The sequence below is a fragment of the Canis aureus genome, chromosome 36 (assembly GCF_053574225.1).
Source record: "Canis aureus isolate CA01 chromosome 36, VMU_Caureus_v.1.0, whole genome shotgun sequence".
Taxonomy (NCBI): Eukaryota; Metazoa; Chordata; class Mammalia; order Carnivora; family Canidae; genus Canis; species Canis aureus.
Genome location: NC_135646.1, coordinates 3,864,443 through 4,008,621, shown reverse-complemented (window position 1 = coordinate 4,008,621; position 144,179 = coordinate 3,864,443). Strand labels below are relative to the sequence as shown.

The following is a 144,179-nucleotide window of genomic DNA, read 5'->3' as shown; positions in this document are numbered from 1 at the left end:
CCTCCTTATTATGTCCTCTTCCTCCCCTTCTTCCTCTTTTTCTTTCTCTTCTTCGCTTTTCTTTTTCCTCTTCATTCTAATCTTCCTCCTCCCCCTCTTTATAATCACATTATCAAAAAGAAACAACTGTTTTTGCTCCAGCATACCTTTTTCCTTTTTTTCTGGATCCTTCCGTCCTCCGTTTTGTGTAGTTCAGGGGACCATGATTCTTACTCTCCGCTCTCTCCCCAGCTCCTGGTGAAGACACGTGTAGGGACATGGCAAAGCAGAATAACCCAGCTTCCTGGACATGGTGATCGTTGTAGAGCTGGCATCTTCCCCAAGCTGATTTGTCAGATATTTGGCATATAAAAGCTGTGAAAGAGGCACATTCCCTTCCTTTATAATTAAAAAAAAAAATGTATGCAGAGGTTGCTTGTGTTTCTTTTTCCTTCTAGTCACTTGGAAGAACTTGTTTACAGAGGAGAAACGAATCCAGGACAAAAATGGAAAAATTGAAAGCAAGAGGGAGAGAGACAGAGACAGAGAGAGACAGAGATAGGAAGAAAACCTGGGGGGGGGGGTGTGTGTGAACAATTAGGGAGTGATTTAATATCAATTTTTGATAACTGGATTCAAAATTTCTCAAGCCATATCCCTGCATAAAGTTTTTAGTTATACGAAAAAACACATAATTAAAATTGAACCAGTGTAAGTTGGGTTTCTCTCATTTATACCCCAATGTTTACTGAATAAAAAGTTGAGAGAATGACTCGGCTTATTAAGATTCAAGGTATAAGTACTAGCACTTAAATCTTTAGCTAAAAATAAATAAATAAATAAATCTTTAGCTAAAAAAAAGACAAGCAACATAAAAAATACATATCTTTTTTGAAGCACTCTTCTTAGACACAGATCAACTAAGTTTTTTGGGTTGGGTTAGGCATGGTCAGTAGACGATTCAATTTCAGATAAAATTTCTGGTATAAAAGTTTGAGAACATCAAGGCTTCTTGCTTCTTCTATGGTTTGTTTTGTGAACAGTAGCATGTTTATATCCGTTTACAAAATGTGTATGGTTTACAAACAGTAGCATGAGAAAAAAACTGCTACCATTTATGATGAGTGGCATGAGCAGCTTGGAATAGACAGTGCAGTTCAAGAAAATTTTAAAATCAACAAAGTCTGTTATTTTTCACTTGCTTTTGGCTTCATATTTAAATAGAACAAAGTGAATATGCTAAATATTTCACATATGTAAATACTGGTATCCCATTTCTATTAATCATGTAGTACAACATTTGATATTCTCAATTAAAACCCTTAATTTGCCTGCTATCGTGCCCGCAGTCCCCGGAGTAATTGCTCTCTTATTTTCCTGGATAACTTATTTAGGGAAAAATAAAATAATGAAATGATCTTAAAATGAAAAGGCCTGAAAATAGCGCTCTTATTTAAATTACAATACTTCACACTCATCTGAGATTTCTTCATCTCTGCAATAACGCAGCTGTTTTCCTCAGGGTGTTCTCACAAGTTCATAAAGAAAAAAATTGTTCTGAGCCTCCCCAAACCCCAAGGAAGGCAGCTGTGTTTTTGATAAACTGGGCTTGGGTTTCAACACTTCGAGCTAGAGGAAATTTACACGGGAATTTTGTGCGTTCTGTATCCACGAGCAATATATTTGCAGCCGTAACGACGTAGCCAGGATTTAGTCCGGGTCTACACAGAGAAGGGGTTGGGCTGAGCACCGCAAAATTACAAACCTGACCTTCTGCAGAAGCCTCTGCCCTCAACATACGAGTGTCACTCACTGTGACCCATAGGAGAACCCAAGAGAAATCAAGGAAGGCTGAAGAGATGCCTTGGCTGGGTTCCCCCATCAGATGTCCAAGTGTCACCGGCCTCTCCACGTTCAGTAGAGGGGACAGGTCATAAATCAGTGGCATTATCCGCACAGTTTAGTAAAGGAAAAGGCTACCAGGGCTTGTGATTGAAGAGTTGGGACTCTGCCAATCCAAGAGTCTCTTGGCTCCTGAGGCTGTGCTGAAGCTTCCCTGATCTCTCACCCTTGCTGTCAAAGCACTTATCCTCTTGATTCTGGACAAGGAAGGAACATTCCCAGACTGAATAGATTTGAAAGTTTTCCCTGGACCTTTGTGAGCGGTGACCCAGCTTGTGTCCACCCAGTCGCTAGAAAATGTGCAGGGGAAATACTAATCAGGGTGTTAGGTTCTGGAGAGTGCTTGCCCCCCCCCCACTGCCCCCCCCCCCCGGCCCCCATGCCTTTTGGAGCCTTGGCCTCACGTGGAGCAGCTCCTGGATCATTCCTTCAGGCAGAGCCATTGCTCTCTGTCAGCTCTGCTCTCCGTCAAGCCAACTTTCATTTATTCAGTGCCGGTTTCTTCCTTTGTGCATCATTTATCCTGCTGACTTTTCTTTTACTTCCTGTTGCCCTCCTGGGCTTCTACACCATGGCCGTGACAACAGACTGAAAAGAAAAAAAAGAAAAAAAGTTCGACTTCGACTTCTGTGAGTTGTGTCTCTTTTGAGATCTCTGTTGTTGCCATTTGTTTGCTTGCTTTAAGGGGGAGTGACATTGGTATTGCAAATATCCTCCCCGGCTCATTTGTTTAGTGCCTATAATTTCTGAGCTCCTGTTATGGATTAGGTATTGGGTTATATGTTTGTGTTTTCTAGCAAAAGGGATAGGGACAAAGACTAGGACAATCAGAGAAGTTTGTAATACCTACTGTGTGGAATGCAGGGGCCTTTTGTGGGGTGAAATGAACAATTGAACCACCCATGGGTACTGATCAAGCAGCCGGCCTGCTAAGAGCTTTACGTGAATTGTCCTGCATTAATCTCCTTCATGGATGGGCTCCAAGAGGTAGATTCCTTTTCCCAACAGTCACAGAACTGGCAAAGAGCAAAGACAAGACTTGCGGGGATGCGTGTGCTTCCAAAGCCCATCTTATCACCCAACACCAAAAGACAACTTTTCTTTCTTCTTCATAAACCTGGTTTTATATCTCTCTGGTAAAATCCAGGAACCAAGGATATAATCTTATATTTTTCTGTATCAAGAATAACAGTCACCTCCAATTATAGATGAACATAAAGCATATTGATTCGATTAAGTTACCATGTGAATACCCTCACTAATCCCTTTCCTTAGAGTTGGGATAATCAGTGGTGTCACCAACCTCGAATCAATTCTGTCTTGGCAGTGGACATCACTCACCAAGCACCATCTTCTGGTCTGAGTATCCCAGGCATCATCAGGAAGCCTTCCCCCCCACGGCACTTTGGGCAGCAGCTCCTACAAATCAGTCAACCTTGACAAGTGTTATGAGTTGAGTCATGTCCTCCCCCAATCATATGTAGAAACCCTAACCCCTAGTACTTTAGAAGGTAACCTTAGTTGAAGACAGAAGTAATCATGAAAAATGGGGTCACTAGGGTGGGCTTTGATCCAATGTGACTTGTTTCTTTATAAAAAAGAGGAAATTTGGAGATAGTCATAAACACTGAGAGAATGCCATGTAGAGATGAAGGCAGGGAAGTTGAGAGATATAAAAGATGGAATATAATGGAATATAAAAGGAATATAAAAGATTTAAACCACCATAATCTAGAAGAGCAGGATGGAAGATTCTTCCTCACAATCCTCTGGAGGAACCAATTCCACCAACACCTTGATCTTGGACTTAGGCCTCCATAACTCCGAGACAATAAATTGCTATTGTTTAAGCCACTCAGTTCCTGGTAATTTGTCATAGCAGCCATAGCAAACCAATAGAACGAGTAAGATGAAACCCATTTTCCATTACTGTACTTGTAAAGGCAAGGGGGAAAAGTAATAAGAAAAAGACTTCCCCTCTGCCTTTGCCACTATGGTGGCTCCATAAAATATTATACTTATCCAAATTCATTTTTCTGAGTCAATATATGATCCCATGTGGGACAATAAATTAGCAACTGACAATGCTGGGTGCCACCTACCTCAACTGCCCTTTAAGTTGGGCAAGGTTAGCAGCTCACAGAGCGATGGCCCTTCTCTTCTTTGGGAGTGTGCAGCCAGAAGCATGGAAGCCCTCTTTTGGCCAATATTCCTCAGCTCCTATGCTAAAGGAGTCACTAAGAAAGAGTACCTCATGTCAGAGGGAAGTACAGCCATGCTAGTAACACCAATGTCAGTTATCATTGTGATACTATATGAGGATAAAGTCAAAGGATGTGTGGATAAATGTGTGCATGTGTGTATGCTGGGGTTTCTAAAAGATTTTATTTATTTATTTATTTATTTATTTATTTATTTGGGACGGGGAGAAGCAGAGGGAGAGGGACAAGCAGACTCCACCCTGAGCTCAAACCCTGAGCTCTATCTCAGGACCCTGAGATCATAACCAGAGCTGAAATCAAGTTAGACACTCAATCATCTGAGCCTCCCAGGCTACCCTGTGCTTGTGTGTTTAGTGTTGTGTGAAAATTAGGCTATCTTGTACACCTTAAATGAAACATAAAAGAAGGAATGATGCATGGCAGGGCACTAAAGAGAGTTTGGGCTTTGGAATGAGGAAGCATTGAGATATAAGGGTTAAAGGAGATTAACATTGGGAAAGCACAGACAGAAATGGCACTTCTTTCCCATGTCCTGTTTCACTACCACCCTTAGGCCAGGGCTGCAGGCTCCTTTTTGTTGAATATCTTCACTTACCTTTCATGGTCCTGCTATATAACTTTGGTAAGGCTTTCTCTAAGGAGAATTATGTGAACTCGGTTGAACAAGTTCCACTTGAGGTACAAGGAAAATTTCTTCCTCTTTTTAAAAAAAGATGACTCTATTCAAAAACCAATATTTTATAAATTAAGGTTTCGATAATCAATTATCATCTTGGGATCAATGAGTGTGTCAGCAGATACCCAGACTCATCTACTGCTTTGGTGATCAGAGTATGTGGGAATGACAAGTGCATGTTTATGGCTCTCAGGGTGCAAGTTACTGCCATAGTTCCACATTTTCAACTCATCTGTGTTGATTGTTACCTACTTTTTTCTCACTCCTCTGCATTGCCCCATTAGCCATCTGGCCTAAGGCCCATTCAGCACTCAGGAACTTTGGATAAGGTAGCTAAGTGTTGTTCACACCTTGTGGATTTCCTCTCTGTGACAAGGATTCTCATGGTGTCATAACCTGGGTCTTCCTGGCTTCTGAAGGATATAAATGGGCTAAATAATTAAATAAATGTGTCTTGTCTTCCCCTATATCATAGCTTATGTTCTCTTAGGTCAATAAGTTGCTCAAAACCAACCTGAAAACCATGAGGTAACTCAGTGTTTTACCAGACAGAGGCACAGATCCGGTATTACCTTAACACCAAAGATGTGACCCTCTCCAAACTGTATTGGTTGACTTAGCTGTCATTTCGTTACCAGCACTATAGATAGCAATGTTCTATAAAAATTTCCCTATGGTCAAAAAATTCTCTCCAATTCTTGCTCCTAGATCCTGCTTCCAAATCCCCTGCTCCTAAAACTAGAGCTCTATTTTAATTCCAGTGAGAATTAGTATAAGTATGTCCAGGAAATATTTGGGACATATACTAAAAAAAAGTTGTTCCTGTTTATCTGAAATTCAAATTTAACTGGTGATTCTGTATTTTTATTTGCCAAATCTTTAAAGGCTTACTTACATGTAACTTTCAAAGTAATATACCTCTGTCTCCAAAAGAAATTAGCATGAATTTCTTGTGATTACATTTATATGTATGTGTGTGTATATATATATAACTGAATAAAAAAAGAAAGGTTTAAAAATACTATACCATGGCATTAGCTTATTATTATTTTTTTAATTCCTAGGTTTGTCTCTTAAGTAGTTGAGGAGCTTTTGATAGAAGCTTGTTCTTCCAAACCACAGTCCCTTCTCTGCATTGGGAGTAATGATACAAGAGGATGCCCTTATTTGTACCTTGAGAAAACAATTATAAAGATGAAAATATAAATAACTAAGCCAATATCATGCTATTTTTTTGATGCTTTGATCATCAGATACTGTAAGAAGATAACACTGCTTTTCTGAACTGAAGATGCTACTGTGATACACCGATCCACCAATCTTCACTCTCTTGGCACAGTCTGAAATGGCAAGCAAAGTCCTTGGTTCACACTGAAGTGAGTGGTGGACTGAACTCCCTTGGAAGTAGAGCTGATATATGGAAGAAATATCTTAGCTGAACATAGCAGTTGTCCTTGTTCTGTAACAAATGTGCCAACTGGAAGCCCCCCTGGAAGTCTGCTGCGGAGCACAGTGCTGAAATCATAGGTGAACCATTGTAGTTGGCAAACAACTTTTTGTCTATACAATTCCCTTCTCTCAATGAGATCACCATGTAGTGAGAGAGTGATGAGGGCAAAGATTATTAAAATTGTCATATTAGAGGGCAACTCAGGACACAGCAAGTGAAAGCAGATAGGATGGTCAAGAACAAAGACTTGAATCCGAGGATAAGGGAGTTTAGAATTTCTTCTACCTTCCATCATTTCTAATGCAGTTCTACAAGACAGCAGACTTAGTATTTGCTGCAAAACACAGTATAACATATGGTGAGGGAAATTGAAATGAGCTAAATGGCAAACCAAATACAAGATTTTTTTTCCCCTTTTCTTTCCAATATAAGTGATAAATTGCTAACAGAAATAGGATGCAGAGTATTTCCAACCTAAATATAAGGAAGATATCCTCTCTGAAACATAGTGACTGACATTGGATATAAGGAGAAATTTTAATGGTGTATGCATTTAGTTAAGGGTAAAAACATCATTTCCTAGTGGTTTGGAACATATGCAGAATACAAATTGTCAAGCCAAGAAATTTATAAATACAGCAAACTCTTCTGTTCTCAGATAAACTGTAAAAATAAATGAAGTCATCAATAATATCAAGTATAATTTAATAATAATTTTTCATTCAACATTTAATAGTTTCCAGATGGCTTTTTATTTCTCCAAAAATGAAGATGGCATATACATACATCAAATAACAGCAAATAGTTAATTATTTTCTCAGAAAAAAAACAAGTTTGATAAAATATGTAATTTAAATTTATCAATTGCATTTAACTAGAATCATAAATATTATATAGATGAATATTTTATCTGGATATTTATTCATTTGCTTCTGAAATTTGTCCTTATTCAAGGAGTGTTCATTTTCCCCTTCTGCTTAATTTCCTCCTTTCCATCCATGTTTTTATATGTGTGCAATATTTTTGTTTTCCATTATTAATTCTTATATGGTAAAAAAATGATTTTTATTTTTCTTCTTTAACACAAATTTGAAAATGACTCTAAGTAACTCTATATACATAGGAACTTAGCAAATACTTGTCATTCTACTAAATCCTGTGATTCCCAAATGCCCAAGCATAAAAGATAATGAGAGTATTTTGGTGTGTTTTCTCCCACTGCTTCATTGTTCATAGATAAGTGTAATAGGGACCTCAACATTGCTTTTGCAGCCTCAATTTTTTTCTTGTATACTAGACCTATGATTTTTGTAAGCCTCAAGATGTTTATAGTGTAGTTTAAGGCACTGTACTATTCAACTCAATAAAGTACATGAGAATAAAAACAAAGAAAGAAAAAATTCCATTAGGTAGCAAGCACTGTGAATTAAGGATGGAAGAACCTCATATCTACTAGTGGTTCTCAGTGTTGTATGTAAGAATAGTCTGAAGAACTTTTAAAAGTAATATTATCAAAGCTTCACTTCAGAACAATTCTATCAGAAAATGAGAGAAGTGGGTGGTGGGACATATTCAACAGCATAGACCAAACCTTAACAAATTAAAAAAAAAGAGTATATGTTCTCAGACCATATTACAATTAAAATTGAAATCAATAACACAAAGATTTTTGGAAAGTCCCCCAAATACTGAAATATTAAGCCAGAAACTTCAAAACAATGTAAGGTCAAAGAGGAAAATGTATTAAAATTTGTGGGATACAACTAAACTAATGCTTACAGGGACATAATATGTTAAATGCTTGTATTAGAAAGGAAAGAAATTCTCAAATCAGTAACCTAAGCTTCCACATTAAGAATATAGGAAAAAATAAAAAAAGAAAGCAGATTATACCCAAAGGAAAGAAAGAAAAGGTATAACAAAGGTAAGATAGAAATCAATAAAGTTGAAAACAAAAACAGTACGGAAAGTCATTGAAACCAAAAGCTGGTTCTTTGAAAAGATCCATAAAATTGATAAACCTCTAGCCAGATTGACAAAGAAAAAAATAAAAGAGAGGACAAAAATTACCAACATCAGGAATGAAATGACAGCACTACTGATTCCACAGACACTCAAAAGATAAGAGCATACTATGGACCATACTATGCCCCTATAAAAACATACTATTCTTTGAAATGCACACTATCAAAACTTACAAAGATATGTGTGCATGTGTGTGAGTGTGTGTGTGTGTGTGTGTGTGTAACTTCAGTAGTTCTCAATCTATTAAAGAAATTGAATATATAGATAAAAAATATTTCCAAAAATGAAAAATCCAGGCTTATATGGTTTCATTGCTGGACTCCATTCAACATTTAAGAAAAATAATATTTCTATAAAATCTCTTCCAAAAATTAGGAGAAAGAATACACTGAACTAATATAAAAACCAGACAACTAAACGAAACACCAATATTCCATCATGAACATAGACAAAAACTTCCAATCCAATTCAAATGTGGCAATACATAAAAAGACAATATAGGGGTGCCTGGGTGGCTCAGTCAGTTAAGTGTTTTCCTTTGGCTCAGGTCATGATCTCAGGGTCCTGGGATTGAGCCCCAGGTCAGGCTCCTTGCTTAGTGGGGCTTCTGCTTCTTCCTCTTCCCCTGCCTCTCTCCCTGCTTGTGCTCTCTCTGCCTCTCTCTCTCCATCTCAAATAAATTTTAAAAATCTTTTTTAAAAAAAGATATAAAAAATAAATAAAAAGATAATGTAACAGCGGGGTTCATCTTAAAATGTAAAGTGTTCGACATTTAGTATAACTCACCATATTAGTAGGCTAATGAAGAAAAATCACATGATTGTCCCAATTGATGCAGAGCGCAGTATTAGACACAACACAATGTCCATTCATAATAAAAACCCTCCACAAACTAAAGATAAAAGGAAACTCACTAAACCTAATAATAAGATATCTGAAAAATCTATGCTAACATCATACTTCATAGTGAAAGACTGAATGTTTTTCCTTAAACTTAGGAATAAATACAATTAAATTAGGGCAAAATGAAGGATATCTTTTCTCACTACCCATATTCAACATTATCCTGGAAGTACTACCTGTACAGTAAGACAAGGCAAAAATAACAAAATGAGCACATACATTAGAAGGGAAGAAATACAACAGCCTCAATCTACAGACTAAATAATCGCTTAAATTAGAAAATTCTCCCAAATCTTCTAGATTTAATAAGTGAGTCTAGCATGTTTGCAAGACACAAGGTCAATAGGCAGAAGTTGAGTATATTCCTGTATAACAGCAACGAGTAATAGAATTTGAAGAAAAAAAACCACAACTTTATAAAGTATTTTAAAAAGAAGTGCTTAAGTATGAATTTAACAAAATGCATCCAAGATCTGTAGGTTGAAAACTACAGAACATTGATGAAATAATTCAAAGAATATCTAAATAATCACAGAAAAATACCATATTCATGGATTAGAAACTTAATATTGTTGAGAAATTAATCTTCCACAATTTGATCTGTAGGTTCAGACATTTCCATTGAACATCCAACTAGCTTATTTTATAAATACTGATATTATGATTTTAAAATTTATATAGAAAAGAATTCCTGAAAAAAAAAAGGAGAGAAAAAAGAAAAGAATGCCTGGGTGGCTCAGCAGTTGAGCGTCTGCCTTTGACTCAGGTCATGATCCTGGGGCCTGGGGATCGAGTCTCACATTGGGCTCCCTGCATGGAGCCTGCTTCTCTCTCTGCCTATGTCTCTGCCTCTCTCTCTGTGTCTCTCATGAATAAATAAAGTCTTTAAAAAACAAAAATAAAAATAAAATTTATATAGAAAGTAAAAAGAACTAGGATAGCCAAAACAAGTCTGAAAAAACGAATAAGGGTTGGAGGGCTCACACTACTTAATTTCAAGATATACCATAAACTGCAGTAATCAAGACAACGTGGTGTTGGCAAGTGGATAGATATATAGATCAATGTAACAAAATAGCTAACCCAGAAATTGACCTGTGAAAATATATCAGCTGATTTTTGACAAGGGTGCAAAGGCAATTCAACAAAGAAAGGATGTTTTCAATAAGTGGTGTTGGAACAATTAAATACCCACATGTAAGAATGAATCTCCACACTTACTTCTTGGTTGATATAAAAATTAACTCAAAATGGATCATGGATCTACATGTAATCATTAAAAAATAAACCTTCTGGAAGAAAACATAGGAGAAAATCTGCATGACCTTTGATTTGTCAAAAAGTTTTTTTTTTTTAGATATGGCATCAAAAGCACGATTCATAAAAGAAAAACTATAAATTATACTTTACCAAAATTAAAAACTTATGGTCAGCTAATTACACTAGTAGGAGAATGAGAAGATAAAGCATAGGCAGAGAGAAAATATTTGCAAGTCACATAACTGATAAAGAATTGGTATCCAGATTATATGAAGAACTCTTAAAACTCAACGTGGGAACAAATAAGCAAAAGACCTGAATAGACTTTACCAAAGAAGATATATATATATGACAAAGAAATGCAAGATGCTTAGCATTATTTGTCATTAGGGAAATGTAAATTAACACCATAATGATATATCACTGAACACTTATTAGAATAACTAAAATAAAGCATACTGACACTATCCGGCTCTGGCAAGCCTGTGTGGTACAACTGGAATTCACAGAAACTAAACTTGAATATTATATTATGATACTCTAATAGCATTGTTGTAAAATTCCAAAGAACAAGATCGAGGTGCAAATTGATATGAAAGCTTTTGGATAAGGTTTCTATGAACAATGTTTATTCGCAGGTAGATACTGTGAGCAATTTCCACAAGATTGATAGCAATTAACATTTTAAAATATGGTAATGTGAATTCATCATAAATATATTTTTCATGTGCTTTTAAGTCGAGTAATCATTGTAATTCTCCTTTATTGATCGAAAGGAGACTTTGGGTTATTTTTTTCTATATGCTAATATTCTATTTTTTATTGTGGCATTTGCTAAATTTTTCAAAAGTTATAGTTTTCTGTTTGACATCACATCATTTTTCAATTACTGAATCCAATTTCACATGTACTTATGAACTATTCTATTTAAGAGAGTTCAGATATTTTGATATTTGATATACAGTTCCAATGGCCATTTGATGAAGTCACTTTGTTCACTAACCACATAATTACTATGGAAATGGATAGAAATGTATAAAAATAAATGATGATTTTAAATGACAATGAAGACAAGAAGTTAAACCATGTGACTGAAAAAAAGTTTCTTAGAAATTATTTTGCATGGGTCACAGATGAAATATATTATCATTGAATGTGTGCTGCTCCTTTCTCCTGCATATGGTTCTTCAATTATAACAGGCAAATGGGTTTCCTGGGTTTCCCCATCTGTCTTTTTCCCCCAAGTAGCATTATAAGAATAAGTGTGGTCAGTGGAATTAATTTATCTACACCTTTCTGTGAAATTTCTTCTTTTAATGAATTTCTTCTTTTAATTTAGTTAGAACTGGTTTTGTTACCTAACAGCTTTGTAACCTTGAGCATCTACTACCTATCTAAAACACAGTTTTCTTTTACATCCAAATTAGACTACTTACAGGCTTATGTGAAAATCAAATAAAATGATGAGAAAAAACATAATGTCTAGCACATTTCTTAACTAACATTAGTCAATAGTTTCTTCTCTCCCTCCTTTCCTTTCCCTGGTTCTGCTGAAACTATTGTTTTTATTTTTTATTTATTTTATTATTTTTTTATTTTTTATTTTTTGACACCCAGGAATGGTGGAAGCCTAGTAGAATGCATTTGGGAAAGAGTAGAAGTTTATGATCTATTTGATCAGCCGACATGAGTTGATACCATATAAACTGATGGCTAAAGCCTCTGTTATGCAGCAAAGTTACTGATGTTATATAAAATGATTCTGGAAAAAAATCAAGTCAATTTATCATACACTGAATGACACTTGAATCTTGTATAAACCCATATGTTACGTGTGTGCTTGGAGACACAAATATGAACAGGGCATAGTCCTTGCCCTGAAGGTGCCACTGATTTCATGGAGATATAAAACAAAGTATAAAGCATCTATAAAACAGTGGAAAATAAAAAAAAAAAAGATCCCTGGTTGAGGTATAAACAGTGTTTTCTGAGGCAAGAACAAGGAAAACTTCTTTTTGATAGGAATTTTAGTGAGAACTACTCCAAACAATTTGATAAACAAAATGACAAAAACAAGTTCCTGAATTTTTCCCATTGTTCCACATTCTCATTTCACACAATTTTGATGTTCTACTATACTATACATATTAAATAAGGTGCCAGGTTCAGGCTAAAAGATGGCATTGTGAAAAACAAAAGAAAAAAGTACTTCTATCCAAAAACATGTTAATACTTTGCTAAGAAAGTCATGTAGATCACTTGGCATATTGGTCAATGAACTCGTTCACTTATTTGAGAAAATCTGTGCTGGGGTGACTTAGAGGTGATATATACCATGTCCAGTATAGTAGAGTAATAGTGGTAGTACTAAGAGTAGTAGCAGCAGCTGTGTGTGTGGGGGTGGGTGGGTGGGGGGTGTATAGAGTGCCACTTCATAAATAAATCACTGCATTTGTTTATTCAGCGGGCGATACTATTTTTCTCTTTAAGTTATGTTTTGTTAAGAGTTCCAATTTTTTTGCATTATATTTTTGTTTAGATACAATTTACATACAACAAAGTACACAGATATTAAATGTATTGTTACATGCATTTTTCTGAAAAAAACTTTTATTATTTTAGAGCAGTTTTCATTTCACAGCATAATCAAGAGGGAGGTAATCATTGAATTTTGACAAATGCATATATCTGTGTAACTTACATCAACATCAAGGACAGGGGATCCCTGGGTGGCTCAGTGGTTTAGCGCCTGCCTTTGCCCTAGGGCGCGATCCTGGAGTCCCAGGGTCGAGTCCCACGTCAGGCTCCTGGCATGGAGCCTGCTTCTCCCTCTGCCTGTGTCTCTGCCTCTCTCTCTCTCTCTTTCTCTCTCTGTGTATGTCTATCATAAATAAATAAATAAATAAATAAATAAATAAATAAATAAATAAATAAATAAATCTTTAAAAAAAAAAAACAAAACATCAAGGACAGCATGTATCCATCATCCCGGAAAGTTCCTGAACCACTTCTGCAGACAATGAATGTTCTGCAGTTTATGACCAGAGATTCTTTTTTTCTTATTCTAGAGTTTCTTATATGAATAGAATATTGTATTCTTTTGTGTCTGGCTTCATCTACTCGGCATGATACTTTTGATATTCAACTATGTTGTTTGGATACTAGTTGTTTTGTTTTGTTTTAGAGAGATAAAGAGAGCATGTGCGCTCCCACGTGTGATTGGGAGAGGGGGCAGAGAGAGAAAGAGAGAGAGAACCTTCAACAGGCACCATGCCCAGGTTGGAGTCAGATGCGGGGCTGGATCTCAGGATCCTGAGATCATGACCTGAGCCAAAATCAAGAGTCAGACACTATCAACTGAGCTACCCAGGCGCCCCAGCATACTAGTAGTTTGTTCTTTTTATTTTTGAGTTGTATTCAGTGATATGATGATAAATGTTTAACAACTGACTCTTAAAAAAACAAAAAAACTGAATGCTAGGATTTGTCAATTTTCAGTTCTTAAACACTCTGAAAGTAGCAAATTTCATGCTATTCACATATCCTCATTTTGAAAAATTCCCGAAAATGAACTGTCAGTTCTTATGACCCAGCATGATCTGCAGCCAGCACAGCAGTGGTCATCTTCCTTGTATGAATATAGCATAACCTGCTTATCAGCTGAACTCTTGATGTAAATACGTGAGTTGTTTCTACTTTTGCATTGTTATGACTCTAGCTCCTATGAACATTCCTATGTAAGTCTTTGGACGAACATGTGTTTCCATCACTCCTGGGTAAATACCGTCCAGTTGAATCACTTATTTGTAGACTAAGTTTAACTTTAACTTTGTGAAATAGAATTGACGGTTGTCCAAAGGTATTATAACATTTTATACTTCCAACAACAAAATATATGGGGTCCAGTTGCTCCAAATCCTTGCCAGTATTTGTATTGGCGATCTTTCATTTTAACTGTTTTGATGGAAGTCATGTTTCACTGTTTTCTCTTACAACTAACGGTTATGAGCAGTACTTCATGTACTTACTGGCTCTCTCCATATCTTCCTTTGTAAAATGTCTGTTTAAGTCTTAAGGAACATTTTCTTTTCTTTTCTCTCTTCTTTTTTTTTGTCTGTTTATCATTGAGCTGCAGGAGTTCTTTACATACTGTTGACATCAGTCCTTTGCCATATACCCATCTATCAAGACACAACGTAGGAGAGAGTTTTAGTATGTATGGGTTGTATCTTGGTTATTTTTCTTTATTTTAAATTAATAAACTTAATTTTTAGAGCACTTTTAGGTTCACAGCAAAGTTGAATGAAAAGTGTAGTTACTGTATTATTTGTGTTTCTTCACACACTCAACTCTTCTTTTTTTTGGATATCTCTCATATGATTTTTTTAAGATTTATTTATTTTGGAGAGAAAGAAAGAGGGGGGAGGGGCAGAGGGAGAGAGAAAAAGACAAGCAGACTCCACGCTGGGTGTAGTCCAACCTGTGGCTCGAATAGGACCCTGGGATCATGACCTGAGCCAAAACCAAGAGTTGGACATTAACCAACTGCACCACCCAGGCACCCTGGTACTTTTTGATAACCAAAAGTTTTTGAAAAAGTCCTATTTATAATGTTTTTAAGAAGTACTTTCTGTGTCCCAAGAAATCTTTATTTCAAATTAACATAAATCTTTTATTATGTTTTCTCTTGAAATTTTATTCTTTTAGATTTTATATTTAGGTCTATTAATTATTTCAATTTAATGTTTGTGTAGGGTGAAGATTAGGGATTGAGATACACATGACTACTGACTACTTTTGATATCCAATTGTTCCAGAATTATTTGTAAAACAAGTTTCTTTACCTCCATTGAACTGCTTTGGAACTTCTGTTGAAAAACAATTGACCACATAAGTGTGGGTCTAATTCTGGACTCTTTATTCCATTCAATTAATTAGTTTGCTTTGTATCAATATCTAATTCCCTTAGTTACTATGGATTTATATGCAGAGTTGAAGTCAGATATTATGGATCCTCCAACTTTGTTTTTATTTTTTTTTTAATTTTAGGTTATTCGATGTTTTTCTTATACTTTAAGTCTTTATATTCTATATATTTTAAAATCAACTAGTTGATTTCTACAAAGTGATCTACTTGACTTTGATTGGGAAATGTGATCATCTTCAGATCAATTTAGGGAGAATGACCCATTAACAATACTGAGTATCCCAATCCATAAATCTGACATATTTCCTAAATTTTCATTTGGGTCTTTAATTTCTCTTAGCTATGTTTTGTACTTTTCAGTATATTTATCTATATTTGTTAAATTTATCCCCAAATATTTTTCATTTTATGATGTTATTGCAAATCAGATTGTTTTAAATTCTGTTTTCCAGTTGTTGATTATTGTTATGTAGATTTGCAATTGGGGATTAATTGATATTAATCGACCTTATATTCTTTGATCTATCTAAATTCACTTATTAGTTTAGTAATTTTTTTGAAGGCAGTTATTTTACTGTTGGATCAGCATGATCATATCAAGGCTTGGATTTTAGGCTTTGATGGGTTGGGTTTCATGGAGTCCTTACTGTTGGGCATGGACTTTGCTAATAAGAAATGGTCTTTCTAGTGTTTTAGCTACAGGATGATTATCTTAGTAAGTCTAGTTCACTCTGACTGGTGGAACTCTAATATTTCCCTATATCGTGCAAGCTCTAAAATCTTCCTTCTCCTCATAGCCCTCAGCAGTCTTGAAGATTCTTGTGCACTGTATGTACAACTTAGTATTTGGCCAAGGGTAGAGAGCACAGCTTTATACTTGGGTAGTTGGAGCATCTTCTCTGTACAACTTTTTCCTCTTTATTGTCCTGCTCCATAAATTTCAACTGCCACAGTTGAAACTCTAGTCTCAGTTTTCTCTGAGCGGTGAGTCTACCACTATCTGTTTGGCTCCACTTCCTTGTACCAAGGTTTGAAATGTGGTCCCAGGCAGAAAACTCAGATAAATGTGACATTCACCTTTTATATATACTTTCTCTTAAGGGTTAAAGACCTGCATCTCTGTTTTTCAATCCATAAAAACGATTGCTTCATATATTTTCATCCAATTTTATAAGTATTTCCTGTGAGAGATCTCTTGTGATAACCTCTTGTCTGTCAAATCCAGAACGAGAAATATGCTAATAGATGCTTTAAAAAAAACCCCATAAATTTTATGGTTGTTTTCTGCAAGAAAATTGTAAATTTTTAAAAACCTTTCTCTGTTACTCCTTCTGCTATGGTTTTAGAATTGTCTTTCAAATTGTGCCAACTTCAAGTAACATCTGTGAATTTTTTTCTTTTTCTTGCTTCAAATCTTCCATATACACTGTAATTCTTCCACAAATTACTCCCTCACACAATGAGTTTCTATATGAACTTGCCTTGTTTCATGCATTCAGGTTTTTGAGACCTCAATTTTTTGCTATATTATGATGAGCACATTAGGAACTATGTGGAGAACTCATTATGATTTTAGTGCTTTCCCAGAAGAACTGTGATGGTAGAAACTTGCAGGGAAAAGCTTAATAAAGTATATTTTACAATTTATAATTTTATGAAGCTGTAATAGGATTTATTGTAAAGTTCCATAGAATATGATTAATGCTAGTCTGCACAGACTCAGTAATTATTTTGAGATAGATTTAGTTGATTTCTTAACAATTAATTGGTTCAGCATAGGATCTGTTTGATTTAATTGCTAATAGAGTCTAAAACAATTTGACCATATTTCAGAATAAGGAGATAAGGTTGATTATATGTAGATATGATCACAATTCGTAGATCACTAAATTGAGAAATAGCTGCTCTAGTGTTTCGGGCCGTCCTAATAGTTAATTGGGTCACTTTGTAGTCAATTCCATTGAATGATGGTTGCTCAATAATCATTGATTGAACCCAATACCCTACAAAAAAGACTGAACTCAGAAAACAGGAGAAAACAAGAAAATCAAGGTTACACTTAGTATATTTGAATGAACTTTCTAGGGCTACTATATAAAATACCATAGACTGAATGGCTTACACAACAAAATTTTGCTTCTCACAGTTCTGGAGGCTGGGAGACCAGTCAAGGTATCAGTAGGTTTGGTTTTGCTGAAGGCCTCTTTCATTGGCTTGCAGACTTATCACTGAGTCCTCACCTGACCTCTTCTCTGGGAACACACACATCCTTGGTGTCTCTCTCTTTCTTATAAGGACGTTAGACATGTTGGATTAGAGCTCCCCACTCTAGGACTCATTTAGCCTTCATTACCTCCTTATAGGCACCATCTCCAAATATAGTCACATGGGAGTTAGAGCTTCCACATATGCATATAGAGGGGGACATAATTCAGTCCACAATAATACCCATGTTACAGTATAAACATATACAGGAATACACATGTTGGGGGGAATCATGGAGATGACATAACTTCTGGTTGACCCAGGAACTGGCCCCAGCAATTAGAGGCTCTTCACCTCCTCCCTTACTTGGAATGTGAGTTCTGCTTACCTTCCCCACCCCCAGAGGCTCCTTTAAGGACATGGTCTTGTGATAGTGATGTGGTGTTGAGAACATCTGTGTGGTATATATGACTGAACACAGTTAGGACCTCTATGTAGGAACACCTGGGTTGCACAGTGGTTTGGCGCCTGCCTTCAGCCCAGGGCGTGATCCTGGAGACCTGGGATCGAGTCCCGCGTCAGGCTCCCTGAATGGAGTCTGCTTCTCCCTCTCTCTGCCTCTCTCGCTGCCTGTGTCTCTGCCTCTCTATATATATCTCTCATTAATAAAATCTTAAAAAAAAGACCTATATATAAACTTTTAAGATGTGGTGGGCAGTGCTGAGATCTATTTACTTGCCTTGTGGTCACCTGAGATATGCCTAGTATGTGAGTTAGCTTGCTTGTTAAATCTCCCACCTTACAGCCTGGAGTGGCCTGCCTCTTTTTCCAGTCTCTGCTCTCTTGATTATGTAGACATAATTTAGATCACACCTGGGGAACTCTCTAGGATCTTAGAACCAACAACACATTAAATAAACACACACAAAAAAAATACTAAGCTATTCTGCTCTTAAGTTTTGTAAACAAAATTGAAAATATGTTTATAAAAAGGACATTGAAATCTCACAACCAGGTGACAATGATTTTAGGATCAAATGAGATAAAGTAGAAAATATGTGAACAACTTTGAAATTTATAACACATGATAGAAACATAAGGTGTTAATTCATAAGGCATTCACACTCAGGCCTCCTATGTTCACTTCTAACTTCCTCTCCAGAGATACACTCTAAAGGAAAGACCTTTCCACCTTAGTGTGGATCTAAGTTCATTTTTTTCCCTTTAAGATTATTTCTTAATCCATATTACTAGCTATAAGCTTTTGCCATCTGGTGACAAGTTTTGGGAGCAGGAGTACTTCCAAATTCACATAAATATATTTTGTGTATGGTTAAGTTTAGTCCATGTAGCAGAAGTCTCAAAGGCAGCACATGACCTAGAATCCCAAGAAGGATGGCTAGCAAAGAGAATCTAAGGGTTTTTTGTTTGTTTGTTTGTTTTTTAAGATTTTATTTATTTTTGAGCTAGAGAGGGGCATGGAGAAAGGCAGAGGGAGAGAGAAACTCAAGTAAATTCCATGCTGAGCATGGAGCCTGACAGAAGGCTCAACCTCATGATCCCTGAGATCATGACCTGAGCCTAAATCAAGAGTTGGATGCTGAAATGACTGAGCCACTCAGGAACCCTGAGAACCCAGGTTTCCAGAGTCTCTGGCTATTAGAAAAGTGTAGTAAGGAAATGTAATGGAAAATAGGCAAACAAAGAGCAATACGGGATTTTCATTCTAGATTATTTTGAATCCCACTCTTGAACACTACGGTCTATTTATTTCAGCACTAATTCATGCTTGAATATTTGCTCATGTAGATTTTGATCTTCTGCAAAGGTTACAAACCAGTTGCAATCTGGTCCATGGTCATGTATGTCTGTCTAGGGTTTAAAATTCCTTTTATTTTCTCCTTACATTTTTTGAATTTGGGGAATTACCATATAAACTTAGATATCTGGATTCTCTTAAAAACTTGAAAATATCTGACCACCACACCACAGGCTCAAGCATGTGGAATTGAATGGCAGTTATATTTTAAAAGGACATACACTCCCCTGTTCATCACCATCCTGATATTTCTCTTTCACTCATGTCTGTTCTCTGCTCAGACCCAATAGCTGTTTGAATCCCTTTATGTCTTAATGATAGAGAATTCCCATGTCTGAACTCAGATCTGAACCATTCTCCTCATAAGCACATCCTTTCATGATTTTAGACCTTCTATTCCTTCATACCAAAGAGAAGAGATTATTGGCTGTTTTCCCCAGGTTGGCCTATCTATTGAAATATATTCCTTATTTGGGGAAATTTCTATAGTTGAAACATGTTGATTAGGGAGAAAAGATTGCCAGTGTCTTCTCAGAGTCAACCACATTGTTATTTGCTATTCACCCATAACAAGCTCTTAGAAACTTTTACCATGGTCTAGAGCACCTGAACTGGACCTTGCCAGTATCACAATTGGATCTGACACAAAGGATCCACACTAGCCTTTCTCTAGCTTTCACCATTGGGTAAGAGGTTTTCAGGGTCAAGGATACATGGCTACTAGGCCCAATCATCCTACCCATTTCTGCTATTCTAGATCATGCTCCTAAAATCCCTTACCCCAGTGACCCAGAGCCTATTTGTTGGGCCTATATAAGTTTTATTCTCTGGTTTGTCATCTCAAGGGGAGACTGACACATCACTGTGAATATTCCTAGGATCAAGGAGTGCCAAGAGTAAAATATTTGGGAGGCAACTCTGCCACCTATATGTGCTCTGGGGTGTTCACATACATATGCATAAGGTCGCTTCCAGAAAAAAATGGAGGGCTGGTTCCAGCCAAAGATCTCCAGTTATAGTCTTCCCCACCAGGTTCACAAATGTTAAGGATAACCTCTATCCCCAAGCCTTCCTACCTTTCTAACCTCCACTCCTGTGTCCCTGGCCCACTAAACTCCGTGTTCTTTCTGTCCCTCAAGCAGATCCAACTTAACTGAATTTGTACATGCTGTTTCCTTTCCTTGGACTGTACTTGCCCTGATTATTTCTGTGGCAGGCTCCTTCTAGCTATTCAAACCTGAGCCTAGAAAGCATCTCCTTTCCTAGACCCTAACCCCAGTCCTAATCATTTTCCTTCATTTTAGCCTGTTTTCCTTATAGGGCATTTTATAATCTGCAATGATCTTTTAAAGGCATTTACCTATGTAATGTTTACCTCTTCTTACTAGAATACAAACTCCCTGAGAACAGAGAGTTCGTCTTGCCTACTGTGGTCTCCTCAGGATTTAGCGGAGTACTGCTCAATAATATTTGGTTAGTGAATGATTGACTGAGTGACTGAGTGCATGAATATTTGCTGTCTCTGTGCCATATTAAGTGAACTACATGTAAAGTTAAAAATAAAGTTTCCTTGCTAGTGTTAATCAGGTTAAGTACAATAACTCTCTGGTTTAAGACAAGGTTTAGGGATCCCTGGGTGGCGCAGCGGTTTAGCGCCTGCCTTTGGACCAGGGCGCGATCCTGGAGACCAGGGATCGAATCCCACGTCAGGCTCCCGGCATGGAGCCTGCTTCTCCCTCTGCCTATGTCTCTGCCTCTCTCTCTCTGTGTGTGTGACTATCATAAATAAAAAAAAAAAAAAAAAGGACAAGGTTTACTTATCAATGATGCTATATCACCACTGTGGGTTGTTGGGAGCTTGATCCTACATTGTCCTCATTCTGGGATCCAGATTGACAAATTCTTCCCTATCTGAGCAATAATGATCACCATGGCATAGGGAAAGAGAAAAAATATCAAAGCATTAGCTGGCTCTTAAAACATCTACTGGAAGTACCATCTGTCAGTTTTGCTCAGATTTTATTGGTCAGAGCAAGTCACAAGATGGTGCCTGACTTTAAAGGGGCTGCTTTGACGAGGATAAGAAACATGTGGTGAACAGCCCCAACCATGACCACATGTCTACTTGACAGATCCTTTCCTCCCACTTTGTATAGGATATTTAGGATGTTATATTTATAGTATATTTTTCTTAGCATAGACACAGCTTATGTTTGTGATACATGCCAACATCTCATTCATGAGTGGTCATTAGTATTATAAAAATATATATATTTTAAAAAGTTGAATCTTATTAAAAGTAAAGGCTACTTTCATACATATTTATTTTTCCATATTGTAGTTTAAAAAGATGTTTATAACTCTTTAAAATTGGTCTTAACTTTGCATCTGATTCTTTTACCCTTTTAAATGTGATTGCCTCTGACATATCCACCAATACGTTTAAAATAAAATGACAGAAAATCAAGTGGGTTATTTCCCTGCATACATATGCTTCCATAATAAAATTATTCCTGCCGAGAAAAACAAGTTTGCATTTTTCAGTTGGTCACAATTGGTGAGAACAGAGGGTCTATACATTTTTAATGGAATGTTATTTCTCAAATTTTCTGACAAGTGCACTCTCTCCCACAATTAAGTCAGCAATCTTTGATTCCAAGCTTTCATTAAGAAGCCATGTGATACATGACACACAGAAACAGCATCCTGCAGGTTGCTTTAATCTCTTATCTCTGGCTTCTCCTTTTTCTCTCTCTGCTTGCCTCTTCCTAACTTCCAATTATCTGCTCATCAGATTCTGTGTAAACAATTTGAGTGTATGCAAGAGATTTAGATAAATTTCATTCAAATTCCCGCATGGTTTGCAAACAAAAAGAATTAAATCAACATTTGAAAGTTTGCTCATTTGAGATCTTTATTTTCCTATCTTTATTATTCTTTTTTAAATTTAGGAGATAGTTTACCTATTTTTAAAGTTAATATAAGCCTTTGGGTCCAAGTAAATAAGAATTTTTTGTTTTTTTTTTTGAAAGAAGAGTCCTTTAATAAGAGTCTGTGTCATAGAAGATTGGCTCCACACGACAAACTGCCAAATGGTTCCAAGAAACATCCTAATTTTTGTCTTTAATCAAATAATTGGATGTGGTCTATTTTTACAAGAATAGTCAGTAGAGCCTAAAACTATTTTTAATCTAAATAAGAAGTTGGAAAGATAGACCATAATTTCATAGTTGTCATAAAATGTTCAAAGGGAGGTAATTCCTCATAATATTCTAAGGAATACTTGCTGTCCATGGCAAATTGAATATTTGTAAGTATGCCTCAGGGATTTCTATGGAACATTTTCTCATCTCTATAAAAAAGCAAGGAGGAAAGGATGATTAATATGTATTTGAGCCTCCATATATGCTAATCACCATACTATATACTTTACTTAATTCATCTCATTTAGTCCCTCACCCAGTAAGCCATGAGATCTAGATTATTCTCATTTATCTTTTTTTTTTTTATTAAAGGGGTAAGTGTGTCACAGGTTTGCAGGTTTAGGAAGCTAATGGAAGCTCATCTCATAGTCTTAGACTTAAGAAGGTTGGTGCCCCTCGTGGTGTCAAAGCTGTTAGGACATGCTCTCTTGTGCCTTCGTCTTCAAATATTAGACTGACCAAGGATTTCAGATATAATTTAAATTACTTTATCATGTACAAGTTCCACGGTGGTTGTATAAAATTGTAGCCTGGTAGAGACAAATATTTATTGTTCTGTTACCATATTCATTTATTTTTATTGATGACACTTTAAAATATTTAATTTAGAATAGTTAAAAATATTGAAAATACAATAAACAAACAATATCAGTAATGATGGGCAGCCCAGATGGCTCAGGGTTTAGCGCCGCCTTCGGCCCAGGGCGTGATCCTGGAGACCCGGGATCGAGTCCCATGTCGGGCTTCCTGCAGGGAGCCTGCTTCTCCCTCTACCTGTGTCTCTGCCTCTCCCTCTCTCTCTGTGTGTGTCTCTCATGAATAAATAAATAAAATCTTAGAAACAAATATCAGTAATGATGCTACCACAAGAAAGAACTGAGTTTTACATATTGATGTATTTGCTTCCAGTCTAATTTTATGTCTGATATATAACGTTGATACTATGCTTATTTTAGTTTTTACAAAAGCTAGATTTTGCCATACATAGTTTTATGCTTTCCTTTGTTTATTTAAAATTTCATAGTTAAGATTTTTTTGGCATTATTCATCATACTCAAAAATGCAATTTTAATAGCTATATCTTTTTTGTTGTTTATGGGTATGCAATGTGATACTAAATACAGCTTATTCCCCATTGTTTCAAAGATGCTATAGTGTATGGGTATGTGCGTTTGTGTGTGCTAGAGGGACAAAGAGAGAGGAGAGAGAGAATGTACCTGTTCTCTACTTAGTCCTCCAGATTTTCTCAACTTCATTCCTATAACAAGTCAGATTATCAAACCACGTATTTTAATTCCCCATGAAGGTGTCATTCCTGAATCATGGTTTAGTATTATCTCTGCAACAATGATTAGAATTCTACATTAAAAAACAGCAACATGAATAACATTGCTGTGTCCTCAATAAAACTCGCATCAAGGCATTATTCACCGCATGGATGAAGCCCATGAAATATATTCATGTTGGATACTGGGACTGCAGGAGAGACTGCTTCTCCTGAATCACAAGGATGCTTTTTTTGACCAGTTAGTTGTGCTCAGTGCATCTTCCTTTTCCTCTTGGCTATTAGGAAATGAACCTAAATTTAATGCTCAACTATAGAAAATATTTATAGTCTAGATCTGCACTGTCTAATATGGTACCCACATGTGGCTATTTAAATTTAACTTAATAGAGATTAAATAAAATTTAAAATTCCATCCCTTAATCAAACTAACCACACGTCGCTATTGTTTACCATATGGAAAAGCACAGATACAGAATATTTCCATCATTATAGAAAGTTCTATTGGACTGTACCGGTCTAGGTTAAGGATCAAAGCATACATTTCTAGCATGCCACACAGCTTTATATTTAATTTTAACTTATACAATGTAGATGATTAGCTGCTTTTTATTGCATGCTACCTTCTATTACTTTTAGAATTATGTAAGGACAAATAATGGGATTAAATCTGTCCTTTCAGAATATATTACCATCCTAACCTATATTCTTACAATGTTGACACCCAACCATTAGGATGACTGGATAGATTATCAGGCTTACAAAGGAACTTAAATCCTTTAATTATATATAGGTGTTTTAGATTTATCTGACCACATTTGCACAGGCCTTGTTCACATATATTATTATGACCCTCCTATCCTTACCCCTCACCACCCAGGCTCATTTTCTACATTGTAATAAATATACTAGTACGGGCCTACCAAGGACCATTAGGATAATGCTGGTAATGATGAAGGTGAGTAATTCTGCGCTTCTCCTTCTGCCGTGCTCCCTGTGTCATGGTCACCAATAGTGGACATACCTGTAGGAAGAAAGAATTCAGGGAAAAGCAGTGTCAGTTCTGGCTGGATGACATAGAATGTTTTGTATACAATTTGGGGCACTAATGAAAATCAGAAAACCACATTCATATTTAGGAATTTAAAATTACTCATAATTTCTACTGATTTGAGATGGCTCTAAAATAAATCAATAGCACATCTTCTTTAGGGCTGATGGTGGCACTTTGAAAATGCTTGGATATAAATAAAGCAAACGTACATTTCCTTGGTCTGACTATGTAGTCACAGAATGCTTAGCCATAAATCAGCATAGGCCACTTTAATTTCATTCCTTGCCTACATAATCAAAACATGAAGCTCTCTTTTCTTTAACACATAATTCTCCTCAATCATTACATAAATTGCCATATATCTTTATAACAAAGTAAATGCCTAGGCTCAGCTATGATTTACAGATTGTGTAAATTATTAGCCATATGCTTGTTATATGCCATTCTGCTTATAAAATATGCATTTTAAGTAAATACACCTATGACTACAAGAGAGAGGGTTATTCATTACCATTTAGATGTTTTAAATATCTTCTCCATCATAAGAGCAAGCAACTTCCAGCTGGGTTGTATTATTTGTCTCCAATACATTTTTTTTCTTATGGTTTCATTATTATAATCTACAAAAGTGGATAAGGGTGGGCCTTTGTAAGGATAGCTTCCTACCATAGCTATCATTCACTATGAAAAAATCTACTGTTTTTTGGTTGCCACTTTTCACTTTCAGCAAAGTGTCATTTGACTGAATTATTCATTTGTTATACTTTCTGGGTGCCAAGATGCTTTTTATTATTTGATGCACCACTAATAATAATAATATTATTATTATTACTATTATTATTATTAATCATATTCATGAGGCTTGAGAAGGGATCAGTTTCAAAAGAGTAATGTTGATTGGTAATGAAGTGGCATTATTCAGTTATGAGCTGGTACCAGAATTTTTCTGAAGGGCAGTGATGTTTTGGGTGGTAAACTACTTTGTTGAAGACTTCAAACCATTGCTCAACAATTCAATTTATATGGATTTCTCAGAAGGCACCAAACCTTCTGAAGTAGACTCTGGGGCAGGTAGAAGTTAGGGTTGGGCATGGATGGCTAAGGAAGCTCTGCATAGAGACAAAAAAAAAAAAAAAAAAAGGGAAAGAAAGAATTTGGACCTTGGGGTGGGACAATCTGGGGGACAGCAAAAAAAGCAGGAAAAAGACGCTGAGAAGGGAATATTGAATGGGAATAGCCAAGGGCTTCTAGTCGGACTCCTTCATATTGCCCTAGAATCTTCAGCAACTTCTTCATGCTCTCAAAAATCCTAGCGGGAGGAAATTTTTTTGCATGTGGAAATTGGTGGAGAGGCCAAAGAGTTTTTTATGGACATCAGTAGACATAGGGGTACAACTGAATAAGGCGTAGAGATGCAAAAACCAGAGTCAGGAGAGCTACGGAGAATCAGCCCAAGAATCAGTCCATGTTGATACCCATAGATCTAATCCTCTCATTGCATGGATGCACCAGTTTACTTAGCCAGGCCTCTACGGGGAGAACTCAGTTCTTGCCAGTATTTCTCCAGTATAATCAGTGTTGCAAAGGACACCTACACATGTCTCCTTGACCATGCAGAGCTTCCCTAAAGAATGTAACTAGAAGTGCCAAAAACGGCAAAAATGGTTCTTGAGAAATTCATGAGATACACTCAAATTGCCTTCCAAAGTAGCAGGGCATGGTGTGTTCCAACACACAGTATAAATGAACATTTTGATTTTCAGTGTATGGAAGTTCTCCTTTACCCTCACTTTTGTGAACAAATGATATTATTACTCTGGGTAGGGAATGCTACCTTATTGTTTTATTTATTTGTTTACTTATTTTTTATTTTTATTTATTTTGCTGATTACTAGTGAGATTGGGCAACTTTTAAAAAATGTATTGGTCATTAAGTTTTCTCTTCTGTGTTTTGCCTCAGTTGTTCTTTGGAAGGCACTTTAATTATCTCCTTCCTATCCATTTTCACATCTTTACCAAAAGACTCCGATTGAGATCTCAATATATCCAGTTAAGCTTATTTTTTATTTTCCCGTGAGGCTGGAGGTAGTCATGTTACCTAACTTTGGCTAATGGGGAGTGAAAGTCACTGAGCCTTCCAGACACATTTTCAAAAGATGTATCGTTTACTTTTTGTCCCTGGAACTTCCCTTCTGTGTTTGTCTGGAATACAGGCTATGCCTGGAGAAGGAAAAATAGCCTGTGATATGTGAGAAGTAAGGCTACTGAACAATAAAGGAGCGGAGTCCTTAATGATTTCTTCAGGTGGCTATGCCCACCCAGACGACCTCCTTCTAGACTTCTGATTTTGTGAGGAAAACCAACCTATTTGGCTTAAACCTCTCTAACTAAATTTCTGTAATAAGTAGCAGAATTTCATCTCATTAAAAGCACTTTTTCCCATTTATAATTTGTTTTTTTTTTCTCATTGATTTCCAAGAGTTTTGTTTGTTGTTTGCTTGTTTCTTTCATGTGTTCTCGATACAAGTCCATCATCAGTTATATCTGCCAAAATACCTTTTCTCAAATACTGTTATTTCATTCTCGCTCTTTCTCTATCTTTATTATGGGTTCTAGAAAAATCACTTTCCCTTTCTAGGCTATGGGGCCATCTTCTATAAAATGAAGGGTAGAGAGTATCTAAAGATTTGTCTAGTCCTGGTGTTCTGAGTCCACGAACACATGCCTAATAGACCTGTTGCCGTCCAGCAGGACAGAGCAGTGTGGTCTGCCACAGTCCTTCATCTTGATAAAGCCCTTTGTATCCTGCCAGATAGATCACACAATCCAGACTGATTACTTCAGAGAGCTTTCTAGTTAGCTTTAGAATGATCCATTTTTTGAGCATGTGCAGAAAATACTCTTATAGGCTTAGAATTGAAAATTTCCTTATGCTATCCAAGGGGGGAAAATGGGAAAACTTAAAAAAAAAAAACAATATTATAATATTGTAGAATATCTCCTTTTTAAACTAAATAAACATATGTTGTCAATAGAACTTGAAAACAGCATATTCCATTGATAAGTAATAGAAGAAAATGGTGAGTGATTTTTTTTATGTATTTCAGCAATACTCATTAAGTTATTATAAAGGGAGATTTATTGAAGTAAAATAGTTTGCTAGCTGTCAAGTTTGGATTTTATTTAAGAACATATTGTCTGGAGAAATCTTGAGAGACAAAACAACAACAAAATAGCAAAACACAGCAAGCAGGTAGATCATATTGAATGTTCTTTCAAGGTGATCTGTTTTCCATGATTACTATGAAGAGAAAATGTTGATTTTTAAACCTCCTCCTAAATTTCATTTTTTTCCCCTTCATGCTTGCATAAAAGCTAAGGCAGAAAGGATCATGACAAATAGTTGAGATGAAACTAAGAGAACACCTTTGGATGGAGTCAAGGCCGTCTTGGACATTAGCCTGAGGATGTCCGCACTGACATATTTGGTCTGTCAAAGGGCTTTATACTGGGGGGAGGAGCAAGACGGCGGAAGAGTAGGGTCTCCAAATCACCTGTCTCCACCAAACTACCTAGAAAACCTTCAAATTATCCTGAAAATCTACGAATTCGGCCTGAGATTTAAAGAGAGACCAGCTGGAATGCTACAGTGAGAAGAGTTCGCGCATCTATCAAGGTAGGAAGACGGGGAAAAAGGAATAAAGGAACAAAGGCCTCCAAGGGGGAGGGGCCCGCGAGGAGCCGGGCTGAGGCCGGGGCGAGTGTCCCCAGGACAGGAGAGCCCCGTCCCGGAGACGCAGGAGCTGCACCGACCTTCCGGGGGGAAAGGGGCTCGCGGGGAGGTGGAGCAGGACCCAGGAGGGCGGGGATGCCCTCGGGCTCCCCGGGACAGTAACAGCAACTGCGCGCCCAGGAGAGTGCGCCGAGCTCCCTAAGGGCTGCAGCGCGCACGGCGGGACCGGCGGGACCCGGAGCAGCTGAAGGGGCTCGGGCGGCGGCTCCGCGGAGGGGGCTGCGGGGCCCCGGGAGCAGCTCGGAGGGGCTCGGGCAGAGGAAGAGGCTCCGTGCGGAGGGGGCTGCGCGGTTCCAGGAGCAGCTCGGAGGGGCTTGGGCGGCAGCTCCGCGGAGGGGGCTGCGCGGCCCGGGAGCGCGAATCCACCAGCGCAGGCTCCGGAGCACAGGGCGCCGGGACACAGCCCAGGATCCCGCCTCCCCCGGGACAGGCAGAGGCCGGGAGGGCCCAGGACAGCGAGGACGCTCCTGCCCCAGCTGAGCAGAGCAGCGGCCCCGCCCCGGAGCCTCCAGGCCCTGCAGACGGAGTTCCTGCCGGAGCTGAATCCAGGTTTCCAGAGCTGCCCCGCCACTGGGGCTGTTCCTCCTGCGGCCTCACGGGGTAAACAACCCCCACCGAGCCCTGCACCAGGCAGGGGCACAGCAGCTCCCCCAACTGCCAACACCTGAAAATCAGCACAACAGGCCCCTCCCCCAGAAGACCAGCTAGACGGACAACTTCCAGGAGAAGCCAAGGGACTTAAAGAACACAGAATCAGAAGATACTCCCCGCTGGTTCTTTTTATTTTTTTTTTTTTTTGTTTTGTTTTGTTTTGTTTTGCTTTTTGATTTGTTTCCTTCCCCCACCCCCTTTTTTTTCTCCTTTCTTTTTCTTTCTCTTTTTCTTCTTTTTTTTTTTTCTTTTCGTTTTTTTTCTTCCCTTTTTTTTCTCTTTCTCTTTTCTTTCCTTCTTTCTCTCCTCTCTTTTTCTCTTTTTCCCAATACAACTTGCTTTTGGCCACTCTGCACTGAGCAAAATGACTAGAAGGAAAACCTCACCTCAAAAGAAAGAATCAGAAACAGTCCTCTCTCCCACAGAGTTACAAAATCTGGATTACAATTCAATGTCAGAAAGCCAATTCAGAAGCACTATTATACAGCTACTGGTGGCTCTAGAAAAAAGTATAAAGGACTCAAGAGACTTCATGACTGCAGAATTTAGAGCTAATCAGGCAGAAATTAAAAAGCAATTAAATGAGATGCAATCCAAACTAGAAGTCCTAACGACGAGGGTTAACGAGGTGGAAGAACGAGTGAGTGACCTAGAAGACAAGTTGATAGCAAAGAGGGAAACTGAGGAAAAAAGAGACAAACAATTAAAAGACCATGAGGATAGATTAAGGGAAATAAACGACAGCCTGAGGAAGAAAAACCTACGTTTAATTGGGGTTCCCGAGGGCGCCGAAAGGGACAGAGGGCCAGAATATGTATTTGAACAAATTCTAGCTGAAAACTTTCCTAATCTGGGAAGGGAAACAGGCATTCAGATCCAGGAAATAGAGAGATCCCCCCCTAAAATCAATAAAAACCGTTCAACACCTCGACATTTAATTGTGAAGCTTGCAAATTCCAAAGATAAAGAGAAGATCCTTAAAGCAGCAAGAGACAAGAAATCCCTGACTTTTATGGGGAGGAGTATTAGGGTAACAGCAGACCTCTCCACAGAGACCTGGCAGGCCAGAAAGGGCTGGCAGGATATATTCAGGGTCCTAAATGAAAAGAACATGCAACCAAGAATACTTTATCCAGCAAGGCTCTCATTCAAAATGGAAGGAGAGATAAAGAGCTTCCAAGACAGGCAGCAACTAAAAGAATATGTGACCTCAAAACCAGCTCTGCAAGAAATTTTAAGGGGGCCTCTTAAAGTTCCCCTTTAAGAAGAAGTTCAGTGGAACAGTCCACAAAAACAAAGACTGAATAGATATCATGATGACACTAAACTCATATCTCTCAATAGTAACTCTGAATGTAAACGGGCTTAATGACCCCATCAAAAGGCGCAGGGTTTCAGACTGGATAAAAAAGCAGGACCCATCTATTTGCTGTCTACAAGAGACTCATTTTAGACAGAAGGACACCTACAGCCTGAAAATAAAAGGTTGGAGAACCATTTACCATTCGAATGGTCCTCAAAAGAAAGCAGGGGTAGCCATCCTTATATCAGATAAACTAAAATTTACCCCAAAGACTGTAGTGAGAGATGAAGAGGGACACTATATCATACTTAAAGGATCTATTCAACAAGAGGACTTAACAATCCTCAATATATATGCTCCGAATGTGGGAGCTGCCAAATATATAAATCAATTATTAACCAAAGTGAAGAAATACTTAGATAATAATACACTTATACTTGGTGACTTCAATCTAGCTCTTTCTATACTCGATAGGTCTTCTAAGCAAAACATCTCCAAAGAAACGAGAGCTTTAAATGATACACTGGACCAGATGGATTTCACAGATATCTACAGAACTTTACATCCAAACTCAACTGAATACACATTCTTCTCAAGTGCACATGGAACTTTCTCCAGAATAGACCACATATTGGGTCACAAATCGGGTCTGAACCGATACCAAAAGATTGGGATTGTCCCCTGCATATTCTCGGACCATAATGCCTTGAAATTAGAACTAAATCACAACAAGAAGTTTGGAAGGACCTCAAACACATGGAGGTTAAGGACCATCCTGCTAAAAGATAAAAGGGTCAACCAGGAAATTAAGGAAGAATTAAAAAGATTCATGGAAACTAATGAGAATGAAGATACAACCGTTCAAAATCTTTGGGATGCAGCAAAAGCAGTCCTAAGGGGGAAATACATCGCAATACAAGCATCCATTCAAAAACTGGAAAGAACTCAAATACAAAAGCTAACCTTACACATAAAGGAGCTAGAGAAAAAACAGCAAATAGATCCTACACCCAAGAGAAGAAGGGAGTTAATAAAGATTCGAGCAGAACTCAACGAAATCGAGACCAGAAGAACTGTGGAACAGATCAACAGAACCAGGAGTTGGTTCTTTGAAAGAATTAATAAGATAGATAAACCATTAGCCAGCCTTATTAAAAAGAAGAGAGAGAAGACTCAAATTAATAAAATCATGAATGAGAAAGGAGAGATCACTACCAACACCAAGGAAATACAAACGATTTTAAAAACATATTATGAACAGCTCTACGCCAATAAATTAGGCAATCTAGAAGAAATGGACGCATTCCTGGAAAGCCACAAACTACCAAAACTGGAACAGGAAGAAATAGAAAACCTGAACAGGCCAATAACCAGGGAGGAAATTGAAGCAGTCATCAAAAACCTCCCAAGACACAAGAGTCCAGGGCCAGATGGCTTCCCAGGAGAATTTTATCAAACGTTTAAAGAAGAAATCATACCTATTCTCCTAAAGCTGTTTGGAAAGATAGAAAGAGATGGAGTACTTCCAAATTCATTCTATGAAGCCAGCATCACCTTAATTCCAAAGCCAGACAAAGACCCCGCCAAAAAGGAGAATTACAGACCAATATCCCTGATGAACATGGATGCAAAAATTCTCAACAAGATACTGGCCAATAGGATCCAACAGTACATTAAGAAAATTATTCACCATGACCAAGTAGGATTTATCCCTGGGACACAAGGCTGGTTCAACACCCGTAAAACAATCAATGTGATTCATCATATCAGCAAGAGAAAAACCAAGAACCATATGATCCTCTCATTGGATGCAGAGAAAGCATTTGACAAAATACAGCATCCATTCCTGATCAAAACTCTTCAGAGTGTAGGGATAGAGGGAACATTCCTCGACATCTTAAAAGCCATCTATGAAAAGCCCACAGCAAATATCATTCTCAATGGGGAAGCACTGGGAGCCTTTCCCCTAAGATCAGGAACAAGACAGGGATGTCCACTCTCACCACTGCTGTTCAACATAGTACTGGAAGTCCTAGCCTCAGCAATCAGACAACAAAAAGACATTAAAGGCATTCAAATTGGCAAAGAAGAAGTCAAACTCTCCCTCTTCGCCGATGACATGATACTCTACATAGAAAACCCAAAAGTCTCCACCCCAAGATTGCTAGAACTCATACAGCAATTCGGTAGCGTGGCAGGATACAAAATCAATGCCCAGAAGTCAGTGGCATTTCTATACACTAACAATGAGACTGAAGAAAGAGAAATTAAGGAGTCAATCCCATTTACAATTGCACCCAAAAGCATAAGATACCTAGGAATAAACCTCACCAAAGATGTAAAGGATCTATACCCTCAAAACTATAGAACACTTCTGAAAGAAATTGAGGAAGACACAAAGAGATGGAAAAATATTCCATGCTCATGGATTGGCAGAATTAATATTGTGAAAATGTCAATGTTACCCAGGGCAATATACACGTTTAATGCAATCCCTATCAAAATACCATGGACTTTCTTCAGAGAGTTAGAACAAATTATTTTAAGATTTGTGTGGAATCAGAAAAGACCCCGAATAGCCAGGGGAATTTTAAAAAAGAAAACCATATCTGGGGGCATCACAATGCCAGATTTCAGGTTGTACTACAAAGCTGTGGTCATCAAGACAGTGTGGTACTGGCACAAAAACAGACACATAGATCAGTGGAACAGAATAGAGAATCCAGAAGTGGACCCTGAACTTTATGGGCAACTAATATTCGATAAAGGAGGAAAGACTATCCATTGGAAGAAAGACAGTCTCTTCAATAAATGGTGCTGGGAAAATTGGACATCCACATGCAGAAGAATGAAACTAGACCACTCTCTTTCACCATACACCAAGATAAACTCAAAATGGATGAAAGATCTAAATGTGAGACAAGATTCCATCAAAATCCTAGAGAAGAACACAGGCAACACCCTTTTTGAACTCGGCCATAGTAACTTCTTGCAAGATACATCCACGAAGGCAAAAGAAACAAAAGCAAAAATGAACTATTGGGACTTCATCAAGATAAGAAGCTTTTGCACAGCAAAGGATACAGTCAACAAAACTCAAAGACAACCTACAGAATGGGAGAAGATATTTGCAAATGACATATCAGATAAAGGGCTAGTTTCCAAGATCTATAAAGAACTTATTAAACTCAACACCAAAGAAACAAACAATCCAATCATGAAATGGGCAAAAGACATGAAGAGAAATCTCACAGAGGAAGACATAGACATGGCCAACATGCATATGAGAAAATGCTCTGCATCACTTGCCATCAGGGAAATACAAATCAAAACTACAATGAGATACCACCTCACACCAGTGAGAATGGGGAAAATTAACAAGGCAGGAAACAACAAATGTTGGAGAGGATGCGGAGAAAAGGGAACCCTCTTACACTGTTGGTGGGGATGTGAATTGGTGCAGCCACTCTGGAAAACTGTGTGGAGGTTCCTCAAACAGTTAAAAATATACCTGCCCTACGACCCAGCAATTGCACTGTTGGGGATTTACCCCAAAGATACAAATGCAATGAAACGCCGGGACACCTGCACCCCGATGTTTCTAGCAGCAATGGCCACGATAGCCAAACTGTGGAAGGAGCCTCGGTGTCCAACGAAAGATGAATGGATAAAGAAGATGTGGTTTATGTATACAATGGAATATTACTCAGCTATTAGAAATGACAAATACCCACCATTTGCTTCAACGTGGATGGAACTGGAGGGTATTATGCTGAGTGAAGTAAGTCAGTCGGAGAAGGACAAACATTATATGTTCTCATTCATTTGGGGAATATAAATAATAGTGGAAGGGAGAAGAAATGTGTGGGAAATATCAGAAAGGGAGACAGAACGTAAAGACTGCTAACTCTGGGAAACGAACTAGGGGTGGTAGAAGGGGAGGAGGGCGGGGGGTGGGAGTGAATGGGTGACGGGCACTGGGTGTTATTCTGTATGTTAGTAAATTGAACACCAATAAAAAATAAAAAAAAAAAAAAAAAAAAAAAAAAAAGGGCTTTATACTACTCATTTCTCAGGATGTGCTGTGGAAGGGGGAGGAGCCTGCCAAGCTGTCTGGAGCTACAACTCTGAGGTTGGTAATATTTATGTGAGAACCTCCTGCATAAATCTACTAACCCGATTCAAGCAAATGATATGTGTGACTAATGAAGTCTTGAATTTACTAAATGAGAAAAAATTACAACAAACAAGAAAACTCAAAACTCAGCTTGTTAATTATTCCTGCTCTTCCCTTACAACTCTGCCTATAAAAATTCTTCTAAGAAGTGCCTGCTTTATATCATCCTTTATCCCTGGAGTCATTATTTTTCTTTTTTTTTGTAACACAGAGTTCCCCTGGACCCTAAAGTTTTCTGGAACCTAATTAAGGAATCACTAACATTGTTCCTAACTGAGCTGGGTAAGCAGTTCCTGATTTTCAAATGATAAGACTTGGGCCTTCCTCTTTCCCTTGCCTCCCAATGAAACATAAAGGCTTCTTCCTTGGCAGACTGCAGCCCCTGCCCCTGCCTTCTCCCTGGTTGTGGCAATGCTGTACCTCAAGCCGTGTCTTGGCCCTGCCCCTTCAGCACTAACCATGAACAGCAGCCACATGACTGAGACACCTCTTGGGATATCTTATCTCTCCACTGTGGCCACTTGAGTCTGGATTTCATACACTTACAATTCTCTTCTGCTGCTGGTAAAATGGCTTTTCTTATCTAGGCACACCTCACTTCTTTGTTTTGTTGAGAGGCAGCAGTAGGTGGAAGAGACCTGATGTTTATTTGTGTCTCTGATAATGCAGTTAAATCCAGCCCTTTCTTCCACAGGCCTATCTGGGGAGTAGTTGGACAGAGCGGAGCAACCTTCCCTACCAGGTCTCAGGCCCTAGTGCTACTCTGGCCCTCATCCCAGGCTCCTTCCTCACTGATGAAAAGGACTGTCTCTGTACACTTCTACCCACTACATCTTTCCAAGAATCTTTCATCCTCTCCCCTTTCTTCCTATTGTCTATCAAATATGAATATATTTATCTGAACTACAGTTTGGGGCAGGACTCAATGATTTCTTCTTCTGTGTATGTTTTTGTTTGTCTAGTAGAGTAGTAATGATTTCCATACTGGCTCATAGAGGTCTTTGAATGAGTTTTTGAAGATAATGATTCCTTTTACTCTAGGAACAGTACAACAGACACCACTGGTGCCCCGCCCTATATCCTTGAACCACCTCAATTTACGAAGAGTGCTGGTGAAGTGTTCTCAGTCCACTGGAAATTTCATTGATGTAAGTTCTGAGATGACATCTCACATGATAGAAACCAAACAAAGCAACATACACAAAAAAACTGCTTAGTCTACTTTGTTGGAATAATTTGCTGAGTAATTAATCCTTTCATTCCTTCTCCACGAATTAACAAGTTATAGATGCTAGCTTTGGTTTCTATGCTATCTGTTCTGTTCACTTATGGAAAAACAAACAAACAAACAAACACCTGTCCATCATTCAAATTTTCCATCATTCAAATGTCCATCATTTGAATGTCCATCATTGTATGCCCATCATTCAAATTGTGCACCCAAAGAACATGTTTCCATCATAGTATTTTTATTGTCTTTTTTTATGTCTGGTAAGATGCTCAAATTCTTTTTTTTTTTAAATTTATTTATTTATTTGAGAGAGAGAATGAGCAAGAGCAAGAGAGAGCACAAGCAGGGGGATCTGGCAGGCAGAGGGAGAGGGAGAAGCAGACTCCCCACTGATCAGGGAGCCCAATGTAGGGCTCAGTCCCAGGACCCTGAGATCATGAACTGAGCTTAAGGCAGAGAGTTAACTGACTGAGCCACCCAGGTGCGCCCCAAGATGTTCAAATTCTTAATCTTTATTCAAATGATCCTAAATAGCCTTACTTGTTGAATTTTAAATATGCATTTAGAATAGTTTTGCTTTCAGAGCCATCACAACAAGATATTACTGAGAACTAAGTTGAAACCATTGTATTAGAGTGATCACTTGTAAAGTTTTATCTTTTCATTCTGGTACATGTACATATTTGTCTTCATTTATTCAAGTTTCTTAGTAAAATAGATTAGTCAGAGTTACCCAGATAAACAGAATCAATAAGATATGTATATATGTAGAAAGAGATTTATTTTAAGGTATTGGCTCACAGGATTTTGGAGGCTAGCAAGTCCAAATCTGCAGTGTCAGCCAGCAGGCTAGAGATCGGGCGGGGGGCGGCGGGGGAGGCTGTGGTGCAGATAAAGTCTGAAGGCAGCTCTGCAGAAGAATTCTCTCTTACTCAGAAAGACCAGTCTTTTTGTTCGAGTCAAGATTTCTTCTGATAGGATGAGAGGCCCCAGACATAATGAAGGGCAATCTTCTCACTCAAACAATTTTAGTCTCACCCAAATACATTCTCTAAATTGACACATAGAATTAACCACCACAGTAAACTTTTTCTAGTTTTCTTCAAATCTTGTGCATGATTTTAAAATTCATTTCTTAATTGTTTTATATTTTTGTTTGCTATTATAAATTGGGATTTCTTTCTCACATTTTGTTTTTAAATAAGACATTCTGGCTTAAGTAATGTATATAAAACTTGTAGCAGAATGCTTGACACATGGGAAGTACTTAATGAAACCTCCTAGTACATACATTTATTTTGCATTTGGCACCTAGGTACTCATGTACTAGTTTTAAAATGTTTTTTTTTGTTAAATCTTTTTTTTTACATTCATAAACATTATAATCTTCAAATAATTTTACTTTTCACTCATCCTTTCAATAAATGCATTTATTTCCAACTTTTCACATGTTGCTTTGGTTGAATCCTCACAAACACATTTCAATAATATTAATTAGGGAAGGCAATTTAGTCATATCCCCAAGAATAAAGGGGATCTCACATAGTCAAATGTTCTTTTTCCCCCAAATTATCTTTGTTTTTTAAAGAACAGTTTTTCTTTTTTGGTTTTCTTTGCCCTTTTTATATTCATATTTTTCCTATTATCAGGTGATCCTTAGTTGTCTATTTTTAGGAATGTGATAATAAAAAGCTCCGTGGCAACTTTTTGTAAATAGATGAGGTTTTTTGATTGATGAACTTCATTGTAGAGTGAGGAGGATATGAAATTTTCATGATGTTATGGGATCGATCTTTGAATGTCAGAAATGAGGGCCTTTTAATTTAACCAATTTTCTGTTCTTTTTGATCACTTAGCTTAGAAACATTAGCCAGCCTTCTAGGGGTTTTGTATAAAGAGAAAATGTGGAATTAACTGTGCAAATTTTCAATTCCTCCCTTTTGCTGTCATTTCCATGCTTTTTCTTTTCTTCCAATATACCTATAGAGTTTCTGAGTCTCAACTTTCTGAGATTCTGGAGGGTAGAATAACAGTTTCTCACTATAAATTTCTAATTGAAGTATTTTCAGCATTACATTCCTTTGCCTTACTTCTTAGATCCATTTCTCCATCTCCATGATTTGATTCATCTAGAAATATTAATTTCTAGAAAAACATCTTTTGCCTTTAAACTTCCTTCAAAAATTGGTTTCATTTCAGTATGATCTCAGGAGGTAAGGTAATAAATCATATGGAATTAGTATTATCATATTAATTGTTTTTTTTAATTGAGTATTGTTAGTTGTCTATTTAAGAGAGAATATTTTAAGATGTGACAATGTCCTTTTGTTTCTAATTTTTTAAAAGTTTTTATTAGAAATGTCAACATCTTTTGGAAAATCTTTTGGAATACTTTGTTTTATTATTTTTCATACTACTTTGATATACCAAATCATTAGATTTCCTTCCTCATTTTCTTAAACTCTTTAGAGCTAATTGAATATTGCTATGTTCTAGATCCTTCTTAGATGATACAAAAATAAATAGAAGACATCTAAGGCTATCATAAAGCTCCTAATATCATTGAGAACCTTTTTAAACAACAAAGTTATAATGGAACAAGTGGAAAATAGATGTACAGGGAAATTGGGATCACAAGAATTAATTAAAACTGAGAATAATAGGACTTTTACAGAACTGTTGCCATTGGAGTTGGAATTTGAGGGCTGAAAATGAATTTTCCATAATGGAGAGCAATGATGGGCTTGCAGTGATATTCTTGGTTAAAGGAACAGCAAACAAAAAACAGAAGTGTGAAAAAAAAAAAGCAGGATCCACGGAAAATAGCAAATAATCTCTAATTGTTTTCTAAGGTGTATGGAAGAAGAGATGTATTACAAAGTTGAATTGGGGTCAGACAATGAAAGCCTTAAAAATTTTTGTCTTTATACCATGGGCACAGACATTTAGACTTGTCAAATAGTTTAAAAAATAGTAACATGATCAAAACTCTGGTTTACAAAGATAAACCTGGGGAAAGTGCAAAGGATGGCTTGACAAAGTGACAGATCAGAGGCAGGGGCCTGTTAAAAGTCATTGCAAGAGTTCAGAAAGAGATCAAAAGAGTCCAACCTAAGGTATCAGATGTAGTAATTGGAGGGAAGGAATAGAGCAGAGAGTCACTCTGAATGTACAAACGATAGGAATCATAAACTAATTGGATATAAGGATTGAGAAAAATGTAGAAATGAGAAATACATCAAATTTTTCAGCAGAGTAACTTGGAGAGGGCTATAGAGTTATTTCCTGGGAGAGCAAACACATGAAGTGAACAGAATAGTCAAAAATTTCCCAAGTGAAGTAGAGTTCTAGCTTCATTTTATTCCACTATGCCTAGGAGGTTCTAGAATTTGATGTAGAACAGCTGAGATTGACCTAGGCTAGAGCGAGAAACCATATTGTAGAAACACAAATAGTGAATGTGATCAGAAACAGTGGCTCTTCAACAGAGGTGGTGAAGCCTGAAGATAAGATCTGTACATGCACACACACACACACACACACCATGCACACACCATGCACACATGAGTAGTATGCACGAATAGTATGCAGTTTTATTAAAAACTGAATTAATAAGAATCTGGATATTTTCCAACCCAGGACTGAAGATGTGCAATTGCCTTTGCCTTGGAATCACCACTGCTTTAAAATGATGCTGAGGGCACTGGGGTGACTCAGTCAGTTGAGCAGCTGCCTTCAGCTCAGGTCATGATCCAGGGGTCCTGCGATCAAGTCCCACATCAGGCTCCCTGTGGAGCCTGCTTCTGCCTCTCCCTCTCCCTCTGCCTGCCACTCCTCCAGCTTGTGCTTTCTGTCAAATACATAAATAAAATCTTAATAAAATAAAATAAAATAAAATAAAATAAAATAAAATAAAATGTGATGCAACTGTGTCTGATTATGCAAGTTAGGTTTGGACTAAACAAAGGCAACTCAAGCTTCTTTCTTCCATATACTCACAACAGAGACTTCTTTGGAAGTCTTGGGTTTTGTTTTGTGTGTGTGTGTGTGTGTGTGTGTGTGTTTTGGTTAAAAAAACATGATATTTATTTATTTATTTGATAGAGAGAGAAAGAAAGAGAGAGTGGGGTATGGGGTGAGGAGCAGAGGGAGTGGGACAAGCAGACTTCATGCTGAGCATGAAGCCTGATGCAAGGCTCATGATCATTATGACCTAAACTGAAATCAAGAGTCAGATGCTTAACCGACTGAGTGACCCAGACATCCCTCTTTGGATGCTTTAATAACTATTATAGATCAGTCCACTGTTCTGGGCTACTGTAGAGTGAGTGATCCTCTCTGGCTGACTCTGGTCAGTAGAACAAACTCCTCAAGCAACAGAAGGCTGCCTTGTGCCATCAACGGCTAGTTCTTCCTAGAGGCATTGGTGCCTGGTAAAATAAGGGCAAGTGAGGCTCTTCTTGTGACTGGAATTTCTGTAGAAATTAAGCTTTGTCACTCTGATTCCTAAAAACCCTATTTCCTCAGGGCAGTAATGTGGCTCCTAGAGAAAATAAACAAGGGCAGGAATGCATTCTTTCCAAAAGAAAAATTTCTAACTCTCCATTCCACTTTAAGTATCTGTTTTCACCAAATGATCCACTCACCCTATCTAGATTGAGCTAACATAACTGTAGCCATAATTTGTTAATTTCCCTTTATTTAATTCCTGACCAGAGTGACCATCCCCCTTTCCCTAAAAATCCTCAAGCCACATGTTGTTCTTTAGATATATCAACTTTCCTTTCTTTTACTTTCCATCTACTACTCTTCTTGAAATTTTCAATCTCTAATTAGATTAATTAGTGAAGAATTTCCTTGATGTTAATTTTATAACCACACTATAACTTTGTTAAAACATTCTTGTTCGATATAATTCCCCTTGGGTCCTACAGTGGCCTGGAGAAGACCCTGGAATAAAGAGATTCTGAGTAAGGATAACAACAAAATTTTGCTAGTCAGTCCAAAGACTTATGGGTGAGAAGCTTCAGGAAATATTTGTGGTTACCCTGTGGTGTTAAGCAAAACCTGTGTTCTCCAGAGCTCTGTGATCTTTATAGGGTGACTATTGGGGCCAGACAGATATTATACAGTCACTTGGTGTTGAAGCCAGAGATTTGCATGAGGCTCTTCCCTCCCTTAGGTCCTTGACATATTTTAGATGAAGGCTTCCAGAACAAGTGTCCCAGTTGGTGTGGCATCATGAGAAAATAATATGCTTGTTGTGTAACAGATCACAGAGTTTCCTTAATGATATCCAATTTAATTTTCACCAGAAAGTACTTTATATACTGGAAGAATTAGTCACTGTAATCTTTTATAATCCTTTACTTTTGTATATTACTTTTCAATTCATAAATCTTGGCACACACCTGATCTCATTTAATCCTTCTATGACCCTAGGCTTTATTAACCTCACTTTGCAGATGTGGAAGTTCAGAACCACCGAGATTAAAGCAACCTCCCCAGGTCTTCTTCTCAAGTACTTTGTCCATTCAGCCACAATTACCATGTGATCGAGGACCTACCGAGTTGGTACAAGCCACAGGTTTGGCTTCAAAAAAAACATTATTAGATTGAGGAGCTCTTAGTATTTCTTTAGAACTCTGCTGTATGTTCCTCAGTCATGATGTTCTTATATCATGCATACACATCCTTTCCCTCCTTGCCTTAGTTAGAAACTGCTTACCCTTCCAGTCTCAAGTGGGTTGTTGGTACCTCTCAGAATATTTCTCTGACTTCACTGACCCCATCTCAATCTACACTCTCCTAGTATGATGGATTTCTTTTTTGTGTGATTATATGTTTAATGTGTATATCCCCTTGGAAGCCACTGTATATCCATTGAGCAAGGGAAATGTGTTTTTACTTATTATTATGTCCTAGTCCCTAGCACTTTTGAGCCCATAGTAAATGCTTAATATATATTTGTTGAATGGATGAATTAATAATTAATAATTAAGTCTTACTTGAATAAGTTGACCTGTTTGTGATAAAAGCACTAATTTTATAATCCAGAGCTGGAAATGTCTTTAAAGCCTTTTTCCCCTACGAAGCACATTTTCTTATTGTGAAACAGACCATGATCCAATTCCCCTGGTACTTACACTATTCCATGGAAGTAAATGGAGCTACATAAAATTAGTTAAGTCAAGCAGAGGAGTATTTAAGATATTTCTGTTTGAGCACATAAAACTAGTTTCATCCAGAATGAATTAATGAATCTATCAAACATGTCAAGTTTTTTTTTTTCCCCCAAGAAGGTTAGCCAGAGAAAGAATCTCATACAAGGATCAAATTCATTTCCAAGTATACATTTCAGCTCAAGTTAAGGGTAAATATATCTCAGCTGGCCCAAAACATAAATGTCAGCTTGTGAGGCATTTATATGACATGCATAAACTTCTCTCATGAGGATGCTAAATTATGAACTGACAATCTGATTTTTCAATTTTGTCTTTGATGCTAATGCTGTAACAGAAAAGTACACATATATTGTTATTTACAGGCAATCTGTCACGAAGCAGTTTGAGTGGTGAGACTGAATTTATCGTGGTCCATTCTTTTGATAATGCTAATAGACCAACCGATGAAAGCCAGTTCTAGTCCCACTCGGCAGACAGAATGAATGAGGCAGAGAACACTGATGAATTAGATGAGCTAGCAAAGTGTCTCTTGTGAAATGACTTTCTTGCATTGACCTGTGATATAGGCTCTTCTGCGAAATTTTGTCCTCATGACAAAGTAGATTTGCAGCGATAGAGTCCTTGTGGAATCAGGGAAGAGCTGTAGGAGGCGGCACGTAGATTGCTGCATAGAAGCCCCATTGCTCTAGCATAGGCAGCCTCCAGGCAGGGAAGAGCTAAAATTTGGGAGAGCTGGGTTCCAGTTCTGGTTTGCAGCAGGTTTCTGCATGAGCATCTGAAAATTACTTTACTACTCTCAGTCTCAGCTTTTACGTCTGTAAAATGAGGAGGATAGATTCTGAGTGATTCCAAATGTGAATTTGTTGCTGGGTTGCATCAGGATGATCTGGGACACTAAAAGGCAGGTTCCTGGATCTTATCCAAGACTTAACAAATCAGAACCTTTGGGAGACGAGTCAGAACCTGGGAATCCATATTTTTAATAGCTCCATAGATGATTCTTAGAAATTAATGAAATACAGATGGAATAATTTCAGCCACAATGATAAGCTTTGGCTCCCATGTTCAGCAACCTAATCACAATCCATGTCCCCAGGGCAGCAACAAGGATGGCTGGAGGTATCCCTGGGTTTGATACAATACAACTGTTCTCGGGATGTACTGCCTGGATTTTCTAGGCAATGTATGATTTGAAGGATACTGAAATATACTGTTATTAGTCTCTTCAAGGTCCATAAATTCCGCAAAATGGAGATGGGACATAATTCTGCCAACAAAGGTAACCCCTGGAAAGCTTCTGAGAAGAGGGCCCCCCAAAGTAACTTGAGTCTTAGGAGGTTATCTCTCATAGCAGACTGGTGGCCCAGCTGGAGGGAAGAAAGACCAGAGGCTGTTGCTACTGTCCAGGTTACCAGGTGATAAGCACCAGAACCACAGCAGGGACCTACTATGTAAACTGACCCAGAGTCTGTTAAACAAATATTGCCATTTAGAATGAATATTGGTGCCGCAGAGGCACCATTTGTTTTTCTACACATCTTTATATTCTTCTATACCACTGGGTTTCTTATTTATACATTTAAAAAATATATGTGCTCTCTTAATATACCCAGGTGTGGTGTGTGCCTGTACATGTGTTTAAGTAAGTTTTACCGGTGTTTTAGGAAGAAGAATCCAGAACTGGCAGGAATTTTAATGGGAATTTAGGATTGGAAAAGTGACACTTTGAAGACTTGCATTTCTTCCATTTAAACAACAGATTCATGGTTAAGACATACTTTTCAGCATACTGTGTATAATTAGCTTTGTTTCCTCTGACAAGCTTTAAATATAGAGCCAAGATAATGCTTTTTAGTTAATACCTTTAGGCACAGCATTTAAAAAATCAAAATAATTTTCCATTTAAAATCTTTAAAATTACAAAGCTTCAAGAGGCTAGAACTTTAAAAAGTCAATTAGGTTTGGATATTTAGCTCAATTTGGCTTTTTTCTCTTTGTATCTCTAATTGATAGCTTCTGATTAAAAAAAGAACAGTTATACAGGCTGATGCTAATCTGCATATTTATACCTCAATTTATTCTCCCAAAATCTCATTTTAAAAAATTTGTAAGTAGTGGAAATCTCTGTGAGATAGCTTTAGCCTAACCTACTTGGCCACCAAGATGCTAGTTCAACTGGTAACAGTTGGTATTTATGATTATACCTTTTGCAGTCAATAGGATCCTAGCCATGGTTCCTTCAAGATGTTCCAAAGGGTAGCCTTTTAGGGAGTATTGCTCACTCTGTTAGAATGTCAATCAAAGAAGCTCCTGCTTTTACTTTTTGGTTCTGTGGCCATTTATTGAGATACCATTGTGAACTCACTTCTATACCCAGTGGTTTCAGACAAAGATCTATGAGCTGCTTGGAAACACAAAGCCAGGAGCAGGGTTCATTTGAAATTTTCTAGTTGAAACATGTGGTATATTAAAGTTCACTGTGCAGGTCGTGAGCATTCGGATCGCCAGCACTGTGACCTCGCTGTGTGGAAGAGAGATGCTACAGGAAGGAAGCTGACAAATGAGCAGCATGGATCCCACATTCTGTTAAAATCAAATAGGACCTTTCCCCTTTGTTGGATGCCTTAATACATGAGAAATAAGCCAGCAGGATGCCCACGTCTGAGTTACTCATCCATTTCACCTGGCTCAAAGAGAATCAGTTCTCATCACTTTTATTCAACAAGAAAAAATTCACCACGAGGCAGCTCATTTTTCCAAGAGAAAGCAAAATCTTACATAACTTAAGAGACTAAAAAGTAAAGTTTTTTATGAATTTTAATGAAGGATTTCTCTTAAAAACCCTTGCTTTTTGCCAGCAGGTGTCCCAGTATAAGAGAAATAATGTGGGCCATGCCATCAAACAGACTTCAGTTTTAATCTCTAATCTACCACTTACTAGCTTTTGACTGCACATTACTTATATTCTGACCTTCAATTTCCTCATTTATTAAATGGAGATAATGATAGCACCTCACAGGCTGTTCGGAGGATTAAATGAATAAAGTACCCATGCTTAGGTTGTGTGAGCCTGTGAGTAGCCCCTAACAAATCCCCGAATTGTCTCAGAAACACACGTGTGTGTGTGTGTGCACATGCACACATGCATGCACACATGAACTTTCTGTCATAGGGAAGTATGAGCTGGCAGTTGAGGACCTTGTTTTGTGTTGTCTCAACCTCTTTTTCTTTTTATGACTTTCAGCAGAATTTTTACATTCATTCTCTTTTTCTCTAAGCCAGTTTCCTTATTAAAATGGACATAAGACCTTCTACTCCAGGTGGATGCTATGATAACTAATTGAAATAATCTATGTAGAGTGCCTAGGCAGCTACTCCGAGAATGCTTGTTTCCTTCCCCTTTTCCCTTTAGGCCTTTTTTCTTTTTTTAAGATTTTATTTATTTATTTATTTACACACACAGAGAGAGAGAGAGAGAGAGAGAGAGAGACAGAGATGCAGGCAGAGGGAGAAGTAGGCTCCATGCAGGGAGCCCAACGTGGGACTTGATCCCAGGTCTCCAGGATCATGCACTGGCTGCAGGCGGTGCTAAACCACTGCACCACCGGGGCTGCCCCCCTTTAGGCCTTTGAACATAGAGAGAAAGGGACAATGGAAGATTAAATGTAGTATGTTTCATGCTTGCAAAATTATTCCCTGGTCATACCAATGATGATTATATTGAATACCTATTGATTATTTGGTCTGAATAGTTCAAAGCACTTAGATGTATTACCTCATGTAATCTTCACTGCATCCCTTTCTGAGAGATACTATTATTATCCCCATTTGAGGGATAGAAAGATCCAGAGATTAGGTTGCCCTCCTAAAATCAAACATAGCTCTCCTGGATTCCAAAATCAATGTATTCAATCACTTGCCCTTCTACTTCCCTAACCAAGTATATTTGTCCCTTCATCATGAGTACTATTTTTTTTTCATTTTTATCAATCTCTGGATTTAGATCAGAAGAAATACTAACTTATAAAATGTACAAAACTTTAAGTAAAATGTCTTTAGACTTACTCTAGTCAAGGAGGTATCATTTTTCAGCCTGAGTATTTGGTTGTTACTTATGTAGTACATACTTGAGATGCACTTAGGAAAAAAAAAGAGAATTGCACCCTCATTTGCATTGCAGTAAAGGTATATGGTTTGAAGAAGCCTTACCCTTAAATGATTAGACAGCTTGTGTGACTAATAAGAACATTGTCCCTTTAGAAGAGTGGGACATCTTACAAATACAAGAACGCTCAATTAGAGTTTTAAATTAGAATGTAATTATGTGCTTGGATTTCTTTATTCTTTCTTTCTTTCCTTCCTTTTTTCTTTTTTTCTTCCTCTTTAGGAAGAAAATGAGAGAGATTTTAATCTTTCAGGTGGCCTCATTTTGGTGAAAAAACAATTTTAGGAAGTCCTTGATTTTAATAAGCTGCTCTGCATCTTACTTAATTTTGGACCTAGTCCAATCCCTGAAGGACTAAGAGCGGATAAGTTTGCTTATACCTGGATTTATAAATAACTGCATTTTATAATTCAAAACAGGGATGAGCTGTTGATATGGATTATTGCACTCAGTAAAATGAAATTGTCAATATGCTTAAATATGCAAGGCATGTAATCAGGCATGTCGGGAAATAGCCCATGCAACCTCTCAAACAAAGGATTTGCCTTTGAGACCATGACTGTACAAAAGCAACCATGCTCTTTATTTAGGAAATAAACTGGAATATGGATAGTTGTCTTAACATGGAACCAAGGGTACCCTTTGTCCCTAAACACTCTCTTTTATAGAGAAGAACAACATGGACGGTACAGAACAATGGGGCTGTCTGTCAATGTATTTGTTTTGAAGTTCTCCATTCTACCACTTGGAATGGCATGAAAACAACTACTTGGGGTCAGATCATGTGAACAGTGATGCAAGTTTTAGCACATTTCAACAACAATTTAGTCTGAAGAGGACATGAATAGCCATTTGTTCAACTTGGACCAGTTCTCTCCTCTTGGTAAGTCTTTAATCCCATGACATGGGTTATTTGTTGGCTCTAGTCTATCATTTGACTTTAGACACTTTCTGATAAGAACACTAGTAAAAGCTAGAAGTTAGATTCTGCAATGTCCTGGATATGGTTGCAAATACTAGAAGTTTGTTTCAATCTAATGCTGTCAATATTATTAGGGTAGGTCTTTTCTCTATACTATGGATGATTGAAGAGATAAAGTGACTTTTAGACCCCACAGCTATTATGTGGTAGAAGAGGGGCTTGTCTATCTGAACTCTTGGTCACACAGGTATATTGACTCACTAATAAAGGTGGAGCCTCACATACTCCGTCAGTCTTCCTTTGCAGTCAGACTCATTGTAAAGCTCTAGCGGAGTTTTTCTAAAGCCAGTTACACCAAGGTATGTTTAGTTAGGATAAGTTTCCTTGAATCCTAAAAATTCAGAGTTTGGAAAAATGCTAGAGGACCCACCCAATACCTAATTCTCTAAATGTACACGTAAAAAACAGAGGACCAGGAAGGCAACAAACAAATATACCACCGCCACCAACAACAAAATTTTTGCCGAGATTGACTGAGAGAGTTAGCAGCAGAACTGAAATTAATGCTCACTCCTTCCCACTGTCTTTGAAACACTCTATCTCCATATTCCTAGTGATGTATTTGCATCTTACTGGTTTCTAAGGACACATCACAGAATTTTCCAGAAAGGGAAAGAGAAATCACATTTTTCAAAAGCTGTTTTTTTTTTTCTTTAAAAACTACTTAGGGATTTTAAAAATCCTTGTTGAGAAAATAATTATAGATGAAAACACAAATAACTGGGATGCTATTTAGAGACATCTGAAACCATAGGAGGAGGCTGAAAGTAACAGAATAAACAAGTCACTAAATGCAGGAGCTAAAAATGGTATTTAAAATCATACTGTTTAATGTTTTCCAAGAAATGACAAACATAATGCTCAGGTAGTGTGATGGTTTTGGTGACATAAACAAAATTTTAAAATTTATTTTACTGGTATCAGTATATATATGCATATGTGTGTAGCCAACTATGTATATTCCTCTGTGCATATTTTCTGAGCTCTTACTGTATATCAGGTATTGTACTGAGAAATATGCATGAACAGAAAGGACAAAGATTCCTGCCTTCAGGGAGCTGACATTGGACTGTAAGGATTGTCCATATAGCTTAGAGGCTGTTTTAAGCTTGAAATCTTCTGGTCCCCGAACACACTGGCTCATCTCACTGTTGCCTTTAACTATAAAAGCCAGGCTCTCTCCACAGGCGTGAGTGGCTACAGCCCTTAGCTAGGAAGAGAGAAAAAGCCTTTCAGCATAACCCAGGTTCTATTACAATAGATGGGCCTCATTAGCCATTCTCAGCTTCATAGATAATGCAGTCGTGGATGGCATCGTTTGGTCTAGTGAAGAATTGCCCAGGAGATTGTGTTGACATCTGAGATTTATTTTAATCCTTTTTTTGCAGATTTTATAATGAGCATTGTGACAAAGTACACCAAAGAATCATTACATGTCTTATAAAATCTTAATAATACAAAAATTAGAAATGTTTTTCATGCATATGTTCAATTTGTTCAGAATCTACAGATTTCACTTGGCTGATTAGCACATAGTACCCTGTTAGGGGACATTGCCTTTAAGAGGTCACAATTTCTGAATTGCTACGCATATTTGTGTTATGAATATTTGCTTATGTTTACAGGCTGTTACTGTAGAATTTTACAGTTTGGACAAAGGAGATATAGAATGTACATATACCTGTGTATGAGGGTTCTTTTATTCTCATGTATTCACTGTTTACTGATTGATTTCTTCAAGCATAGTATTAAATATAAAGAAAGTAAAAAACAAAACAAACAAACAAAAAGGCCTTAAAAATGAAGAGGTTTTCCTGATTACATGAACCAAAAAAATAATGTTAAAAATATCCTAGAATCTCCCAAAATTCTTATTATGATTGTATCAAGACTCTATTATATTTATGGGTATTATTATTATTGTATTTTACCCCCACCTCTCTCCATATAGTCCAGAGGATGTGTACAAACTTTATACTCCTTCGGATATTCAGGATTTTGTTTCCTAACATTAAAGTCACTAAAAATTTATATTAAGGGAAAGTGAGAGAGGCAAGTGCTTTAGGAACATGCCAGGTATAACGGGAGCACAGTGAATGAGAAGAAAAAGTTATAGAAGTGCCCTGTCCATTATGGCAGCCCCTGGCCACATGTGGCTGTTAAACACTTGGAATGCGGCTAGTCTGAATTGAGATGAATTGTATGCATAACACACTTTGGGTTTCAGAGCTTGCATGAAAAAAGAAATGTAAAATATCTCATAGATAACTTTTTATTGATTACCTGTTGAAAAGATAATATTTTGGATATATTGTATCAAATAAAATAGATTATTAAAATTAATTATATCTGCTTCTTTTAACTTTTTCCAGAAATTTTTAAATTGCACTTCTGGCTTTCATGCAGCTCAATTATATTCTGCTGGAAGCACTGCTATAGAAGATAAGATATGAAAGGTGATAGAAGGCCCCATCTTTTAAGGCTTTGTAGGCCATTGGAAGGACATTTGCATTTGCTCTAAGTGAGAGGGAAGCCATTAAAGGATTTGAGCACAAAATGGGCATTTTCTGCCATTTTTCTAACAGGATTGCTCTGACTACTTTTATATGGGCTGTCGCAGAACAAGGGCAAAATCAAGGAGATCCCTTGAGGGGCATCACAGTAACGCAGGATAGAGATTTTCCTGGCCTGGGTAGCAACATAGAAGGTGAGAAATGGTCAGATACAGAGAGTTTTCTGATATGTTCAAAGTGGAATGTGAGAGAAAGCGAGAAACTGAGTATTAGTCCTCAGGGTGTTTGTCCTGAGAACCTGTTAGGATTCAGTTGTCATTCACTGAGATGGAGAAGATGGGACAGAGTGGATTTGGACAGAAGCTCAAGCATTTAGTCTGGACATACCAAGTTTGAGATGTGCTTTGGGCATCCAATTGGAAGACTAATGAGGTGGTTTGATAAAAGAGTAAGGGAGAGGCCTTGATAAAAGATAAACTTTGGAGAATCTTCAACATAAAATTGGTATTAGTGCCATGATTTTTGGATGGTATCACCAAGGGGTTGAGTAGAGACAAAGAAGAGCAGAATTTAGAGGAATGAACGTGAGGTCACTCAGAATTTATGAGCAGAATCATTGATATAGCTACTCTGCAGCATACTCTTTCATGGGCCCATTCGTGGTGCTCACTGGAATAGTCTTATCCAGAAGGAGAGACACCATTATAACTTTTAAATCTCCTGTTTATTTTGAGCGGAATAGCTATAGCAAGAAGTATGTTATTCGATGTGAGGAAGTCATATTTAAGGTGTACTCCTCCATATACGGATATGAGTTATCATTTAAATAGACAACTTACATTGCAATTAATTCTGAAAGATGTTCTGATTTTGAGAAATAATTTGAAATTCCAGTGATCCCAAAACCATAGCGTGTCATCAATTATCTCAAAAGTTACCATCCTCTGATTTCTTAGTAAAATTCTTAGTTTTATGTCACTTTACTTTTTTAAAAAGGTTGTACAGTGCTCTGAGATTCAAATAAAATGACAGGGTCTTACAATTCTAAAATAGTGACATAGACTTTCTGAATATGCATTTTAAAGTGATTTTCAGGAACTCTTGACCTTGTCTTCTAGAAGATAGACTTCTTTATGTCCACTTGCTGCTGAAGTTTGAATCATCACTTCTGAGGTTTTTTTTTTTTTTTAAGATGTTATTTATTTATTCCTGAGAGACACAGAGAGAGACAGAGACACAGGCAGAGGGAGAAGCAGGCTCCATGCAGGGAGCCCGACGTGGGACTCGATCCTGAAACTCCGGGATCACGCCCTGAGCCAAAGGTAGACGCCAAACCGCTGAGCCACCCGGGCGTCCCCACTTCTGAGGTTTCTCAGCTTTTTTCTCACTCTGAACCTGATCAACATGTCTGTTTCTTAAAAGTGAAGATTCCATAAAGGGATAAGGAGAAGCTAAGACCAAAAGCAGAACAATGCTATCATACTACAGAATAGCCAGGATGTGATGTGGAAAGTTAGCTGCTTCTCCCAGACATAGAAGTTGTGTGTTTTTATTTTTTCTCTGTTCATCTAGCTAGAGAGTGGATAGAGTGTGGGGAGGCTAAGAATCGAGACTCTGGAACTCTGCTGGAGTTCGGATGGGGTTCTTCTATACACAAGTCATGTGAATGGGGACAGAATTTTAATCTTCTCTGCATTTTAGGTTTCTCATATATACAATGGAAATAATATTAGTTCCTATATCACAGGGTTGTTGAAAACATTAAAAGAGGTAATATATGTTAAACAGTAATAATTCTCAGCTAAGAACTCTATAAATATTAACTATTTTATCTATCTATCATCTATCTATCAGCAGCAGCAGCATCTATCACGCTTAATACTATAAAAATGCTATCATCAAGAAACATTTGTTCTTATTTTGCACAAAAAACCGGTTTTATTTATTTATTTACTTATTTATTTATTTATTTATTATGTATTTATAAAGATTTATTTACTCATTTTAGAGACAGGAAGAATGAGCAGGAGAAGGGCAGAAGGAGAGAGAGAATCCTGAAGCAGTCTCCAACACAACACAACACAAAGCTTGATCCCAGAACCCAGAGATCATGACCTCAGTTAAAATCAAGAGTCACCTGCTTAACCAACTGAGCCACCCAGGTGCCCGAGGAAACCTATTTTAGGCTGTAAGCCCCATCCCTCTAGGATTCCAGAAAATTGAGATGTCCTTAAATTTCAGGCTTTGTGGTTTTCCCCACTTCTTAGACTCCTCAAGCCATTAGTCATACAACTATATGACTTTAATTCAAAGCCACCCTTTTCACAGTCCTTTTGATTTCTTTATATCCCCATCTTCTGCTGGTCTTGTGCTGTGAACCACACTGTCATTCCCTCCGGGAACTTCCATGATTTCCAGATACCATGAAACACATAATTTAATAGCTCAAGATAGAGTAACCACAATCACATTTAATTTCCTGCCTGAAAGAACAACAAAACGATGGATAAAATATATAAAACAATGTTTTGTGGGATGCTGGACATCAGGCAGTGAAGTTAAGTGGTTCTTGAGAGGAAGCAATATGAGTCCTATGCTTGCTCCAGCTTATTGTCAGGAGAGAGGTTCCAGTTCCAGATGGAAGGAGGATCAAGGCAGAGCCTGATGTACTCCCTAGGTTGAGGAGATAGATCTGAGAGTCTGAGAAAACCAAAGCAGCTAGAGTTTGCAGGACAGAACTCTCGAAAGGAGAGAATGCCACAGGGGGGAAAAAAACTGCAGGTGGTTCTCTAGAATTTAACTGAATACTGATATGCATATACATGTAAGGAACTCTCCAAAGCTGAGAAAAGAGCCACTTGAAAGGATTAGACATAACAGTGTTCAGCAGTCAAACATGACTGGACTAGTGCTTGTTCTCATCAGCCATAATAGAAAACCTGAAGATTCATAGGTGATAGGTAGAGTACTTAGTGAGATCTTGCCTTAGCAGTGGGAAAAATTAGTCTTAGACTGAACGTTGCTCTGATCTCATATAAGAAATCTTAAATGCAAGACACAAATGACCAAACTACTGCAAAATAACTTAATTACATTCTAAAACAAAGCTTCCAAATATTTATAAAAATATAGAATTATCTCGCACCAACAACATAACATTCACAATATTTGTCATTCAATAAAAAATTACTAATTATGAAAGAAGCAAGAATATTAATCAGTCTAAACCCACTCAATGTTGACATGGGTGGAAAAATTAGCAGGGAAGAACATAAACATAATTATTATATCTGTATTCCATATATGAAAAAAGTTAACACATGAGAAGTATGAAAAAGAGCAAAATAAGATGCTTGCTGTTGAAAACTATAATGTCTGAGATGAAAAATATACTCGATGGCATTAATGGCAGATAGACATTGTAAAGAAAGATCAATGAACTTGAAAGCATAACAATTAAAAACAATTCAAATGAAACAAAAAAGAAGAAAAAGAAAAGAACATTTGTAAGCTACGGGGCAACTTCTAGTGGTTCGATAATTGTAATTAGAGTCTCTGAAGGAGTGAAGGGCAGAAAATACATTTGAAGTAATGACTGAAAAATTCCCAAGTTTGGTAAAAACTAAAAGTCCACAGATTTAAGAAGCTTGGCAAATCCCAACCACAAGATACACGAAGAAAGCTACATTAGTGTGCATAATAGTGAAATGGCTCAAAACCAATGATAAAGAGAAAAATCTTATAAGTAGCTGGGGGGGGGGGTAAATTACACAATGTACAGAGGAACAAAGGTAAGGATTATAGAAGATTTATCATCTGAAAGAGTGAAAGCAAGAAGATTATAGAACATTTTTTAAAGTACTGAAAGAAAAAAAACACTGTCAATTTAGAATTCAAGACTGAGTGAAATATCTTTAAAAACAACATTGAAATAAAGATTATATATATATAGTTAAAAATCTCTATTACCAGCAGATCTGCAGTATGAGTGTTAAAAAGGAATCCTTAGAAAAAAAGAAAGTTTTACTAGATGTAAATATGGATATATGCAAAGTAAAGGAAAGAACCAAAACCAGTAATTCCATAGGAAAAAAATAATAAAAGTTTCTCATTTAAATCTCTTTAAAGAAAATTAGTGCAGGACACCTGGATGGCTCAGTGGTTAAGCATCTGCCTTTGGCTCAGGGAGTGATCCTGGAGTCCCCAGATCGAGTCCCACAGCAGGCTCCCTGTGTGGAGACTGTTTCTCCCTCTGCCTATGTCTCTGCCTCTCTCTCTCTTTCTGTGTTTCTCATGAATAAATAAATAAAATCTTTTTAAAAATAAATATAATTAAGCTTTAAAAAGTAATTATAAAAGTGTAATGTCAGTTGTATAGCATATGTGAAAGTAAAAATATGACAATAATAGCATAAAGGTAAGAAGGGAGATATGGATGTTACTGTAAGGTTCTTATATAAGATGTGAAGTGGTAATAATAACACATGAAGATAGATTGTGACAAGTTAAACTGTATACTATAGACTAAAGCAACCAGTGATTGATTGAATACACCGTTTTTAAAGTATATACATACATATGTATGTATGTATGTATGTATGCTCTATACCCAACATGGGGCTTGAACTCACTACCCTGAGATGAAGAGTCAAAAGACATGAACAGAAATTTCACCAAAGAAGACAGACATGGCCAACAAGCACATGAGAAAATGCACGCGTATCACTTGCCTTCAGGGAAATACAAATCAAAACCACAATGAAATACCACCTCACACCAATGAGGATGGTGAAAAGAGTCACGTGTTCTTCTGACTGACCAAGCCAGGTGCCCTGCAACCACTAATTTAAAGAAAGAGTTATAGCTAACAATCCAACAAGAGATAAAAACAGAATCATAAAGAAAAATGTAGTGTTTAATGCATATTTTGCTTTGAATAAAAATCATAGGATTGCACATTAGACTTCTGGAGATCTATTCCTGTATGAACAGAAGAGTTAATTTTGAAGGGAGAACATAAAAGCACTTCAAAAAGCTTGAACTTACACTGGTCTCCATCATCTTTGTACTGCAAGTAACCTGAAAACACAAAACACAATACTTATCTCAAGACTGTTGTAGGAATTAGTTGGAATTTCAACAGGAAGTAGAAGACTTGAATCAGGAAGCAGCCCACTTCCTTCGCTGCATATGGCGGATTGCAGACTTAAGTGTTGGGGCTCATTTTCCAACATTCCTCACCTACATGAAGGCCCCTTTATCCTACAGGAAGTTGACATACGGAAGGAGGTTATACCTGAAGCAGAACCAGTCTTAATGCCTAGCCTATGTCCATTAAAATAAATGTAAGTTTTATAAAATCCTAAGAACAAGAAGTGGGTACTACCTACCTACTTAGAGTATCAACAGTGAGATTGCTGTGGTCAGGACAGGAGATGGACCGACCTGCCTATCAGAGAACCAAGACCAGCAGAGAGTTGAGAAGTAGGTCAAGAATCAGAGATATAAACAACATGTCTGCATACGGGGTGGCTAACAGACCCTTTCTCATACCTGTTTGAAAAATACCTGACTCACTTGATGGGATGAGCACTGGGTGTTATACTGTATGTTGGCAAATTTAATTTAAATTTTAAAAATGTAAAACAAACAAACAAACAAACAAAAACAACCACCACAGCAAACAAACAAAAAACATGACTGTTAAATATTTACTCCCCTGTCAAAATAACAGCAAATGAAATACAGGTTTTGGTCTTTATTTTCCTGTAGAACTGGAAGGTATTATTTGAAGAAAATAATGTAAATAGTGACCAGTGCCAGTGACCTAGAGAAAAACCCTTCACATTCCACCATCTAAGGGAGCGTGCCTCCAGTATCATGGTGAACTCAGACCCTTTTGTGCTAAATTAAAGCATCCAGCAAATAAACTCCACCCAAGCCTACCTAGTCCTCAATAAGCCTTTCTCTTGCCACATTTTAAATGTGAAAAGATAACAAAGGATCATCGGGGCTTTGAGGAAATAATCTGTACAAATAGAAAAACTTATCAAAAGGGAAATGAAAAAAAAAGAAAAAAAGAAAGAAAAAATAAAATAAAAAAAAATTAAAAAAAAGGGAAATGAGGTGATTCAGGAACAGAGGGACAAAAAACAGTCTAGGCAATATTTATAAAACTTGAAGGAAATTTTACACATATGAAGTAAAATACACTTTTTATTTACTGTGTTTTAATATGTTATTAAAAAGGAGTCATCAGAAAACAAGAAAGAGCTCTTGGACTTTTAAAATATATTTGTCAAAATAGAAAGAAGCCAATAGAAAGGTTAGAAGGAAATGTTTAAAAACAAACAAAAACCCCAAAATGTAGAACATATAGAGTCAGAAAATATGAAAGAAAAGTTGAGCCCTAAAATGAAGATTAGTTAGATTGTTCCAGAAGAAGACAATGAAGAAAAAGACAATGGAAAAGGAGAAACTGTCCATGTGCCTGAAGTGTCTGTCAACATTTGAAGAATGGGAAAATGGGTGAATCTTGACTATTTAGGAGCAATGTAAGCTTGGGCAAGTTGCTTATTCTGTATATTTTACAAATTTTTTACATTTGTCATAAGTGCCCTTTTAAATTAAAGGATTGTTATAAAATAAGACATAGTATACTATAAAACATGATCATCACTATAGTGATTAGTATGAATTTTTAAAATGGTGGGCGACTCATACGCAGTCTCTTATACCCATCATAAATGCAAGCAGATGGTCCTAAGTCCTATTGAAGGGAATGTGCTTTCTAATTAAAAAGAAAATTACTTCATGAAAAGGGCTCTCTGCAAGGACATAGGCTAGGCTACTCAGGCCACGTAAAATTATGACAGAGTTGATACACGGTTGAAATTCTCTTTTCTTGTCAATCATTCTCTTCTCTGGCTGCTTCACTTCTGGCATCATTTAGGAACAAACGAGATGTACTATGTTCCAAACTATGGAACCTTGGGGAGCTTTGATGAACATACAATATAATTCATCTAAAAAGATAAAGCCGTAAGTGCAGATAGATAATATAATGTTGATCTCTACATTTTCTTTTTTCAAATTTAAATAGAAGCTGATTGAAGGCAGGATCAAATTATAGTATCCAAGGAACTTTTCCCAGAAACATGTATTTTTAACAGCTAGGAGAGACCTAGAGATCATATAATGTAATTCAATTCAGCATCTTCATTTTTGAGATCAGGGTATTAATTAAGGCATTCGTTGATGAAATTCATTCTTAATGGCAGGGCCAACTCTTCTAAACACCTGCAAGAGTGTTTTTTCTGATAATTGTTTTTTCTTAATTTTGAGTGTCCTATATATTCTGAAAGGAAAAAAAACTCATAAGTTTATAGCAAAAAATAGGTATTTCAAGAGAAATACAGTCTTAGGGGGTGAATAATGTGTACAGAAGGTGTTGAGTACAGCAAACGAGCAATTAATGGAATTGAAATGTATTCCTTAGTTATTTAAATAAAGTGATTGAGGGGGCACCTGGGTGGCTCAGTGAGTTAAGCCCGGGCAAGAGTCCCGGGTTGGCTCACATCGGGCTCCCTCCTCAGCGGAGTCTGCTTCTCCCTCTCCCACGGACCCTCCTTCCTGCTCCTGCACTCCTCTCTCTCTCTCTCTCTCTCTCTCTCTCTCTCTCAGATGAATAAATAAAATATTTTAAAAAGTAAAATAAAAAGATAAATCAAGTGAGTGAGGACATATGTTCTTATATGATATCATGAAGGCATTCTATTTGCTCATCTTGTTATAGCATCACCAAAGGATATTTTATTTTCTATCTTTCTTTCCACTTTTCTTGGTTTAATAATCCTTTTAAAGGAAAAAAAATCTTGCTAAAATTGAAGTGAATACATTTAATGTAGCATAATCAGCTTCTAAATCTACTTAACTGGAGCCCCATCATGCATTTAGTACATTGAATGAATGGCACAAATGGGAAACATATTATAATGAGGACCGGGTGAATTTCGTGAGACTAAACTTCACTCTCCTGAAATGTTCTTAAGCATCTGATTTTGTAGTCAAGTATAGCTCAATTTGCATACTTCTTTATTTGCATTTGACCTAGACACCTGCATTACTTTTTGGAGATTTCTACTTTTATGGTGCTTTTGAACACTTCACTGCCACCCCACTATGACAAAATGCATTCTGCTTGCTGTGGCTTGTTGAGGGGAGCACAGCGGGATCATGTCTAACCTTTTACTTTTTTCATTTAAATTAGAACAAGTTGTTTACTATATTACAAAGGTATTTTGCCTTTCATAGGTTTGCTTTCTCATCCAGTTTTTAAAAACTTCATGCAGTTTTAGAGACATGGGCATTTTCTGAAAATAGAAAGCAAATAATACCTGTTGATATCACGATTGTTCATGTGAATATCAATGGGTCCCCACTTCTGCTGTACTAATATTAGATCACATTTTTCTGTCTTCACTGGCCTGGAAGAAATAGACATCCAACACTCGCATGCCCCAAGTAGAACCTACCAACTTCCCACTTTGCAGCCAAACAACGCATCGCTTCAAATCCCTCTGTTGCTCCCCGTTCTGTCCAAATTGAAAACCTGCCAGTTACCCTTGATTCTTTGCTTTCTCACTCTCCTGTATCACATCAATCACAAAGTGTGTTTGAGTCTACCGCCTTTAGATGTGCTCCTGGCTCCAATGCCATCCCCATAGCCATTGCCTTAATTCAGGCTCCCACCACCTCTTCGCTGGACCATTTCAACACCTGTACTACTCTACTTCCTGCATCCAATGTCCCTCCTTCCCAATGCAGCAACTTTTCCAAATTTACATTTAAATATCACACTGCCTTGCTCAGAATGCAAAATCCAAAATATCCCAACTGCCTGTAGGGTAAAAACCAAACATTTTTCATGCCATACATCACATTTGCAAAATCTGGCTCCTGATCACCCCTTCAGTCCCCTAACTCCCACTGACTCCTCCTCAGATATTACTCGTTGGCCATATGGAATTTCTTCTTGTTGCACCAGGCTTTCATGTTCTTCTGAACTCATGCATGCACTGTGCCTAGAGTTTCCATTTCCTGACGGCATGGCTGGCGGAGTATGTCAAGAAGATTAATGGGTTTCAGAGTCCAGGCAGCAACATAGGGTCTGCATTGCAGTGTTCCAGCCTGTTAGCTCTGGGACCTTGGCCATATTACTTAGCTTCCTCAAGTCTCAGTTTTCTCATCTGCACAAAAGTAAGAGTAATACTGTCTGCCTCACTGGATTCTTGTGAGGCTTATGCGTGCAAATGGTGAAGTAAGGTGTCTGGCACATGGTGATCAGTGAATGCTAGCTATTATCATTGCTAATAATTAGGAATAATTGTGTCATTATCATCAAAGAAAACAAAGCTATTAAGGACATCATGTTGTGTCTCCTATGAACTGCCTACAGCTATACTTGATAGCTATAGTAAAAAGAAAAAGAAGCTATGCCTTTTCTCCACTATGCTTTAAATAATCATCTAATTTGTAAGTCAGATCTGTGGGATAATAAACACCATAGTTATCTTCTACGGATGTCCATGGATAGGGCTGAGAATTTGCAGTCACCCAGAAAATATCGACTGCTTGATATTAAGGATTCGATTAATAAATTGTCAACTTCTGAGACTCACTGTCTTCTTTTACAGGACAACCTCTACAAAGGTGGATTTCAGAGAGTATCTCCTGAGAGGTAGAAGGTGCAATCATAGCTTTAGTCTAGAAAACTCTGGTCCACACTCTGCCTTTTGTATCCTGGCTTGTCATTTCTGTTATTCTTACTTTGCCTCTGGGTTCAGACCTCAGAGCCTGCCTGGAGGGTAGTGGGGGTGGCCAAGAGGTGCCCCTGGTTTTACAAGTTCTTTAAACCCTTCCTCCAGGGCTTGCCCAAAGGACTGCATGGCTTCATTCCACTCCTTCTCTCTCTTTCTGACAACCTGACAGCTCATGTTTTCACTTTCTTTGTGGTCACAGTTACCTCTGCTATTGAAGTGACCCTTTTACCCCCCATTCCCAAAACAGCCATCAGCACCTTCTCACCAGGCCAGAGGGCAGGCGAAGGTCTCCGTTCACTATTGTATGAAATAAATAATTATTGTAGTTCTTGGAAGTAGATGGTCAAAATGTAAGTCAAGCAGGAGGCTACACTGAGCCAGAATCCTAGCTGGAGTTCCTCTGATCTAAGAACTTATGATTCTAGGTTTAGAGGTCTTTTACTTTAAAATCTCCCATTGACAAATAATAATAATAATAATAATAATAATAATAATAATAATAATAAATTGAAATAAATGGCACATATACTCTATCTCTTGTTTATAGTAGTAAGTAGGCTATCTGCCATAATGAAAAGCAAGAGTTAGACTCTAGTCCTTTAACATGACCCCTAGGAATCTTCCTGGTGTAACCCAGTCCCCAGGCTCTGCATCTTCTTTTCCTCAGAGCTGGCAGCTATGTTGAAGACCTGCCTCAAAGAACAATCATGATTTTAAGAGGGAAGTGAAATTAAGAAGCTCTTGTCATATGCCCTTGGACAGTTTCTAAGAGTCCTGGGATCCCACTAAGATGCCTTAGTGGCCACAGAAGGGTAGTGTGGAAGAAGGGAAGAGAGCTGAGTCTTTGGCATGGAAATTTCCATTAGAGCTCCACATTACCATTCATTCATCTAACAAATGTTTGCTGAGCCCCTTCATGTGCTGGAACTGTGCTACATGCTGGTGGTGCCGGAAGTGACAGGCATGATCTCTACCCTTTTGGAACAGGGGTTGGGGAGTGCAGGTGGAGGGTGCGGGTGGGTGCAAATATTAGCAAAATATTTTAGGAAGTGATAATTCTATGAGAATATTAATAAAGCACTTATAAACAGCGATTTGAAAAGGTGCCTCAGTTATGGTGCTATACTGGGGAGGGGCAAGGCTCTGCTAGAAAGATCAGGAAGAGAGCTTTCCAGGTAGAGAGTAGACCACTACCATCTGACCACTATAGGGGGCTAAGCCAGAAGGGAAACAGCATATTCAGAAATCAAGGGAAGGGAAGTATGTGTTGGAAGGAAAGGAGGCATCTAGGTCACAATGGCTTTGTAGATGACCATTTAGAGTTTGAGAGTTATTCTAGTCTACTGAGTTTTAGGTCAAATTTCATAAAGACAAAGGGACTACAGCAGAATGGGTCCAGTGAGGAGAGAGAAACCCTACAGTGGTTTGAACCGAAGAAGTTTAATATAAAGAGTTATTAACTATGATCTAAGAGTAACCGTAAGATCCCAGGATCTGTAGCCGGGCCAGGTTCTACTGGATCTTCTTCCATCTACATGCCTCACTGTCCAGCCAGCACCCCATAAACTGTAGGGAGCCTCTTCCTCTTGTGTGTCTCTCCAGCACAACTTACTGAGTAAGATTAACATCATGCTCACTTTAAAGACCCATTTAAAGGAATTTCACTGTTTATCTCACAGCATATGTCAAAGGGTTGAGAGGCAATAAATTAATAGCTAACACCCAGGTTCAGCGGCTGAAAGTAAGATAAAATAAAAACCCTACTCAGTGGTATCCAGTTAGCTTGCTAATGTTCCTTGCTAATATTCGGGGCTCTCAGTTCTGACATCTGTGTTTCGCAGAAGATGCGTTGCCCCCTGCCCTTGTACCTTGCTGTTTTCCCCAGATTTCTGTATGGTTTCCCGAGTCTGAGTGCCTGTTTTAACTTTCTTCCTAGTCCTCTTGGGATGAGGGTCATGTTCTTCTGTTTTTGCATTCCTCTCCTGGAGCCTCCCCTGAGCTCCAGCTTAATGTCTGACATCTCACTCTCACTGATGGATTTTTAATTTTTTTTTTTTTTTTTTTATGATAGGCACACAGTGAGAGAGAGAGAGGCAGAGACACAGGCAGAGAGAGAAGCAGGCTCCATGCACCGGGAGCCCGACGCGGGACCCGATCCCGGATCTCCAGGATCGCGCCCTGGGCCAAAGGCAGGCGCCAAACCGCTGCACCACCCAGGGATCCCTCACTGATGGATTTTTGAGAGCGAGGCCTCCTCCTGCTGCCAGCCTAGGTTCCTGGGAATCACTGCCCTGGTGTTTTTGGCACATTAAGCCACTGCAGGAAAGACCATCCTCTTAGCAGTGCCTGACCCAGTGTAGTGGAAGCTGCCCTGTTCCGGAGGAAAGAGCCTGGGCTCAGTCATTAGCTCTGGTTGCTCCCTTGCAAAGTTATTGTGAGGAATATGTGGAAAAAGAATTTAAAATTTAAAATATAACAGTACTTAGCACAGTGCCACCCATAACAAGAACTCAAGTTCATTTCCTTCTATCATAAAGTGCAGCTCTCAATTCTGCTCTGAGCCTTTCCCAGCTCGTTCCGTCTTTTGGTAGTTACCCAGATCCTGGCCAATGTTTCCAAAAATAAGCCTAACAACTACGACAATGGTAGCTGTTTATTGAGCCTGTTTTATTTTCCAAGGGTTTATAAGAATTAATTCATTCCAACATTAAAACAGCATTTTAAGGAAATGCATCAACACCTTTGAATCAGTGAGGAAATTGGAGCTCGGACAAGTTAAGTAACTCATGCAAGGTCATCCAGCTAGTAAAGAATGAACCTGGGACTCCAGCTCATGTGTTCCTGATTCTGCTGTTTACACTCTCAACTAGAGTGGCTTCCTAAGATATAATATCAAGAGCTGATCAGCAATCCTGTCTCTAAGGATGTACTCGGGTCTCACATTGAGCATCTTTTGTGAAAGGCCCTAAATCCTGGTATTTCAAAATCTTATTTGTGGATAATGATACTTAGCAGTGTTAACACAATAACATAAAGAGTAATTGGTAGATGTTGTTAGAGGAATGTTGACGAGGAGTCACTTAGGCGTAATCACAAGCCATGATCTTTAGCATCCTTTTTATTTGGCATTGACCTTACATTATTGACCAGCTTCATGGCCATTAATTCGGCTGGCTCAGGTTTTACCATTTCCAACTACATTTTTGCAAGTTGGTGGTATAAGTTATGTTCGTCATAATGCATTTATGCTTCCAACTGTCATTTTAACTGAGAATTTGAAAGGTTAAATTAATTCAACCTTCGATGACACCTTTTTCATACTTTTATTATAGCCATTAATACATGGTATCATGATTTATTGCATATGTGACATCCTAGGTATCTCCATTTGAACTCTTTGGAGTAAGGATTATAATTTTTTAGTTATCTCCAAATGAAATGGCTCTGGTCAGTGCCAAACATGATATCTAACATCATCAGTGGAATGTAAGAGATTATGCCAAAGTGTTTCATGTACTCTGGATAGACTGTTGAGATTAGGTTTTGAGGGAGATGCTTAAAAACCATGAGAAGCTATTTTGAGCTTTTAGGAGTTAAGCTACCTAATTTCACTTCTCATTCTACCCTTTCTCCACTCTACTAGTTCCATAGCTATCATGGCTGCCTTTTCAATCACTTCAGTTCTCACATCTTGGCTTCATGCTAGCCCCTGTATAGCCACAGCACAAGAGAAGAATTCTGAAAGAGTTGTTCTTTCCTTTTCAGGAGGGAAGAGGTGATGTGAGGAGTCAATACACATAGTTTGCATACTCATGCTAGGCACAGAACTCTGCAGAACAGTTATGGGGAAGCTATTAGTGCCTCGGCATTACAGCGAGGCAACTAAAGCTCACAGATTGAGTACCTTTCCTAGGTCACGTGGCTGGTAAATAGAAGGTTCTGGATTTGAAACCAGGTTTTGACTGGCTCCAACTCCTTTTGGTTTCAGCCACAACAAAACTCCTTCCATGGTTGGTAATCAATCATCCTTTCCCTTTCTCATTAGAAAAAAATGTTCCAGTAAACATTTAATTGATACTAACAGTATTGGCATCTCTTTAAGTAACAGTACAATTTTAATTGCATTTCATTTTATAACTTTGTCATCAACAAAAACTGAGCAAGTGGAGGACTGCTGCATTGGTGCTGGGAGCAGCTCCTGATGGGCATCAGAGGCTGAACAAAACTGGGTGATGGGAAGCAGATCCTGAATGGGACAAACATGGTAGCCCCATCTACATGTTTAGGAAGATGATAAGAAAGAATTAGGCCAATCCCAGAAAAAAATTCATAGAGGAGCTGGGACTTGGCTCATGTTTTGAAGAAAGAGACATAGCTTCTCCTCCTTATATAGTGGAGCTGTTGAAGGAAAGTCTTTATGTTGCTGTTGAAACCAACTTTGCAGTAAATATAGTGTAACATGAGGGGCTACATCACTGCAGTGAGAGCAGAGAATGGGAGAGTTTTTCCGTGAATGGAATCATCCTGTCTTGTACTTGGGAGCTTGTGGTCATCTGGGAAAAACTTGCTCATCTTTCTCCTTCCCTTTCTTTCTTTCACTACCTTTCACCCCTGCACACTCCACCATCCTTTCTTGCCTACAAATACCTATAAAGGAAGCAGAATCACAGAATACGGAAAATTTAGGATGCTCAGAGATGCAAGGAGCCCAACCCATGATTCATCAGGTGAGGAAACTGAGGACCATTGAGTTGCCTAAGATCACACATTCAGTGTTGGGGCAATTAATTCACCATTCAATTTGTTCATTCTTCATGTATTTTTAAGTACCTGTGATATACCAACAACTGCATTATGTGGAATGAATGAATGAATAAATAAATGAAGTGTTGAGCAATCCAGATTCAGGTCTTATCCTCCAGGAGTTTACACTTCAGTGGAAAGGAAAAGTGAAGATTTGAGCTCCTGGCCAACTCCTGTCCCCCAGCCCCCACCTTGCTTACATTAATCAGGACTTGAAACCATTCTCACATCTTCTCTTTGGTAGACACTCTGGACTTAGATCTCCCCAGAAAGCTCAAAAACTCAGAGACTTTTCACTTTCTTGGTTAAGATTTCAAATTTGAGGGAGAGAATATACCTGGTTACTTCACAGTGGGAAAAACTCGAGGGAAAGTATTTCTGCAGTAGGATGAATCCTCTGGTCCCCATTTGCCCTGCAGCGCTTCACTGGAGATGTGTTCAGCAGGAGAGTAGCCCATCACTTCCTGGCAGGGTCCTGAACCTCCTGGGCTTGTCCTGCTTTTATCTTGTCTCATTGCTGGTGCCCCCCCCCCCTTTCTTTGGTCTGCAAATGTGGCTGATTAAGCTATAGTTAGTCATTATTCCAATGAACCTGGAGAATTTCTGTTGCTTCCTATTATGAACTCCTATCACTAGTCCAACTTTATTAAAACCTATAAGATATTTAAAATGAATACATCAGTAATACTATATAAAAAGAGTTATCAACTCATGAGAAATTCCTCCTGTGTTCATACAGATGTGGCAGATACATGTGAAAAATTTCCTCTTCTTAAGCTTAAGAAAAAAAGCATACATTTTATGATCCACCCTCAGAATTACAAATTCTTCAGAGATTCTAAGACGAGGACCTCCTCCCTTCTTAAAAAGGAAGTCGCAATTGGGTAGGGGAAGAAAGAGCGAATGGAACTGGAGAAGTCTTGGCTTTCAAGTTCCAAAATGGCCCTCAAGAAGTTAACAATATTTTGGCATCTCTTTATGTTGCTAATGTACGGACATGCAAATGTGAATGGGGCTGATACACTCTGTTCCTACTTCGATTAACAGAAACTTAGATTGCCCTAAGTTATGCCATTGTGTCTTGGGCTCTAAAAAGACAATCCAAACTGATGATAGTAGCAAAATTATTTGGAATAAAGATTTACTTTAAACCACTGCCAACCAGATTAAATAACGTAGATATTACTTTTCTCTATTTTATTTTTCATGACTTGAACTGTTACAAGTGTACCCCATCCAGCTCCATAATTGCCTAGCAGATTGTTAAAGGGTGATTTTAGATTGGCGCAGATGGTGCCACCTACAGCCAGTTCCTCAGTCCTTGTTTACTCTGCCAGTGGCCTTGGTCATGATCTTCTAATAGCTCATTTAGAAGAGAAGAGGGAACCGCGGAGGCTTTCTGTTCACAGTTCACTCACATCCAGCAGCCAATATTATATTGCCATGGATACAATGGTGCAAGGGGGTGGGCAACTCCTGATTATGCCAATCCCATTTCCAAATTATGACTCAGGCTACATTGTGAAAAGTGGAGATATCCTGTACACGTGGCAAAAAATAAAGTACTAAAATGATCACAGCAAATACCTGTGTATCATATATTCAAGGCTGCAATCATTATTGCTGTATAGCCTAGCTTAATACTGTAGAAAAACCTGTTAAGATAATGTCACCGCTGAATTCACTGAAATGTGTAAAAGTGACTGTTATGTTTCTGGGCTATTGTTATACCTATATGTGCTATGAATGGGTTATCAGCTCTCTGGCACTTTTCCTTTACCTCTTCACATAACATGTAAGTCTCAAAAATTTCTTGAAGGGTCTGTGGGGTACTCTGTTTGAAAGCCCTTTAAATATAATCAAGAGATATTCAAATACTCTTTACCTTAATGATCATAATTGTTCTCTTCTCCTCCTCCTCTACTTCTTCATCCTCTTCCTCTTTCTCCTTCTCCTCCCCTTCTTCCTCCTCCTCCTTCTCCTCCTCCTCCTCCTCCTCCACTAGAGACAATAGAAGCATATTTTGGAAGAACCACATGGAGACAGTAGCAAAAAACCACTATCCTTTGCAACCTACTTTCCACACACACACACACACACACACACACACACACACACAAAATGTTTGACATTTTAGAGAAAAAAAATGTTTGAATGTTTATATATTAAAGATAATCAGTGTCAATCTCCATCAAATCGTCGGTTGTACCCTTTGCATGTCTACACTAGCAACATAGTGGGCATTTTATACAACTGCTAAGATGATCCAAGCCTCTGTCTGATTTTTCCAGATAATTAGAGAAAAAACATACATAGAATATGACATAATTACTGGATAATTATGGATGCTTTCACACATGATTTCATCCTGAGAGAACAATCCTGGCTTATATTTTCAACTATGGATTCTGTTAGATGGTTCTAAAATTATTGAGAGAAAGTGAGAGAGTGAGTTTGAGACAGGGAGAGAAAGGAGAGACTCACAGAGAAAGAGGGAGCCAAGAAAGAGAGAAATGGGAGCAAGAGAGAGAGAGAAATACCCAGGAACATGTCATAAAGAACAATAAAAAAAATAAAAATAAAAAAAAGCATTGTTACTTCTGGTTACCCTTTGAGAAACCACCAGAGGACCAGAGAAACCACCAGATATTTAGTACAGTGTTTTGGTCATGTTATTATCAGAAATATCCTCCTTATGAAAACTTTGCTCATGACAAATGAGCACCTAAGAAACTCATTCACAACCTAGTATTTAGTCCCACTTTGGAAGCTAACAGAGGGGAAAAAACACAAAAAAGATTTCATAAAGAGGACAGAGTTAAATAAGGTTTAAATATTTTCAATGAAGATGTTAAATACTCTATGTAAGATGTAATAAATTTGATGTTAAGTATTTAAGAATTGCTTAGTACAGAATATCAAATAAATACCTAAAAATGATGATTAATAAATAAGTGTAGGGATACCTGGATGCCTCAGTGGGTTAAGCATCTGCACTCAGCTCAGGTCATGATCCTAGGGTCCTGCCATCGAGACCTATGTCCTGCCTATGACCTATGTCGAGGTCCTGCCTATGACCTATGTACCTATGTCTCCTTGCTCAACAGGGAGTCTGCTTCTGTTTTTACTTTTTCCTCTGGCTCTTCTCTCTCTCTCTCTCTCTCTAAAACAAATAAAATAAAATATTTTTAAAAAATTAATAAATAAGTATAACACCTGAAATAAAAATCTAAGAGAAGATATCTTTTTTAAAGAGAAAGTATCTGTATTAAAATCACCTTCAAGGGTGTATTAAAATTATCATATAAAACAGAGAAAATCTATGATACAGAGAAATTTATATTCTTTATTTTTAAACAACACAATCAAAATCCTAAAGTGGCTCTGGCACTTGTAGCTGATAAATCATTAAAGTTTATCAGAGAAATAAAATTAGGCCAAAATTTTGTCCATCAAACACAATGTCTCTGACATTGTAACGAATGACCATGAAGCTGGCCAAGTTTGAATTTCCCTTTTCGTATTTTTCTTCTTGTTCTGCAGGATGTTTCTAGAACCTTTGTCCAAGTTTGTGGTTGTTATTGTTGTTTTAAGTAGTATTTATTTGGAGAAAAATAAAATAAAAATAAAACATAAAAATGAATCAACTTCAGATAATTTTTAAGATTAAAAGAGAAAAGAAGGAATAATGGTCTGCATTCTCCTGAAAAAAAATTTTTTTTTAATGTGACATGCTTTTTATATATACCATTTCTGCCTAAGGTAAAGTGAGAGAAATGACAATGACAGCTCTAGGTCATGATAAGAAGGTCAATTGCTTGTCTAGACACTGTCTTTGATAACAGTAAGCATTTTCAGATAGCCAGGGAAAGCATATCCCTTTCAGAAAGGTAACTGGATAGGTAATGTGATCTTATATTACCAATAATTGGCCCTGGAATTAAAAGTAGACATTTTTTTTTTCCCTTCCCTAACTGGCTTAAACAATGAACCAGATATCAGCTGCTCTTTCATAAATGGAATTCAGGAAAAGGAAAATAATTCTGGCTTTAATCAAGGTGACGCATTGTTATGGACCATCTGAATATGTTGCAGAGTCATTATCATGTTAGATACTATGTGAATTTTTATAATGACCTCTTTTAATCCATTATACGAATCTATATGGACTAAACAGGATTCACACTCAGTTTTATCTCTCGTTCCTTAATATCCTCCCTTCTTTCATGGTTATGATTTCTTCTGGGATCTGCTGTCATTTATTTGTTTCTACCCACATTTTCATTATCAAGGATATATATATATATACACATATATATGTATATATTTTTATATGTGTCTATAACGTTAAGACACAAATATATGTATATATATGTATAGATGTATATAAAAAGATGCTAAACAGGCAGCTTGGGTGGCTCAAGCTGTTTAGCGCCGCCTTCAGCCCAGGGTGTGATCCTGGAGTCCCGGGATCAAGTCCCACGTCGGGCTCCCTGCATGGAGCCTGCTTCTCCCTCTGCCTGTTTCTCTGCCTCTCTCTCTGTGTCTTTCATGAATAAATAAATAAAATCTTTTAAAAAAAATGTTAAGCATATATTATATATAATTATATTTATATATATTTATATATAATTATGCTATTTTATATATATAATTTTTATATATAATATATATATATAAAGGTACTAAGCATTTCTCTCCTACTCAGTTTCTTCTTCTTGCAAAGGTGAGCCTTGCTGATACTGAGAGAAGAATTCAGCCTGCAGAAGCATGCTGGAGCTAGCTGAATTTAAACTTCATCAGGTTACAATGCAAAAATATCATGACAAAAGAGTGTGTTTCATCTTGTCTTTTGATGAGCACAGCACAAAGTAGAAAATGTTCCCTTTTAACACAGACTGCCAAATTTCTAAACTGGCGCCCTAATTACACCCTTGCAACGTGAAGGCTTGTCCATTTGCACATCAGTGGAGAGGAAACACTGCAGCACTCCGGAGGGCTGGTGCTGTCAAATGAACTAGGAGAGTGGGGAAATGACTCTTTTCCTTTGAATGTCTTTTTTTCCCATTTTATTCTGAAAATTTCCAAACGTATAGCCAAGTTTGAATTTTTTCAAGTGAACATCTGAATACCGTCCACCTAGATTCTACTGTTAACATTTTTACTACATTTTCTTTTTCACATATCTGTCTCTCTGTCCATTCTTCTATCTGTACATCAATCCATCTTATTTTTGTGATGCATTTCAAAGTGAATTGCAGTACTGTTCCCTAAATACTTCAGCCTGCTATAATGGCTTTGATGAAGAAAATGGATGCATTTCTCTCGGCCAACTTTGAAAGAGCAATTTTAGAGAGGCGAATAAAGGTAGAGGAAATTATTTTCCAGGAACAAAGATATGAAGAGAAATAAGTTTTGAGACACCACACAGGGTCATTTTATAGACCACTGTTCTAGTCCTGCTGGAATTTAAATCAATATGCTCTTTTTTCCCCCCTTCTCAGTAGCAAGAGAGAATTGTTCACCATCAGATTTATGTGACACTCTTTAGAATCAGCAACACATTGGCATTAACTTGGTACCAAGTCGTGCTTAAAATATGAGAATTGCTAGCGGATTTTGTTTTTATACCACCAAGCAGATGTAGGACAATTTTGTCCATCTATGCTGTTGAACACAAAGAATATAGATAAGACGACCTGAGTTTAGAGTGAGATATAAGTTATCCTTTCATTAGATCATAGGTCTGCTAAAACGAAGAGCATTAAATAAGGAACAAAATAATTGAGACACTCAGTCCTCTCTGCAAATTATTATGTTGCTCTTCAGTGTGTAATGACTTAAGCTTAATTGGTAGGAGATAGTTGACTAAGGTACAAGCAATGTAGGGGTGTGGAAAAGGAGTGAAACAAGGAGTTTCACATGGGAGATGCTAGAATCATCCACTGAACAAGAATTCTTGAATTGGAAACAAAGGTAACTTATACAGGTCTCAGTCTGCCATATACATGGAATGAGAGACGATTTAACTAGAGGATACTTCTTGTCTCAGTAATTCAGGAATTGATACCATGGGGCAAGACAGTGCATAATGTAAGATGATTATAAGGTGCAGCTCGTGTAGCAAAAAGAACAGACTCCTAGTGCCTGGGGGTAAAGGATGATTGGAGGTGGAAAACAACCATAGAAGCATCAGAGAGGCGGATGGGGCCAGTTCCAAGGCTGAGCTGAAGAAGAAAGACTTGAAAATCCACCAGGTTTAAATAAGATGGGAGAGGATTTTGGAGGATGGTAAAGGAGAGAAAACTGACGTGATAATTGAAAGGAGGGGAGAAAATGCTGAGGAGTTAGAGTAACAAAATACAAGATAATGCACCCCTTTCTAAGAAGCACCATGGGACGTGGTCTCCACTAGCCCCCAGAACTGGGAGCTCTCATTCTTGTTTGCCCAGAAACTGCTACACATATTGATTGCTGAATAGATCAGCTCTCCTACCCCCCAGACAGTGTTCCTTAGTTCCTCTGTTCAGATAGATCTGCCTCTAGAGCTACACCACATCCACCAGGGGACGCTCACACGGAGGGGCATCTGGAAAGAAGAGAAATGTCATAGACAGAGAAATATCACCTGGACAAATGCCAGTCTTCTAATTTATAGAAAGAGTCAGTGATTCACCCAAGTTTACACAGCAAGTTAATTGAAAGCAATGGACTCAATCTTGAAAGCTTCTAGTCCAAATTGTTCAGGGAAAATAAGAGAAAGAGAGAAGGTGTTGAAGGAGAATGTTGGGAGGTGGGGGCGGAGGGGGGCATGAAGAAAGGAGGGATGGGAAAGAGGGAAGAAAAAAAAGAAAGGTAAAACATTTCATAGCCATAGCACCCCCCTTAAATACTGGTTTTCTTTCCTCTGTACAAATTAAAGGGGCATCTGAGTGGTTCAGTCGCTTAAGGGTCTGCCCTTGGGCTCAGGTCATGATCCTGGGATTCTGGGATCCAGCCCCTTGTTGGGGGGGGGGGGGTCCTGCTGAGCGGGGAGTCTGCTTCTCCATCTCCCACTGCTCCTCCCCACCTGCTTGCACTCTCTCTCGAATAAGTGACTGAATAAAATCTTTTAAAAGCTACATATAAATAAAAAAAAATATAAATAAATCAAAAGCAATTTGTTTTAAAATGTATCTGTACGAGCTAAGTATTCCCCCTTATGAGCAAACTATATTGCATGTAAGACTCTCTAATTCTCTCAGGCTAACCAAATGACTTGATTTGTAATTTCTGTAGATGTCCTTGATTTCACCAACATTCTCATTAAAAAGAAAAAGATAAAAAAAAAAAAAAAAACAACCGAGATTTCAAAATGTCCACAAATTCTAGCATTGTAACTTTATTTTCCCCCATCCAGTTTCAGCTGCAGACATTCCACCGTCCTCCAGACTGAAAGCTATGGCCGGGGATGAGTGAGCTCACCTTGCGGAGGCTAGAAGCTGCCCATGGCAAGTTGCACAGAGTGGAACCACACAGACACTTCTACCGCCTTCTTCCTCTCTCTCCTACTCTCTCTTCTTCCCTATATACAATCATTATAACATGTATACATATTTTAATAAAGAAAACATCAATCCCTGAGGAATTAGCTCATTTAAGTAACTTTCCTTGCAATTTTTGTCGGAGGGAAAAGGGACTGTCACTTGAAATTTCCTGGAAGGTTCTTCAGGGATCTGTAACATAATAGCTCTGCTTTGCCACTCGAGGACCATCTCCTCAACCAGCCCCTTAGTCTCCCTCCTTTTTGACCATCCCGTGATGCCCACTGCAACTCCTTGCTCCCAGAGGGTTCTCTATTTTTTAGAAATGGTTTTAAATTCATTATATGAGAATGCATTTCTTCTGCTCTTCTTTTTTTTTTTTTTCTCCCAAACTAGAAGTCAATGATAATCTGTTTTATACTCACCTTTTGCTGGAACCCATCTATTGTCTACTTGATAATGGAAGAAATTTGAATTTTAGCAAAGGCCATAGTTTAGAATAGATATAACCAATGAACAGCAAATATAGCCCCTAGAGATTTTGAGAACAAAAAAATATTTCCTACATTATTTATGTTTTTTAAAAAAGTCTCTTTTTAATACCCAGAGAGAGATTAGTGAGGTAACTCAGATTTAGAAGTTTTTTATTGAGTCTTTGCCAAAAAGGGTCATATGAATGTGCTCTTTATTTTCACACTATATATGAGATTTTCCTATCTATGTCAACAGAGGTTTCCACGTTGTGTAAAAGATAGAGGGACCATAAGGTTAATTATAGAATATATTTTTAGAAATAATAAATGATAGACAAATGCAGCTTTTTTTCTTTGCTCTGCATATTTCCTAGTCTTTATACAATTTATTCATCCATCCCTCCATCTACCAGTCCATCTATCCATACTTGGCTGACATATATCTGAGGCATGTGCTTGCGTTACAAAGAAGAATGAAACATTTCCTGCCCCAAGCGTGTGGATAGTGTAATAAAATGCCCTGTCTCTCAATTTAGGGTTCGCTCCCATAGGCTCTGGCAGGGCAGTCCCCCAAACCAGAGGATAAACATGGCACCTTTCTAGGCCTTGAATTTCACTCTAAGCCTAAACCCTTGAGAAAATAAATGTATAGTTTATTTGAATATTTTGGTGGATTCAAAAAATATATGGAATAAAGACAACATTTGTGTAGATTTCAAAATGTTTAAGAGTCAAGAAAGAACCTGAAGGACGTTCTGGGAAATGGTGTAGCTCTGGGCAGGTGGAGCCAGCTTGGGAAGGGCCTTGAAGGCTATGCAGATGAGCCTGGACTTGATCCCAGAGGCTCCAGGAAGTCACCGATAGTGAATCAATGCAGTGAAACTCCCAGAGTGGTTTCACTCTCCTCTGTAAGCTGATAGCAGGCATTGTTTAAAGCTCGCTGAGGCAGCAAAATAAATTGGATATTGTGCTCTGGTCTGTGAGTCAGAAGACCTTTCTGGTTCCACTAACCACCGATTACGTGAGTGAACTTGTGCAAGTGCCCTGGCCTGTCTGAGACTCTCTACCCTACTGGAGACAGAGACAACCATCTGCCCTTTTACCCCCACAGAGACATTTTGTGTCCCAAGAGGGACCACATCCATGAAAGCCCTATATAAATAAAGGGTGATTCGCTGAAGAATACTTGGAATGCTTATTAATGCATCACCTCCACTCTAGGGAATAAAAGCAGTCAAAAACTATTTTCATAATTTTTTATAAGTGAGTTTACAAATCCCGCCTTTTTTTTTTTTTTTCCTAATTCACTTAGCAGCCCTTAGTCGGGGGGTTAAGGGTTCATGTCCCTTCAAGGCTATTTTTATAGGATCTAAGCACAGGCTCCAGTGTGGTAGTGGTAAGAGCTCAATAAACGTTTCTCCTCCTTCTGTTCCTGTGGCCACATGCCTGCCATCTATCCCTGTTTATCTCCCACCCTCCTTCTCTCCCTTTTTCTTGCCATTTCTCAACTCCACATCCAAAAATGATACTTTGATCCTGCGCAGTATCCACTCTTTGGATTGAAGACTATCTAGACGTTTCTGCAGAGCCATTTGTCTTGAGGGTTCCTGACCACTACCCTCTTAGTATTTTTTCACCCCATACCCAGATCTCTCAACAGCCAAGTTAATCCAAATTTCTTTCGTCTTTTCATAATTCATTTATTTGTTTATACACCAAGCATTAAATGTGTCCTTCCACACCAGCACTAGACTCTGGAAGAACAACAGAGAAATCAAAACTTTTTGTCCTTGACTTAAATGCTGCTGAAGAGATGGGATAAACAAACCTGAAAGAGCTTACTTGTAGAGTAACTAGACTAAGGGTATGAACTAAGAGTTCTGGGAGTTCCGAACAGGACCGAGTAACTGCCTAGAAGCATCTGAGCAGGCTTCATAGAAGGGGTGGCATTAAAGAATCCTTGTTTATTTATTCATCTAGTCATTTGTACTCCAAGCTGTCCCCAAAATGACTTCAGATGGGTCGCAAAATTGCAAGCTATCTGTATAAAAGTGAGAAAATCAGGGTATTGAGAAAATAGAAGAAGAAAATAAAATGAAGGCAGGGCGAGATTGGTCCACAGCAGGAATGGAGTGAGGTCCTGACACTAGAGTTGTGTCACAGATCTGAGCTAAAGCAAAGCCAAGGAACATCTGAAATGAATCAGAGGGTGCTTCAGATAAACACGAATCGGCTCAGAAGACCTCAACTAGTCCTGATTCTAGGAGACATTTCCTCGGTGCCCCCGTAAAGAGAACCTTCTTGAAACATGACAAACCATACTTCTGAACGACATCACTACAGTCCACAGAACAGCAAGGTTCTCGGGTCTATTGTCTCAACAGCCCTCGATGGGGGCTGAAGGCATCCCGCCCGTGCCAAGTTCAATAAGAGTAATTCTGTGTTGTCATGCACACAACGGAGAACAATGAATGCAATCTTGCCAGGTCGGGCTCGCATTTGGAACTGAAGAAACAAGAGGAACAACAGCACAAAGTTGTGAAAGTGCGCACAGCGGCTGTGGAGCCACGCAGAGCTGGGCAGGGTGGCGGCCTAGGGTGTGTCCGGAGCTCTGCTGTCCATAGGATGATCATCCAAATTCCTCAGCATGACAAACACGGTCCTTGATGAGCTGGTTGCCTGCCTACATTTCTTGCCACACCTCATCTCCACCCTTGAACCATAAAATTCCATCTTTCTGAACTTTTCTTTTCTTTTTTTTTTTTTTCCTGGATATTCCATGCTCTTTCATGCCCACATACCTTTGTTCGGGCAGTTCCCTCAGCCTGGAATGTTCTAATCCTCCACACAGCTAATTTCTCTTTCCAGGTCTATTTCTCTTTCTCTCTCAAAGCTGACTTCTCCTGTCAGCTCTGCCAGGAACCTCTCAGGCTGAGTCTAACGCTCCTCCTTTGGATTACGTGATGCTTTTGCTCTATTCTCTTTTTTCCCCTATGCTCCTCTTGACCTTTGTAATTCTATGTGGATATCTTTGCTTCTTCTCTGGTCTGCAGCATAATGGTAAGATTCTTTCTGGTTCATTTTTATTTTTTTAAGGTTTCGTTTATTTATTTGAGAGAGAGATGGAGAGAAAGGGAGTGCAGAAGGGAAAGGAAGAGGGAGAGAGAATCCCAAGCAGACTCTGCACCTAGTGTGGAGCTCAAGCCCATGACCCTGAGATCATGACCTGAGTCTGATGCTGAACTGTGCTACCCAGAAGCCGCATCATTTTTATTTCCCCACCCTCTGGCAGAATGACTTACCTACGTAGGCACTTAACAACTATTTCTGGAAGAAAGGAAAGAAGGTGAATGGGTGATAGGCAGGAAATGATCCTGGCAATATCACCGAAGACCCCATATCCATGCTAATGATCAAGGACTCGATTTTATAGGAGATGGAGAACCACTGAAGCTGTTTACATAAAGAAGCAAGGGGGGCAAGTCAGTATTCAGGAAGGATAACTGGCAGCACTGCGTGGCTGGACTGGGGGATCGGCAGACCAGTTGGCTGATGCTCATTGCAGTTACCCTGGTATGAGTTAGCTCAGCCCTGAGCTGACACAGGACAATGAGCACAAGGAACCACTGGGGGTTAAATTATCAAAACCTTATGATCGGGGTTCTTTTTTATTTTCCCCTGAATCTGCTTTAAAGACCTTGCCTGACATGGACTTCACTATTTCGGCAAATTCTTTCCCACCCATCATTTATTATTTTTAAATTGTGATACAACACACATAAAGGGCATTGATCTTAAATACACAATTCAATGCATTTTATATATTTACACAGCTGTAACCATCGCCCTGATCATGAGAGAGTACATTCTAGCACATCAGAGGACTCCTCATGTCTCCTCCTGTCAATATCACTCCCCAAAATGAGCTATTCTGACTTTTCTCACTATCAATGAGTTCTGCTTGTTCTTTACTTTTATGTGCAGTAGTTACTCCTTTGTTGTCTGCCTTCCATGTTGTTGCACGTGACTATAGTTCATTAATTTTCACTGATGCATAATATTCCATTTTGTGAATACATCAAAAGCTTTTAATCTATTCTGTTGATGGATGTTTGGGTTATTTCCAGTTTGAGACTTATTATGAATGAAATTTCATTATTTTAATATCTTAAATTGTTCCATGAGACCTACTCTGGCTATAAAAGGCAGTTTATATATTGGAAAAAAAAAAGTCTTAGATTTGGAGTCCAGCCCTGGCTCTGACAGTTATTAGCTTTATAACATTGGCAATTTGCTTCACAACTCTGTCTCAATTTTATTTTCTGCAAAATTGGAGTAACTCTCTGAATTCAGTTGATTTGAAAAACCAGGCTGGGCCAGACCTCATAAAGGGGATGGATGTGTGCATGAGATATCAGGAGATGAATCTGATTCACTCACTATTGTGGCTGCTGAGGCTGGCACGCATTAGACGCCCCCAATTATTGAATTAGTAAATGAAAGTTAATAATAGTTGGCAATTTCACCTTTAGTCTTCCCTGTCTAAACAAAAAGCCTTTCCTGTAGACTTTTGAGTCATATAGCAAACCATTATAGGACTCATGGGTAAGTGATTAAGATATTCATAATACACAGACCTGTTTTAGAGGCTTCTACATTTATTTTAGCTGGAATTTGCAGTGTGGCCGTTGCTCTATTTTTACTGTTTTCTTGGTCATTGTTTCCTTAACGTGACATTCTGCAAATAGAGGAACTGTTGACAGGCTTTGTGCCCTGTGGAGCAGGCTCACCGCTGACTCATGATTGAGAGCAGATGTTCCTTCTCCGTTTCTTTGCCTTTAAGGACCTGTTCAATCTCCATTCGACCAAATGCACTTAGCTCTTCTTACTCACTGTAAATACTAATAATATTTACCTAACATAGGAGTTGATTTAATATTAGCTGCTTTGCGATCATGTCTTTCAGAGATACACTGTTACTGCTATTTTTGCTTAGAAGCTTCTGGGTAAGGCCTCTGTTATTGGTCATGTACATAGCGAGAAAACAACTATTATGAGTCAACAACTCAATCAACCCATTGTTTTGGCTATGTGGCGCCGAAGCGATTGGTTTGGGTCCTGTCGAAAAATTGACAGTTTTTTGTTTGTTTGAGGAGGAAGCTCACTCTGAATGCAACTAATTTTTATACATTGTATTAGCTAAAAGAGGGATATTTAGGGAGACAAACAATGAAAATTTGTTAATTTTGGATACTCTTTCCTCTATCTCTTAATTTGGGCCTCTAATACGACTTCTAAGAAATACGGTCTAAGGAACTGTGAAGCTAATGAATGGTTAGAGGGGCATTCAGCTCTCTCTACTAAGCACCAGACTCTTCTCTCCAGATGCCAGCTGGGCAGCCCCCCTTTGGATGTGCCCTAGGACGTAAAAATTCAGCCCATCAAAAACAAGCTCTTGTCTTTTTTCCATACTTGTTCCATCCATTTTCCTCTTCTTGGGGACTGACAACAGTTAGTTATACAATCTCGAGAGTCCTCTCTTCTATCCCCCACCCAACTATACCCCTGGGAGCCACACTGACCCGTCACTCAGTTCTGCGGCCCCAACCTCTATACCCGCCTTATCTGTTCCCTTGTCTCTAGCTCCCCTTCCACTGTAATAACTCAGTCCTTAGCAATATTCTCCTGGGTTATTGTCGTTTGGTTTCTCTACTTCCAACATCAACCCCCTCCTGCTTTTCCCATGTTTTTTTCAAAGTGGTTTTACTAAAAACAATATTAAGTAATGCCATCCCTCTTTAAAATCTTCCACTGTCTTTTGGATGCCTTCTGAAACAATTTAATGACTCCTTTGTTGGCATGGAAGGTCTCTTTGCATGAGGCGGCCCTGGCTTGGTGTTCTAGACTTGGCCCCACGCCTCTCTGATACAGGTATGTCACTTCAGTAATAACAAACTTCCTCAATTGTGCCATGCAGTTGCTGTTTTGTGTGATTGTGTTTTGTTTTTCCTTTTAATACTTACACAACTTATATATGATTGCATTCTCATCATACAAGATCCAAGCATCCTAAACTATACAAGGCACAATATATAAAATCTTTTTTTTTTAAGATTTTATTTATTTATTCATGAGAAACACACAGAGAAAGAGAGAGAGGCAGAGACATAGGCAGAGGGAGAAACAGGCTCCATCCAGGGAGCCCGATGTGGGATTCGATCCTGGGACTCCAGGATCGTGCCCTGGGCCAAAGGCAGGCACTAAACCACTAAGCCACCCAGGGATCCCCACGATATGTATCTTATTCCTCTCTACTGCACTGCCTTTCCCCAGCACCTCTGTATCTACACATGCTCCCCTCTTTCTCTCTGAGGCTGTCCTTCCATATCTTCTTGAAGACACCCTCCCAACCTCCCATAGTCAAGTGGAACACTGGCTGCTCTGAGACGCCCCTTTCTAAAATAAGTGTGCCTTTCTAGACTTTCATTTTAGCCTTTAGAATCCTGATTAGTAGCATTTACACTTGTCCTATAATTATTGATCTCCTTGTCTTTCTCCCCAGCTAGAAGGTAGCTCCTCAACGGAAGGGAAAGTTGTTTTATTTGACTTCGTGCCCCAAAATCATGCTCAGTAAATGTTTGTTGAAAGAATGAATGAGCAAATTGTTTAACTTGTCATAGGGTGCTTTTGAAGTATGAGGCAGGAAATAGCCACAGAGAAAAGGACTTTTGAGTAATGGAAAACAATCTTCTCTGCACTGATAAGCTCAGAACATTTTCTTTCTAACTTGAAGTCATTGAAATATAAAAACCTTTTCCATAGCAGAAGTGCAGAACAGGAGGCATTTACAGGGATTTACAGGATGTCAGGCCGTAGTGGGTATTCGGTGTGGATTAATGAACTAGTAACTTGGAAAAAAAGATTTGAAACAACAAATTCTTTAATTATATGTATGATGGCTTCTATGTAGGTAGCTTATATATCAAGGCTTAAACTCTGAGGCTTGCATATGGAGAGTCTGATTGTCCTTTAATGAGAATATCGCATTAAATGCCAGATGCAATCAGTTTGGCTTAGACTGGTCTGGGACGCTAGGGATCAGACACATCAAGAAAGCAAGGCCTAGGGGCAGCCCTGGAAAGCAGTATAAGCCCTCCCGCCTGTGAGTTTTCACAACAACCTCAAATCACTCTGGTAAACAGTACAGTCAGGAGATGCTCACTTGTGATTATTCTTTGTAAGCTGCTGAACCCATTTATGTTTAAGTTGACTTGGTTATATGTGCACAACTCATTCTGGAGTGTGAAGCTATATTTCTTTGGTTGTTCTGATCAGGTTTCAAGTCAATGAAATCCAAAACTATTATCAGAATGGAATCTGAAGCAAATAGGTGTAAATCATATTGCTCTGCTGGTAATCTGATTGGGTAAGGGCAACTGACTAGTTCCAGCACAGGCCCGTTTCATGCCTTTATAGTACACAGTTAAAAATGAAAAGTTACAATAATAAAATGCTGTCTGTTTCTACATGCCAATGGTCTTTTATTTTCAAGGTATATTATTTTTTCTAACTGACCTAAATCAGCTGATTATATATAATGTATTAATATATTATAATGTCCTTAGGGGAAAAAAAAAGAGTGCAGAAACAAGAAGTCCTGGGAAGAAGAGATCCACAGGCTGGGATGGATTGTTATATGGATTGCATTAAAATTAGGGCCAGGGAGGGTACCTGAGTGGCTCGGTCAGTGAAGCATCCTGCTTGATTTCAGCTCAGGTCATGATCTCAGGGTCAAGATAGAGACTGCCCCTGACTCCACGCTGGGTGATAGATTCTCTATCTCTCCCTCTGCCCTTCAGCCTGCTATCCTGCTCATGTTCTCTCCATCTCTCTCCATTCTCTCTCAAAACAAAACAAAACAAAACAAAAAACAAAAGCAAAAAACCATAGAGCCAGGGCTGGCTCCTGGGGCAGAGGCATCAAACAAGATTGGACAATGGTAGTAACAATGATGTTTCACAAACAAGTTAGAACCAGAAAACTTTTTAGAGTCCTAAATGCAGTGTAGTGGCTACTAAGGCCAGGTAAATATCCAGAGATCAATGACCGTGAGAGAACGTAATGGATAAATATAAGTATTGCCTAAATTACCTGCGCGTTTAGTCTTGGAGCGTGCTATTTTCAAAGCACATGCACTGAAAATTGAATACAAGTTAATCAACTGCAAAGAAAATGTATTAACAAGATGAAATTATTGAAATGCAGCATAAATGATGTAGTCCACTGACTGGTGACAGACACATGAGAAATGTAAATGTGAAGCCTGTGCAAATGGAAGCATCTGAGATTGCTTTCCAAGTGGAAGAAGTAGCCTCCATATGTTTGCCTTCCCATCTCCTTTCCTTCCCTCCAGGCCTTAAGTTGGTGTCAGTTTTTCTTTATGTTCCCGGACCCAGGGAAATAATTTCCCTCACAGGCATCAGGAGGCCGACTCCAATGTACCCCTCCCACTCTCTGTATCAGCTGGCCTCTCAGGACTCTGACTCAACTGACCATTTCAACTTGAATATTTCTCTTCTTTTGTCTTATCTGAGGTCATTCCTTGTTGTTTTCTTCATTCTTTGGTTTTCTTTGGTCGTTTTCTCAACTACTCATTTCTAGTCCCTTGTCGGCTTCTTTCCCTCAGACCAGCCCTTGTGTTTTCATGTGTCCTGGCCTTGTTATCAGCCCTCTTCCACTGTCACCCTACAGGCTGGCTGAGAACTTAGCCATTTCCAAGGTGTGAGCCATCAGTCACAGAGAAGTGACACACAGAACCCTGTTTTTTGCCCCTACCTCCTCCTCTGTTCTTTTCTGACTCTTCTGTCCCCTCTCAGATTCTCTACAGGGGCACTTCATTGTCTCCTTTCAGTGGAAGCATTTTCTCCAGCCAAATTCTTCTCTTTCTTATTCATTTCCCAGCAGAAATAGCTCTTTACTCTGTGCAGTTGCATAAGTAAGCCAACTTGTGTTCATCTTTGATTCTTCATTCTCTTCATTCCACCCACCATACTAAAGTGTTCACCAAGTTCTATTTCACATTCTAAGGCCTTCTCCTCTTCCTCGTCCTCTTCCCCCTCCTCCTCCTCCTCCTTCTTCTTCTTCTTCTTCTTCTTCTTCTTCTTCTTCTTCTTCTTCTTCTTCTTCTTCTTTCTCCTTCTCCTTCTCCTTCTCCTTCTCCTTCTTCTTCTTCTTCTTCTTCTTCTTCTTCTTCTTCTAGATTTTATTTATTATTTCACAGAGAGAGAGAGTGAGAGAGCACAAGCAGGGGGAGAGGCAGAGGGGGAAACAGGCTTCTTGCTGAGTAGGGACATGGGCTCTATCCCAGGACCCTCAGGGATCAGGACCTGAGCCGAAGGCAGCCGCTTAATCGACTGAGCCACCTAGGTGCCCTAAGGCTTTCTTCTTAAATCCATCCGCTCTTGAAGTGCCTGAGTGGCTCAGTTGGTTAAGGCTGGGACCCTTGATTTCAATTCAGGTCATGATCTCAGGGTCAGCAGATCGAGCCCGGTGTCTGGCTCTGTGCTAAGTGTGGAGCCTGCTTAAGATTCTCTCTCCTTCTCCCTCTGCCCCTGCCCCACCCTCCTGCATGTGTGCTCATTCTCTCTCTCTTAAAAGAAAAAAAAAATGAATCTCCTCTTTATCTCCTTGTCAGTATTTTGGCTTACACCTGCATCTTCTCTCACCTTCCCTAATTTCTGCAGGTCACTCAGAATTACCACCTCCTTTGTGATTTTCTTTCTTCTCTCTCTTCCTCTCTCTCATTCATCCTTCATCCTTTGTCCGTAGTAATTCTGCAGAAATGCAATTAGGATCACATCCTTCTCCAGATTTAAATGTTTATGTGGTTCCCATTCACTCTGTAGGTTAAAATCCAAACCACTCGGCTGGACAACACCAGACAATAACCATGCACCTCTAATTGTCCCCAATCCCACCTTACTACACACGTTACTACTCCCTGCCCCTGTCCCTCCTCAACCACTGCCACAGCACATTTCTCCTCTTGTACGTCTCCCTCTGTCACGTTGCTTTTCCATCCATTCTCTACCTGGTGACCTCTTCTTCTCCCTCTAAAATACAATTCAAGTACATCCTCCTTTAAGAAAACTTTCCTGTGGGTAACTCTTATCTTGGCTGTCTCATGATCTTATGCACATGCTCCCATCATAACACTTACCAGACAGACGGCATTGTGACCATCTGTTTACCCACCCGTTTTTCCCATTAGGCAGAGATCTTACCATTTTTTTCAGATATGACACATTTCACAGATGACATTCAATAGTGCAACACATTTCAACCGGTATTCCCCACAAGGTGGCTATAACTTCACCATTTTTTTTTCTCTCTCCCAGTCAGGAAAGCATATTATAATAGGAGTGATAGTAACAGATGATAATGACCTTGGATCTGTCTGTCTACGCATACGTATGGACTTATTTATATTTCAAATGTCATTTAGAGCTCTCATGCTGGAGTCAGACTGCCTAGGTTTAAAATCCTGGTTTCTCCAATTACTACCCAAAACCCAAAATGAATTATTTAACCTTGATAAGCCCCAGTTTCTTTCTCTGTTAAGCAAGAATTATCATAGTATAAAGGACTCGAGTAGATTAAAAAAAAAAAAAGTTAAATGAACTAATTCACATATGGCAGTGGGTATGTGAAGTGTAAATCTTCTCTATTAGTATTAGTATTATTATTACTACCACTCAATATGAGTTGATCGATTACTCCTGCAGTGGATCATAGTAACTCTTATTTTCCTGGCCCAGAATCTGACTTCACATGAGTGCTTTTGTGAAGAGACAGAAATAGTTATCCCTGAGACTTCTCTGAACTTCAGTTACTCATGAAATTGGAAAAATTATGCCCACGACATTAGGCAATATAGAAAAATAGCACCACTTGGAGCATCAAAGACCTATCGTTCATACAGTAGGCACTCACATGCTCCGTTCCTTCCCCTGGCCAAATCTGCCAGCCAGGGGTCAAGGAAAGGGCAGAGCTCTTCAGATTTCCTGAGGCAGAACTGTGTGTGGAGGCTATGATGAAATCAGCTTTGTTCGGCTTCACAAAGAGAAAAGTAGGTCACCAGAAGAAGGTCCATCAACTTGAACACTGAAGAGAAAGAAACATGCCTGATGATTGGAAAGGAAATTCTTTAAGTGTGAATTGCTCCGAGTACAATATAAACCTTGTCAGTTATGGGATTCCACCTGTTGTTTTATTGCCTTTAATTTCCCATTAGTGGCTCAATGTCTGGGAAAGGTATCCGGCCTCCAGGAGAGGAACTGAGGTCGGAACTGTTGTTCCTGTCTCTGCCAACATTTTGAATAGTGTTTAAATGAAGCCATTCAAAAGATCATCTTCTTCTAGAAGGAGAGTTTGTGACTAAAATAAGCTCTTTAAATGCCCTCTTTCCCTCTCTAATCTCTCTTCCTCTGTTTCACCTCCTACCCTCACCAGGAGAAGAGAAGCTGAGATAATACAACAGAGTCATTACAATGTAGTACCAAGCAGGTGGGTGTTCCTACCCGGGAGGCAGGTCTTGCAGTGTTTGGGTAGTGGAGGGTAGGCTTTATCATCCGATTTTATCTGTTCTGCTCCATGGATTAAATGCCTTGTAAGTGCAGTGCATATTGCCAACCCATTGGGGTTGGGTGCACACTTAGTCTAGCACTTACCCAACAGATTACTGGGTGGGATTCAGTTATGTTTACTGGCCCCTGAGGGTAAGAGATTCCTTTAGTAAGCATTATGAAGCCAACCAGGGTCTAGACTTCATCTTAGCTGTAGAGGGAAGAATAATGAAATAATAATAAGAAGAAGAATGAAAACTAGCATAGATAGATAGATAGATGATAGATAGATAGATAGATAGATAGATAGATATTTTTGGACCCATAGTTAAATATTTTTAATTTATGTCATCACATAAATTCTCACAGTATCAAAGTGGGGCATATCACTACATCCTCTTGAGATCAGGATTCGAAGATTCTGAGAAGTGGAGAGCATATAAGCTATAAGTGGAAGAGAGAACTTGAACCCACATTTAATTAAATCACTTTTTTTTTTACATCGTGCTTTTGCATTCATCCAACTTTTCCTTTAGAAAGAGGGAAGTAGATTTCTTTCCTTCTAACACTAAGAACTTGTGCTGCAGGGGAAACTGAGGTAGTAACAGGAAGAGCTATACCCTGTTCCTGACTTTTACGTTGCTGGGTCTTCAAATCTGAATTTTCCACTACCAAGTGTGTGTGTCCAGAGGCAGTCATTTCTGGAGCCTTGTAGGAGCAAGGATTCCTTTTTATTTGTACCCTCCAAAGACATTACGATTTCCATAGAAAAGATCCAAAGACTCTCTGTCTTCCTCAAATGCCTGATTTTCAAATCTGACTGTGGGGTTTCTGAGGGTCAGGTAATGAAATACAGGTGCATTCCTCTGACAACCAGAATGTGAAGGTTACAAACATTTGGTTAGAATATTCAGCACTTATAAATGCTAACCTTGTAATAGCGGCGTTCTTATTATTCCAAACCCAAGAGTCAGGATTTCCTGGTCCAGAGCACTAATACGAGCCATATTTTTTCTGTTTAACCACAGACACGATGGTCACCTTAAAAGGCCTGAGGGTTAAATCAATTGCCGTAGGTTGATAAAACATGTACATAAAAACACACAACAGCAGTTAATACCTAAAAGGCTAAATGAATTCCACGAACATTTTTGTTAGAATCTGTGGTTAAAAAGCAATCACTTTGTCAGCTTCTGGTCATGGCTTATGATTGAGAGAAGCAATCAGCAACTATTAGTTGGGGGATATTGTTTTCTATTAAACAATGCATGAATATTGTTTATCTTGTAGATACCACTTGTCCCTGCTTAACTCTACGCATTTCAACTATTTCCAGTTAATGGATGGGTTATTGTGGTGTTTCGTTTTTAATCTTGCAATTTATACTAATGACATTCCCATTATAAACTCATTCCCCAGCTGGCTTTAAAAAATAATATACAAACAGTTACATTTCTGGCAATATTTTCCCCATACCATTACAGAGCAGATATCAAAAGTCAAAATACTGCAATATTTTAGAGATTACTGTCACGTATGGCTCCCATAGCAGAGTTGAGGCAGATGGTGGTACAGAAGGGGTGGGAGACCTCGCCTCCCATGTTCTCAAAAAGCAGAACGAAGCAGACATGACTCTGCCAAAGCCTTGCAATATTTGGCCCCAAATAAAGTTGGACCTTGTCCTTCTGTTTCTCCATCCTTTTCCCACCTTCTGTGTGGAAACCGTGTCTGTCTCAGTCACCATGCTGTTGTGTACACTCTGCCAACACAGGCATGTGTGCATGGCCCAAATCATAGAATCCAGGCATGGGATGAACCACTATGGCTTTCTTTCTCTACACGTCAGAGCAGAAGTGATTGACAGCACCTCGAGATTAGGGCTTAGGGATTTTTTTCCAGGATGGAACTCTGAAATTCTACTCACCAGTAATTTTTGCCAATTGAGCTGAGAATTTTCTTTTATGTCTACGAGATAGGTGATTACTGAGTTATATAAAAATTAACTGATAAAAATTAATTGATTCATCCAAATGGTTGGCTCCTGTGGTGCCAATCATCCTGAGAGAAGAGTTTTAGGGGCATGATAAAACTTCTATTATCAGCTCTAAACCTTGATTTGCTTAAAATAAAGTCTCTATCCTAATGATAGTCATTGATACCTTCATACCTATAATCAAGACACAGCATTTCATGATAGCAAGCTTCATGGTGTGTGAGCCTTAGAACTGAAATATGTAGAGAAACTTTAATTTGTCATGTTTTAGTGACATTGTCCTGGCAGCAAGAATTAGCCTGTGTTTTGCCTTTTGTTAATTTTATGCTTTTGCTTCTTTTCAAAAACTCAAAGCATGGATAGTTTGACATTTTTCACTTAATTCTGTCATTTTGGACAGCCAGTTTGGGTAAGATGTACAGGTTCCTTAGTCCTTTGACTATAATTAAGGAGTGATGGAGAAGTGAACAACAGCCATGCTTAACTCTCCTTTGGCAAAATTTTGAAATCATTGAAAAGTACATGACCTCAGTCCTTTTCCTCATTGTGTCCCTTTTCTTCTACATTTTTCTCCTTTACTCCTCAGTAATGCCATGTTCATTATGTATTTCATCCCTATGGAAATTTATTCTTAAGATGCTGTCCACATCGAACTTGAGTTATACATTTTTCACTTGGTTTATTTTAAATCAAAGTCAATGTATCACCTCTCTTGGGAGAATTGCATTTTGTTCCTTATCTATAAATATTAAGAGAGAAGCTTTGAACATTGATTTAGAATCAGCAAATGAAGAACCATAACAAATCTTTAAAATGTCTGGTACATTCTTACAATTCATTTATTCATTTGTTTTCATTCTTTTAAAAATATTTTTTTTTAATTTTTATTTATTTATGATAGTCACAGAGAGAGAAAGAGAGAGAGGCAGAGACACAGGCAGAGGGAGAAGCAGGCTCCATGCACCGGGAGCCCGACGTGGGATTCGATCCCGGGTCTCCAGGATCGCGCCCTGGGCCAAAGGCAGGCGCCCAACCGCTGCGCCACCCAGGGATCCCTTAAAAATATTTTTGAATGTCTATATGCTCTCAGTGCTATAGCAGGTGTTAGAAATCAATAAGATATAGTTCTTTCTGAAAGTGATTTACCCTAACAATCTAGTAAATAAGGAAGTAACTTAAATAATGTAACGGAAGTAAAGAATTATAATGCAAAGGTACTGTCTTTATAGGGTGTGATGCTGATGAAAAAGAGAGGACTCTAGTGTATCTGATGAAATAAGTCAGACAAGGCTTTATGAAGGGAGTTATATTTAAGCAAAGTGCTAAAGGAAGTGTATGTGTGTGCCAGGGAAGCAGAGCGGAAAAAGCATTCAAGGCAAAAGTGTTGGACGGATGAGGGAGAAAGGGTGTTCTAGGGATAGAAAAGCCACAGCAGCATGAGGTAGTATTACACACTCACAGATCTGCAAGAAATTCACACCCTTGGCATATGAAGGGCACAGAAAAGGTTTTGGCAAATGATGCAGCTGGAAAGAAGTTAGGGGCCATTTATGATACATGGTGTTGTTTACTCTGGATTTATTTATGACCTTTGTGCAACCCTAGAAATATCCATTTGATGATGGCTGTTATGGTGGGTATTTTTGTTTTATTGTAGTTCAGACATAATGACATTTTCATTTTCCTGGTCTACCATGGCAAGAAGCTGGAGCTCCTTGTGGCCAATGCATGGGAAACCACTGAAGGACCTTAGACAGAGATGGGGTGTGACCAGAATTGCTTTCTCAGCAGCAAGATGGATAACAGATTGGATAGAACAAGGCTGGTGGCACAGAGCATCAATTGTACATACTTGAAATATCCTGCCCAACAGAGGCTGGATACAGTCAGTAATAATAAGGTTGTTTGAGATCTTGAGTAAATAGAATTAACTGGATTTGGTCACCAATTGAATGCGGGACACGAAGAAACAGTTCAGAGGAAATTCCAGGTTTCCGGTGACGATGATTGGCATTTCAATGACACAGAGAACACAGCAGGAGGAAAAATTCTGTGGGAAAAGATGAGCTAAGCTGAGGGCATGTTGAATTAGGGGGATGAGTAAGATATCCCAGGCAATCGCTTTGTAGACATTCCATTACAGGGATCTGGCGCTCCGGAGACGAGCTCAGGCCAGAGACACAAAATGCGGAAGTTAACCAGCATCCAAGTGTCAAGTTATTGCACAGGACTGGTTACCCAACAAGCATTTAAAGGGCCAATGAAAAGAGAAGAGGGCCAATGTTGAAACACTGTCTAATGCAGACACTTAAGGAGAGAGAAGAATTATCACCAGAAGAGATTGAGAAGGATTAGTCAATGGTGTGGAAGGAGAACTAAGGTGGGGAAAGGAAGAACTCTAGAAGATTCAGAAGAGAGACTAGAAACTATGAAATTGTTAAATCAGAGTTGTAATGCACAGGGGAAAACTTATGTAGAAATAGAGTAAGAAAAGGCGGTGGCCGGAGGGAGGGTGGGGTCAGCAAAAACAGACTTTCTTCTTTATTGGCTTTATTCACTGAAAGTGCAGGAAGGATGCATATGTTGAAGGGACCATGACAGGAAGGGGTTGCCTGAGCAAGGATGGAGAGGCTAGAAGGGACACAATCATATTTGGATTTGGGACTTGGTGTGTTGAAAGAAAGTGTCAAGAGATGTAGTCAGCATCCAGGGAATGCTAAGGAGCTTGAACTTAATCTTAGAGGCAACATCAAAGCACTTTAGGCAGGGCAGAGATAATTCCAGGGTTGTGTTTTAGGAAGAACATTCTGACAGCTGTATAGAAAAAGGTTGGATTTGAGCCAGCCCAGGAAAGGAGATCAGTCAAGAGGTTGGTGAAATCCTGGCCAGAGACAATGAGGACCTTCAGGAGGGTATGCAAAGTGGGCACCAACCCTCTGACCACAGTCAGAGATTTTGTTATCTGTCTTTGATAGAATGTTTCTCTTCATTGGATCCTCGTGTTCCTAAAATAGCCACCCGCGTGAGCAACCAACCACTTGTCTAAGAGAGCTCAGAAGGTGACTCTCCACTGTGGCAGCTTTGTATGATGATCCTTAGCCTTCCAGGGGACATTTCTATTTTCCACTTCCCTAAGGCTATGACTCAAGTCTTGAAGGAGGGCTGTGGTTCCAGAGGCAGAACTTTAACTCAGCTCCAGGAGTTCATCTATGTCTGAGCCCCCTGGAGGCCTGTGGTACACAGCATCTAGACCCAAAAGACAGGTTCTGTCTTTCCCCCATCCTTCACATAAGAGAATTACTGACAGGTGTCCTGCATCCTCCTTCCTTCTCCAGTCATGGGTTCAAACAGGTGACCTGTATTTAAGGCAGTGGTTTCCAACTAAGGACAGTTTCCTGTACCCCAGGGACATTTGGCAATGTCTGGAAACATTATGATTATCACCTCTAGGAGGAGGGGGGTGACTCACTACTGGCATTTCTGAGTAGAGGCCAGGGGTGCTGCTAAATATCCTATGATGCACAGGATAAACCCCTACCCCTTCAAAAACAAAGAATTATCTACCCTCCAAAGTCATTAGTGCTTTAGATTTTGCTTTAAAGGACTAGGGTATTCTTTTCTTAAGGATAAGTTTGTTTTGTTTTTTGTTGTTTTGTTTTGTTTCACCACCTATTATAAAAATATGCTTTTCAGGCTGTCTATTTCCACCCATGCATGCATCTCCTATAAAGTGAAATGGAAGATTTAATAAATTGTTTGCTTATGTCAAAGCAAAATTCTAAAAGAATTTTTACTCAATTACTTATCTAATCTTTTTTAATGGTTTAAACTATGCCTATACATGCTAAAATCCCCACTATAGTTGCATCTTGGGCCATGCATAGATTAAAAATGAAATCATGAAGGTAGGTTATCTTATCAGATTTTGACCAAAAATATTTTCAAGTACCCTGTAAACTTTTTGACTATGTACTCAAACTCTGCTGAATCATAGAAGGTAAATATTTCCTCTTGGAATAGAATCTAAAAAGCAAATGTCCCAACCTTTGTCTTTGTCCATTGAAATTTAGGCAATATGTATGGGACACTATCTTTAAAAATAGCCATTATCCAACAGTTTCTCCCAAAAATATTATCTTCACTTCTTTTTATTTACTGAGGAAAAGACTGTATGTTACAATCTTCTCTTCTAAGATATTTTGAGAAAAGAACAAATTCTGGTAAAATGCAATAGATCTGGTAAAAGGTAGGAGACAATTCACACATCTCACAATTGACTAAAAATGTGCTAGGTTTATATAGGAAATATGATCTGCCTTCTTAGAAAAACTTCACTTAATTTTTACCTCATCCTTACTTCTATTTTTTCCACTTATTATTTACAATGTTAAAAACAAAGTTCTAAGAAAATACTGCACTTATCATCAACAAAAGATATGTCAACAGATATTTAAGCATCTAACAATTCAAGCAAATGGTTAAAAAGAAAAAAGGGATTCTCTGAGTTAGGCGTCTACACTGAAATAAGCTAACTCCTTTGGAATTGCTCATGGAGAGCAATCAGTCACATGGGGAGCCTAGAAATGGATTCTGGGTTGCAGTCAGCTGTGTCCAACCACTTGGCAGGATGTTGATCAGAACCCCTTTTTTAAAATGTATCTAAACCTGATTTTAAATTTCATCTCACAATTTCTAGAAGGGCACACTACTGGCACCATATTTTTTCCTTTTGACCTTGAGGAGGATTACCAACGAAAGGCAAATCCTACAAAGTACAAAAATTCAGTTCTTCTAGGGTTATCATTTTTTTTAAAATAAAGTAAAAATCCGGTATTATTGTAGAGAAACCTGTTACTGTTTTTTGTTTTAGAACACATTTTTAATCTTTGCTGGTTATAGAAATTCAAAATAAGGGGCCATTAATCATTTGCTTTATTAAGTACCCTATTCTCTGAGTTTCTATCATCATATACCTATCTGTCATTGCATTTATCATGTTGAATTTGAATTATCCTTTATGTGACTATCTCTCCCAGGAGAGTATAGAACCTTGAACTAAGGAGTCCTTTTATTGTCTTATTTTTTATTCCCAACATCTAGTCCAACTATAAAAAAATGAATGAATGAATGAATGAATGAATGAATGGAATCGGATAAGTGAGTGGATGGCAATGGACCACTGAGAGGGTACATGGAGAAGAGGTTGAAAGCAGTATTAACTTGGATCCAGAGGCACCTGAAACATAGATTATTAATAGTTTTCAATCTATAAAAAATAAACAGCTTCAGGGCAAATGATGCTTAGGAAATTCTGAGTTTATTTTTTATGAACTGAAGGACTCAGAGCTTGTACTATGCCCGTGTGCATTGTGAAATTTTGGTAAAGAATAGAGTGTATATCATTTGACTATGTTTGTTAGTTGACTATGGAGCACCTAGTATCTTTTCTGAAAGTAATATTCAGGGAAACACATTTTGGAAAATCGCTAGCTTACAGCCAAAGGTCTTTGGTGCATCATATTTAAAAGGAAGTTAGAGAGCCATTTATGAGAAAGAAAAGAAGGAAATGGAAATTTGGTAGGGAGATTTTTGGAATATTATCTTCAGAGTAAGTAGTATGGATTTCTGAAAAAGAAAGGTTTTTTTAGAGAACTGGGAAATGGGTTGAGTTCATTGTCATAGCAAAGGGAAAAAAAAAAACTAAAACAAAACAAAACAAAACAAAAACAAAAAACCACCCCCCCCAAAAAAAAACAAAAAACAAACCCCCCAAAACAATGTAAAAAGATTTAGAGTGGAGTTCCCAAGCTAACCTACAGGCAAATTATCCAATTGTACCCATTTTCACCATTTTAACTTCTTCACAGTTATATGTGAAGATGGATTTAACTACTTTTGTGTTGCTTAATCAATGCCCTAAATAATATCTGTACTCTTGCAAATGTTCCCGCTGTGCAATCAGCACCCAAGGCTCTTCGCCTCATTCCATTCCTGCCACAGGAGTCCTTGCTGGCCTTCCAACATGCAGAACACACTCACGTCTGCCATCTTTCCCTTGTGTCTGGAGAACTCTTCCTTAAATACTCTCCTGACGTTGCTCTTCCAAATGGGTACCTCCTCAAGGATTCCTCTTCTATCTAAAATATCCTGCAGCTGCTCCTTTTGATCTTTATTTTTCTTCATAATGCTTACCACTGCCTGGCATGTCGCTTACTTGTACATGGTTCATTTTCCTTCACTGGAACGTAACCTTAGTAAGGCCCCAGGAGTTAAAGATATAATGGTGAATAGAGATGATCCTTGCCCTCAGGGAACTGCCGGACTCAGGTGAATTTAGGTCTCTCTCTCCTCTGCTCCCAATGGAGAGTTCTTAGCACCTTTGGAACTAAGAAAACCAAGAATGATGGAGTCATACTAAATCTTCTCCAAATTTGCCAAAGGTGTGAGAAAAATCCTGGTCACAAAGCTTTTCACAATGTTATTGTGAGCTTAATGCGATGATGTGTCTGGACCAGCTCTTTGTAAAAGCTGAAATGCTGTAGAATCACATATCATTACTAGTGTTTAACCAGCACTTACTTTTCATTTAAGCTTCTATTTCTGATCCAAATTAACAACAAAAAAAGCACCCATCTTTCAAATGAATAAATTGTCCCTAGGCATAAATTTAGTACATTTAGAAACACATTAGCAATTTCAGGTCCACCAACTTCTAGAATTCTAATGCAGGAGGGGACCTTAGAGATCACCTAGTGCAACCCCCTCATTTTCGTATTTATGCTTATGGCACTAATTATTACAATCCATTGCAACGAACTGTGATTGAGAGGCACTAACAGACCCAGAGGAGTGCTCCATGTATTTGGCCTTTAATTGGTGGTTACAACTCAATTTTGGCATAAGAGATATTTTTTCTTTTCTTCCTTTTACCCCCTTTCTATAAACACATAACCTTGGTCTTTATTATAAAGAGTGAGATAAGTAGTTCTATCTTATAAATTGGTTGAATTTGTCTTTCTTTGCTGAAGTACATTTTGCTATTTGAAGGAAAATAATCTGGATTGAAAATTGCTCCTTCCAATGTTCTGAACCATTCCGATGTCAATATTTGGTGTCAAAATTCAATGGGCTTCATAATCTAGTTGAATATCAAATGGAAAATAGTGCAATGATCCTACCAGAGAAAGACGAATGTATTCTTGTATTAAAATGCATTTCAAGAACTGGTACAGTGGTCTTCTTATCGAGCCACTTCAAAAGTGAACTTGTAGAATTATGTGCAGGCTTTTGTTTGTGATGCCAAAGGCTTTAAGAAATCTTTATGCTATTCTTATAAATCCACTGACAATTTTAAAAAAATCCATTACCATAATTAATAGTCCATTATCATGGAAATGGTCATGTAAAAGAGTAAAGAGTCATCTTGTTTTTTGAAGGTTTTTTAGGGGGTGGGGGTAAGGAGAGAACTTGTCCCCTTTTCAAACCTTTCTATTCTTGATCAAGAATAGTTTCTTTAATGAAATTCAAGATGGCTGCAATAGTGTTTTAGCCAAAATTGTCACACAAAATTTGCAGGCTTGACCTACGTTTTTGTTATAATTGTTTTAACAAAGTTTCATGATACATTGACAAGAGCAAAATTAATAGATTGAACGTATTAGGAACAGCAAAATAATACTCTTTACTTGGATATAAACTATATTGTATGTCGTAGTTAATATATATTTGTATATACTATACTCTTTTTTATAAAAGATGTTATTTACTTCTTTGAGAGAGAAAGAGAGTGAGAGAGAGAGAGACAGAGAGCAGGCATGCACACAAGCAGCAGGGAGGGGCAGAGGGAGAGGGAGAAGCAGGCTCCTCCCTAAGCAGGAGCCTGACTCAGGGCTCGATCCCAGGATCCTGAGGATCATGACCTGAGCCAAAGGCAGATGCTTAACCTACTGAGACACGAGGCATCACATATTTATATCCCATCTTAAACCTCTTAATACTATGCCCTCATACTATATACTCTCAAAAATTGTACTATATTTAAATGGCTTTTTAATTCCTCAATTCCCAACATCTGGTTTAACTAACTCTTCTACATGTGTTCACTCATCACTTTGGGACTGTAGACATAGACTAGGCTGTTTACCAAATGGATTTTCAGGCAAAGCTCCATTGGTAGAATCGAGTGAGGATAACAATACTCACGCATCATACCAGCGTATGACTAATAACTCCAAGCAATAAACTGCTTTAGATAGAGATCTGTGTTTAGTAATAAAAATATAATCATAAAAGTGTAACTCGCACCGGAGTTTCTGTCCTGCCAAGCCAAGTTACCATCAGCAAACATGTTAATGCTTGACAGCATATTTCAGCACCTTGATGTCAGAAAATAAGGAAATGCCAATTTTATTCAGAACTCAACAGATTCCACCTACTTAGGCATCTCCCAACTTGTGGGCTGAATGCAATTTTAAAATTCTGATTGCTCAATAACTGATAATCATCTTTTAGAGATTGTGTCTCTTTTTTAAGAGGCAAGCAGTAATTTGTAGTAAAAGTGGTTCTTAAAATGAAATGTTTCTAATGTCTTGTAGTTTTTTAATACCCAGTAACTTTTTTTAACAAGGATATTTTATGGCAGATTCATTCGTTTCTTTCTCATTCCCTATGTTGTACCTTATCCCACATGTCAAGACAAATGTTTCCTATCATCAAGACTACTTTATTTTTTTTTATGATTTTTCTTTAGTCATTCATTTCACAGACATGTGTTGTGTTTCTTTATTCAGACAGGCAACCCTGTATTAGGAGCTGAGGATACAAAACTGGATGAAACAGAGTCCCTCCCCACCAGGAGCATACAGAGTGGCAGGATAGGCTTCACATAAGTAGATACTCAATAATATAATTGAGTTATGAACAAAAACAGTGAAAATTCAGATAATAGGGCAACTCACAGCAGAGGAAGAAACACCTATAAAGAAAAACATTAAAAAAAAAAAAGAAAAACATTAGCTTTAAATCTAGAGAAGAAATAGAAATTTTCCCGATAATAAGACAGAAAAATCTACGTTTGATATGGAGAATAGCGCAACTGATGCACAGAATGGCTTGTGAAGGGACATTCATGTCTAAGAAATGATGCAAAGTTGAGAGCACCTGGTCTGGAGAGGCCAGTTAGGAATGATGCAGGGGGAAATAGGTGGACAATATTTGAATGGGCTTCTTATAGGCAATGACAAGGCATTTGGGTTTTATCCCAATAACATAAAATATTACATGGAATTAAAATACTAATTTAGACTTAAAAGAGGGTCTCCTGGCTTTTCACCTGTCCTGGCTTTTCATCAGCATTCTGGTTGGCTTCACTGACATCACCTGCATATCCAAGAAGTGCTTTAACACCAGAATTGCACAGTAGTGGAGAACAGTCTGAGCACAAGACTATAATGCAGATTCATGAGTTTACCCTGAATGGCAGCATCCAAGAGATGCTCACACCAAGCCCCGGAGAGTAGGTCCACAAAGGGATCAATATCCAGAGCAAGGCTGGAGGATTGATTTTGGAACTTTAGGACCAAATCATGAAGCATATCTCTGTGGCTGTGGCCATGGTCCTACACATGGGTAGAGGAGGTAGGTGGCTGCGTGTTGAAATTTAAGACACGTTAAAATAAATAAGTGGCCCAAGGTATCTAACAGCTACCATTGGAGCCATCCCGCTGGGGAAGGCATTGTCCCCTGAAATTGCCATTAAAACCCAAGCACGGGCCCAGAAGCTATTCTATGGACATTTTAAGTGTCAATAGTTCTGGATTCCTGAAGGACACCATGTGTTCAATGACTTCTCAATTTGAAGGAGATAGTAAGTAAACTGGGACCTGAAATAGTGTATCTTCCACCCCAGCTAAAATAAGAGAAAAGTGGAAAGTTAGAAGGAGGCAGAATGAGAGACTAGATAGGATTAGGGACAGCTGTAGAAGGGCTTTGGTTTCTCCTGACCTACCTATTATACCACTATTCTGAAGGCTTAAAAGCCTGCTCCACTAAAAGTCATGGAAACTAAAGGGGAAAACAAAAACTAATAAATAAATAAATAAATAAATAAATAAATAAATAAACAAACAAAAAAACACTTGTGGCTGCGTAGTTACAGGTGTCTGCGTGCTACCAGGCGTTATATTTGAGTTGAGTCCTCTTCTGAGACAGAGAATCCTCAGCCCTCTCTAGATTCTTGCCATTTGGTTCAGGTGCCATCAGTCTTCTGACATCACCTTGGTTCTACTTGTCTCCCTGGAGTGGAAACATCTTTCTTATATGAACCTAATAATGTATCTCCCTGAATTTAGACTGACTTTGCAGTTGCCTCCTTCTCCAATGTCCTAGAAAATTCCAGGGTCCCAAACAGAGTGGACTAGTCCTTGGCATCTTTCATTATGTGCTGGTTGTGTGTCTGACAACTGTCATTAGCCAGAAAGCAGCCTGACCTTTACCTTAGTGGTGACCTCTTCGCATCTTAAACTCATCTGTGCTGTTCATGCCTCTAATTGCTTAAGACAGAGTCCTCCTCCTCTCCTATACCAAAGACCCTTGTACCCTTCTTTCTACCTGATAAGCTGCTGCTTTGTATTCGAAAACTCCTCCTTTGTTTTACTTGCATGTACAGAGCATTAAGTACTGACCTCATTAACTAATCAAGTATTTGATCCCAATTATTCCATCCATTAATTCCCCTGAAGTGTATGCGAGTGAGCAGGATTGGGGGGTGTGTGTAGTAGGAGTGTTCCAAAGCCCCATCATCACCTTACTTATTAACACACATGAACTAAAGTAGTAATTATTATAAATAGATAATATTTACTGGATACTTACTGGTGTCAAGCATGTATATGTGTTTTACATTTTACAGTTTTAGCTTTGAACATAACATCACAGCCAGGACCATAGAGCAAGTTGGGGCTAGTACTCCACATTTTCTAGGTAAACTGGGAGTTTAAAAAGTGCATTCTCAATAAAACAAAAAGGTACACGAGCTCTGATGAGCCAGAGGGTGAAGCTTTTGAGCAATGTTATAAAATAAGCATTTTTCTTCAGCATTTCTTTCTTAAAACAGCAAAGTTGGAATATAAAGACAAATTTCTTAAGCCTCCTAGAAAGCTTAGTATCTAAGGAATGTGAAAAGAAGCATATCTCCAACCTGTGCTTTCTTTTTTTTTTTTTTTTAAGATTTTATTTATTTATTTATTTGATGAGAGAGAGAGAGAGAGAGAGAGAGAGAGCACAGCAGGGGCAGAGGGAGAAGATGCAAGGCTCCGTCCCAGGACCCCGGGGATCACAACCTGAGCCAAAGGCAGATGCTTAGCCACCTGAACCACCCACGTGCCCTCAACCTGTGCTTTGACCCACTTTTCAGGATAATAACCTAGAGATTGTTCCTTAGCTCCTGCCCCACAAAAATGCGGTGAGGGATTCTTCATTATCATTTCCACAATTCGTCAATATCCTATTTTCAATTCTCCCATAGAGAAGGAATTTCTGGCCAGTAGAAAAGAATATGAAAGAGCTCTCTGTATATTATATTCCACTAAATACCCATGATTTCATAAGAAAGCACTCAATTTAAATAGCCGTCCTCCAGGCTCTCATCAGGATATTTCCTCTCAAAACTCAACAGTCTCTTTTCTTTTTCACAGAGAAGTGCCAACTCTTAGACACAACAGCCTGTTTTCAGAAATTCAGAGGATTTCCGGAGTGACACGACATCAAATCTGTAATACGTGATCTTGCCAAAGTAGTGTTTTGGTTTGTCCTCAGAACCCACGTTATGTTTTAGATCATTATCAGCAAGCACATTACTAAAGATCTCTGAAGAGTTAAAAAAAGAATCATATAATATTGTAGACAATGTTGACATATTTTCCTTTGTATATCTTTAACCGTATTTAGAATAACCATAGAGCTAAGGCTTTTGCTAATTGTCTTTATTGGGGAGCAATTCAAATATTCTTGTTACCTTAATGATATTCTTTTATTAGAGAGAAATTTTAAAGAGACTCATATCATAGAATGTCCAAGTGTATACATATTTGAGACTTCAGAAAGCTATTACTCTGTAAATATGTCATTATTCCGATGATTTCTACTTTCTTTATCTGAACGGTTGAAATGTAGACTCCACCTTAACAACGATTATTGGATAGCTATATCTACCAATTTGGTATTCTCTTTTTGCTATTTACCCCTTTCCATTAATGCAACTTTTAATGCCTGGTGCCTCCACCTCATGAAGAGCCCCTTAGTGCATGTCTTAGGGTGGATTGTTATTAAAATGTAATGACTAACAACCCCCAAATCACAGGGGCTTAAAATGACAAAGGTTTATTTCTCACTCATACTACACCTCCATCCTTTTTTTTTATTACATTTTTATTTTTATTTATTTTTATTTATTTTTATTGGAGCTCAATTTGCCAACATATAGCATAACACCCAGTGCTCATCCTGCCAAGTGCCCCCCTCAGTGCCCATCACCCAGTCACCCCCATCCCCCACCCACCTCCCTTTCTATCACCCCTAGTTCGTTTCCCAGAGTTAGGAGTCTCTCATGTTCTGTCTCCCTATTTCCCACTCATTTTTTTCTCCTTTCCCCTTTATTCCCTTTCACTATTGTTTATATTCCCCAAGTGAATGAGACCATATAATGTTTGTCCTTCTCCAATTGACTCATTTCACTCAGCATAATACCTTCCAGGTCCATCCACGTGGAAGCAAATGGTGGGTATTTGTCATTTCTAATGGCTGAGGAATATTCCAGTGTATACAGAGACCACATCTTCTCTATCCATCATCTTCTGATGGACACTGAGGCTCCTTCCACAGTTTGGCTATTGTGGACATTGCTGCTAGAAACATCGGGGTGCAGGTGTCCCGGCGTTTCACTGCATCTGTATCTTTGGTGTAAATCCCCAGCAGTGCAATTGCTGGGTCATAGGGCAGGTCTATTTTTAACTCTTTGAGGAACCTCCACACAGTTCTCCAGAGTGGCTGCACCAGTTCACATTTCCACCAACAGTGTAAGAGGGTTCCCCTTTCTCCGCATCCTCTCCAACATTTGTGGTTTCCTGCCTTGTTAATGTTCCCCATTCTCACTGGGGTGAGGTGGGATCTCATTGTGGTTTTGATTTGTATTTCCCTGATGGTCAGTGATGCGGGGCATTTTCTCATGTGCGTGTTGGCCATGTCTATGTCTTCCTCTGTGAGATTTCTCTTCATGTCTTTTGCCCATTTCGTGACTGGATTGTTTGTTTCTTTGCTGTTGAGTTTAATAAGTTCTTTATAGATCTTTGATACTAGTCCTTTGCCTGATAGGTCATTTGCAAATATCTTCTCCCATTCTGTAGGGTGTCTTGTAGTTTTGTTGCCTGTTTCTTTTGCTTTGCAAAAGCTTCTTATCTTGGTGAAGTCCCAATAGTAATTTTTGCTTTTGTTTCTCTTGCCTTCATGGATGTATCTTGCAAGAAGTTACTGTGGTCAAGTTCAAAAAGGGTGTTGCCTGTGTTCTCCTCTAGGATTTTGATGGAATCTTGTCTCACATTTAGAGCTTTCATCCATTTTGAGTTTATCATTGTGTATGGTGTAAGAGAATTACACCTCCATCCTGAGGAGGCTCTGCAGTGCACTGTCCTCACTTAGGGACCCAGGCCACCCAGGACCGGACAATCTGATATATTACACATGGTGGTGATCAAGGAGGGGACATGGTAAATGACACAACGATTCTTAAAGGTTTCCATATTTAATCACTTTTGTTCACCTCCTAAAAGCCAAGAACAAGTCTTATCTCAAAGAAATGGGGAAGTATGTGCTTGGAAGAAGGAGACCTAGATGTAACAGAGAAGAGCACTAGAAGCCCAGATGGTCTTATTAACTCTCCATTCCACATGCCCAGTCACCTTCCTTGTGAGACAACAAACTCATTCAGTCATGGCATCAAGCTCAAAGTGCTGGCTCTCTGGGCGACAGAATGGACCAGAGGTCTCTACCACAGGAGGTATGTCTGGGCCCGTTATGCTCCACACAACCATGACCCAACAGTGGAACAAAGACAAGATTAATGATGATGAACAGCTGCCTTCAGACAGAAGAATAGGAGACACACAGCAGACCTGCACTGGCTGTAGTAATTCTAAAATCCTATTACTCAACTATTTTTTTTAAGATTTTTATTTATTTGTTCATGAAAGAGAGAGAGAGTGAGAGAGAGAGGCAGAGGGAGAAGCAGGCTCCATGCAGGGAGCCGAAAGTGGGACTCGATCCCAGGTCTCCAGGATCAGGCCCTGGGCCGAAGGCAGGTGCTAAACTGCTGAGCCACCCAGGGATCCCCTACTACTCAACTATTTTGAGGACTCACTTGATTAGGCACCAGTTTCACTTCCTGGGAGCAGCTCCTTATCTTTCATTCTCTGTGGCCTCTGGTTCAGCCCTCCAGCAGATTCTTCCTCTGCTATGATCCTTCTTCACATCTGAGGTGAGCCTCCAAAGAATATGCTCTTCTTGATGACTGAGCAGCCCTCCCTCAACTCATGCCCTTTCCCCAGACAGCAGGAAGTCCACAGGCCATTTTTTAAAATTCTTTACTGAAATTCAGTTTAATTAACCTATAATGTATTCTTAGTTTCAGGGGTAGAATTTAGTGATTCATCAGTGCATATAACACCCAATGTCTGCTACATCAAGTGCCCTCCTTAATGCCCATTACCCAGAGACCCCATCACCTCCCCAGCGACCCTCAGTTTGTTTCCTAGAGTTAAGAGTCTTTCACGGTTTGCCTCCCTCTCTTTTTTTATCTTATTTTATTTTTCCTTCCCTTATGTTCAACTGTTTCGTTTATTAAACTCCACACGAGTGAAATCATGTGGTATTTGTCTTTTTGTAAATGATTTATTTCACTTAGCCTAATACCATCTAGTTCCATCCACATCATTACAAATGGCAAGATTTCATTCTTTTGGATGACTGAGTAATATTCCATTATGTATACACAGGCATATGTATATATTTAAAGTTTAAAGCCATTTAAAGTTTTAAGCAGTCTTTCAATCCAGCTTGATGGTCTTTTTGAAAGTACAACTTCCTTGAAAACTTAATTGATTTTTTGTCTACTTCTGTGTGAGCCCTATTTTCAAATAGCCAAACCTACTGATCTTTTGAGATATAATTTTCTTATGTTCTAATAATATGCCTTGGCTTTCTCATCCCCCTGCCTTTGAGCCAATGTAGCTGCTTTGAGCCAATCAAACTTTGGTAGAGGAACCATAAACTTAAGTGTCCTTTTTCTGAGTGATTTCCTTCAACTTGGTGGATTTAATGAACACCATATTCTCATTGAGATCTTTACTCTGAAACTTTGTAATTCTTTCAGTGAGTTTAATCATTGGCATGGTGGCCACACCCTCAAGTTTATCTTTGTGGAAACTATACACTTGATTGGCCTTGGAGTACTCTCAGTTTTTTTAAGGTTATTTTTTACATGCTGAGTTGAGGACTTTGGTCAATATAATGGTTCCATTAGTACAGATTTAAAATTGATTTTCTAATGATTTAGGCCCTAAAAGCATCAAAACCAAAACTTGGAAAATTCATTGGATGTAGAATAAAAAACAAAATTATGCTTATTCATAGGGTATGAAACTGTCATTAAATCCCCAAGTTCAAAAAATTTCTGGTAACCCTGAATCTTTGATGAAGAATGTCCAGGGGCTTAGGTCAATATTTTTGGATATAAAAATTACATACTTTTATAATATACTCATTTTTATTTCAGTTAAAAAACTAATATAACATTGCCTGAAATATTTCTATGACTTTTCCCAATCCTGTATCTAATTGTTTTTAGCAGAGTGGGGAGGATTAAAAGCTTGTCCCATAGAACGAGGAGATCTATGTCCCCTCCCCTGCATATGGGCTATCAGATAGACTATCCAATAAAATGTAGCAGGAGTGATGTTCTGTAACTTTAGAACTGGACCTTGAGAAATCTGCAACTTCTGCTTTTGCTCTTCCAGAACACTGCTTCCTGAATGTACCCTTCCCCACCATGTAAGAAGTCTATATGCAATCACCAAAGATGTCCCTTTACACCACGAGCCTTGCCTTTCAGCATGCATGCCCTAGTGAAGTTCCATTTGCTGGAATCTGGGCTGGCCCAGTGATTTTGCTCTTGACCAATGGAAAGTCGCTAAAAACTGCTCAATCACTTGGAGGTACTGTCATAAGAAGTCTAGAGACATTTTGTCTGGGCCTCTTGAAACTCTCATTCTTGGAATGTTCTATATAAAAACTCAGATGCCAGGATGTGAAAAGTTAAGGTCACACAGAGAGGACACATAGAAGCACTTATACCAGTGGACAGTCACAGTGGAGCCTCTAGCAACAGCTGGCATCAACTTCCAGTCAGGGGTCTAAGCTTTTAGAGCATCTAGCCCAGTCAAACTTTAGGATAACTATCCTCATCTGGTATATGATGGTTATGCCATGAGAGACCCCAATGCCATGATAAATAATAATAAATTATTATGTTGTTACACAGCAATTGGAAACCTGGAATCGAGTTTAACTATTCTGAGACCTTCATGCTGTGAGGAAACCCAAGCTAGCCACGTAGGGAGAGGAGGCCATGTGCGGAAACATAAAGAAGTAGTTATGTAAGTGACATCTTTTTGGGCTCTCCAGACTGGCTAAGCCTCCAGCTGAAAGAAGGTGACCCCAGCTATTAACCACGTGGAGCAGAGGAACTGTGTCACTGAAGCCTACCTTAATTCCTGAGACCCCAAATCATGAGAGAGTAAGTTGCTTTCAACCATAACATTTGAGGGTAATTTCATTGCCCCATGAGATAACCAAAAGACAGACTCTTTAGAATTAGGTCAATATATTTGCTAACTAAATCTTTTAAAGTCGTGTTTTTAAGATATATCTATAAATTAACAGGAATGACAGACAGAAGTCTAAGGATACTTTGGAATATATGCCTGCATGCACAGGGAAGAAATTAGATAATTTACATACTTATGGCCAAAGTGTTGGGTGGGAACGTTGATGGAAATGGGTAGGGGAAGAGACTTGGTTTATCTGTATTGGTAGAGGACAGGGGCAAGAGGTGATGTAGAGGACGCAGGTCACCTGAGACTCCCAGCTATCTGCCACAGCACCAGAGTAGTGCATTTGTGGGCTGCTGCTTCTCCCACCTCTTTCCCTTTGACACATTTCTTTCTTCACTCCTCCATCTCCCTATACACAGTATATCCTCTCTCTTCACCGAGATGCCCACCAGCATGCCGAAAGTCCACCCTCACTTGAATATTAGGAGAAAACCAAAGAGCACAACCCATGCATGAGTCCACGTCTGATTGATCACACTTTCCCCAGTTACCCTTTTTTTTTCCAGTTACTCTCCAGATCCACACTCCTCCTCCAGATAACAGGTGCTGCCAGGACCAAGACATCCGCTCACTCACCCACAGCCCCCTGTGCTAGATCCACTGCAGCTCATACGTACAGCAGGAAAGAAATGAGTTCATGATATTAGTTGCTCCCCTAAAATCATGTCCGTGTTACATCTTTTTACATTATCATCCTGGTTTGAAACCCACTCCTTTCTAGAAAGTTCCATCTTCAGAAGTTGCTTGGTTACTTATGAACAGTGTATTCTTGGACCCAAAAATCCCAGAGGTAATTTTATCTGAACAACTGCTAACTGAACAGTGTAACTGAACAGATAATACAGTAGCCGGCTCTGCAACCATGGATGGATGACAGCACGGGTGCCCAGGGGCGCTGCTGTATTTGCTGAGAGTCCCACACTCCCAGAGCACTGACACCATCCCCTTCAGTCGCACTTCCAGAGACAGAATGCTTTTCTAGCACACTTACTTGTCTTCAACCATGCTCAGGTCGGCTCTGCAGAACATGGCCTGAGATTTCTCATTTCTTCCATTAAAAAAAATAAAAAAATCTAAAGTATGCAAATGTTTAGCCCAGAGGAAGAGCTGGCACTTTCATCTTCCAGAATGTAAAGGAAACAGTGGTGAGAACTGCTAGTCCGGATTTAATTCTAACCTACGAGGAAGGACACTTCAGGGGGCTGACAGGCACTCCGAATAACAGGAAACTTAGAAAAAAAGAAGTGACCTCATCTCAGAGTTTCTAATTATCAAATAAGAATATAATGAGTATATCAGATACAAAGCCGGGCTCTACAAAAGCAGACTTCAAGTTTCCAAGGGGGGAAATATATATATATATATATATACACAAAATAAATATATATATATATTTATACACACACATATATAAATACATGTCTCAATTGGCTAGAGAGTCTAAAGTAACGGGGGGGGGGGGATGAAAATTCTCAAAATAAGCAAACCAGGAACAAAGGGACAGAAAGGGGCATAGGACGGCAACTGCAAATGTTTCCAAAGAGGAAGATCTGCGGGAGCCTGGAGCGGAAGGTGTTAGCGAAAGAAATTAATGTGGCTGCACGAGTCATCTGCAGCCACTCACATTTGAAAACACGGGTAGAAAAGCCGGGAGGAAGACTGTGTGGACCACAGCAAACAAACAAAACAACACTCAGCAAGCAGAGTGGCAAGGAAGGTAAGGTGTTAGTGTAAATTAGGGCTTTCAGAAATGCTCCGAAGGATTAAAGGCCTTTGAATGAACTTGGATAGTGAGAGATAGGGAAGACCATTGAGAAGGGTCCTTAAGGGGGCAGCCCGGGGGGCTCAGCGGCTTAGAGCCACCTTGGCCTAGGGCGTGACCACAGGGTCTCGAGATCGAGTCCCACATCGGGCTCCCAGTGCATGGAGCCTGCTTCTCCCTCCGCCTGTGTCTCTGTCTCTCTCTCTGTCTCTCTCATGAATAAATAAATAAAATCTTAAAACAAAAAGAAGAAGAGGAAGAAGGAGGATCATTAAGAAGGGAATCATTAAATGCCCACGTGTGGAGGCCAGCACATGAGCAGAGATGGGGGACGACAGCTGTAATGATAAGAAAGGGGCATAGACACTGGTCAGGGAAAAGGGACAGAAATCCAATGAGGCTATAACCACAGTCTTGAAAAGACCCTAATAAAGTGGGTCTTTTCAGAAGAAGAAGAAATGACAGACAACAAAATAACAGAATTAATAAACAGATGTGTTGCCTCCAGAATTCCTAGAAGTAAAAAAGGAATCCAAATGATAAAGAGCTAACAAACTGTATTTAACTAAAACCAGTGTCTGAGCTAGATAAACAGTTTAGGACAAAACAGCCGGAAACTGCTGTCCTCTCTGAGTGCAGGCAGAGAGCTGCCCGAGGGGAGAGACGTGGCCAACGTGGGAAAAGCCGGAGGAGAAGAGCTTCCAGCCCTCACCATCCCAGGTGTGCTCTCCAGCCGGCGGGGTGGACCTGACTCGGGAATCCTGGTGGGACTACAGGTTGCCTGGCTCTGCCTCCCACCTGCAGAGTCGGCATTTTAACCAGATTCCCCGGGATGGGCCTACATGTTGATGGCTGAGGAGCTCTGTTCTGGAAAAATACAGACGGGCAAATCGTTTGGTTTTCAACACATGCCAGTTCTGTAGGCTGAAGCCTTCTGAGTTTCGATGCTAGTGTCCGCCGGGCTGCAGAAGGAATTCTTCAAGAGCTGGTTGATGCACACACTGAAGGGCTGTGGGAACCTCCAGGAGCCGCAGGAGACCTCTGAAAACCAAGCATGCAAACCAAACCTACTTCAGAGCTTAGGAGCTTGGGGTGGGATAGCAGAGAGAGCCAGCCAGGTACTTTGTTTTTTTGTTTTATTTTGTTTTGTAAGGGGCACCACAACAGAAATGTTAAGGACAAAGGCTCTGGGGGGGCCTGGGTGGCTCATTCGGTTAAGGGGCTGCCTTTGCCTCGGGCCATGATCCCAGGGTCCTGGGATCAAGGCCCGCATTGGGTCTATGCTTAGTGTGGAGCCTGCTTCTCCCTCTCCCTCTGTCCCTACCCCCGCCCCATTTGAGCTCTCTCTTTCTCTCTCAAATAAACAAAATCTTAAAAAAAAAAAAAAAAAAAAAAAAGAACACAAGTTCTGGTGCCAGATTACTGGGTTCAGATCTTAGTTTTTCCACTTACTATGTGACTTTAACTAATTGGTTAACTTCTCTGTGTCTCAGTTTACTCATCTGTAAAATGGGGGAAATGACAGTGCCTGTTTCATAGATGCCAGTGACAATGGCATGAGCTGCTAAAAGTCAAGCACTTCTAAATGTAGTGTGGAGCCTGGTTTGGATCCTGGAACAGGAAAAGGACATTGGTGGAAAAACTGGTGAATTCAGATAAAGTCTATAGTGTAGTTAATAGCAATGCCCCAATGTTTTTCTCTTAGTTTTGACAAATGACCAGGGTTATATAAGATTTAACGATAGGAGGAACTGAGTGATGGGTGTATGACACTCTTTGTACTATGTTTGCACCTTTTTCATAAATCTGAAAGTATCCCCAAATAAAGCATGTTAAAAAAAAAAAAAAAACTTTTGTAAGACAGTACTCAACCATGGAATAAACAGTAATGTGAGCTATTATAATTGCTATAAAATTTTATTTATTTATAGTCCATATGTAGAAATCTAAGGATTTCTAATCTAAGCATTAGAATCTAAGGATTCTAATATAGGCAGACTAATCCTGATCCAGCGATAATTGCTTGATTGAAGATTTAGAAGATGTAAGTTCCAGATTTTGAGATCGCACAAAACTGTGAGAGAGCCAATGTATCGAAGGCTTGTATCCACTAGGTTTCTTCTCAGTGAAAGACTCCAACTGTAGCTTCGGTGCAAATTACAAAATCAAAAGAGACACAGAATAATGGGCCTTGGGAAGGATGGGGTCAAGGAAACCCTGGGGATGTCAGTGGCAGGAAAGAATGGACAGTTGGAATGGCACTCAGCTCAGGGATGGGTGGCCCATACTAGTTTTCACCTCTGGGCTCCTTCAAGACTCATGGTCTAAGGAGCAAAAACAATTCTTTGGCCCAGCCTGGGTGGTATATTCCTTCTGGAGGCCAGCACATGAGCAGAGATGGGGGACGACAGCTGTAATGATAAGAAAGGGGCATAGACACTGGGCAGGGAAAAGGGACAGAAATCCAATGAGGCTATAACCACAGTCTTGAAAAGATCTTAATAAACTGGGAAGGACCCTAATGACAGAAACTCTGGCTTCAAGGTTAAGTTTGTTTTATAAAGGAAAAAAAAAATAAGCTAAGAGGTTCTAACTATCTGCAAGCAGAGTGTGAACCAACCTGTCATGTAGTTGGTCAAATACCACAACATAAGGAGGTTGGAGTGTACATCCAGGGGTTAAGTTTCTCCTGATGTCAGCACTAATTAGAAGGGTCTAGTTTCAGTTCTTGATTTTAGTGGGATATTTTCCGGTCTAGAATAAATAAGGTAGTGTTCCTGGAAGTCCTATAACTGTGTTTGGTGGTCTCCAAAGTGGGATCTATGCATTCCAGGGAGGAGCAAAATAACATTTTTGGGTGAAGGTACAATATTTGAGCGGCTGTTAATATTTACATTTCTTTTAAAAAAAAAGATTTTATTTATTTATTCATGAGAGACACACAGAGAGAGAGAGAGAGAAAAGCAGAAACACAGGCAGAGAGAGAAGCAGGCTCCATGCAGGGAGCCCGATGCGGAACTCGATCCCGGGTCTCCAGGATCATGCCCTGGGCTGAAGGCAGGCGCTAAACCACTGAATCACCCAGGGATCCCTATTTACATTCCATATAGAGAAGTAAATTCATTAAACTTAAGTGATACTTATTCTACAGATTGCATTGCCACTGGGGTGCTCCCTGGGACCAGAGGTTAGGTGGTTGTGTGTTACATATAATGCATCACGTGTTCTAACCAAGCACGAGTTCTACCCTGGTCTCATGGTCTTTTTGTGGGCTGTGACATAATTCAATTTAAATGGGCCTAGTGAGGTGGGTTCAGGAAGTAACATGAGAAGGTTCTCTCAAAGAGGCACCAGATCAGGGGGCGCCTGGATGGCTGAGTTGGTTAAGCATCTATTGATTTTGGCTCCGGCCTTGACCTCAAGGTCCTGGGATTGAGCCCCACGTTGGGCTCTTTGCTCAGCAAGGAGTCTGCTGGAGATTCTCTGTCTCCCTCTATCTTTCCACTCTCCCCTTCGCTCTCTCTCTCTCAAATAAATAAATCTTAAAAAAAAAAAAAGAGGTACCAGATCAGAATTAGCATTAATAATGGTAGAACAAAGAAACCGAAATGGAAGAGCATGTACTTGTGTTCCCAGCACAAATTCCTCATTAGCTACATTGAAAGATAAAGAGCAATAATGATCTAAATATATCTGCAAGAAGTTGGTCAACAAATTCAGAATTGTCAAGAAGGGTATCCGGACATTGAATTTATATCTACAACGCTAAATGATAAACCTTGCTCTAAATCAGCAGTTCTTACACATGGTGCAACTTTGCCCTCGAGAGAACAGTTGGAATGTCTGGAGACATTTTTGTTTGTCAAAATGGGAGATGCTGGGCTCCTGGGTGGCTCAGTCAGTTAAGCATCTGCCGTTGGCTTGGGTCGTGATTCCAGAGTCCTGGGACACTGAGTTCCACATCGGATTCCCTGCTCTCTGGGGAGCCTGTTTCTCTCTCTGTCTCTGCCTCTTTCTCTCTCTGTGTCTCTCATGAGTAAATACATAAAATCTTTTTTAAAAAAATTTAAAATGGGAAATGCTACTGGCTTCTAATGGTTAGAGGCTAGGGAGGGATGCTGCTTTAAAACTTCCTATGTACAGGGCAGCCCCCTACAACATAGAATTTTCTGGTCCAAAATGTCCATAGTGCCAAGAGTGAGAAGCCCTGATTAAATGTGTATTGTTGGGATCCCTGGGTGGCACAGCGGCTTAGCGCCTGCCTTTGGCCCAGGGCGCGATCCTGGAGACCCAGGATTGAATCCTACGTCGGGCTCCTGGTGCATGGAGCCTGCTTCTCCCTCTGCCTTTGTCTCTGCCTCTCTCTCTGTGTTTCTTATGAATAAATAAATAAAATCTTAAAAAAAATAAATGTGTATTGTTTACGATATTAGCGAATGATAGAACTGCATCTATAATATATATAAACATATATGATACATACTGCATACATATAAAGTAAAATGTATGTTATATATATGCATAAAATAACATAAAATGGGCAGTATGTGCTCAAAATACTTTTACGACAGGGGATTGTGAATAAAAAAAAAAAGAACACCATTGGAATAGCACATAATGGCTGCTTGATACAGGTTATTGTTTGCCTTTATTTAAAGAGTGGTTAAAGTTTTTGAAACCATGTCACAGAAATTATTGAAGGATCTGTGATTGCAGGAATTGAAACAGAAGATAAAGGAATTATGTTAGCTGTCTTCAAAAATCCAAGAGTATTTTGCAGAAGAAAGATTTGTCTTAGCAGTATTTTTCCAGAGGGAAGACCTAAGATCACTGGAATCAAACACCAAAATATCAAAAAACTATTTCGATAAAATAGAAGGAAGATTTTTTAAAGACAATTTAGTGGTTATGCAATGAAATGAGCTGCTATACTAGAGGAAATTCTCGCTTGGGATGGGACATTGGCCAAGATGAGCTACGTGGGCGTCAGCTCAGCAATTCTGCAATTTTGTTCTTAAAATAAATGAACAGCTTTTCAAGCAATTTCTGTTGTACTCCAATGGGCCACCTAGGTGTTTAAAGCAGAGGTCTCAAATTTGTGGTCCTCAAAAGTGTGTTTTCCAAAATGGTGTTTAAAAACATTTTAAAATTAATACCCAACATTTTAAAAGCAAGAGACTTCCCATAAACAACCCCTATTTCCGTTTTCTCTTCAGTACAGGAAGATAGGGCAGCACCAGGCCAACGTTCCTACATGGCAACAATAAGCTGGGAATGTCCCCTTTGTTCGCTTCTGTAACTTGCCTTAGCCCTAGAGAGTTTGAGTCTCAGCGCTGGAGAGTGGTTGATGAAATCAACTCTAGTGCCATATACTCTGGTGGCAAATCCTTCTGCCATCATTTACCAGTGGTATAACCTTGGGTAAATTACTTAAATTTTTTTTGGCTTTAATTTTGTCATCTCTGATATGATAACAATGATACCCATCTCATAAAAGTGTATAGAGATGAACTGGATTCACTAGAAGCAAAGTCCTTGAAAGAGTCCTTGCCACACAGCAAGCGCTCAGTGAGTGTCTGTGATTGTTATTTGTGTTTGTGGCTCCTGGTAGAAAGGCTGTCTGCTTGCCTTTCTTGTACAATTCTCAATGGAGTGTTTGAGTCAACGTTGTTTCCTTGATCTGACATTACCATCTAAGTGCATGTCATGCAAGGAACACAAGATGTTTCCATCCAGGCTTGGAAAAAATAGTCCTGACCATTTTAAATAAATGTCAGATCTTACAATTGGTTAAAATAAAGGAAAGGTGTGGTTGGGGGAGATGGGAAAGGACTGTCTGCTTTTTTTGCTAGGACTTCGATTATTTCATGTCAGAAGCTCATAGTGGAAATATGAGTCTACAAAACAACGTCGGGGAAGCCACAGGCACCATCACTATTGTGTGGTACAATGATCCCAGAGACGAGGAGGGGGAAACTCAAAAATGCAATTTAGAGTGGATGAAAGAATAATATTTTTTAAAAAACATGTCTTAGATCACTGAAGAATAACTTCAGTTCCCAGGGACCACTATAGCACCATTTCATCATCTAGAATATTCCAATTAGTTGATCTACAATGAAACATGAGTGAGTTAGGATTCTATTGTCATCTTGCCTAACTGAAATTAAAGGTTTATTTTGTATTACTTTTTTTTCTGTAGTTTTACAGAAAAAATTGAAAAAAAATGAGTAGCATCCATTAGAAAATATATTGGATTTAGTAAATTTTTACCATTGAACAACAACTGCTTTTGGTATTGGTTATATAACCTTCTTATTTTGGGATGGGGCTGAACAGAGATGGCATACATACCTTCCAACCCTGGTTGCTATTCAGAGCAAAACCACAAAGCCCTGAAATTGCAGGTTCGTTCGCTCTCCCGTGCTTAACAATCTCCCAAGGAAGACAGATGCATTTTCCAAGATAGTGGTTTCATCAAAGAACAGCCGATAATGACAGATAAAGAGCTGCCTGGTGGCTTTTTCAAGGATTTACTGAATACTAATAGGACACAGATTTGTCTGAGAAGAAGCCTTTGTGGTCAATGATTGCCTTGAGTCATTAAGCCTGGCCACCAATTGTTTTGCCCCACGGGATCTACTTTACCCAACCATGGAAAAAATAATAATCAGATATATTTTTTAATCACAAAAAAGAAGCTGGAATTTGAAGTATGTACATGTTTATGCAATAATGGGGAAGATTTGTGTGCATGTCAAGTGATTTCTGTTTCATGGCTGTAGTCGTTTGTTGTACGTGTAGGAGGCAGAATGAAATGACCCTGAATCATATCCTACTAAAGGGAGTCTGAATCCCCACCTGGATTTAGATAAGTGTATTTTAATGGAACCACTTGTTCACATCCCTCCTGAATTACACAATTAAGCTTTCCGTGTTGTATGGAAAGAAATGTTAATACATGTTAACATATACCTTATTATGTTCTGCTTTATAGCTTTCTCTCATTATTTATAATACGTGGGTCTTGCCTTCCCAACTATTGTATCTATTCCATGAGATCACAGATCTTTGTAATACTTCTTTTCTTCCTCTATGTTGATGCTACCAGACAACCAGGCACATAGCATAGGTTCAAAAGCCTATGCTGAATGAGTGGCAAAGATTGTGGATGCAGGGGGTGATAGGAGGAAAGATCACAAGGTTCCAACAGAAGCTGAGTTTTCAAAGGATTAAATGATGACTTACTTAGAAAGGCACTTGTCTGAAGGGAAAAATAGAACTTCAAGAAGGTGATGTGTCCTAACACTATTGAGTCAGGAGCTTCAAAACAACAATGGATAGTTTTGAATGATGGAGAAAAATCTTTAAGTATACCTAAATGGTATACTTTTATTATTTTATTATAATAAAATATGGAGAGTCTTCGAACCATATTCAATTTCCTTAAGACACTATGGATTAAGATAATGGATTAAGAATCAGATACCGTTCTTTGAAACATTTATAGACACATTTGCCCCCTCACTTTACGCTGTTTTTAATCACCATTGTTGTTGGCTTATTTAGAAAGATTTATTAAAAGATAATGATGACAGTGGTGTATTGTTGCCATTTTTACTATCACTAATCATAGAAAACATGTTAACTATTCTTCTGGAAACTTCTCACCCCCATTACTTGTATTGTCAATGAAATACATTGTCTAAAAGTTGGCATCCCATAAAGATTTCAATCTGATATCTTAATATGTTGTCAGTCAAATGTCTGCACTGAGGTCATGAACAGCCAAGAAGTAGAAGTGATGCCCTCAGCCCTTTTTATGAAGTTGTCAAAGGGAGAGTAAACGTAGCACTCATTGTTTCATAACTTTTACAAAAAGCCATGGTGAATTTTATGTAAACACCAGCATCTTTGATAATGTAAGTCATCTACGGTTGAGTGGAAATGTCATCTTTCCTGCAGTAGGTAAGTGATGAACTTACACTGTATCAGGACATACTCAGGCCCACCTGTGTTTGAGTTGCTATTATAAAATCTATGTACCATTGAGGTCCTACTTAGAGAATTTGAATTCATGGAAGCAACCACCTTGTGAGTCAGCACTTCAATACATTTCTTTAGTGCATATTATCAGTTATGCATCCTCTACTTTTGTACTAATTTCATAAGAGAAGGGATAGTGACTTAACATTTGAACAATTCTTATGGGTCAAGCTTTGTATAGGGCTGTAGTACTTTATCAATGACTCTTCAACAATACTGACCTGTGATTATCCTCATTTATACAAGAGGAAAATGAAGCATGGAGAGATTAAGAAACTTGCTCAAGCGACACACAGCTAGTGAATGTGAGAGTTAGAATTTGAATCCAAATCTATTTTAAAACAAAACTCATGATGTTTGTCCTTCTTCATCTCCTATTAAAAATATAGATTTTCAGGGCGCATGGGTGGCTCAGTCAGTTAAGCATCTGCCTTGGGCTCAGGTCATGATCTCAGGGTCCTGGGATCGAGCCCTTCACAACTCCTTGCTCAGCGGGGAATCTGCTTCTCTCTCTCCTCCTGCTCTTGCTCTCCCCCTCTCTCAAATACATAAATAAAATCTTTAAAAAATAAAATTGAAAAAAATTTTAGATTTTCGAGTTTTGCAATTCTATCACCCTAATTGATTTGCTTTTTATATCGATAAAACTAACATTTACTGGGTGTAGACTACATTCCATAGGTTCATGTGCTAAGTGCTTGAAATGTATTTTTTTTCATTCTCATAACAACCCTGCAACGTAGGTATGATTATTATAATTTCTATTTTATAAAAGTAGAAACTGAGGCATAGGAATGCTATCTAAATTGCCCCAGGACTAGTGACTAAGAAACAGGAAACGAGGATTTGACCCCGGGCAGCATGTCTTCAGAGTCTGTCCTTGTAATGACTATCTTCAACTGATATACTCCATATGCCTTACCATCTTGAACACAAGCACAGACTTAGCTCCGACCTTGAAGTGTGCCAGTTAGGATATTGATATGTAATTACTAGTAGAGACTCAAAATAGAGCTTCTCTGGGTGCCTTACTTCAAAATAGTTGATGTACCAGCTGAATTGGACTGAATAACATTTTGCTATGAGTTTTATATTTTTAGGCACCAATTTTTCCTATATTTTAACATTGTGTCTCTGAAAGAACAATTTTTATCTATACTATTGAAAACACAAGTGATCTTCAATATAATATATGTGATGTTTGCCTATCAAGTTCTGTTTTTTAGTTCAATGTAAATTAATTACAGAAAATGTATAGGTCAAAGTGGGTTACAATATAGTTAAGATTTCCCGTTGTTTTAGACGGAGGACTCAAAGTAACATCTTAGTATTGCTTTGAGTTTTAAAATAAAATAAGTGGGCATCTTGCTTGCCTTTGAAGATCCTTTTGCTAATCTCAGATTGCTGTCTGAAATTTTAATAAGTGATTTAAAATGTGCTTACACAAAGAACCTTGTCCAAGTTGTCTGTTTCTGCCAAATTAAACTATTAAACTAAGTAACTTAATTAAAATCCTTTTAGCTTTTAATCAATATTTTATTTATATTCATATTTCCTGGGAAGCTTGATTAGTTTTCTGGATGTGATAGTTATTTCTCTCCCATTTATCAAAGGTTGTTTTTTAAAGAAGAAAGTCTCTCCTCCAAGGCCATGGAGCCAGGAGGAAGCTGAGGAGGATACCTTTGACGCATGCCCCTGCTCCCTCTACTAGCTCTAGGTGCACAGGCAGGTGGGCAGAGCACCCACAACTTATTGGAGAGACTCTAGCAGCTGTTTGAGAGACAGGCATGGTGGCATTGTCCTTTCACTCTTCCCTTGCAGAGACCCTGGAAACATATATGACCGTGATCACAGGAAGTAAAGACCACACTGTGCTGCCCAAGCCAAAAAGTAGGTTTTCCTATTCTTTATTCTCAAGAATTAAATAGTTTTTTAAGATCTGTGAGAATAATGCCTTTTCTGTTCCCCTGCCACCTTTCTCCATGCCTAGTTCCATTGGAAAAGTGTTGCCCATTTCTCAGAAGCAACCACTTCTAGCTCTTTTTAGAAATTTATGTATCAGTACCTTTAAAAGGCGTGCTTACAACCTCTCAAGTGTTTAGTTTAGTCATACCTACTCATTTCTTAGTGTAGAGAATAATGACTTATTTTAATCCACACCCTCACCTGGTGCCTACCCAGATGTATCTACATGTTCTAACCACACACCTCATTCTCCCAATGGAATTACAGCACAATTTTGGTTAAATAAGTATTTAACATTGACATTTCCATGACCTTGTAAGCACTATTCTCAACTAAATCACTAGTATGCTGTAACAACTCTCCTTTCTTGGAAAACTCTTTGTTTTCCTTTAGATCAACTGTCTTTCTTGTTGTTATTTACGTAGGTTTCTGTGTGCTCATCTAATTTAGTTTCAAATTCTCTCCTAATTGATAAAATCTCCCTCAAAATATATCAAACATATAGCATTATAAAATATTGTCTTCTTGGAGGCAGCACTTGCAGAGCCTTCTGACCTGCCCTAATCCAGGCTGGTTGGTCTTTGTGGGTGGCAGTACACAGGTGCCATTCTGAAATCGGTCTTCACCATCCTGGAGAGTCATTCATCTCTCTAAGGTGCTGGGTTCCTGCTTTCCTGCATTTCAATCTGCGACTTTGTTGGATTTCTCTCATGTCTTGATAAAGCACATTCTCCTATAGTAAGTTGTCTGACATCCAACACATCTGAAAAAGTCTCCATTCAATTCTTGTAGTTAATTAATAGTTTCTTTGGGTGTGGAATTTTAGGTTGGCGTGGTAAATAGTTATTATACAAAAAACAAAAACAAATTAAAAAGAAAAAAAAACATGTAAAACAGCATCTCCCACTCCACTAGGAGGTCTTGGAATGTGACTTTGATGTTCCTCAGAGAGGTGAGGTCACTATCCCCTGCCCTAGACTCTGGACAGACTTAAAACTATGGTGGTAGTGATACTAAGTGACCTTCAACAATGAGACACATAGGTTATATGGGTCTCACTTGGCTTTTTGTTTTGCTTTGTTTTGTCTTCCTTTGGTACACTTGACTCTTGGAACTCAGAAAGCACACCAAGAGGATGCACAAACCACTCTGTGGAGATGCCCATAAGGAGAGGAATCCATAGTAAGTTATCAGTTTCCTACCCAGACTATGATTCTCATGACCACATGAAGTAAATTATTTTCTGCCCCAATAGCCTGAATGGATGCAATACACTCCCCCTTGGAACTTTTAGCACATTCCCCAGTGATTGAGAAATAAGATCTGAAGATGAGGGTCAGCGTCAGAAGTCCAACAGGTGATTCTAAGATTCTAAGCAACAGTCATACTTTAGTGGTTCTCTCACTTTGAGGAGTGGCACCTCATATCTCCTTAGAGCAGCACAACCTCGTATCTACTCAGGGATTCCTGACTTACATCCCAAGTCTTACCTACTATATTGGTGTGCCTTTTCTAGAGAATTGACTATATGCAGGAAGAACTTAAAAAGATCCTATGGGTCTACTTATCTGGCTCCTCATGCCCTTCCTGATCTAATTCTCTCCTCTCCACAGTGCTAACCAGAAGCATGGCTGAGAAGCATCAGGCTAGGCCAACAGAAAGACCAAGTGATTTCTGTGTTGTCTTGAAATTGCCAATCCATGAAGGTGAAGAGCATAAAGCTTGTGTCTTCCTTAGTCTTGTCCTTGACTTTCCCTGTCCTATCAGCTGCTGTCCCTAAACAATTGTGTTGGTGTCGAGGCGGGTGTTCACCTGCTTTACATCACATCACAATGTGTTTTAGGATCAAAATGTATTTTGGAGATTATTTAATCCAAAAGCAAAATTTTAAGAGATGAAGTCCTTATATAAGTCCATCTTATATAAGATGAAGTCCTTATAATAAGTCCTTATCTAATATGCCTATATTATATGACTTGCTCCAAATCACATAGTCAGTGACAAATCTAGAAATCTGATGTGGGATTCCTGACTTATATTCTAAGTCTAAAGTACTTTATTGATTTTTATGCCATGAAAATGTAGGGTTTAAGACAAATAGTTGCTTTAAAGTTTATCTATAAATGAAGTTTACAATTATGGGATATACTCAAACTTCTTTCACTTTTTCAGAGTATAGGAAAATTTTTCTGGTAGCAATTGCCTACACTACATTCTATGATCATTTTGTTTGAGTTCTTTCTTTGTTAATTTATGTGTCCTTGATTGTCAAGAATTCATTATCTTTTTACTGTTTCTATGTTCAGGGCAATTTTACAACATACACTTTGTAAATTCTTTTTGTTTTCTCTACAATAATTTTCAGTGTCCTCATTACCTACAGACTAGGGGAAAAAAATAGCCACTTCACAGCCATCCTCAAAGACCATCCCTTGGGACTTCCCCCACTCTAAATTACAATGTTCTTTTTATTTGGTATATAACTTTAAATGCAGACATTCCAAGAATAAATTGCAAGGGGTCCTTCTCTTTAGCTCCTCTTAGAAACATTCTTAGAACTATTCCTGAGCAATATCTTTCTTCGGGAGTCCCCAAAGATTGTGGGAAATCATTAGATAACAGCTATTTCCATTATAGTCTTCTCATCTCAGCACAGCTGGCCATATACATTTTATTTTGCTTGTTCTGACTTTCGAAATTACCATTAAAACTTCCTTAAAAAAAAACCATACACTGTATTGACAGGAAAAAGGGAATGCACAAAGCTAATCAAAGAGTTTTATACTTTTCATATAGTATTAGGATCAAAATTAAACTACAGTGTTCATGACCAAAGATTTTTGTTTGCTCTTATTTTGCATTATGTAAGGCTCCACAAAGAATGGCATGTGTGCTGTTTCTCTCCTTTCCAGAACCAGGGAAGACATTAAAAATCAGTCACAGAACTCCACTGTGAAGACTCAGAATCTTTCTTAACACAGACCCTAGATAGCCACTAACAATCATATATGCGAATTTAAAACCCATTCAGCTAATCTATATTTTAGCTATTCTATGTATCTTGAAAATAGCAGACACATGAAATTCTAAATATACACTAGGAGTGGATTAATATATTATTACTGGGTTTTTTTTTGTTTGTTTGTTTGTTTGTTTGTTTGTTTTGCCTATTGAAAGCATGGTTTTAGCTTACAAAGACTTCCCAGAAATTCCTCTTCCCTTAACATAAAAAAGACTTTCAGAACCTTATGATTCCTTGTGGTAAAATGAAATAATGAACTGAATTAGGTTTCTTAGTTTTAAAAATATGTAAATCTCTTCTTTGAGTCCAAGAACATTAGCTAAGAAGAAACATCTAAATAGTGACAGAAAGTTAACATTTAAATCAGAAAAGACACTGCCAATTAAAAATTTTGCCAAAAAGAAATGTCTCTAAGACAATTATGTCTTAAAATAATACAGAAAATGATATTTTCAAGTTGCATAATTCTATTTACAAAAGCATTTAAGTAGAATTAATGCATACTCCATATTTCTATCATTAGTAAAATATGAGACTTTTTGGTGGAATCAGATCCATCATGTAACTCGATTCTGCATGTGACTTAATTACTCAAACAGCATCTAGCTTAGACAAACCAACCAACCAAGCAACAAACAAAAACCATACAAAACAGCAAACAAACACAACTGAAAAAACAGTTGTGACTGAATAGGGCCAATGAAAGGAAAACCTTTGAGAGTTGGGAGTCAGTAAATATGGACATTTTCCTGAGAATTATGGTTCTAATTTCCCCTCACCCCAGTTAGGTCCTTCTCTCCTCTTACTTGATCAGCACTAAAGGGAATGCATTTCAGTTGGAAGGAAATGGAGAACATGATCCATTGAAGTCTACAAATCTCAATTTCTAGAGAATCTGTCATGTTGAGGAAAGGTGGCGATTAGGTTGACCTTCCCCAGCAGTTTCTTAGACAGGGGAAAAAAAAATTAAAATAACTCAAGGTAGGCCACCTCAGAGTCACTACTGTACAATACGCCAGGAATCCGACATTAATAGAAACTCAAAAGAAGAGAAAGTGAGCTGATTAAACCTCAAAGCCCTTGGGCAGAAATTAGCTTTAGAAAGCTCCTAACCAGCTCTGTTTGTGACGGGCTGGGTATCACCCCAGGTTCAGCAACAACCTTGTGAGCCTGAAATATAAATTAAACCATGTAAAATGAATGAGGATAAGCTTTCTCCTAGAGATACAGATTAGGTGTACCTCATTTATGAAATGATCTTATTCCTGAGGTTTTAATAATTTTCACTAATTTTACAGTAAATATTGGTGTTAGCTCACTCAGAGAGAAGCACATAAGACACATGACAATTAGTCATGAATAGTTTTTATGATGCGAATTTTAGCTAAAATTTTTTCTCTTAGGGGCAAAGATTAGGATCTTTAATTAGTAATGATAGAAATGCAAGTGTGGGCTATTACCAGTGTTTCAATTCTCCTGATGGGATGGTACATCCCTTCTGCAAAGTGACTTGCTTCGGCCACTGTTGCATAAGGCAGAAAGTGAGTAGGACTAAGGTGTTCACTTCCAGGCAGAAGTCTTGGTGAGATAGGGTACATTCAGCTATGTTCCTTTCTCCATGACGCAGGGGCATGATAAATGTGGAGGTTCTATCATCTTGAGTCCCTGAGTGAGAGTGGCATGGAGCAGAGCCACCGCCAGTCTAAGAGACTGATTTAGCAAGACTGAGAAATACACTTTTATTATTGTGAGTCACTCAGATTTAGGAACTGTTTGTTATTGCAGCATCACGTAGCCTGTTCTGACAGATATGAAGGCTTTCTCTAGTATTTGGGCAGCAGCTGACTTGTATGACGAAAAACCAACAATGGCAATTTAGCCAGAGAGAGTATTGGATTGAAAATTACTTAATTTTAACATAACCTCTCCTCAATACCCTACGATCAGGCCAGTGCAAATGTCTCTAGTGGCTGAAACTCTTCCCTCGCGATTTGTGGGCCCTCCTAAGCCTTAACATTGAACAGACTGATCTGGGGTCTGGTGGGGGAAGACAATCAAATCCAGTCATTCAATGTGAAGGACGAAATGGAAGGAGGAGTTGGGTTTACTGGAATACATGTTAGAAGGAACCAAGCGGTCCTATAAAGTGAACTATAAGGATTTCTAAATCCATTCTGAGGTTTGAAAATTCAATAAGTTTTATTCCTATGTATTGAGAATCTATTATAAAGAAAAGCTATTAGACTGACAAAGAATCAAATAAATGAACAAAGGAACCACCTCTGGACAGACTATATAATTATAAGGTCATGTTATGTGAATTTTTCAAAAGTCACTTCTGCTAAATTCATGGAAACTTGTCCACCTAACCTTAGTAGCCTCAAATATGGATGAACCCCAGTAAAATGACACCTTGATGTTAAAGCTCTGCTTTAACTACTTGCAATATTGTTATAATTACTCTATGGTCATTAAAATTCCTGTATTCTTTGGTTCCATATCTTATTTTAATAGTAGTTAGGACAATCTAGCATGTGCTTAAGAAGCACTGGATCCATTTTATTCAGATCCTACTTATCATATTAGAAATTTTCATCTTTCTTAAATAGTTATGCTTTCCTTTTATTTATTTTTTTGATATCCCCTTTTTCTTAATTACTTTTTAATATTCTTGTTCTTAAATTTGGCTTTGGTCTTTGAAGGAACTGCTTTCAAACTATATATTTATACTTTCTTGATTCTAAAAACATTTGTAGAGACCTTTTTTTAAAAGATTTTATTTATTTATTCATTAGAGACACACACAGAGAGAGAGAGAGAGAGAGAGAGGCAGAGACACAGGCAGAGGGAGAAGCAGGCTCCGTGCAGGAAGCCTGACGCGAGACTCAATCCCAGGGCTCCAGGATCACACCCTGGACTGAAGACGGCACTAAACCGCTGAGCCACCCAGGCTGCCCTGTAGAGACCTTTTCTACTTTCTAGAAAACAGTCATAAAATCAGGGAGAAGTTGATTAAGTGGATATAATTCAGAGGCTGTAGAGTTACATCTCCTAAATCAGGTAAATGATCCTTGATTATTCTGTGTGTTATTAATGCTTCTGTTGCAGGTATGTGTGTGTTAAATACAAATATGAAAACCTAAGTGAAAACACATTGAAATCTATTACTTAATTATTCATATTTTTTTATTTCCAACAGCTTAGAAATTCTACAGACTCTCACCATGAAGAACTCACGGTTCTCTTCTCTGAGCCCCTAGAGACATTTCATCATAACTCTGTTGATTATCCCATTGCATTATGCATCTATATGGTTTGTGTTCCCACGAGATTGTGAGCTTCTTAAAGCTAGTGATGATATTTGGTTTTCTTTGTTTTCTAACTGCCTGGTCTGAGTATGGTTCAGGGGAGGTATTTAATCACTGATTCCTGAATGAAAGAATAAATGCATGAATGAATATTACATCTCCCCAACTATAGTTTAAGTTTCTTAAGATCAAGAATGGTATGCTACACTTCATTGAATGTTTTCCTTAAATATTTTTTAATATTACCAAAAACGGCTCTTACAGAACATGAGAGAATGAGGAAAAGAGTCAGGTCCAGAGATTTTGTTAGGTTGTACTTAGATTTAGGAATTAATTCTCCTTTTTTTGTTTTTTGTTTTTTTTAATCAATGCCTAGGTGAATACAATGGAATACTACTTTGTAGAAACCAAGGATTTCTTTAATAGAATATCTGGAAGAAAATCAATTTGGCTTCTGAGTCAAGCTAAGAATCAATGGTCATAAAGTTCTTTGAGACTTCTCTACTTAAGAGGTGATATCAGTGTTCCTTACCCTAGAACCTGGGTGGGCTTATGATGGTTTCAACCACTAGGGAGTACAGCAGAAGTGGCATTGTGTAACTTCCACATCTAGGCCAGAAAAAGTCATATAACTTTTGCCTCGTTTACTAGAACACTTGTCATGGAGTACTCAACTGCCATCTAGGAAGCCTAATCAACCAGAAAGAGCTACACTGAAGATGGACTGGTGATGGGCTTTTCTGAGCCAGTACAGGATGGCCTCAGCACATCAAGCTCCATCTGCACTGTTATGGTCCTTAAAAATAGATGCTTACTGAGACCTTCATGAATTATTCTGATTCACAACATCTTGACCCTTCTCTGAATTTTTAAAATTTGTTATCTGTGCCATTCATTTGACATTTAACCACATCTTTGTCTTATACATGTTTCATATTTATATCTTTCTTCTTTTTTATTTTATTTTATTTTATTTTATTATTTTATTTTTTCTCCTTTTTTATTTTAAAAACTATTTTGTAACTGTTTGATATATATATATATATATATATATATATATATATATATATATATATCTTATTTTTAAATCCAGAGCATAAGTTACTTGAGAGGTTTTTGTATTGTGCCTCTCAGCACTTCCTCCACATCTTGCCCCTTTTCAATAGATGCCTGCTAAATAGTTTTTCAACATGTAAGTCATGTTTAAACATTTTCCCCACTTTCCTATACAAGATAAATGCAGCTTCATATTTTTTATTTACATTCATAGCTGGCAAATAATCTAAGCCTAGGTGGCTATTTTGCTTGTAAGGTTGCTACTATTCCAAATGACATCTGTCAGTTTTATTTACAGTTATTTTAAATTACACATTTCCAATATAATAATAATTAACAAGGGAAGAGTTTGAGAAAAAAAAATATTTGGTAGAGTTCTGTATTCAGGTAAATTCTCCAGGAAATCAGTTTATAATGTAGCTTACTTTCTTCTAATATAAGTGATCAGATTACAAAATACTGACAGAGCTACAGACTTAAAGAATAATTCACCACTTCATTGTTTACAAGCACAAATGCCCAAACTGATTACAAAATATGCTTCAAACAACTGCTAAATGGCTCTTTGGTTCATTTTTGTGTCTAAAAAAGGGAATATGAATATTGTTGAATGTTCAAATTATGCAAGTGACATTCATTGTAGAGCATAGTATTAATTACTAACTGAATCAATGAGAAGAACAAAAGCAATTGTATGACTCAAAATACAAGGTTGGGGAAATTTATCTGTGTGTATATATGTTTATTTTCTGTTACTCTAATATCCTGAATCAAGAGATAAATGAGTATTCATCAAAATGAGCCAGTTTATGGGAAATCAGTGTAATGCAGCATCCTTGCCCCAATTGGAGCAATTTAGATAGAAATAAATTATAATGGTGCTCAGGCTTCTGGGCACATGCCAGAAAGTGTTCATTAGCTGTCCCCAGAGGGAATCAGGACATTGAGAACAACTCTATCTGGTTGGGGCTAAATAGCCACAGCATTATCACAAATAATGTTGATCGGTAAGAGTAGTCATGGTTTCAAGACCAAGAAAATGAAAAAGAAAATTATTTAACTAATAAATGAATGCTCTAAAAACTGAGTAAATAACTTTTCCTTCTAATGGCTGCATTTACACTGAATTTGTGCTGTGTGTTATTGTTTCTCAAAAAGAGAAAAAGTGAAACACCAGCAAAGTATCTAGGAAGTAGGTTGAAAATTAGCAGCAGAATAAATCCTAATGCTATAGAATTATTTCCTCAGTGCAATAGCTGATCTCGAAAATGATTAATGAAATGTAAGAAAGGTAATGAAATGTGCATACATTTTTAAAAAGACTCCTATGAAAGAGGAAAGGTTTGGGGTGCCTGTAAGTATTTGGAACCCATACTCTGATCCCAAACAGTGACCTTGGGAGGAGGAATATTATCAGAAAGAGGTGATTAGCCTTATCAAATACACCCATGCCCCAAAGTATGGCACAGAAGTTGGATTGACAGCCTTATCAACTGGAACAACAGCTATCTTGGTGGCAACTAGAAAAGATGGATGATTTACTGACGGAGGATGTTCTCAAGTGCCTGGGATTTTATGAAGGATCATTGCACCATTAAACAGCAAAATGGTTTGTGTGTGGGTGGTGGTGGTGGTTGTGGGTTCTTAGTACTTGAGAATGAATTTGAATTTTATAAAAGGCTAGAAGCAAACTGAAATGTAATTGGTTCCAGGGAAATAAACAAATGCAACATTTCCTAGATAAGTCAGTCGTGGATTGAGATTTACACTCACTATGTTGATTATATATGTGTGCATTATATAATTTGATGGAAAGCTTCTAAAAGGTACGCCTGAAACTCCTGATAATAATTATCTCTGAGAGGTGGCATGGTAGATCTAGGGTGGGGTAGGACTCACTGTTTTTTGGCAAAATTTCTGTAGTATCCAATTTTGTCAAACCAAGTACATGTGTTAGTTCTAAATAAAAAAATTAAGAATGAAGACCTCCAAATACTATATGTTTATATATTTTATAATACTCTTGTTTATATATCACATTACATAAATATATACATATATCAGTATTTTGATATCTAAAATAGCTTCTTTTTATAGATTTGTATTAAACTACCACACTAAAAATCTGAATTCTATACTAATTGTTGATTTTTTTTATTGTCTTTCATAAGAAGAAAACTTTATTAAATGAAGGACATGTTTAATAATGGTCAAATAGTCTGCTATTTAATAGGACCAGAGACAGATTACAAAGAAATATATTCATTTTAACTCATTTTAAATTTCTCTGTCTCTGCCTACCTATAATACTCTGGGGAAAAAAAGAAAAAGTTCCTTTTTGTTTCCAAATTTTACCTTTACTCTCTTTTTAGAATTCAGCAGGCACAGAAAAAGTTGTATTTCCATGGACACTACTGAATGTGAAATCCTTTTTCAGTCAAAATGGACTAATCATTATTCTTCTCTTGAACAGAGGTAGATGAACTGTCTGTGCTCTCTGAAATTGGAGCTAGAATATATAGAAATTTAAATACAACTTCATTTACACATGGGCCACTTCTCAACTAGCTCCTTTTCTGCTGGAGCATGTCTACTATGTAATGTCTAAAGATCTACTCAAGATGGCTTAACGAAAGAATTTTTCAAAGCTGATTTTCAAAAGATTTCATATACCACACAAAACATAAATCACAGTAAACAAAAAAAGAATAACAAATATTTTAAATGGATTTTTAAAGATTTTCTCTAATATTAAATACATTCACAATATTCAAATTCTTGGCTGGGTTGATATTACCTTTTCTTAGCACCTAAATTTGACCAAAAAAAATAAATTATTCTTTAAAAATAACTTTGCCCATTAAAACTAATCTTTTCTTTTGAGAGAGAGAGAGACAGAGAGAAGGAAAACCATTGGTGAGGATAAGATGCTATGCTGCTATGCCCTTACCAGCTGACCCCATGTGGACATAAGTTCAGTCAAAATGAAAAATGGGATCCAACCTGATATGTCATTGTTAAGTGGTCTAGCAAAGGTCCCATAGCAAAATTTGTCCCATTGATAAATTTGATCAACTCATAAGCTAAGAGTCTGGTTGATTAGATCTACTTTCTTTACCCCAGCTTTATAGACATCAGTTTTGATTTTCACCTTTTTGCTCAGTGAGAGAAACGTGATCAGACACATATTAAAAAGCAGTCAGTGAAATACTGAAGATGTCTGTTTCTTGATCTGAGTGGATGGTAACTTGAGTGCATTCACCTTCTGAAAATTCATTGTGCTTATACTTATGATATGTTCAGGTTTTATAAGTGTATGTTATACCGAGATTTTTTTTAAGTTGTTTTTTTTTAAAGTCAGTATCTTCTAAGATGTGTTGATGTGATTTTTATCCAGAGGCAATAAAATTGATCACAAAGATATTTTGATGCCTCTTCTATCATATTTTTTTTCTGACTCATGCCCAAAGCACAGACTTTTTCTAACCAAAAGATTTGTTATGAATAAAATTGTGCTCTCTCATCTGTGTAGTTTTACAATTCCTCTACATAGCCTCTTGAAATGAATTTCTTCAGCTTTGTCACATTAACACACAAGGTGGTCATGCTGAATCCTTGGGTTGTGACTTGGTTCATGAGATTTGGCTTTATTTTTAGAAAGGATTGTTTTCTGCTTAAGCACAGAGGAGAGGTAAATACAAGGAAATCTCAACCACAAGTACACTAACATTTTCCACAGATTTAAAATAGTGCCTTAGGTAGAAAGTTTGGTTTATGAGTTCTGAAATGTTTGAAACAAATTTGTGGTGAATAAGAACCTTCTTCAGGATCCAACTATTGTTGCTTTTTCCAAAAATTGGGATACAAGAAATTATTTCCCCAAATTCTATGGTTCTTGAGACTCCTTCCCCAGGAATTCTTTTTAAAAGATTTTATTTATTTATTCATGAAAGACACATAGAAAGAGGCAGAGACATAGGCAGAGGCAGAAACCGGTTCCCTGTGGGAAGCCTGATGGGAGACTCCATCCCAGGACCCCAGGATCATGACCTGAACCAAAGACAAATGCTCAACTACTGAGCCAGCCAGGGGCCCTTTTCCCCAGGAATATATGAATACTTATTGTGAGTCTTTCATCTAGTATATGATTTTTTTTTTACTTAAAAAAAAATGACCAGTACTATGTTTTCACATTGCTTCAAAGGACAGAAATAAATAGTCCAATGTTTTGGTAAATAAAAGGATGAATGAAAGCTATGGTATGCCTGACAATGTTAATTTTACCCATTATTGCCATCATCATCATCATCATCATTACCACAATGGTTATACTTATTGATTTCCCTGCCAAACAGGATTCTAGGTGTTTTGTCTCTACATACTAATTCATTAGTATTAACAACCCTGTAAGTGATCACTGCTATTAGGTTCATTTCACAGATTGAAAAAACAGAAGCAACAAATTTGAGACACTAAGGTAATGATAACCAGAAAATTAAGGATAAAGTAATTTCCTGTGGAAGAAGACAGAATTGGGCTAAGGACATAAGGGACTCCACAGATCATATTCTTTCATTTCTTGTACTAGATAAGAAGGTTCATGTACAAATGTTGTATCACTCTCATACTTTTTGATTTACTTATAAATATTATTTTGTATCTAACCAAATCTTTAAAAACAAAACCTAAGGCAGAAAGGCTCAGAATACTGGTGTCAGTGTCGTCTATACAATAATCTCTCAAATGGGTGGCATTTTGGTACGTCTATAATTTAAAAGTGTACAGATTTAGTTACTTTAACGTAAAAAGGGCAAGGTGTTATGAATATGGTATTTTTACAATATGATCCCAACACCAAAACATGAAAGTAATTTTAGTGTAGTAGAAACTGGGAATCAGAAAGAACACGTCTAGTCCTTCTGAAATTGAAGTTAAGGAAAGCACCAAACAAAAAGAATTCAGTTGGATTGATAAAGGCAAAACAAAAATTTTCAGGGAGCCAAGAATAAGGATTCTAGATGCAGAAAAGGTTAGACTAGGTATAGGGAAGATGAAGGGAAATATCCAAGATGAAATATTTTAACTGATTTCGAGTCCATCTCTGCTTTATTGAAACATTTCACAGACTAGCAACAGACTAAAACAGATGATCTTCAAGTAACTTTTTGATTGACCTCTGCCTGCCTCACCTAGAAGACAACAAATTTAGTTTTTAAATAAATTAGACATGAAAATCTCTCCTACCTAATTGAAATATCTAATATTAATCTGCACACATATGAATAACACTGCAAATAATTCAAAAGTACATTAATTAATGAGAGGAAAATTAAATTACAATCTGGTGACCTATTTGGTACGTGATTCAAAAGGATTATAGGTATGTATCAAAATTGTACATAAATTTGCATGATATTAACTGTGTTGGAAAATGGGGACATATTCATTATTGAACCTCAGCAAGTGTCCCATTTAGGAACAGCTGAATTAAATGTGAATTCTTGGCATCTAGGCTGGGGATAAGTAGAAAGAACTCAGAAGTAAATAAACTGTTCTGATCAGATTTGCAGGATACTAGAAAAATAAAAACAAAAATAAAATTAAAAAAATAAAAGAGCTTCTGAGGCTATGTCAAGTAAGTTATCCTCTAATTGCAGCTTGACTACAGCATGAGTTTGGGTCCAATTAAACTCATTCTAAACCCCTTGGTTACCTCTTTCTTACCTCCCAATCTCTATTCAGAATATTTCATAAATTTTTATTTAATTGAAAATTTTTATAGTTTTGATGGAGGAGAAAGTCTTTTTTTTTGGCGTTTGATCAGATGCTATGAGAAGTGTTTAAAGTACTGGAAAAAATGATAGTAGATGTTCCAGAACTTAACAGACATTTTTCAACTGATCTTATTGGATCCACTGTTTTTATTGACTGAAATAGTTCCTGGTAAGTCAGAAGAGCAAAGAAAAGTCTTTTGAAATACGGCAACATAAATTCAACTGATTTTCACCCAACCTAAGAGTGAACAACAGCAACAGAAACCATGATGTACTACTCACTATATAGACTCCACCTGTGAAATTTGATGTTGAATGTCGGCTTTAATTTTAATGAATGTTCAATAGTTCAATCCAATTATAATATTGGATATATTATATATATAATTACTTATATAATAATATTATAATATTATAATATATAAACTATAGTCTAAGGTTCTGGAACCAAAATTGTGTAATTAAACTGCATCAATACACATCCAAAATATGCATTCTGATCACCCACATAAAAAATGAATTCATACATTTAAAGAATTTTGTGATCGGAATAAATATTTAAGTGTAGTAAGTATATGAGTGGCAATATTAAACTGGAAATTAGAAGGTATTAATTTCAGGATTGTTTTGGCCACTTTAACAGAGACAAAATACAGGTGACATGAATAGATTTATTTCTCTTAGGTAAAGGCTGAGCTGGTAGGTGGTTCATGGAGGTTTAGCATCTCTGCTTTATAAAACCAGCAGGGCCTCAGCTTCCATCTGAAGTGCTGCTTGTCCATCTCCTAGTGCTTAGTCCTCACAAGAATGGTTCAAAATGGGCTCACTCTGGCCACATATTCTATACCCATCACACATCTACATTAGACAGAGGAAAGAGGGAAAGAGTAAGCATCTTTCTTTCAAGAACAGGACCTAGAAGTTTCACACACATCCATTCTACTCATCCATTGGCCAAAACTCAGTCACATGGTAATATAAGCTACAAGGAAGTCTGGGACATCTAGTCTTTGGGAGAGTAGCCACATAGGATGGAGCTAGGAGTACGTGGCTCTTTTCCTAAAAGGAAGAAGAGAAAACTGGATATTGAGGGGAAATTATTAGTCTCTTAGTTTCTTCATCTGGGAAATCAATTCTCTCATCCAATGACACTGTTATTTTTCTATGACCCAACATTAGCTTTAGCTTATTCTTTGGGAGTCACTCTCCCTACCCTATGCACCCTCTACAGTACCGTTGTTTATTGACATATTTGGAGGAACCCCATTCACTCCCAAACATCCTCCAAAATTTGGCTTTCATAGCTCTTGAAATTCCCACTTATTCTTTAGAGAAAAAAAAAATGTATATTTTGAGTCAGATTGACCCAAATTTGAAGCCTATTAGTTGAGTGCCCTTAAGCAAATGCTTTAGTATCTTTGGATCTACATTTTCTTCTTTATGAAATGGGGTAGTATTATCATCTGAGATTTAGGGATAATATATGTAAAGTCCCCTTGATTACAGGTATTATAGTATCTTCAGATAGCCCCTATTTAAATACTGAAACATGTGTAATTAAATTAAGGTAACATACTTAAAATAGACTTAGGTAGTACCAAGTTCATCAAAAGTACATGTTAGAGTTTTTACGAGAACAGCAATTTTACTTAGTTTTCATCTCCTAAGGTTTTAGATTTATTTCATTCGATTCTTTTGGGAACATAAGCTGCTTTCAAATTTTCAAACTCCCTTTTAACATCTTACACTTTCACATCTCTGTTTTTGAGGGATGTTAGTTTATACTGTTCTTCTAATGTCTTTCCTGGCTTCATATCAGGTTACTGCTGGGAATAGAATATGTGTGTGTGTGTGTGTGTGTGTGTGTGTGTGTGTGTGTGCGCGCATGTGTGTGTACACATATACGTGTATGTGTAATGGAATTCACTAGTAAAGTACTCCATCATCTTAATTCAAAAATGTGCTGGAAATTTGCTTTTCTGCCAATAGATACTGAGAACCACTCACTTTATTCTTTTTTAAAACATTTTTTAAAGCAGTTTCCACTTGATGAGCGCCTGGAATTCTGAGCAAAGCCCTGTTAGAGATTGCAAATCCAGTAAACAAAGGCAGCAGTGACACCTTGTTAAAAGCAGCAAATACAAAATACCCTCAGGGGAGAATGTGTCTGGTGTGTTCTAGGAGCAGAAATAAGGAACAGTATGAGGGAGGAGCAAGATGGCGGAGGAGTAGGGTCTCCAAATCACCTGCCTCCACCAAACTACCTAGAAAACCTTCAAATTATCCTGAAAATCTATGAATTCGGCCTGAGATTTAAAGAGAGACCATGAAATGTGTGGGAAATATCAGAAAGGGAGACAGAACATAAAGACTGCTAACTCTGGGAAACGAACTAGGGGTGGTGGAAGGGGAGGGCGGGAGGTGGGAGTGAATGGGTGACGGGCACTGGGGGTTATTCTGTATGTTAGTAAATTGAACACCAATAATAAAAAAAAAAAAAAAAAAGGAAAAAAAAAAAAATAAAGAGAGACCAGCTGGAATGCTACAGTGAGAAGAGTTCGCGCATCTATCAAGGTAGGAAGACGGGGAAAAAGAAATAAAGGAACAAAGGCCTCCAAGGGGGAGGGGCCCCGCGAGGAGCCAGGCTGAGGCCGGGGCGAGTGTCCCCAGGACAGGAGAGCCCCGTCCGGGAGACGCAGGAGCTGCACCGACCTTCCCGGGCGGAAAGGGGCTCGTGGGGAGTTGGAGCAGGACCCAGGAGGGCGAGGAGGCCCTCGGGCTCCCGGGGACAGTAACAGCAACTGCGCACCAGGAGAGTGCGCCGAGCTCCCTAAGGGCTGCAGCGCGCACGGCGGGACCCGGCGGGACCCGGAGCAGCTGAAGGGGCTCGGGCGGCGGCTCCGCGGAGGGGGCTGCGGGGCCCCGGGAGCAGCTCGGAGGGGCTCGGGCAGAAGAAGAGGCTCCGTGCGGAGGGGGCTGCGCGGTTACAGGAGCAGCTCGGAGGGGCTCGGGCGGCAGCTCCGCGGAGGGGGCTGCGCGGCCCGGGAGCGCGAATCCACCAGCGCAGGCTCCGGAGCACAGGGCGCCCGGACACAGCCCAGGATCCCGCCTCCCCCGGGACAGGCAGAGGCCGGGAGGGCCCAGGACAGCGAGGACGCTCCTGCCCCAGCTGAGCAGATCAGCGGCCCCGCCCCGGAGCCTCCAGGCCCTGCAGACGGAGTTCCTGCCGGAGCTGAATCCAGGTTTCCAGAGCTGCCCCGCCACTGGGGCTGTTCCTCCTGCGGCCTCACGGGGTAAACAACCCCCACCGAGCCCTGCACCAGGCAGGGGCACAGCAGCTCCCCCAACTGCCAACACCTGAAAATCAGCACAACAGGCCCCTCCCCCAGAAGACCAGCTAGACGGACAACTTCCAGGAGAAGCCAAGGGACTTAAAGAACACAGAATCAGAAGATACTCCCCCGTGGTTCTTTTTTTGTTTGTTTGTTTTTGTTTTTGTTTTGTTTTGCTTTTTGATTTGTTTCCTTCCCCCACCCCCTTTTTTTCTCCTTTCTTTTTCTTTCTCTTTTTCTTCTTTTTTTTTTTTTTTCGTTTTTTTTTTCTTTTTCTTCCCTTTTTTTTTCTCTTTCTCTTTTCTTTCCTTCTTTCTCTCCTCTCTTTTTCTCTTTTTCCCAATACAACTTGCTTTTGGCCACTCTGCACTGAGCAAAATGACTAGAAGGAAAACCTCACCTCAGAAGAAAGAATCAGAAACAGTCCTCTCTCCCACAGAGTTACAAAATCTGGATTACAATTCAATGTCAGAAAGCCAATTCAGAAGCACTATTATACAGCTACTGGTGGCTCTAGAAAAAAGTATAAAGGACTCAAGAGACTTCATGACTGCAGAATTTAGAGCTAATCAGGCAGAAATTAAAAATCAATTGAATGAGATGCAATCCAAACTAGAAGTCCTAACGACGAGGGTTAACGAGGTGGAAGAACGAGTGAGTGACCTAGAAGACAAGTTGACAGCAAAGAGGGAAACTGAGGAAAAAAGAGACAAACAATTAAAAGACCATGAAGATAGATTAAGGGAAATAAACGACAGCCTGAGGAAGAAAAACCTACGTTTAATTGGGGTTCCCGAGGGCGCCGAAAGGGACAGAGGGCCAGAATATGTATTTGAACAAATTCTAGCTGAAAACTTTCCTAATCTGGGAAGGGAAACAGGCATTCAGATCCAGGAAATAGAGAGATCCCCCCCTAAAATCAATAAAAACCGTTCAACACCTCGACATTTAATTGTGAAGCTTGCAAATTCCAAAGATAAGGAGAAGATCCTTAAAGCAGCAAGAGACAAGAAATCCCTGACTTTTATGGGGAGGAGTATTAGGGTAACAGCAGACCTCTCCACAGAGACCTGGCAGGCCAGAAAGGGCTGGCAGGATATATTCAGGGTCCTAAATGAAAAGAACATGCAACCAAGAATACTTTATCCAGCAAGGCTCTCATTCAAAATGGAAGGAGAGATAAAGAGCTTCCAAGACAGGCAGCAACTAAAAGAATATGTGACCTCCAAACCAGCTCTGCAAGAAATTTTAAGGGGGCCTCTTAAAATTCCCCTTTAAGAAGAAGTTCAGTGGAACAGTCCACAAAAACAAAGACTGAATAGATATCATGATGACACTAAACTCATATCTCTCAATAGTAACTCTGAATGTGAACGGGCTTAATGACCCCATCAAAAGGCGCAGGGTTTCAGACTGGATAAAAAAGCAGGACCCATCTATTTGCTGTCTACAAGAGACTCATTTTAGACAGAAGGACACCTACAGCCTGAAAATAAAAGGTTGGAGAACCATTTACCATTCGAATGGTCCTCAAAAGAAAGCAGGGGTAGCCATCCTTATATCAGATAAACTAAAATTTACCCCAAAGACTGTAGTGAGAGATGAAGAGGGACACTATATCATACTTAAAGGATCTATTCAACAAGAGGACTTAACAATCCTCAATATATATGCTCCAAATGTGGGAGCTGCCAAATATATAAATCAATTATTAACCAAAGTGAAGAAATACTTAGATAATAATACACTTATACTTGGTGACTTCAATCTAGCTCTTTCTATACTCGATAGGTCTTCTAAGCAAAACATCTCCAAAGAAACGAGAGCTTTAAATGATACACTGGACCAGATGGATTTCACAGATATCTACAGAACTTTACATCCAAACTCAACTGAATACACATTCTTCTCAAGCGCACATGGAACTTTCTCCAGAATAGACCACATATTGGGTCACAAATCGGGTCTGAACCGATACCAAAAGATTGGGATTGTCCCCTGCATATTCTCGGACCATAATGCCTTGAAATTAGAACTAAATCACAACAAGAAGTTTGGAAGGACCTCAAACACATGGAGGTTAAGGACCATCCTGCTAAAAGATAAAAGGGTCAACCAGGAAATTAAGGAAGAATTAAAAAGATTCATGGAAACTAATGAGAATGAAGATACAACCATTCAAAATCTTTGGGATGCAGCAAAAGCAGTCCTAAGGGGGAAATACATCGCAATACAAGCATCCATTCAAAAACTGGAAAGAACTCAAATACAAAAGCTAACCTTACACATAAAGGAGCTAGAGAAAAAACAGCAAATAGATCCTACACCCAAGAGAAGAAGGGAGCTAATAAAGATTCGAGCAGAACTCAACGAAATCGAGACCAGAAGAACTGTGGAACAGATCAACAGAACCAGGAGTTGGTTCTTTGAAAGAATTAATAAGATAGATAAACCATTAGCCAGCCTTATTAAAAAGAAGAGAGAGAAGACTCAAATTAATAAAATCATGAATGAGAAAGGAGAGATCACTACCAACACCAAGGAAATACAAACGATTTTAAAAACCTATTATGAACAGCTATACGCCAATAAATTAGGCAATCTAGAAGAAATGGACGCATTCCTGGAAAGCCACAAACTACCAAAACTGGAACAGGAAGAAATAGAAAACCTGAACAGGCCAATAACCAGGGAGGAAATTGAAGCAGTCATCAAAAACCTCCCAAGACACAAGAGTCCAGGGCCAGATGGCTTCCCAGGAGAATTTTATCAAACGTTTAAAGAAGAAATCATACCTATTCTCCTAAAGCTGTTTGGAAAGATAGAAAGAGATGGAGTACTTCCAAATTCGTTCTATGAAGCCAGCATCACCTTAATTCCAAAGCCAGACAAAGACCCCGCCAAAAAGGAGAATTACAGACCAATATCCCTGATGAACATGGATGCAAAAATTCTCAACAAGATACTGGCCAATAGGATCCAACAGTACATTAAGAAAATTATTCACCATGACCAAGTAGGATTTATCCCTGGGACACAAGGCTGGTTCAACACCCGTAAAACAATCAATGTGATTCATCATATCAGCAAGAGAAAAACCAAGAACCATATGATCCTCTCATTGGATGCAGAGAAAGCATTTGACAAAATACAGCATCCATTCCTGATCAAAACTCTTCAGAGTGTAGGGATAGAGGGAACATTCCTCGACATCTTAAAAGCCATCTATGAAAAGCCCACAGCAAATATCATTCTCAATGGGGAAGCACTGGGAGCCTTTCCCCTAAGATCAGGAACAAGACAGGGATGTCCACTCTCACCACTGCTATTCAACATAGTACTGGAAGTCCTAGCCTCAGCAATCAGACAACAAAAAGACATTAAAGGCATTCAAATTGGCAAAGAAGAAGTCAAACTCTCCCTCTTCGCCGATGACATGATACTCTACATAGAAAACCCAAAAGTCTCCACCCCAAGATTGCTAGAACTCATACAGCAATTCGGTAGCGTGGCAGGATACAAAAATCAATGCCCAGAAGTCAGTGGCATTTCTATACACTAACAATGAGACTGAAGAAAGAGAAATTAAGGAGTCAATCCCATTTACAATTGCACCCAAAAGCATAAGATACCTAGGAATAAACCTCACCAAAGATGTAAAGGATCTATACCCTCAAAACTATAGAACACTTCTGAAAGAAATTGAGGAAGACACAAAGAGATGGAAAAATATTCCATGCTCATGGATTGGCAGAATTAATATTGTGAAAATGTCAATGTTACCCAGGGCAATATACACGTTTAATGCAATCCCTATCAAAATACCATGGACTTTCTTCAGAGAGTTAGAACAAATTATTTTAAGATTTGTGTGGAATCAGAAAAGACCCCGAATAGCCAGGGGAATTTTAAAAAAGAAAACCATATCTGGGGGCATCACAATGCCAGATTTCAGGTTGTACTACAAAGCTGTGGTCATCAAGACAGTGTGGTACTGGCACAAAAACAGACACATAGATCAGTGGAACAGAATAGAGAATCCAGAAGTGGACCCTGAACTTTATGGGCAACTAATATTCGATAAAGGAGGAAAGACTATCCATTGGAAGAAAGACAGTCTCTTCAATAAATGGTGCTGGGAAAATTGGACATCCACATGCAGAAGAATGAAACTAGACCACTCTCTTTCACCATACACAAAGATAAACTCAAAATGGATGAAAGATCTAAATGTGAGACAAGATTCCATCAAAATCCTAGAGAAGAACACAGGCAACACCCTTTTTGAACTCGGCCATAGTAACTTCTTGCAAGATACATCCACGAAGGCAAAAGAAACAAAAGCAAAAATGAACTATTGGGACTTCATCAAGATAAGAAGCTTTTGCACAGCAAAGGATACAGTCAACAAAACTCAAAGACAACCTACAGAATGGGAGAAGATATTTGCAAATGACATATCAGATAAAGGGCTAGTTTCCAAGATCTATAAAGAACTTCTTAAACTCAACAGCAAAGAAACAAACAATCCAATCATGAAATGGGCAAAAGACATGAACAGAAATCTCACAGAAGAAGACATAGACATGGCCAACATGCACATGAGAAAATGCTCTGCATCACTTGCCATCAGGGAAATACAAATCAAAACCACAATGAGATACCACCTCACACCAGTGAGAATGGGAAAAATTAACAAGGCAGGAAACAACAAATGTTGGAGAGGATGTGGAGAAAAGGGAACCCTCTTACACTGTTGGTGGGAATGTGAACTGGTGCAGCCACTGTGGAAAACTGTGTGGAGGTTCCTCAAACAGTTAAAAGTATACCTGCCCTACGACCCAGCAATTGCACTGTTGGGGATTTACCCCAAAGATACAAATGCAATGAAACGCTGGGACACCTGCACCCCGATGTTTCTAGCAGCAATGGCCACGATAGCCAAACTGTGGAAGGAGCCTCGGTGTCCAACGAAAGATGAATGGATAAAGAAGATGTGGTTTATGTATACAATGGAATATTACTCAGCTATTAGAAATGACAAATACCCACCATTTGCTTCAACGTGGATGGAACTGGAGGGTATTATGCTGAGTGAAGTAAGTCAGTCGGAGAAGGACAAACATTATATGTTCTCATTCATTTGGGGAATATAAATAATAGTGAAAGGGAAAATAAGGGAAGGGAGAAGAAATGTGTGGGAAATATCAGAAAGGGAGACAGAACATAAAGACTGCTAACTCTGGGAAACGAACTAGGGGTGGTAGAAGGGGAGGAGGGCGGGGGGTGGGAGTGAATGGGTGACGGGCACTGGGTGTTATTCTGTATGTTAGTAAATTGAACACCAATTAAAAAAAAAAAAAAAAAAAAAGGAACAGTATGACTGGATGATAATGAAAGGGGGAGAGAGAATCATCCCAGAGGAAGTGGAAGAGGGTCATGCAGGGTCCCGTAAACCATGGCAAAGTGCTCCCATTTTATTTCAAATAAGATGGTAAGTCTTTATGGACTTCTAAGAATGGCAGTGCTATGATTTGTGACAGCTGAATGCATCCTTACATCTTGGCCACATTTTTTAAATAAAATAATTCAGTGATAGTTCAATAGTTTGACTTTTGCCCTTCAAATTATACAAAGTAATAAACTTTGCTATACCACATTCAGTAGTACCTAATTTACTTATTTATTGAGTTGAACCTATTAAATATCTCCACAAGCAATTTTAGAACAAGTTGTTTCTTGCTACCTGTTGAAGTTATTGAAAGTAAACATGCATGCACATGTACACGGCGTTTTTGATTTCTTTAGATGTTCTTAAACTTTTAGCATGCCAGCTGTGTACTAGTGTTAGAGGAACTGACGTTAATAGTTCCATCATCAGAAGTCTATATTGATAACTTTCTTTTATATTGATAACTTTATACCATTCTTATGGAAATATTCCTCCCAGATTTGGACTAAAATAAATTTGGATCACAACCTGAGCCAAAGGCAGATGTTCAACCACTGAGCCACCCAGGTACCCTCAAATTAGATTCTAAGATGATATGAAAAATGTTAGCTGCTTTTTTTTTTTTAAAGGTTTTATTTATTTGAGAGACAGAGAGAGAGAGGAAGGGAGAGAGCATGTGAGCAAATGGAGGAGCTGAGGGAGAGGGACAAGCAGATTTCTGCACTGAGCTTGGAGCCAGACCCAGGGTTTGATCCCACCACCTCGTGATCAGGACCTGAGCTGAAATCAAGAGCAGGTGCTTGACCAACTGAGCCACCCAGGCGCCTGTAGTAGCTTTTCTTAAAGCGAACTTATTAAAAGTGATTAATTTTTAAAACTGAAATATGATGGGATTAACCTCTGTTTGTTTTCTTTTCTCCCCATTCAATAGTACATTTAAGGACAAGACTGCAAGTGGAACTAACACATATTTATTTGATTTTTAGACTCCATATAGTTAAACCCATGATTAATAAGACAAAATAACATGAAAGACTGGCTTTGCTTCTAATTTCAAATACTGTAAGTGTACTCATTTAATAGGAAAATGTGGACTTATTCCTATGTCACATGGTACAAAAGAGAATTTATTTATTCATCAATAAATATTATCTGTATTCTTAGTACTTCAAAGAATACCAACCACCAGCAATGAATGAATATGCTTAACTATATGAACATGAGTTTCCTTCTCATTTTTTTCTTTTTTTTAAATATTACTTATTCATGAGAGACAGAAAGAGAGGCAAAGACACAGACAGAGGGAGAAGCAGCCTCCTTGCAGGGGACTGATGTGAGACTCGATTCCAGGACCCTGGGATCACAGCCTGAGCCAAAGGCAGACACTCAAATGCTGAGCCACCCGGGTATGCTTTGCTTCTCTTTTCTAGACACAGAGCATCACAAGGTCAAGTGCAGATAGTTTGAGAGCTGCATCACAGATACATCGCATAGCAACTGTGAATGAAAATTGTATTAGTTTTCTATGGCTGCGTCAAAAATTACCTCCAAAACTCAGCTTAAAACAAGATTCACTTATTACATCACATAGTTTCTCAGGGTCAGGAAACTGGGTACAACTTAGTGGGCTGGTTCTGGCTGGGGAATCTCTCCTAGGGTCACAGTGAAGTTAACCAGGGCTATAGGCACCTGAAGGGTTGGCTAGGTCTGGAACACCCACTTCAAGAAGATTAACTCACACAGCAGTTGTCTGGAAGCTTCTGTCCCTTGTCACATGGGCTTCTCCATAAGGTAGCTGGAGTGTCCTCGAGACATTGTGGCTGGCTTCCCCCACAGAGAGGGGGGCAGAAGCCACAACTCAGAAGTACCACCTCATCACTTTGCCATGTTGCACTGCTTACCAAGACCAACCCTGACACGACATGGGAGGGAATAAGAACATGAATATTAGGAGGCAGGGGTCACTGGCTATCATCTTAAAGGTTGGGCACCACAAACTGAAGGATGAATGTGTGGATTAGTTTGGAACATACTTCCTCTTCTTCCTTCACCTCCTTCTTTTTCATTAAGAAACACGGACAATGTGGAGCATCTGCGTGGCTCAGTCAGTTAAGTGTTTGACTCTTGATTTCATCTCAAGTCATGATCCCAGGATCTAGGGGTCGAGATTCACATGGGGTTCCATGCCCAGAGTGGAGTTTGCTTGAAAATTCTCTCCCTCTCCCTCTGTCCTTCCTGTTGCTTGTGTTCTCTCTCTCTCCTCCAAAACAAATAAATAAATAAATAAATCTAAAAAAAAAAAAAGAAGAAGAAGAGAAACACAAACATTGTAATCACTGTCAGTCATCTGTTAGCCACAAACCTAAGGAAACATATGCACTGATGCCCAATATACAGAAATAGGCTAATAGTCAAATCAACCTATTCACCTGAAATTTAGCATATGACATGTTCTCATGGGCAAAAGTCTTTAAAAACTTGATTTAGAGCCTAAAAAGAATATACATTTAAGCAAATATCACTTACTATTTTATTTAAAAAGTATCAGGCTGACAAACTTTATTAAATTAACAGTGACATTTAACTGTATTAGAGAGTTTCTGTTTGCTTCATTAGCTCAATAGTTTCTGGACACTATAAAATATAAAATATTTTAAAATTTATTTTAAGGAAATAATAATTCCTCATCATTTGAGCAAGTCTTTTCTTCTGATTTGCATATGAGTAGGCTCCTAGTAGGTGACGAATAAATAAATGATCAAATGAAATCTTCATATAGAAACTTCCATATATGAGTGTTTTTTTGAACAGTGCATAACAAAATGGTCTTTTCAAGTATTTTTCAAAGTGTGATTCATGAATCACCAGCATTAGAATCACTAACAAAGCTTGTAACAAATGTGTATCCTTGGGACATATCCAAATTCTACTGAATCAGAATCTCATGGGCTGGGTTTAGAATCCACATTTTAACAAGCACTTAGGTGGTCCTTATGCATATTAAAGTAGTCAAGCTGTTGATTTTTGCAATATACTTTCCAGATTTAGCAAAACCTTATTCCCCATATTTGTTCTAGCTAGGGCCCTTTGAGGACAAGATTTCCTTCCTTGGGCTTAGGCTCCATTTCTCTATGTAACTAGAACATGGAACCATAGCGTAGAGAAGGGTTTGTTCCCCTCTTGGGCAGGATCCCAGGGCTGGGTCCCACTTGAAGTCCTTGTAGGCTGCCTCATTTTTGGTGGAAGGAGAAGAATCTAAGAGTTTGGACTTGATGTTGGCCTAAGAAGTCAATGAAAGGCTCAGTACCATGTGGTGTTTTTGTTTGTTTGTTTGTTTTTTGTTTTTTTTTTATGCTTCTAAATTTTAAATGTTCTCTATTTTTCTTTAGTGGACATAAGAAAGTGGAAATAATATTTCTACTAGTGGAAGTAAGAAAGTGACTTTGAATAAACAGTTTCCCCTGCTTCAGAAAGTTGTGTTTATCTCAGTGTGACCAATCAGTGAATTCCAAAAGGTTTATAATTTTTTGACTTCTATGGGGCAATCAAAGGCTAAATTCTAAAGGATTTGGAAATGTTAACTTGTAATACAAACTGGGTTGGCCCCAAGGCATGGGTTCAGAACCATAACTCACCATGTTTACAGATTATATCACTTGGTCTAGGGTGCTAGCTATAAACTCACCACTAATTTTTGTACAGAGTGAATTACAGTCAGTCTCTTTCCTTCCCCCTGGTCCCTCCCAGAGTCTGAACTGTCATAACATATGGATTCTTCATCAGCCCTCAAATCTCACAGAAGGCTCCCCTAGAAGCTAGTCTTGAAATCAATAGGCAACCAGGCTTTCAGATGAAATATGGAATTACTATAGACGTTTTAAGAGGGAGAACAAGTGATTTCACTAAATGAATCCCCTATGTTATTCCAAACAGATATATACACATCTGCGATCTTTAATAGAAAGGGATAAAAATATAACATTCTGTTAGGTAACTTACACATTTGAAAAGGCACTCTTTTCTTCAAGGTATTTGTTTTCCCTTTGTTGTTACTTCTCCGTTCTCTCCTTTTGTGCTATAAAAGACACGCTTCGTGCATCTTCTGAGGACAGAATGCTGATAGTTTGGTTTTTCACAGTCTCCTCTTTCCCATCTTTCTCCACCCCCATTGCTTCTGTTCCATCTGTCCCTCTTCTCTCCCTAATAATTTGGCTGCCAAAGCTGTGGTATCTTTTTAATTTGGTCTAAAGAAGATAGGCTTGCTTTAAGACCATGCAAACAAGAGGAAGATGAATAGCTTGTGGGTCTTCCAAGCTGGCTTCTCCCCATGACCAGGCTGCACAGTTTAGGGAATGCCTGAGTCTTGAGCTGCCAAACATTGCCATCGAATCTCTGGTCAAAGGCATAGCAATTTTGGACCCTTCAGTGTAGTGAAGAAATACCCCTTATCTACTACTTGCCCGAAGCCTAGGAGTAGGTTTATTTTTTAGACCATTGTACTAACTAGATTATAGGAGGATAGCTACAGATACAGTTGTAAGTATCTTCATTTTGGAAGTGTTAAAAAATAGCATCAGGGATTAAAGAATGAAGAGGACTAAGGATAAAGCATATGATAAATATGCTTATTCTAATAAATATGTTAGGTGCATGTGAGAAAGTACTAGAGCCTGTATACAGGTCTCCACCTCTGGAACATGTGCTTATCTGCCAACACATCATTAAGAACTATAAGCCACCATTTTCCTGGGTTGCTGTAACTGATCTGTATGTGACATCATGGGCAAGGTCCTGCGAGAGATCCAGTAGTCTAAGGGGACATTAGGATAGGAGATAAGAAAAGATGAAAGTTTAGAGAAAAATGTCACACATTTTAAAATAGAAATAACCATACTCTTGACAAGTTCTTCTGGAAAAAAAAAAAAACGTTTTGGAAATCTTTTACATAATAATCAGTCTTGAGAAAGTGGGGAGACAAAGTATTACCTGGAAACAAATTTTACCATTTTCCTATTCCAAAATGCCACGGAATAGCTTACCAATAGACAAAGCCAGGCAGAACCATCCAGGAGAAGTCAATAATGAGGGCAGCTGTCCCCAGAATCTAGCAGGTCAGATTTCCCAGAATCCCTGCTCTCTCTATCCAGCTGCTACAGGAGCTAAAAGCTTTGAAAAAGACCCAGGCATGCAGCCAGATGGGCACAGAATGGCTCCTTCCAGATGTTTCTTTGAGTCTTAAATTTATAGTCAATCCCTAAGCACCCAACATTTTGCCAAAGCCAAGAACTGAGCTCTGTTCTCTCCCTTCCGTGCATATGCATTGTATAATCTACTTTCTTCTTCAGGCCCAACTTGGTGCTTACTATAACTTGTTATAATGTATACTAAATTGTGATTTTTTTCCCTTGTCCAAAAAGATTTTCCAAAAGTATGGTAACTGTCCTATCCTATGCCATCAGTGTAATAACAGGAGCTTCATCACATTTTATTGTGTCATTTATTTATGTGATGGATAATGCTGACAAGCACTTAAAAATAATTTATCTCAAGATTACCCACTGGTGAATTTTATTTCTCAGGTTGAAACTATTTCTTAATTGATTATAAGGTTGGTTTTTTTTTAAACACCCACAAATCTCTCTGAATTCAATATTGCTCTATTACTTTGACTTCCCTTTTTTATCTATAGAAATAAAAAATGAGATAACAATGTTCTATCAGAACATTATATGAATATTGATATTTCTCAAAAGTGTGCTCTTAGTCTTCAGGCCTTCTGTAATGAAAATATGGAAAGAGCTTCTGGTTTCTTCGAAAAAAAATCAATAAAAATATCAAGACAAGGCATAATGTCAAGTAAGTCCAATAATCAGACCACAGCTAATGGCTAAAAAAATCATGAGGTGGCAAAAATGAAGTTTTATGTCTGTTCAGGTTAATAAACAAAGGACTGACTGATCTTCAGCCAAAGTGAAAATAATCTAGAATTTATTGTACACTCCATCAAGCTTTCTGAAAGGTCATCTAATTAACATTTTGTGTTAACTCTACTCTTCACCTTGACCCCGAAATACCGAAAATATGCTGCAGCCTATTTTAGTTGAAATTCACTGTGATTATAGATATGAATAAATGAAAGATGAGAAAATAAGAAGGGAGAACTTTTCTCTTCACTGGGGAAAGGGGGGAGGCATCAGAAGAGATGAGGACATTGAGAAGACAGCTGGATACTGAGATGAGATCAAGATGGAAGCTGCCAAGTGATCCATACACCTGATACAAAGTCAGATTAGTTCCAAAATTCCTAAATGGGAATGATCTGAGACCCAAAGCTGGAACTGTTCTCAGGACAAACAGAGTCTTAAGTCTTGATTTTATTAAACCACCTTATATTATATGCAATCACCTATTTGCAGAGTTGGCTGTTTAAATGAATTAGAGAAAATGCTTATATCAGAGAATATAGATGCCTAATGAAATATATTTCCTATTCTGTTTATCATAATGGTCCCAATTCCATCACTATTGATTACTCTCTGAAATGCTGACTTGTTGCAAATAGTTAAGGGGCTAGGGAATACAGAATGGGCAAGAGACATAAAAGGTTGATGAAAAAGTCAACGAAATGTATTTAATAAGCACCTACTACTTCAACATAATTTGTGTTGGAGGAGGGAGAAGAGATACAAAGTTGAACTTACTCTTTTCATTAAATAAGCACTTACTGAGTACCCGGTATGGAACATGCATTGTGTTAACAGATAGAGAGATCAAATGACAAAATACAATTCCAGCCCTAGAGAAGCTTCAACATTTCCATATCAAAGAGACAAGTGGACAGAATATAAAATTTCTCCATATTCATTTATTATTGTCTTAAATCTTGACCATAAATTCCTCACCCCCTGCCCCAACTCAGAGAAGTCCTTCCATGTGCACTCCTTCATGTCTGAAGCTGAAGCAGGAATTGCCTCCTCATACTCACGATGACTACCTGCCGACCCCTTTATGCCTTTTACCAAGGTTTTCTTCCAAGATCTGTATTGATTTTTATTATCAAAGTGGAGATGGGGTAAAATGGAGATGGGAATCAGGAACACTGAAAGTTCTTCCCTTCAGAATCTCCTCCCTAGAGATTGCGGTCTCCTAGCCCTCCTGCCCTGTTTTTCTTTTTCTTTTCTTTTCTTTTCTTTTTTTCGTTTTTTTTTTCCTTTTTTTGTATATTTGAATTCTTAGTACATTAATAACAGTATTTTTAAATGATTTTTTATTGGACTTCAATTTGTCAACATATAGCATAACACCCAGTGCTCATCCTGCCAAGTGCCCCCCTCAGTGCCCGTCACCCAGTCACCCCATCCCCCCCACCTCCCTT

At 38.4% G+C, this 144,179-nt stretch overlaps 1 long non-coding RNA gene across 1 annotated transcript; it reads left to right on the top strand.

Annotated features, from left to right (window-relative positions):
* Positions 1-47,019: 47,019 nt before the first annotated feature.
* On the top strand, positions 47,020-122,204 carry LOC144306052 (uncharacterized). The gene is made up of 3 exons (XR_013373083.1): positions 47,020-47,298; positions 114,717-114,785; positions 121,082-122,204. It is a non-coding gene; the product is annotated as an uncharacterized LOC144306052 (long non-coding RNA).
* Positions 122,205-144,179: the final 21,975 nt, after the last annotated feature.